Source organism: Lissotriton vulgaris, chromosome 7, assembly GCF_964263255.1.
Source record: "Lissotriton vulgaris chromosome 7, aLisVul1.2, whole genome shotgun sequence".
In the NCBI taxonomy this organism is placed as follows: Eukaryota; Metazoa; Chordata; class Amphibia; order Caudata; family Salamandridae; genus Lissotriton; species Lissotriton vulgaris.
Window position 1 is genome coordinate 97,022,094 of NC_141695.1, and position 144,179 is coordinate 97,166,272.

The 144,179-nt window shown below is 46.3% G+C and overlaps 1 protein-coding gene across 4 annotated transcripts; it reads left to right on the forward strand.

Annotated features, from left to right (window-relative positions):
• The first annotated feature begins 10,730 nt into the window (after window positions 1–10,730).
• On the forward strand, window positions 10,731–99,791 carry LOC147700904 (uncharacterized). Of its 4 annotated transcripts, XR_015297416.1 has the most exons (6): window positions 10,731–11,620; window positions 45,646–45,756; window positions 69,789–70,021; window positions 80,595–80,701; window positions 97,742–98,458; window positions 98,582–99,791. XR_015297416.1 is itself a non-coding variant. In XM_086929765.1 (5 exons), the coding sequence occupies exons 1-5, from the start codon at window positions 10,876–10,878 to the stop codon at window positions 98,751–98,753; spliced, it is 1,281 nt and encodes a 426-aa protein (XP_086785891.1). In that variant the 5' UTR covers window positions 10,734–10,875; the 3' UTR covers window positions 98,754–99,791. The 4 variants fall into 4 exon arrangements, 3 of the variants coding, with proteins under 3 accessions (XP_086785891.1, XP_086785890.1, XP_086785892.1); XM_086929765.1 differs by lacking the exon at window positions 97,742–98,458 and having other exon boundaries at window positions 10,734–11,620; window positions 98,669–99,791; XM_086929764.1 differs by having other exon boundaries at window positions 10,734–11,620; window positions 97,742–99,197.
• The last annotated feature ends 44,388 nt before the right edge of the window (window positions 99,792–144,179 follow it).

The window sequence follows — 144,179 nt, forward strand, 5'->3', positions numbered from 1 at the left end:
TTTTCGGAGTCCAGTAGGCTCTGTGTACAGTGAGCAAATGGTTTCTTTTAAGAGCAGCAGATGTTACAATTGACCAGCACATGTTCATAGATACTTGCCATATGTTACTTGTATCCAGCGTTGGCGAATCTTTTCCCCAGATATCTTCTGGAATTCGGAAGTTTTCCTCTCCGGCCGAGATTAGGGCCCAGTACCAGTAGGAAGTTTCTTTCAAAAATGATTTAGACGTCCTCATCTTTGTCTCCAGGGTAGTATTACCTTTTCTAGTTTCTTTGAGAGACTTACTCCAACTCAGCAGTTGGTAGTATTTGAACTTAGAAAGAGTAGAGTTCGTGCGATGAGATAGTATATCCCAGTCAAGCAAATTATTCTGAAACAGGAGTTGACCCCATTCCATTATTCCTGCTGTTCTTAGTGATGTTGCTAAACTATCCTTGAGGCAGTCAGGTGTGGTATGAGAATCCCAGATCGGGGCCTTTTCACTATAAAAGGGGATATCCAACGTAGATCTGATACAGTACCATACTCTTGCGGCAGATTTCAGGACCTTTAGTTTAATTTTTTTTTAAACTTAGGATGGCCAAATTTGTATAGAAAGTCGCTGGTGTTGTTTGTTAATACACATAAGAATAGTGGGTAATTTTCATATGGACCCAGCAATACCCTACTACTTTTAAATTGGAAGGCTCTACAGTATTCTAATAGATCTGGGCTTGCTATTCCTCCTTGCTCTTTTGATCTTCTTAGTTTACGCCATGCAATTCTTGGTTTTTTAGATGACCATATGAAACTGGATAAGTCTCCCTGGATCTTTTTTATCTTATCTCTATTGAACTCAAGCGGGATAGCATTAAAAATGAAGGTGAATTTTGGCAAAATTGCCATTTTTATGATGTTCGATTTCCCCAGGAATGTTAAGGGCAGAGCTCTCCAGACATTCAATAATTTTTTTACTTCAACCTCTACCCTATGTAGATTTATTTGAGTAATTTTATCAATCTCCTTTACCAGATCAATACCCAGGTATCTTATTTTATCTTTACTAAAGGGGGATATGAAGTTTTCATTCCAGCTTATGGTTTCAGTTTTTGATTGATTTATCTGATAACCAGATATCCTCCCAAAGTTTAACAAGGTCTCTTCTGTTGTTTTAAGAGCCTCTTCTAGGTCTGAGGTAAAGATCATAAGGTCGTCCGCATATAATGCGACTTTCTTGTGCCACCCTTGGTAAGAAAATGGGGAGATTGAAGGAAGATTCCTAAGATGTTCTGCGATCGGCTCAATATAAAAGTTAAAGAGTAGGGGGGAGAGGGGACAACCCTGGCGTGTACCTCTACCTATCAGGATGTTATTAGTTAGGTGGCCATTGATTAGTATTTTAGCTCTGGGCGAGTTGTAAATATTGCCTACTGCTTTTACGATGTTTTCCCCTAGATTGAATTTCTTTAACACTTCATTTAGATAGGACCAATTTACTCTATTGAATGCTTTAGCAGCGTCTATCGTAATTATTGATAGAGGGATTTTTTCTGCTATAGAGATATCAATTGCTGCGATCAGCTCATGAGTGAGGTCCTGTAAATGCCTTCCTGCCATGAAGCCTTTCTGATTAGAATTTATTAAGGTTCCCGCTATCTTCCCTAACCTTTTTGCCAGGATTTGAGTAAAAATCTTGTAATCGCAATTTAAGATGGATATTGGGCGGTAAGATTCGCATTGCTTTGGATTTTTACCTGGTTTCAGTATAATAGAAATGGTGGCGTCATTCCATGAATCCGGAATTTTAGCATGGTTTATGAAAATCTGGTTGACTAGTGTTGTTAAATGGGGAACCAGCGTATCTTTTAGCTTTAAATAGAATTCGTTGGGGAGGGCATCGGGACCTGGTGCTTTTCCTCTCTTTAGCTCTTTAATCGCTTGGGCAACTTCCTCTGATTTTATTTCACTATTTAAAGTTATTTTTTCCTCTAGGGTTAATACTGGAATATCTTGTGTTATTAGGAAGTTATGTATTTCTTCAATTTTTGGGTTGCAATCCTCAGCATAGAGTTTAGTAAAGAAGGCCGAGAATTCTTCTTTTATTATTTTCTCTTCAAACCCATTTTGAGAATTGTCTGTTGGGTGAATGTAATTTATTTTATTTCTAACTTGGTCTGATTTGAGCTTCCATGCGAGCATCTTTCCACAACCCTCTCCATACTCGTAGTTGGCAAGTTTACTACATTCCCATCTTTCCCGAATTTTCCCTTCCAATAGTGATGATAATTTTTCCTTCAGGTTGAGCCTTTCAATCATTAATTCTTGACATCTCGGGGAAGAAGTATCTAACAAGATCTGTCTGTCCAATATTTTTATGTTTTCTTCCATTTTCTGGATCTCTTTTTTTGCCTCTCTTGATTTATGTATAGCCAGGCTACAAATCTTACCCCTAATTACTGCCTTGTAAGCGTCCCAGATCATTTGGGGTGAAGCACTCCCATTATTATCATGAAAATACTGATCTGTCTCTTGTGTGAGTAAATCAATTACTGTATTATCCAGGAGGATCGAACGGTCTAAAGTCCATCTTGATATAGTTTTAACATCCTTTATTTTTAGTGTCATTTGGACGGCCGAGTGGTCTGAGAGATGAGCGGGAAGGCGGGTCAATTTATGAGTATTCTCTACAAGTCCCTGATCTATTAGGAAGTAATCGATTCTTGATTGTATTCTCAATTTTTTAATATTAAAAGTAAATCTATCCTGTTTGGAACCCTTTCCATCCCATACGTCAATGAGATTTAGATCTCTTTTATATATTGTCAGCCATTCTCTCATTTTGGGCAAGGTGTTCTGTTTCCCTTTTGGTATCCGATCTGTGTTTGGGTTTAAGATTATATTAAAATCACCGCCTAGGATCACAGGAAAATTTACCGAGATTAAGTGAAAGTATAAAGATTGTAATGGGGTGGGGTCGTCTATGTTAGGGCCATAATACCTGGCTAAAATAAAGGTATTGTTGAAAAAAGAAATCTTGGCCAGGGCCCATCTCCCCTTAGGGTCTATCTCGGAGGATAGTATTTTTGCCTTCAGGGATTTTTTTATAAGAATAACAACCCCTTTTGAGGCGTATTGTTGGTCAGTACAGACATAGTCTTCAACCCAATAAAGAGTTTTAATGATCTCTTCCCATTCTTTTTTCATTAAGTGGGTTTCTTGTAATATTAATATTTCGCTATCGGCAAGTTTTAAGTATTCAAAGATTTTCCTTCTTCTGCTCTCAACTCTTAAGTCGTTAACATTCCAGGTAATTATTTTAATATTCTTCAGATTTTTTTCCATCCCCCTCTGTGAGGTATATGGCGCTCTTTATTGATCATCTGGTTCCCGATTTTCTCCTCTAATTTGCGATGAGGACATTTTTTTGTTTTTTTCCCTAATTTGCTCCCAAACCCCCTGTGCTCCCCCCCCTCTCCTTCCTCCCCTCTAAAAATGGCTGAAAGCCACTTGTGTTCGTGAATATTTACAAGAAATGTAGAAAAGAAAAGAAAAAAGGAGGGACGGGGAGACACAAACCCTCCCTGGGAAAGCCTCCCTTTCCTTTGGGCCTTAATTATGGCCCTCTTTGAGCTCCGTGCCTAAAAAGAAAAAAGACTAGATAAGGATGCTAGTGTGAAAAGTAAGTCTTGATTCTAGAATCTAGATTTCATAGGATCTTCATGAATGTGATCTCCCACAGCAAGTGGATTTAGCTTTATGCCTAGGAGTGGGCTTGAGATTGAATTTGAATCTGGTCCCGCATTAGTGTTAACAAGTTATCAACCTCTAGAGGATCTTTTATATTATACATCTTGTTTCTCCACATGATTCTGAGTGAAGCCGGGAACTTCATTTGGACTGTAGCCCCAAGTGATTTTAATTTGGGCATTTTTTGACCCAACTCCCATTGCCTGTCTTGTGTCACCTTTGCAATGTCAGATCGGATTCTAAAAGACCAGTCATCTCTGTTAAATGTCCCTGTTTTTAAAGCCTCACTCAGAATCCTTTCTTTAATAGTATATGATTTAAAATTCACAAAGATCTTCCTAGGGTTCTTTCTTTCTTTAAGTTTCCCAAAAGGGTCACGGTGAACCCGCTGGATGTCATTTTCTAGGTCTGAAGATTTACACCATGGGAAATATTCCTCTAGTAGCGAGATGATAAATTTCTTTATATCTGACCCTTCTCTGCCTTCTGGCACATTAAGAAATCTCAAGTTTGATCTCCTAGACTGGTTTTCCAAGGCTTCCAATTTCTCCTCCATACTTTTGTCCTTTGCTCTTAATTCTCTTATATTTTTTTCTGATGCTTCCACCCTCTTTGTCAGACCCACGGCTACAGCTTCTACTGTAGAGACTCTCTCATTTAGTGCCAGTAACTTTGAGTCCAGAGATACAAACCTTTCATGAAGTTTGGTTTGATTATCTTCTGATATCCTAAATCTGGAAGTCATCTCTGTGAACATTTTTTCCATAAGGATCTCCATACTACTGCTGCTAGACTCACAGAGATTTTTAACGGGATTATCAGATTTGTCAGGGTTAGAGTTAGTGTTAAATATATCCTGAATGATGGCGTCAGGGGATACAGGTTTTGTAACGTTCCCTAGCTCTGGAGTAAACGGCATAGTGGAACAACCAGGGGCAGGTTCATTTCCAAGGGAGCCTTGAGGAGTAGTCATAGTATGAGACTGGTTCTGACTAGAAGTTTGATCCTGAGGTTGGGCTATCATCTGTGACTCCTCTAGATCCTGATTTTCCATCTCCTTCATTGAGAATTCAGACAAGAAGTTTCCCGGATCGCTTATATCCCCCATTAGTGGCTGAGGTAACATTGGTACCTCTGGTGAGGCCTCTGGTGAGGCGGACTTTTCCATTGCAGATATAGAATATATTCTATCTTGGGGTTTATCCTGCACTTTAAAATAAGACCTCAAAGAGGGTGTAATTTTTATTGCAGATTTTTTCCTTTTTTCCGCTAGTTCCTGCCTAACTTCCGATGTTCCTTTCTTATTTGTTGGTATCCCTTTATCTGATTTAGGGGCTTTACGCGAAACTCTCTTTGTAACTCGTGGTATAACCGTTTGTTTAAGAGCAGGGGGAGCTGATTTTTTAAGAAAAAGCCTATTCCTTAGGCAGTAGGAGGACTTCTCCTGTGGGCACAAATCAAGTTGAGGCTCAGTTTTAGTGTCCAAATCAGGAATATCAGAAACTAAGGTTTTAATTTTGTCTGTACCTGGGGGACTGTTGTTAGAAAAAACTCTTGTTTGTATAGCCTGTGTTGCTATCTCTGGGATTACTTGGGGTGTAGTGGCGCAGATTGTGCTTTCCTTCTGTCCCTCCACTTTTGCTCCAGCCAGTTTCCCTAAAGCGATGTATTGCAATTGAAATTGTAATTGTAACTGAAGTGATTGTAACAGAGTGTTACTCCCATAGGCTCCTGGTTGGAAAATCAGCAGGGGTAAGTCAGCCGGACCGGTTAATTTGTATCTTTTGTGTAATGCCCCCGAACTGAATTATCAGTTAAAGAACAGGAGCAGGTCTCAGAGCGAGTCTCAGAGTCAAAGTACTTCGTAGAACAAACTGCCCAGTTTCTAAACACTTTAACCGACCCCACCTTACCTCCGGCACAGAAGGAGAATCGGCTCACTGCTTTCCTGCTGATCCGACGAGCACGCAGGGCTACCTCCCACTTTCCAATGTCTGCGTTAGCGGAGGACTCTGAGTCGAGCTCCGCATCACTGATGGGAAGGCGCCTCTCACCGGTGCTCTCTGTCCCGATGGCAGAGGTTGAAGAGGAATCCTGAGCGCTAATGCTAACGCTGAGCGGGGTCAACATCTGACAGAGCGGCACAAACGGCGCACACGGCAGGTAGGAGCCGGGGTCACTTTTCTGTCTATATGCTCGATGTAACCACAGCCAAAAAAAAAAACAGAAGTCAAAAGGAGGAAAAAAAAAAAAAAAAAACTCCACCGCGTCCACCACGTCCACTAGAGACTGCCGGTACCCTCAATCCCTGCAAGCGACCTTCAAGGCACAAACAAGCCCCTGCATTTCAGTCCATCACGGTTACACAATTACACAGGTTCACTCAAGTATCGCATTGCATTTGCGGATTTCACAAAGCATCCTTCTGCACACAGAACCGCATACGGAGCTCAGGCTCCGGGAGCTCCCGACCGGTCTCAACAGCCGGCCGCCATCTTTCCCCCGTAAAAATACCCCTTTACCCAAAAACTTAAAACTGACCCTGAACCCTAAAAATACCCCTTTACCCAAAAACTTAAAACTGACCCTGAACCCTAAAAATACTCCTTTACCCAAAATTAATTAATATTACAATTAAATTACTTCCCACCCAATTCCCCTATAAACCCACAACCCGCTCTAGTAGTAAAACATATAATTTAGTTAAAAATATACATAAATTATCAATTAATTAATCAATTAATCAATTAAAATAAATCATTGCCAATTAATATTTAATTGCAAAATAAATTAATCATTAAAAAATAATTATTTAATTACAAATAAATTACTTCCCACCCTATTCCCCTAAAAACCCACAACCCGCTCTGGTAGTAAAACATATAATTTACTTTTATATATTTTTTATTTATAAAAACATATTAAACACATACTATAACAATTAATTTAAATACTTAACTAAAATTTCTAACACATATTAGTAAATCGAAATTACTTACATCGATATATATGCTATCGATATAAGTAATTTTGATATTACTTACCTTAGGGTCGATATTCTTGCCATCGATATTCTGGACATCGATATTCTGTCCCTTCGATATTAGCAACTCGATATAAGTGTAAGTCGAAATTAAAAATTCGATATTTTGACTGTGTACCAAGGGAAAGATGTGCACCTGTATGGCCGCTGATTGAGCACTGTGCCTGTATGAGTGCAGGGTGAGTGGTGTTCCTGTATGAGTGCAGGGTGAGTGGTGTTCCTGTATGAGTGCAGGGCGAGTGGTGTGCCTATATGAGTGCAGGTTGAGTGGTGTTCCTGTATGAGTGCAGGGTGATCAAGTGCGCCTGTATGAGTGAAGGGTTAGCAGTGTGCCTTCATGAGAGCAGCGTGCCTGTATGAGTGCGGGGTGACTGGTGTGCCTCTATGAGTGCAGGGTGAGCAGTGTGCCTGTATGAGAGCAATGTGCCTGTATAACTGCAGGGAGAGATGTGTGCCTGTATGGCCGCTGGTTGAGTACGGTGCCTGTATGAGTGCAGGGTTAGTGGTGTTCCTGTATGAGTGCAGGGTGAGTGGTGTTCCTGTATGAGTGCAGGGTGAGTGGTGTTCCTGTATGAGTGAAGGGTGAGCACTGTGCCTGTTTGAGAGCAGTGTGCCTGTATAAGTGCAGGGAGAGATGTGTGCCTGTATGGCCGCTGGTTGAGCACTGTGCCTGTATGAGTGCAGGGTGAGTGGTGTTCCTGTATGAGTGCAGGGTGAGTGGTGTTCCTGTATGCGTGCAGCGTGAGTGGTGTTCCTGGATGAGTGCAGGGTGAGTGGTGTTCCTGTATCAGTGAAGGGCGAGTGGTGTTCCTGTATGAGTGCAGGGCGAGTGGTGTTCCTGTATGAGTGCAGGGTGAGTGGTGTTCCTGTATGAGTGCAGGGTGAGTGGTGTTCCTGTATGAGTGCAGTGTGAGTGGTGTTCCTGTATGAGAGCAGGGTGAGTGGTGTTCCTGTATGAGTGCAGGGTGAGTGGTAGTCCTTTATGAGTGAAGGGTGAGCACTGTGCCTGTTTGAGAGCAGTGTGCCTGTATAAGTGCAGGGAGAGATATGTGCCTGTATGGCTGCTGGTTGAGCACTGTGCCTGTATGAGTGCAGGGTGAGTGGTGTTCCTTTATGAGTGCAGGGTGAGTGGTGTGCCTGTATGAGTGCAGGGCGAGTGGTGTTCCTGTATGAGTGCAGGGTGAGTGGTGTTCCTGTATGAGTGAAGGGTGAGCACTGTGCCTGTTTGAGAGCAGTGTGCCTGTATAAGTGCAGGGAGAGATGTGTGCCAGTATGGCTGCTGGTTGAGCACTGTGCCTGTATGACTGCAGGGTGAGTGGTGTTCCTGTATGAGTGCAGGGCGAGTGGTGTTCCTGTATGAGTGCAGGGTGAGTGGTGTTCCTGTATGAGTGAAGGGTGAGCACTGTGCCTGTTTGAGAGCAGTGTGCCTGTATAAGTGCAGGGAGAGATGTGTGCCTGTATGGCTGCTGGTTGAGCACTGTGCCTGTATGAGTGCAGGGTGAGTGGTGTTCCTGTATGCGTGCAGGGCGAGTGGTGTTCCTGTATGAGTGCAGGGTGAGTGGTGTTCCTGTATGAGTGAAGGGTGAGCACTGTGCCTGTTTGAGAGCAGTGTGCCTGTATAAGTGCAGGGAGAGATGTGTGCCTGTATGGCTGCTGGGTGAGCACTGTGCCTGTATGAGTGCAGGGTGAGTGGTGTTCCTGTATGAGTGCAGGGTGAGTGGTGTTCCTGTATGAGTGCATGGCAAGTGGTGTTCCTGTATGAGTGCAGGGTGAGTGGTGTGCCTGTATGAGTTCAGGGTGAGAGGTGTGCCTGTATGACTGAAGGGTGAGCACTGTACCTATATGAGTGCAGGGTGAGTGGTGTTCCTGTATGAGTGCAGGGTGAGTGGTGTTCCTGTATGAGTGCAGGGAGAGTGGTATTCCTGTAGGAGTGCAGGGTGAGTGGTGTTCCTGTATGAGTTCAGGGTGAGAGGTGTGCCTGTATGAGTGCAGGGTGAGCAGTTTGCCTGTATAAGTGCAGGGAGAGATGTGTGCCTGTATGAGTGCAGGTTGAGTGGTCCAAACAGAGAACTGCTCAGGTGGACATTTCTGACTTGGGTCTCTTAAGTTTGCAGACCTACATTATATTACCTGTAAAGCTGTTATCATCTGCACATTTGAACAGTGTAATTTTCAGATCCCACAGTATTACATACCGTGCATATACAAAGGGTCTGCATTGTATACTATAGGCATACCTCTGACACTGCATTTTACACAAGCCTATGATATACGTACATTTTGGAGACCTTATATATGCATATATTAAGAAGTTTCAGATGTCCATATTGGGCATATTACACGTCTGAATGATGTGCATAAATCAGTTACAGGTCGTGCATATGCCAGAGAGGTGCATATTGAGCATCTAGCAGAGTCCAATATATATACCTAATGTGATAGATGCCTTCATAGTGGGGTTGTACCACTGAGCTCTGCAGTGTCATAAATTCTTTGGCAACAAAATGTACATATATCAGTGGTTGAATTCTCCAAGTTCTTACTGTCTCACTGTCTTTTTTAAATAGTTTAGCATGTTATTTGAAAATTAAGCCTGGGGGACATAAAATGCAACAGAAGTAGAAGTAGTTATTTCAGCATAACTTTATAGTCAGGCCTTTCACAGTCAGAGAAGTTTATTATCTTCAGTTCCAAAAATCATAACATCCAGTCTCTTTTGCGGTTTTGCATTGAATGTATTAAAGATGTCCTTCACAGGGAGCTTGGAAAACCCACACGTGTTTCAAGTCAACCATTATATTACCAAGGTAGGAATTCAGACCAGGTATTACATCTGGCTTTCAGCAGTGCCAGTTGAGGATGTGGGTGGAGCCAATAGAGTAAGTGGGTGGAGCCAGCGAGGAAATGGGTGGAGCTGGGGGGAGTGGGTGTGGCCTCCAACAAAATTTGAGCACCGGCACTTAATATTTTACAAATTAAGCACTGCATGTGGAGCTGCTAAAATGCAGCTCCCCATGTGGAAAAGAAATTTGGTGTGCATTTTGAAAGAGAGAGCAACCTGCTCTCTTCAAAATCCAAACCAAGTTTGCTATGGCAGGTGGGAGCCCTGAGGCTCCTGTCCTGCCATAGCAAACTACAGTGTCCCAGGGGTGGGCACCCCAGGACACTGCAGGAGATCCCCAGGGCCATCAAGGGCTCCAGGAGGGGGGCCGCGCGGCCCCACTCCCAAAATTTTCAAAGCCCTGGGGGTGGTGGTCTCTGGGGCTTTGGGGTCCTTAACGGACCCCCCCAAGTTAAACTCTTAGTGCCCCGGGCGGTCCCTGGGGCGTGTGGGGGGCTTGAGCCCCCCCACCCAATTTTATTAAAAAACACAAGCCCCCGTTGGATGGCGGTCCGTGGGGATGCAAGGGGCCGTGAGCCCCCGGCAAATCTTTTCTTAAAGCCTGGGGGTGGCGGTCCCTGGGACTTGGGGGGGGGGGATTTTGAGCCCCACACCCATATATTAATAAGCCCCAGGGGGTGGCGGTCCCCAGGGCTGGGGGGAGCCCTCTTAGGATATCTTGACCTTTGTTCAAAAAACAGGGACAAAAGTTTCAAATTAAGGAAATCGTCAGGACACTGGGATGCTCCTTTGAAAACCGGGACTGGCCGGGGAAATCCGAGGAGTCTGGTCACCCTATCCTATGTTATACGTCATCTGCATGCTCCGGGGCTGAGGAAAACGCTATATCCACAAGCAATAATGTAGAGAGGCATAAAACAGCATGTCAGAAATTGGTGCGAAGTTGTAGGTTGTGCCACAAGGCAGGAGTGAAACAGTTCTCTGCATCAAACTCTGCACAATGGGTCCAACGGGGAGAAGGGAGGGTGCGGTCGAAGCTGCTCGGATTATTTAGCAGCAACCAATGGGAGGCAGCCGGCTGCCTGCCAATGCAAACTTCCGCACTCAAGGTGCAACGTCGAAGTGCTGGTTTAAGCAGCGTTAGGAGGAGCCGTGTTCGCCTTTAGGCGCTGCGCCGAGAGCCGTAGTAAGTGTGAAAGGCACCGTCGCGCACCCTGGTCGTGTAACCGTGGTGTGGGGAGGAGGCACCGAGAAGGGAAAGGACATGGCCGGGGCCGGCAGGCGCCTCTTCAGGCTCCTTGAAGACTTCTTGGCTGAGATGAAGGAGTGTGTGCAGAGAGCCCAGCGCCGCTCCATGCGCCCGGAGGAGCCCTCGGAGACAGAAGCAGCCCCTCTCCTGGGCCAGGGCGGGGGCACCTCGGGGCAGGGCGACGCGTCCGTGGCCTTGCAGAGTCTCTTAAGAGACCTTGCAAAGACCCTGAACGAGGCGCTAAAATGTGTCGAGGAATCTCGCAGCACACTCTTTGAGCAGCAGAAGGGGCACTTGGAGGCGTGTGAGGTCGTCGGGGTCCTTCTGGGAGATCTGTCCGAGCTCTCGAAGGATGCAAGGGAAGCCTTCGGAGACTACCACGAGACCCTGAGACAGGAAGAAGAGACCGCGAGGCTGAGAGGAGACCCCTGGGGGCGGGGAGGAGAACCCTCTGAGACTGCCCGTCAGCTCTTGGCAAAAGTTGAAGAGCTCTTTATGGCAGCAGAGCTGTATCTCCAGATACAGGACCCCGCGGGGCAGGGAGACGAGTCTGAGGCCTCCGAGTCCCTCTGCACACACCTGAGGCTGCTCCTGAGGGAAGCGCAAGAGGGACTCCCGAAACCTCACAACCAAACTGTGGATCAGACAAACCTCCCGAGGGCGACCAGGGATTTCCTGGAAGCCCTTACGAAGCACCTGAAGAAGGCGGCGGCCGTCCTGACCTCTTACTCTTTAAAGAAGGGGCAGGACCCACGGTCCAGTAAGTGCCTGCCCCCCCCCCCCCCCCCTAGAATCGACACCGTCCCCTGCAGCAGTAAGGGTTGGATCCCAGGAGGGGCTGTGGGAGAGGGGGAAGGGGGGCTGTGGTAGGGGGGCTGTGGTGGAGGGGCTGTGGTGGAGGAGGGGGGGAGGCGATGCGATCGTATGGGGCTGTCAGTATTTTTATTTATTTGTGCGATTTTATATAGCACAAACTTTACCCGAAGGTGTCAGAGCGCTTTACATAAGAACCAGTTGAAAACATAAGGACTTAGGATTACATGCGTTACATAAAGGATACAAACAAAAAAAAATTGCAAATGTACAAGAGGTAAAGTCACACAAGGAGGAGATACAAATGGAAATACTCTAAGAGTCACATAGGAATGGTAGAGAGCACAGCGGACTACTGCATATTCTAGTGATTAGAGTTATCTCTATATACATAGGGAGGGGATATGACTGGATATACTCTAAGAGTCACATAGGAATGATAGATAGTACAAATTTCTACTACGTATACTAGTGATTAGAGTTATCTCTATATACATAGGGAAGGGATATGAATGGATATACTCTAAGTCACATAGGAGACTAGTCGTTAGAGTTATCTCTATATACATAGGGAAGGGATATGACTAGATATACTCTAAGGGTCACATAGGAATGGTAGATGGTACAAAGGTCTACTGCATATACTAGTGATTAGAGTTATTTCTATATACAAAAAAGCAGAGTTCCATAAGTGTGGATGCAGTCACAGCACAAAGGGAAGGTGGGAGGGATGCAAGGGTATGGAGAGAAGTCAAAGCAGTAAAGGGAAGAAGCATTTGAGGATCATCAACGGAGAAAAGGGTTAAAGTACGAGGGAATGGATGGAGGGTCAGAGTCCAGAGAAAACTGTCCGAAATCAGCAGCAAAATGGCGGCCAGGACAGAACAAAAAGTAAAGAAGTCCAGGAGAGAAGGTGGGAGCCCAGGTGGAATATGAGCTGGAGGCCAGCCGCAGGCGCGTCACCATCTTGGAGAACTTGCGGTCAGCCGGCTCGGTGGGGGTGAGGGTGCGCAAGGTGGTGAAGGCCTTGTTGACGCTGTTGGTGCGGTCACGCGTTGGCCGTGTGGCGCTGGCACGGAAGCCGGTGGGTTGTGTGTGGATTCCACCGCCCTGGAAGATGTGTGGGAATCGGCGGCGGTCCAGCAGGGGGGCAAGCAGGGTGGACTCCGGGAGCAATGCAGCCTTGCACGGCACATTCACAACACTGGTGCCATGCGGGGGGGCGAGGGGTGAGTGATCCGGAGATCCGGCCCATGCTGCAGGACCGCAGGGCATTCCAGTAATGGCAGTGGCCCCAAACCGTAGCAAGTCTGGATGCAGGCCAGAAAATCCGAGAGAGGGCCGCCGGATTAACAGGAGGCCGGATAGAGGTTAGGGCGAGCCAGTGGAAGCGGCGATCGCCATCTGAAGGTCGCCGCCGGGTGCCATCTTGGAGTCAGGCAGGCGCTGGGAGGATTCCCTCAGTGGGGGTCGCCACCAAAGTGAAGCTGGATAATATTATGTCCCGTCAGCTGCTGCGAGAATCGGCGAAAGTCTCGGCAGGCCGGGGGAGCGCAAGTCGCAATCCTACCTCCCAGTGGCGGCCGCCGTCGGTGGAGTCCACGGCGAGGTGCCGCCCGCCATTTTGAGCGCCACCGCCCTCTCTTTGCCTCAGGGAGATCGAACTGGTCCGCCAACTCAGGAGCGATCACTGTTGCTCCGCAAATGCCTCACTCGCTCCGCTTCAGGTGGGGAAAATGAGCGATCAAAAAGAAGGGCTGAAGCAGCCTAGAGCCGGGTTAAAGCAGCTCGTGGACCGGGAGCCGAGACGATCCACGTCCGCTCGGCTCCCGGCTCCTCCTTCCTGCGTGGGGCTGGGTCGCCTGGAGTGACACAGGCAGTCAGCAGGTGTGGTCAGCGGTCACTGGGAGTTACAGGCACAGTCAGTCAGGGGCAGGGTCGGATTGGGATCACAATTTGGCCCGGGCACTGACGAAAAAATTGGCCCACATTCAAGGGGCGTGGGCCAAAATTAAGGGGCGTGGCCAACAATCAAGGGGCGTGCCCTTTCATGGAACACCATTTGGTTACTCTTTGAGGTCTAATTTGTAGAGAAATATTTAGTAAATTACTCCTTTTAAAGCTTACAGAGCAGGTAACATTGGTAAAGACTAGGAGCACTGCAGTTCTGATAACTGAATACTTACTTGCAGTCTTAACGACCTGCACAATGCTGTTAGATACTCTTTCCCAAACAGCTATGTCCTAGACTCTAATCATCACATGAATAGGAAATCAGGCACAAAGTGAAGGAGAAAGGGTAAGACTGGAATCTCTGGGAATAGAACATGTAATAACAAAAGTAAGAATTTACAAACGCGGAAAAGGCAGTCTGGGGTGTAAAGAATGCTGGAAAATGTATCTGTACAATCTAGTCATAAATGTATTTCACAACCAGCAGGTGATGTCCTTATACAAAAAACACAGTTCTATTTATGAGTACCAATTACAGTACACATGATCCGATTTTTTTATTGAGGGCCTGGGCGATGAAGTGATCTGCCCAGAATCACAGGTTGTTGAGCAGACGCTGGGACTCAAACTTGAATCCCGATCTCTGCAACTCTGGCGTCAGGCCACATATGCCTATGCACAGACCAGAGACATTTTAAGGCATGGGCAATGTGGGCTCTGGCCCAGGGCCCCAGCCTTTCAGGGAGCCCCCTGATAGAGCCAGATCTGTTCTGCAGAGAATCTTGCCCTAATGACCATGCATACTCCTTAAACAGATTGTTTTAAATGCAATTGTTTCAAACTTATTTTTAATATGGGCAACGAGTAAGAACCTATCACAGAGATTTTGCAGAAAAATGTGTTTATGTTTCATGCAACATCCATAAAAAAAGTCTTTGAGATCAAACAAGCCATCACATATGAGAAATGGGAGGATGTCACTGAGATTATTTTCAGTAATTTTAGTGAGCTTCTACTGTGTTGTAATATTAAAAACACATGTCAATGTCCTTGAATATTAGATGTAAATACATTAAGAATTTGGACAAGTATGGTAGTGCTCTGTCCAGTGACCAGCTGAAAGAGGGCATCAAAGAGCAGAAATTGGATTATAAATTCAAATCTGTTCCGAACAGGGGCCCAAAAATATGTTTGGCCCAGGGCCCCCAAAATCTTTAAGATGTTTGGCACAGACAAGGAATGAAAGTGAGAGGATACTCTTCTTGCACAGGGCACAGGGCCAAGGTGACAATGGCCTACATGCTGAGCAACTAAAAAAACAGCAAGGCCCCTTTCTGTCAGAAATTTTTCTGCGAAGGAGCACCTAATAAGCAGGGAGCCCCTGCTATTACTAACCTACTCCGCCCTCCCCAGACCTTCAGCTCAGGAACACATGAACAGCAGTAAGGACCCTGCAATTAGTAAATTACTCAGCCCTCCCCATCCCTCCAGGCCTCAGGGCAATGTCCTGGCAGGGGAGCACAATACACAGCTGCTGGGTCCTCCACGTTAGCCAGGGGGAGGCTGAGGTGAAGATGGTGCAAGTTACAAACATCACCTGGCCCCCACAGCGAGACCCATTGTTCCTCCCCCACTATGCCCTGAATGTGAAGGGCTGTGGGCGAGGTGTTAAAACTAACACTGTTTCTGGGCTGCGTGAGACCCAGGGGGGCCCGAGGTGAAAATAGCTCAAAGGCCTGAGCAACACCTGCCCCCCTGGGAGGCCGATTCTTGTATACAATCACCCCTCGCCAGCCCACCATCAGCATGATTGCTTGGCAGGGCAGGGGGTCAAGGAGAGGCCACAGCGGATAATCGCTGGCGCACAGTGAAGCTGCATTAATTTCTCTGTCTCTGTCTCCATGCCCTCTGTGGGCCGTTTTTTTTCTCTCCTTTCCATGTCCACAGTGAGCACGGAGACAGAGACAGAGAAATGAATGCAGCTTCACTGTGTGGCTGAGAAAGGGGAGAAAAAAAACCGGCCCACAGAGGGCACGGAGACACCGGCTCTTCGGCCCATGCCCGAATGCCCGCATTGCCAATCCTCCCCTGGTCAGGGGTGCACTCCCCGAGTAAGTGCAGAGCAAGTCCGACTTTCTCCGGCACTATTTTACACTTTCACATGTAGCCCAAGTTACACTATTTTAGAAGTGTGATTTTATCAAAAACAGACCTTTCGTTACATTTAGGATGAAAATATTTGAACTGTGGCAATTTGATCATCATTCAATCAGCATTTGTATGCCGCAGCACTGTTACACCTAGAGGTATTTGGGCGTTGAGGGTGCAGTGTCTCTGTTGAAAAGCCAGGCTGTGAGTTTCTTTCTGAAGTCCGCAGCGAGGGTGCTGTTCAGAGGCAGAGAGGCAAGTCATTTCACGTCTTGGCAGCGATGTATTTTATTTTTTATTTTGAAGGTTTTATATAGCTCGAACAAGACTCTTGTGAGCATCAGAGCGCTTTTAAAGGTCATAAATTGAAGGCAAGAGATAGTATACAAAGAACATCAATAAAGAAAACAAATACATACAACTAATATATATATATGTAGCTCAAGTGAATTTAGCCATGAGGATAGCTTTCACTTCTCTTTTGAAGGAGGCAGTGGAAAGGATCATTCTTGTTTCACTTGGTAAGGCGTTCCATATCCTAGGAGCCATAACAGAAAAGGACCGGTTATATTTTTTTTCTTGGCGAATCGTTGCGGTTGTAGGAGAAGAGTCTTGGCACTCCTAGAGGCTCTGCTGCCCGCTGAGAGCACCCGTTTCAGAGCTATGTATTGTGGAGCGTTGTAGTAGAGGGCCTTGTGTGTCATACAAGTGATTTTTAGCTGAATTCTGGCTTCTAATGGTAGCCAATTGAGGGCTCTCAGGTCTAGGGAAATGTGAGCGTTTCTCTTGGAACCTGTGATGAGTCTTGCCGCAGAGTTGATCGTAACTCTTAGCGGGGCTGTCGATGACCTTGGGAGGCAGCATAGTGTTACTGCTCCATATTCCACACAGGGAATTACTAGGGCTTGAACTGCTAGTTTGAAATCGTGTGCGGGCTGAAAGTGTTTCAGTTTTCGTAAGGGTCTTAAGGTGGAAGTTGGCTCCTTTTGTTGAGGTGCTAATGTGTTTCTGCATCTTTAAGTTACTGTCAAGTGTTACCCCAAGAGATTTTGCTGAGTTTACTATGAGTGGTTGTCCATTGAGAGAGCTGTTAGGTGCTTCATCCAGTCCAGGATAGTATGAGTTTTGTTCGGGGGGGGGAGGCGATTAAAAGGTATTCCGTTTTGAGGGAGTTAAGTTTCAGATGGTTTTCGGCCAGCCACATTTGGGTGTTTTGAAGTGTGGTGTTGAGCGATTTGATGTCCTCTAGTGAGTGTATCTTTATGTAAATTTGGGTGTCGTCTGTATACACGTAGAAGTGTATCTTGGTGAGGTTGAGAAGATCAGTAAGAGGTTCCATGAACAGGTTGAACAAGGTGAGTGAGAGGGAGGAGCCATGTCGGGCTCCTAATGTGACTGGCATGGGGTTGGACAGGGATTGGTTGACCTTGAATCTTTGGGATCTATTATGGAGGAAATAGGCGAACCAGTTAAAAACATTTCCAGACATTCCCATTCTGTGTTTCAGGAGGCCAAGCAAGTTGTCATGTTTGACGGTGTCAAAAGCTGATGACAGGTCGAGTAGGATTAGTAGACATGCTTCATTTTGGTCTAGGATTTGAGAGCGTCTTCTAATACATGTGTCATAGCTGATTCGGTGCTGTGACCCGCTCTAAATCCTGATTGAAATTGGTTCAATAAGTTGAATCGATCAATGTGACTATTCAGCTGCATGTTAACGCATTTTTCCAGGAGTTTGGCTAACATAGTGATGTTAGATATTGGACAATAGATATTTGGGTCCGAGGGGTCTGCCGTGGTTTTCTTTAGGACAGGTGAGGCCTGTCCAGTTTTTAAGATGTCTCGAATGGAGCATTGGTGGAGGGATGTGTTGATGATGGTTCAGCTGGGAAGTAAGAGAGGAATGAAGTCTTTTTCGGTAGTTTGTAGGGAGTGGGTCAGTACAACGATTGGAGGGCTTCAACGTGTTTAGTGTCTTTAATATGGAGACTTCACCGTAAGTGTCGAAATGGGACCAATTTGCTTTGTTTTTTAGTTTAAATAATGGGAGGTCATTAGCTGGGGCACCAGTCAGGGGCAGTGATGGGCTCTTTTTCAAGTCTGATAAGGATATTAGGTCCTTGAATAGATCAGATTTAATGGATTCTGTTTTGGAAGTGAAAAAGGAGGCAAATTCATCTCAGTTGGATAGAGGAAGTGGGCTGGCATTGAGGAACATTAGGTAGGCTCTTAGTTTGGGCTTTGATAAGGTCAAATAATTTTTTGGGACGGTTCTTGGCTATTTCTAGTTTAGACCTGAAGAAATCGGTTTTGGATTTTCTGATCCTACTAAAATAAGTGTTTCTGGATGATCTTAGAAGTTTGAGGAGGTCAGTTGAGGCAGTGTATCTCCAGCGTCGTTCTATTACTCTAAGCGAGCGTCTGTCCTCATTTAGTCTCCCATCATATCATGGTTTTTAGTCTTTTGAGGATGTTCTTTTCAGTTGTAATGGGGCCATTTTGTCTAGAAGGTTGTTCATGGAGTGGAAGTAGTGATTTGTCAGCCCCTGCACATCAGTTAGGTCTTCCGGGGGATGAAGAGGGTTTGAGTTAGCTAAGGCTGTACGGTCAGATCCAATGTTTTTCAGGTTTCTCTTCCAGCTCTTTGTTCTAAGAGGTTGTGCAGAGAGTTGTGTAAAGGTTTCCAGGACTTGGAAAGTGATGTTATGATGGTCAGACGAGTCGCAAGGGAGAATCGAGTCCAGCTGTGTGGAGTCTGCTTTGGAGATAACTAGGTTGAGAGTTGCACCCTTGTCGTGTTTAGGGCTGTTGCATATTTGGTTGAGGTCTGTGAGGAAGGCTTTGAGGCTGTTTACCCCAGGGTCATTCAAGTCATCCCAATGAAGTTTGAAGTTCGCTAAGAAAATTTGCATGATATGTTGGTTGTCTTTTGACGCTAGAATGTCCATGAAGTGTTCTATGAAAGTTATCGGATGGTAGAAGGTGTGTGAAGAGCAAATTTGTTTGTTGTTGTTGGTGATGTTTAGGCATAGGTATTTGCAAGAAGATATAGCAGGAGCAATGGAGTTGGTCACTGTTAGGCTGATCTGGTGTATGCAGGCTATCCCACCGCCAGGCCTGTCAGTTCTGTCAAGTCTGGTGATGTCATAGTTAGGGGGTAACAAGATGTCCACGATGGGAGTATATGTTTCATTTAGCCAGGTTTCTGTCAGGGTCATAATGTCCGGTTCATTCAAGATAAGTAGGTCAGCAATATCAGCTGCATGTCTGGCGTCTGACCTGCAGTTTAGGAGTATACATCTTAGACGTGGTTGGGTGATAACTGTGGTGGGTTCGATTGTGATGGGGATTCTAGTGAGGTTATTTTCAACAATGACTCTGGAATTGAGTCTGGTGCTCTGTGAGTGTTGATCGGAATAGAATGAATACGGGAGTCTGATTGAGGGCTATCTGGAAGTTCTGTGTTTTGAGGAGGGTAGGGTAACTCATAAGATCGTAGGAGGGCCCCTAGATCTAAGTCAGTTAGAAGGTTTAACCCCCTGATAGGGCGGGATATGGATGTAGGAGAAGAAGTGGCCTCCAGGGTCAGGTTGGTAATGTGGGCACACAGGGAAATGGCCGAAGGGCCGGTATCCGAGTTGCTGCGGGTTGCTTTTTTTGGCAGCCTGGGGACTGTCTGTGCTTGTAGGATCACACCGCAAAAACAACAGTTGAGGGACAGAATGCAGAACAATGTCATACATTCACCCCAGTACAGATATCTGGGCCTAAATCCATCTTTTTTTTGCTCACCATGCCATTCCAGTTTGAACCCAGCCATATGCAAATCAGTCTTGACCTTGTGTCCCATGGGAACAGTCCAGCTCGAACTGCCAAGACAGGTTCTCCCTGGACTGGAAACAAGCATCCTTGGACCGGTTTTGGGCTTTCAGCCCTCACCAGTCAGGATAGCTTGATTCCAGTGGCATGGAGAGCAGGGGACTCACATCTGAGCATACCCATCCCACTTGGGGTGACAAATGCAAAAACAACAGTTGATGGACAGAATGCAGAACAATGTCATACATTCACCCCAAGACGGTATGCTCAGACGCGAGTCCCGTGCTCTCCACATCACTGGAGTCAAGCTATCCTGGCTGATGACGGCTGATAGCCAGAAACCGGTCCTAGGATGCTTGATTCCAGTCCAGGGAAGACATGGCTTGGAAGTTCAGACTGGACTGTTCCCTTGAGGCACAGGGTCAAGGCTGATTTGCATATGGGCATGTCTGAACTGGGGTGGTGTGGTGAGCGAAAAAACAATGGATTTAGGCCCAGATCTCTGTACTGGGGTGAATGTATGACATTGTTCTGCATTCTGTCCATCAATTGTTGTTTAGGTCGAGCCTGGCATTAGCAGTTCGTAGCACTGCTGTCGCCAGCGAGCTCTATTGTTAGGGAATTGCTTTGTAAGTGGGACAGGAGATGGGCACGAGCTTTCGGCGATATCAGCAGGTGGACGTGCACGTACAGCCAAGCGCCGTGCACATCTCCTGCCCCGCTTCCGAGGCAAGTCAGCCTCTTACAGTAGCATTATTTTAACTAACACACACACACATGCACACACACACATGCACACTAACACACAGGCCCACATGCACATACACACACACATGCGCGCGCGCGCACACACACACACACACACCCCCCAGCCAGTGCACGCAACTTACCGGCTCGGTCCTTGCCCATCTCTTTGCTTGCCGTGGGGCTCTCCTCACCACTCAGGAGCCCTGTATTGCCTCTGGTACCATGCAGTCTTCGCCCGGTCCCTCTGATGGGGCCAGGGACTTCAGCATTGAGCCTGCAGGGTTCCGGACGTTCTCCCGGCGGTTCCTTCCTGTTTTTTTTGCGGGCCCCACCCACGTCCAAATGAAGGCTGCCTAACTTCCATGATGTTGCCTCAGTTCTTCAGGTCAGTATGATCAGCATATGTAATTTTGTTTCTATTGCCTGCTATTTTTGCTCGTTCTTAGATGTGGCTGTTCCTTCCTTCCAATCGGCATTTATAATTCCATTTCGATTCACCATTGTGTATTTAATTTTCGCCATTCCAATTTACAGTTTTTGTTGGCAAGCTATTGTTTATTTGATTTTATTGGTTCTGAGTGTTACTTTTTTGTAGCCACGGGAGAGCCAATACCGAGACTCAAACCCGGTTCTGAGTCCCAAAGTCGGCAGCTCTGTAGGTTACTCCACGTCCTCTCATGTTGCTATCCCCTTCTCTTCTCGGAGCAGTGGACTACCATTCTCTGGACTGTGTGGTGCCCACATCAACATCATGCTCCAACGTGTTGTTTAGGAGTGCTATGCTTTGTCCCCTCGTGTGCAGTGGTTTTACAGGTCAACAGTGCAGGGTGGTGCCACCGGGAAGTGAGAAGTGTGCACTTTTCATGCTTAAACATGTATTTTGGGCTGCCTAGCTCAGCCTGGTGTAAAGTAGTGTGCTGTGTGGTGACCCATGCCATGCTCCCTGTGGTGTGCTTCGCACTCGTCTCTTGAGGAGCCCAAAATGCATTGCTTGTTGTTATAAGGCGGCTCCTGGGTGGGGCAGAGGGGAGCAAGCTATTCTGGGTGTGGTATGTTTACATTAGGCAATTTCTGGAATTGTATTGTTTTCTGTTGAATTTATACTGGTGTGTTTTAGCCCTAGCAAGAGCTAAAGCGTTTCCTTTGTGTGCTATCGATAATAAGCCCAACAAAAATGGAAAAACAGAGAAGAATATACCCACAGTATAAACATTTGTATTGTTGTTGCTTCCCCTGTAGTCACTTTTCACACCCTTTGCCCCTCACCCAGCATTGCTTGTTGGTTCTATGTTTATTCCTCTCTGCAAGCTCTGGGTCGTGTGCTGATCGAATTGGCCACCATGTGTGTCACTCTGCAGGAGTTTGTCACCACCTTTTTTATGCAAAATAACAGAAGTAGCACCTCTGGATGAGGTATGCGGGATGTAGGCGTACTGCGAGGAATACGGTCCTTGCAGATATTTTCCAGAGGCCTGGTATAATCTGATTTGAAGAACAGGCAGCAACTAAAAGCATGTGCAGTTTCCGCTCTTTAATTCATTTCTATAGCACCAGTCTGTGAATACTTCGTACTGCAAGACACACCACAGATTGGGATTACATTAGAAAGAACATCGTTTTTTCTGCCTTTAGGTAAGAAGGCTGATGTTTTATTATAGTACAGACTTTTTTTAAACGTGAATATAAATAATACTATATCATGAACTTCTCCCAGCAATAGCATCGTAGTTAGTGAAACGCTATTAGATTTCCCACTGCTTGTTTTTTCCAAACTGTAATGTTTGTATTACGCTGTGTGCACTAGGACGCCCTCGGCTGAGGAGGCGGGCTGATGGAGGGACAGGGGAAGAGAAGGGGCATGCCCGGAAAGAGTTAGTTAGAGTCGGGGATTAAGATAAGGCAGACGTGTTCTAATAAACAGAGAGTAACCCACTCACCTGAGTCTGTGTCCTCTGTGGCTAGGACACTACAGCTGGCGACGAGGGTGACTGCGACTCATGCGGCGTGGATATCTACCCCTGTGAGCGCTGGAAGCACTGCGCGAGTGCGTGGAGTGCCCAGCACCGTTCTGCGTGGCGCGGTTCGGGAGCCTACCCCGACCGCGTTCCTTGTGGAGCATCGCCTTCGGGTTGCCGACCCCGGTCGCATCTGGTCCACTGTTGGAGTGTGGGGTATTGTGAGCCCCCGCCCCCGACGTTGGAGCGGCGAAAGATGAGTGTGGGGCGTTTGTAAACCTCTCCACCCCCGGACGCAAAGCACTGCAGAGGTCCCGTGTTGCTGCACGCCCGAGAGCGAGCTGGGAGCCCACCCCAGTCGCGCGCTACCAGGCTCGCTACCTGTGGGTGAGTGTCCTCTTCTTGTCCTTCGGTTGCTGGGGAGGTCCGACTGCTGGAGGAGCTGCTGCCGGTGTGAATGAGGCCAAATCTCGTGGGGCGCGAGAGTTCGTAACGGCCATCTTTGAGTCAGGCGCCTGCTCCAATCTCTTGCGAGGAAGTCCCGGCGGCCATTTTGAAGTCAGGCGGAGTGCCTAACAAAGCATCAAACCTTGGTAAATGCAATAGAAAAGTCTGTATTGCATCAAGCATTGTCAAATTCAACTGTAACTTCAGCAAATAATCAAGCATTGGTAAATTCAAGTGAGAAATCAGAAAAATCATCAAGCATTGGCAAATGCAACTGGAAAATAGGAAAATCATCAAACATTGGCGAATTCAATTTGGAAAACCTGAAATCCATCAAGCACTGATACATTCAACCACAAAGCTGGAAATTCATCATGCACTGGTAAAAGCAAACCGAGAAGCTTTCAAATGCAGCTGGGGTGTGTTCTCGTGTACGTTGGTTGAATCAAGCCCTCACAAGCTCAAGTCAAACATGTCCAGTGGAGGTTTGGAGTGTGCTTGTCCGACGCAACAGAGGGAACTGTCATCTCGGTCAATAGACAGGTGTGATAGACGACTGCCTCATCACCATGTCTAACACACCACTTCCTCAAGCGGGCCCGACGCAAGCCTATGCTGGACAGATGGGGGTGCTTGGAGTGTCGTTTTTGTGTCCACCTGAACCTTTAGTCCTTGAAACAGGAGGGGGTATGGGTCTTCATTGGAAGGAGTAGCTTGAAGATTTCGAAGACTTCATGAAGGGTTCGCACATGATCGAAGCCGGTCAACAGCTGATAGCACTGCGGAATCTAATTGGAAAAGATGTCGGCCAAATCATAAAGGTATTACCTGCAGTCGAAGCAGCATCTTACACTGATGTGTGTGAAGCACTGAACCGGAAATTTTTGCACAAAAGGAACATTGACTGAGAGATACACGTTTAACCTAGCTGCTCAAGAAAAAGAAGAGCCCATGTGCGCTTACATCATACGTCTCAGACGATTGGCACTGTATTGCGAGTTTGATTCTTTTTCGACTGAGGATGCCCTTCGTCTGAGAGTCATCGAAGGCTGTCAGTCTGAATCACTGTGGCGGAAGCTGCTGAACAAAAGCTACTTGCTGGACCAAATTGAGGAGATGACACGGGTGCATGATCAGGCTGAAGAACATGCCAAGAAGATGGAAGCCGGGAGAATTGAAAAGCGTGAACAAGCGTTTAGGCTTCAATCTCACAACACACTCAGTTATTCTCCGGCGAAACTGAGGTCATCCCGGTCCAAACTGCTACAGGAACCCGGGAACCGAAGACATCGCAGCTCCAGTCGAAACAACAGACGGCATGAACACCATCTCAAATGCTACCGCTGTGGCTATGACACACAGAAGGATTCCCCGCCATGTCTTCTGAGTCTTCCGACTGCTGAACGACTGAGATTGGTGGACATCTTGTACAAGGTAGACGACGAACTTGATGTGGTTCAGAAATTTCCAAAGCTATTTGCTGGCCTGGGAAAGATGGCTCACTGTCAGATTCGATTACACATTAACGAACAAATAACTCCAGTAGTCCAACATCACAGGCGGATCCCTTTTTATCTCCAACAAGCAGTCGAACAGGAACTACAGGATCTGCTCCAAACTAACATCATTGAAAGATGGACCTACACCCTGGGTTTCTCCTGTAGTAGTCGTGCCGAAGAAGGGTGAACCGGACAAAGTCCGTCTGTGTGTTGATATGAGGGCGCCCAACACCGCCATTGAAAGGGAAAGACACCCCGGGCCACATATCAGTGACATGATTGCATCACTTAACGGAGCAAAGATATTCTCCAAACTGGATCTTAACAAAGGTTACCACCAACTTGAGTCGCACGAGCAGTCACGTTACATTACGACTTTCTCAACGCATATTGGTCTCTTCAGGTACAAGAGACTCAGCTTTGGCGTGTCTTCTGCCGCTGAAATGTTTCAGGAAGCTATTCGGAAAACAATTCATCACATCCCTAACGCCCTAAATTACAGTGATGATATCCTGGTTTACGGGTCCACGACACAAAAACACGACACCGCCCTGGAACGAGTCTGTCATGCATTGATGGAACCCAACCTCACATTAAATAAAGCAAAGTGTGAGTTCCATAAGTCCACGTTGAAGTTCTTTGGCCATATTTTATCACAGGCGGGGATGAGACCGGATCCAGACAAGGTGGCTGCTTTGAATGTTACTCCCAGCCCTCGTGATGCCGGAGATGTTCGCTCCTTTCTAAGGATGGCCAGTGTTAGATCTGGCACCTTGGCGTTAGTCTCCCTTCCACTTTTTGCTGATGTGCCTCAGATGTTTTGCTGGTGTTAGCTGCTCAGGGCACTGCGCCACAGCCAATCCATGCCGCAGTGCAAGTGCTCCCAATGTAAAGAGTACCTATAATTGACTTCCATGATTGGCTCATTTGATTTACTGTCAGTCCCCAGTAAAGTGCACCAGGAGTACCAGGGCTTGTAAATACAAACACTGCTAGTGGGCCTGCAGCGCTGGTTGCGCCACCCACAGAAGCAGCCTTTTCAAATGTGTCTAAGGTCTGCCATTGGAGAACCTGCGTGCTGTCTGATACTGTCATGCTGGCTGGGAAAGTGCACACACTTGCCAGCCTCTAAACCTTCCCTTTACTTCATGTGAGTCACCCCTATGGTAGGCCCTAGGGCAGGGTACATTGTAAGCATAAGGTAGGACAAGCCCTGATGTGTGTGGTATGTCCTAATAGTGAATTACAGCCATTTTTGTTTTTCACTATTGTAAGGCTACCTGTTCTCATACGCCAGAATGGGCTGCTGGAATTATTCCACTATATAATCCCAGCAGGCTCAGGGAACACGGTAGAAAGTCAAGTTTAGTATGCCTGAACTCAGAATAATAAAATTCTTCTTTTAGTAAAGTTTATTTTATTATCCTGTGTTTGCAAATGATACTTTTAGAAAGTTAGCATTGGCTTGCCTGACCATTTCAGCCCGCCTCTGCTAGGATGTGTATCTGCTGTCTGGTTAGGGAATTCCAGGGGACAGTCTGGGCTGCCAGGTGGTGAATAGAGGGATTACCCTAGGATGGATGGGAGGAGTGCCCCTTGACTATGAATAGGGCTGTGCTCTGCCACCACAATGCTGGCTCCACCTCCTGCGGAGCGTCTGATGTCCCTGCCCTGCACCCTGAAAGAAGAAGGCAGCTTCCTGTAAACAAAGTGCTCCAAAACTGGGCTGAACGAGGCTCAGGTCCCCTGGCCTGCAAGAACAAATGATTTTCAGTATAAATGTAGGAGCCCTGCTCCTAAGAAATTAGATCCTGTTTTGACCAAGAAGAACCTTTGCCCGACTAGAAGGACCAAGAGAAGCTGAAGGAGGAAAGACTGTCCCTGACCTGAAGGACTAGCCTGTAGTTGGTACCTTGCTGAGAAAGGAGAGGAAAAGACCAGAAAGGACTTTGCAACTTTCTCCAAGTGCTTGGGATTGAGCTTGCCCCCTGACCAGAGTCCCGGGATCATTGGACTCAATCTGCCTTCCCTGCCATGTTGCTGGGACTTGTCTGATCTCCTTGTGCCGCTGGAGCCCCGCCTGACGTGTGCCTCACTCACCCCCCCCTTTGCAGCCCATGCCTGGCCGACCCGCCTCGAGCTGCGCCGCTCTCCCCTGAGCCACGTTCGCTTCGCTGGGCCGCCCGCACCCTGCCCCCCTCCTTCCTCTGAGCCGCACACTCTTGGGTCGCCCCAGCCGCTGGAAGAGCCCGAAGCCCCCTCTGGGAGGCGAGAAACACCCGCATGCCTGCAGCGTACCAGCCGCCTTCCGCCCACTCCGGCCTACTGAAGAGATCACCCGCATTGACCAGCACAACCAGGCCGGAAGGTACGACTCGTACCTAGAGGCGTCTGCACCGCACCAGGAAGAGCCGCCGGTACTGTCCGGACCCGCCGCTAGGTGCCGCCGCAGTACGCCTCCCACCTTCGCATCAAGCCAACATATCGTCCCTGCTACCCTCGTACGGCGCGTTCCTGTGAGAGTACCCTGCCTGCCCGGACCTGTACTGAAGGTACGGTCCCCGCTCCAAAGCGGACTGAAGACGTACGCTAACTGCAGAATCCTCGCCCCTCCCGAACGCCTACGCCCCGGATCGCCGCCACTTCTCCCCACAGTCCCGCTCAGCCGCCTCGCACTTCGAGGCCTCCTACGGGCCGGACTGCCTGGGGGAAACGCTGACCTCGTCCCGGGCCCGCCTTCACTTTGGGTCACCTCTGTGTACCGCAGACTCCCGCATCAAAAGGTACTGTGCCACTCGGACCGCAGGGTCCGCAACATTGGGGACATTTGTTTTTAAAGGTACGAACTAATTAAGACTGGGTCGCCCAGAGCGTGCGAAGCGCACCAGACCCCCAAAATAAGCATTGATAAAGACCGTCCAAGAACTCTGTTTACTCCAATTTATTGTGGCCTAATTTTTCTATCGTTTTGATGGTCTTGTGATAAATCTGCATAATAACGTATTTTTATATAAAGTACACATATTTTTTATTCAAAATCTACGTCTGCTGTCCATTTGTGGAGGGTCTGTGATTTTACTGTATGTGGTCATAAATGCTGAACTAACTTAGCGCCCTGAGGATTAGCCTTTTCTGCTCGCGCCACGCAACCTAAAGGGTGTGCAGGGGTTATTCTGAGGAGTGAGTCCCTTACCCTGACTAGAGGAGAGGGTTCCTGTTTGTCACAAGTGCATACCTGTGCCAACCAGAGACCCCCAATTCTAACATTGGAGGCAGCGGTGAGGATTTTCGGATTTGCATTTATGATTTATGTACAGTAAATTATTGATCACCACATAGTGAGTGCAGACCTATAACGCAGCCACAGAATTTTTTTTGGCTTTTTTAAAATTTTACTGAGAGATCTCCAATTATTGAAGTCATGCCTGACTAACTCCCTGCTGGAAGGGCACCCTCCACAATCTCTGGAATTGATGAAGTAGATTGGGAAGACCAGGGACTGAATGGTTACACAATAGAGCAATTGAAAGGCTACTGCAGGAAATTCAGAGTTACCCACTCTGGATGCAACAGGAAACCACACTTCATAATGGCGCTGAGGGCTTGGAAGGAGTCAAGGGATCCACAGAATGTGGTGGTATTGGAACCACCAAAGGACATGGTTGATTTGAGCAGAGTCCTGTTGCCAGAGGAGCTGGCACACAGGGCATCAACCAGGGCACATGAAGTGGAGATGCTGAAATTAAATGGACAATTGGAAATGGAGAAACAAAGATTGGCAATTGAGGAGAAAAAGCTCCAAATGGATCATGACATGAGATTGAAGGAGTTGGAGCTGAAAGCTAAAAGTTTGGACACAACTCCCTCTGGTGGCAGCACAACGCTGGTGCAGGTAGAGTCAAGGGGGTACATGCCTAAAGATGTGGTAAAGGAATACTTTAAGGGTGATGACATAGGGTAGTGGTTCAAGGCCTATGAGGTAGCAATGTCCTCGCACAGGGTCCCTGAGAGAGATTGGGGAGCGGGGTTGTGGGGGCGATTTCTTACTGAGGGGCGGGACACTCTGCTAGATCTACCCTCTGAAGTTTACAATTCTTATTCCCACATGAAAGAAGCCTTAATGGCCAGGTTTGGGTTAACTCCTGAAATGTATAGACAGAGGTTTAGGGGTTGTACTAAGATTCCTGGGGGTACCTATGTAGAGTATGGAACCTTTTTCTGCAGAGCACTGGATGGTTGGTTGAAGGGTAGCAAGGTGAATGATTTTCAAGGGCTTCTTGATTTAATGGCGTGGGAGCACTTGTCTCGTAATTGTTTTCCTGAGCTACGCCAGCACCTGATTGATTCCAAGCTGACTAACCCTAGGAAGCTTACTGAGGAGGCGGACCCCTGGCTCAGCAACAGGGTCCACTGGGAGACTCAGCCAAGGGTCCCCAGCAGAAGAGTGGGGGGATGGGGTAAACAGAAAGGGTTCCAAAAAGGCCCCCAAAGTAATCCCCAAGGGAACCAAGGGAAAGGTTCTCAGCCTCCGCCACCCCCGAAGCAGACCGGGGCCCCGACAGGTAAACCTGTTCAGAGAGGGCCCATCACTTGTTACAGGTGTGGTGACCTGGGTCATATTGCCACTGACCCTAAATGTCGCCTGTTTGGAAAATCTGCACCCACTGGTGCTCCGCCCTGGCAAATGGCTAGTGTTAATTTTGGGGAGGAAGTAGCAGTCCAAGGGGGTGGGGATCCTGTTCAGATGACCCTAGTCTCTTTAGGAGACAGTGAGATGGCCACTTAGAAAACTTAGCCTCCAACACTAAGAAATATGGGCAAGTAGTGACCGTCAATAGAAAGAAAGTAGAGGCTCTTAGAGACACAGGAGCCAGTGTGATTGCAGTCCGGCAGCACCTGGTGTATCAAGAGCAGGTTGTACCCCATGCTTACTGCAGGGATGTCAATGCTGACAACTCCGCGAGCCGTTGTCCAATGGCTCAGGTTCCAATGGCTCTGGTACTCTTTAGGTTGCTGTGAGAACTGCCATGCCTGTAGACTGGTTGCTAGGGAATGATTAGGAGAGCTCCCATTGGGAAAAGGTGGAGAAGACAACTCACCTGAGGATGGTGGGTTTACCTGACTGGGCGTGCGTGACCACCCGGTCAAATGGCAGCCAGTAGGGGTGCTCAAGAGGTCCTGGAGCCTGAAGGAGAGGCCCAGAAACCGGCCTTATAGAGAAGGTGCAGGCGGCACGGGAAACCGGCCCCTGAAGTTCCCACGGCCCAGGAGGAAGCAGACCTTGAGGGGGATGCCCTGGAGCCTACCGGGGAACAAATAGCTGAACTGGGGTACCTGCCTGAGCTGACCCATTGTCAGCAGGAAGGAGGCCCCTCCAGGGAAGAATTCTGCAGGGAGCAGAAAGAATGCCCTTCTCTCGTTGGTATGCGGCAGCAGGCTGCAGACCAGGCCAATGGTGTTCAGTCTGGAACACATTTCATTTACTGGGAGAATGACCTTCTGTATTCAGAGCCTAAGGTTGCTGAACCTGGGTCATCCTGTGCGCTGGTGGTACCCCAGAAGTTCAGAGCCTTCCTACTGGGGCTGGCTCACGATGTGTCCTTAGCAGGACATTTGGAGATGGGCAAGACCTATGACAGGCTTGTCATCCACTTTTATTGGCCCCAAATGCACAGAAACTCAGATGCTCACTGTAGATCATGTTAGACTTGCTAGGCAAATGGTAAGAGTGGAGGGAAGCAGAAGGCTCCTCTCCAGCCCTTCCCCGTCATCAGTACCCCATTCCAGCGAGTGGCAATTGACATTGTGGGGCCTCTGGACCCCAAGACAGCCATGGGCAACATGTTCATCCTGGTCTTGGTTGACCATGCCACCCTGTACCCTGAAACCATCCCTCTGAGGACCGTGACGACCCCCGTGGTGGGACGAGCACTGATGGGAATTTTCTCCAGAATGGGATTCCCTCTAGAGGTGGTGTCTGACAGGGGCAGCAATTTCATATCTAAGTATATGAAATTCCTTTGGCATGAGTGTGGTGTAACCTACAAGTTCACCACCCCCAAGGAAATGGGTTGGTTGAGAGATTCAACCGAACCCTAAAAGGCATGATTATGGGCCTGGAAGGACCCATGAGGCGTAAGTGGGACGTCCTCTTGCCATGCCTTCTCTTTGCGTACCATGAGGTGCCACAGAAGTCTCTAGGGTTCAGCCCCTTTGAGCTTCTGTATGGCCACCCAGTCAGAGGACCTCTGAGTCTAGTTAAGGAAGGCTGGGAGCAATCTCCCTTGAAACGTCCCCAGAATATATACAGTTACATGCTGACCTTCAGGAACCAGACCAGGCATTTCAGGCAACTTGCTGAGGCAAACCTGGAAGCCAGCCAGGAAGAGATGAAGCAGTGGTACGACCAGCATGCTACTCTGGTAGAGCTTCAACCTGGACAAAAGGTGTGGGTCTTGGCCCCAGTGGAGCCTTGTGCACTTCAGGATAAGTGAACAGGTCCATTTAAGGTTGTGGAGTGCAAGAGTCCTGTCACCTACTTGGTGGACATGCAGTCTCCCAGGAACCCCTTGAGGGTCCTACATGTTAACCGCCTTAAGCCACACTTGGAGAGGTCCGAAGTGGGCATGCTCTTGGCGACCGACGATGGGATGGAAGAGGAGACGGAGCCTCTTCCTGACCTCTTGGTAGCCTCAGAGCGAGATGGGTCAGTGGATGGAGTTAACCTCTCACCCACCTTGACTCCTGAGCAACAGGATGACTACTGCCAATTGCTGGGGCAGTTTCCTGATCTGTTCTCCCTGGTTCCTGGTGTCACAGATTGGTGCGTCCATGATGTGTACACAGGAGACAGCTTGCCTGTAAAGCACAAGGCTTACAGAGTAACTGACAGGGTCAGCGCCTGCATCAAGTAGGAGGGCTCAAAAATGCTTGCTCTTGGGGTGGTTGAGTCCTCCAGCAGTCCTTGGGCCAGCCCAGTTGTCTTGGTCCTGAAGGCTGCAACGCCGGGAGCCACACCTGAACTCCGGTTCTGTGTGGACTACAGAGGACTCAATTCAGTCACTAAGACTGACATGCACCCCATCCCCATAGCTGATGAGCTCATAGATCGGTTAGGGGCTGCCCGGTACCTCAGCACATTTGATTTAACGTCTGGGTACTGACAGATCGCCCTGACTGATGGGGCCAAAGAGAGGTCAGCATTCTCCAAACCAGATGGGCATTTCCAGTTCCGGGTTATGCTCTTTGGGATGAAGAATGCCCCTGCCACCTTCCAGAGGTTGGTCAACCAGGTGTTGGCTGGGCTGGCTGAGTTCAGCGCCGCCTACCTAGATGACATCGCAGTGTTCAGCAGCAACTGGGAAGAACACTTGCGCCACCTCTGGGAAGTGTTGATGGCACTGCGCAAGGCAGGCCTAACGATCAAGGCAAGCAAGTGTCAGGGTTCCAGGGTATACTTAGGAAACCAAGTTGGGAGAGGCCAGGTGGCGCCCCTTCAGTCCAAGATTGAGACCATCCTGGCTTGGGAACCCCCCAAGACCCAAACATAGGTGAGGGCCTTCCTAGGACTCACCGGGTAAAACAGGAGGTTTGTCAAGGGGGATGGCAGCATTGTTGCCCCCTTGACAGAGCTGACTTCGAAGAAGCAGCCCCGGAAAGTGATCTGGAGTGACACCTGTCAGAAAGCATTTGACACCCTGAAAATTGCCATGAGCACGGCGCCCATGCTCCTGGCTCCTGACTTCTCCAAAACATTCCTAGTGCAGACAGACGCTTTAGAGCATGGTGTAGGGGCTGTTCTCTTACAGATGACTGAGGAGGGCTGGGACCAACCCGTAGCCTTCATCAGTCGGACGTTACTTCCACAGAAACAGAGGTGGAGTGCAATTGAGCGAGAAGGATTTGCTGTGGTCTGGGCATTGAAGAAGCTAAGACCCTACCTGTTTGGGTCTCACTTCCGGGTTCAGACAGACCACAGGCCCCTCAGATGGTTGATGCAAATGAGGGGTGAGAACCCAAAGCTGTTGAGGTGGTCCATTTCCCTACAGGGGATGGACTTCACGGTGGAACATCGCCCTGGCATAGATCACGCCAATGCTGACGGTCTATCCAGGTTTTTCCGCATTAGTGATGAGGAACTCCCTGGGGTAGGGTAGTTCTCCCCACATTTCAGCTGGAGGGGACACGTGTTAGACCTGACCCCTTGGCGTGAGCCTACCTTCCACTTTTTGCTGATGTGCCTCAGATGTTTTGCTGGTGTTAGCTGCTCAGGGCACTGCACCACGGCCAATCTGTGCCACAGTGCAAGTGCTCTCAATGTAAAGAGTACCTGTAATTGATTTCCATGATTGGCTCATTTGATTTACTGTCAGTCCCCAGTAAAGTGCACCCGGAGAGCCAGGGCTTGTAAATACAAATACTGCTAGTGCGCCTGCAGCGCTGGTTGCGCCACCCACAGAAGCAACTTTTTAAAATGTGTCTAAGGTCTGCCATTGCAGAACCTGCGTGCAGTCTGGTAGTGTCATGCTGGCTGGGCAAGTGCACATGCTTGCCAGCCTCTAGACCTTCCCTTTACTTCATGTGAGTCACCCCTATGGTAGGCCCATGATATGTATTCCTTGTGACATACACAACAATAACTGGAGGCACTTAGATGCCAACCCTCCCAACAGTTAAATTGACAGACAGGAACTTGCCGCTTTCAAGCACGTGAAGGAGGAACTGTCGGTAGCCACCAATGGCCTGCTCTTACGAGACAATCGAATAGTCATCCCAAGACACTTACGGCAAGGCATTATTAATCTGGGACATGAAGGCCACAGAGGCATCGTGGCCACCAAGAGAGCACTGAGGGAACGGGCCTGGTTCCCAGTGCTAGACCAAATGATAGAGCTCACATTGAAGGACTATCACCAATGTCAACTGGTCAGTCGACCTGATCCTCCTGCACCGCTGCAAATGTCCCGATTGCCGGAGGGTGTGTGGCAGCATGTTGATGTAGACTTTTTTGGGCCATTAAAATCTAGACAAAACATCCTGGTCATCATTGATGAGTATTCACGTTTTCCTATTGCCCAACTCATTGCATCTACAAAAGCGTCCAGCACCATACCTGTTTTGGATGAAGTGTTCGCCGCCTGGGGCATTCCCAAAATAGTAAAAACAGACAATGGACCTCCATTCAACAGTCAAGATTTCGCGGACTTTGCCAAACATCTCAATTTCAAACATCGCAAAATGACACCTTTGTGGCCTCAGGCCAATGGGATGGTAGAAAGATGTATGTCTACATTAAAGAAAGCCATTCAACAGGCCGAACTGTCACGTAAGGACACTCAAATGGTTTTAAATGAAGTTTTGCGAGCTTACAGAAACACGCCCCATCCACTACCGGCAAGTGCCCTGCGACTTTAATGCTGGGCCGGCCGGTGTGCACCAGAATACCCATGATTGACTGGCATGATGGAACAGTGTCAGAAGACTCTGATATAGATGACATACCTGTCACTGACAGACTCAAGAAGGAAAAAATGAAGACTTATGCGGATCGCTGTCGGCGAGCGACACCCTCCCTGATTCAAGAAGGTGACTGGGTACTAGTAAAACAATAACAGCAAAAGAAAGCAGACTGTCGCTATCATGAAACTCCACTAGTAGTCACCAAACAAAAAGGTACTATGATCACGGCTGAATCGGATGAGAAAAGAATCACCCGGAATGTGGCGCATTTTCAGAAATGCAGCCCTCAAGTCAAAGAACTGCTTACTAGTCCTGTCAATAGATAAACGAGACCCAGTGAGACTGAAACCAGTGACCAGATGTCAAGAGTGATCTCTGATGGAAGAGAATCGGACGGTCCGGATGTCCATACCCGTCCCCGCCGAATCATTAAGAGACCGAGTTGTCTGACTGAAGAACCGTAACTATGTGACATTTGTTTTTTTTTGTTGCTAAATATTGATAGAAGTCCGGACTACTTTCATTTTGTTAAGAAAGGGGAAATGGAATGTTTGTATTACGCTGTGGGCATTAGGACGCCCTCGGCTGAGGAGGCGGGATGAGGGAGGCACATGGGAAGAGGAGGGGCATGCCCGGAAAGAGTTAGTCGGGGATTAAGATAAGGCAGACGTGCACTAATAAACAGAGAGTAACCCACTCACCTGAGTCTGTGTCCTCTGTGGCTAGGACACTACACAAACTTATCGCTGCCTGCAAACTACTCTTGCCAGGGGCTGTGGAGCAGGACTCACAAATACCCTCGGCCCTGTGTGTGTTGTGGTGGAGCAAACTCTTTTCTTGACGTTCTTTCTAACTTCCGTGGGGGCAGGGGAGGCATGTCATTACTTAATGGTGTCTGCTGGGTTATAACTGCTCTCAATTGTGGAAAAGTGGAACTGTATGTTTGAGAACATGGGCTTATTCGCTGTATGTAATACTGTCGGGGTGCTCTGCCTACTCTAGGTAATGTGAGAGGGATTTGCCTGTGTCGATCAAAGAAGGTGGTTAATATGTACGTGAGGGACATCCTGATTGTTCCTTGTTCTTGGGTGTCTGTGTTTTTTCTTATCTGAGGGAGGCTGTAATATCGGATCATGTTTCAGCAGCGATGCTTCCCCATCAGTGTCCAGCTGCTCCTCTCGAGGATTGCCTCTCACAGGTCAAGGACCCCCACACCCAACAACAGTAATACATGAGTATTTTGCACTCTGTGCATGTTTTACTTAAAGCTTTTCAACTTTAAAAAAAAGGTCATTTAGCCCAATAGACTCGATGCCAGTGCTCCATAAAAACCTCTGTAGGCAGCTGCCTCAGGGTACCACATCAAAGGGCAAATGCAGAATGCCAAACTGCAATGAAGAAGTTTAAAAATTGCCCTGCGTCTTTGGAAGAGTGAGCGCCCAAGTGGCAAACTAAACATTTTACCAGTAGTTCTGGAAGTACTTGCGGCAAGTGGACCAGATTTCACATTCCAGGGCCGATTTTACCCAGGCCAAAGTTAAATTAAGTTGAACAGGGTGAAAGGGAGAGAAGGAGGTGCCCTGGCCAGTGATACCTTGCTATATGGTATCTTGCATCTGAGTTTGATATGTATTCAGTGTTCTGTTTAATGTGTTCTGTTAGTGGTGTTTGCTTCCTAAAAGAACATTTGTGCCAGCCTCAATTAAAAGCAATAGTAACAACCCTAACATCTTCATGACTTGCACACACAAGTGCAGGTGCTTTATTTGTGCAGTTGGGTACTATTTATGCCACTGTTTCCCAAACTGTGAGTCGCGGCCCACTGGTGGGTCGCAAGCTGGTTTTTGTTGGTTAACAAAAGTCCAAGCAAAAAATAAAGAGGTATTAAAATTTGGTACCCCCACCCCCAAATTTGTCTCCGATTGCGCCTCTGACTCTGAGTGTCCCACAAAAGGGTGTAAAGTAAACGAGAAATATCCAATGCAAGTAAGAGCCACTAATTATTTGGGAGACTCTGCAGAAACTGGTCTTTGGAAGAAGGGTCAGCGTTTAAGTTCGTTTTTCACTATGCTGGATATTTATTGCCATCACAAAAGCAAAGTAAAAAAAAAAGCATTTGCAATGCAATTGGCCTCGCATTTACACAAGTTTCAGCTATTGGTATTATAAATGACTGTTTTATTTCTTTTTTTTTTTTTAAACTTTAAAAAAGGCATTGTGATTTACAATGTGAGTGTTTAGGCTATCGGCATTGTAAATGACAATGCCATTTATTTATCTGTTTTCAAAACCAACACGTAGATAAAAGGTTTGTCATTTACAATGCTAATAGGTCAAACTTTTGCAAATACGAGACCTATTGCATTTCAAATGCTTGTTTTGCATTTGTCACCCCATGTGGGACGGGTATGCTCAGATGTGAGTCCTGTGCTCTCCATACCACTGAAATCAAGCTATCCTGGCTGATGACGGCTGATAGCCAGAAACCGGTCCTAGGAATCTTGATTCCAGTCCAGGGAAGACATGGCTTGGCAGTTCTGGCTGGACTGATCCCATGAGGCACAGGGTCAAGGCTGATTTGCCTATGGCAATATCTGAACTGGGGTGGTGTGGTGAGAAAAAAAAGATGGATTGAGGCCCAGATCTCTGTACTGGGGTAAATGTATGACATTGTTCTGCATTTTGTCCATCAATTGTTGTTTTTGCGTTAGGATCCCACCAGCGGCCCTGAGTGGCCTTTCTAGAGGCAAATGGGTGGAGGTATCACTCCCTTTCTCTCGCTGAGCCGGCATGCATGCTGATTGAGTGGGGGGCACTTGTTTTTATCTGAATGAAGTTAATAAAACATACCTCTACCCCCTTTCTTTTAATAACACTTCTTTGAAATAGTGTTTTATGGAAAGGCAATAAGCAAATGTGCGGCGCTTTTTTCTTGGTGTGCCCGGTCCGATTATTGATCCTAATCCAACCCTGGTGGACTACGCTGCAACAGATGCAGGGGTGTGCGCATAGCCTAGTGTGAAGGAGCGCAGGTGTCTTGCAGGTTGATGGAAGTTAGGTCAGTGGTTTATGTAGGCACTTCCCTAATTGTGTAGAGCTTTATAGGCGTGCATGAGGGTCTTAAACTTGTATCTCTTCTGGATGTGGAAAGAGCTGAGGTCTCTGATATGGGATGTGATGTGGGTCTGTTTGGAGAGGTCCAGGATGAGTCTGGCTGCAGCGGTCTGTATGGTCTGGAGTCTTCTAAGGAGCTGGGTGAAGATACCGGCATAGAGGACATTGCCGTAGTTGAGGCGGCTGGTGACGAGGGCCTGGGTGACTATCTTTCTGGTGCTGACTGGGATCCATCTGACGATTCTGCATCACATGCGAAGGGAGCGGAAGCAGGAGGAGGCAACTGTGTTAACTTGTCATTTCATGGTCAGTTTGCTGTCAAGCATGATGCCGAGGTTGGTTGCATGGTCTGTTGGCGCAGGTGTAGGTCTGAGTTCTGCTGGCCACCAGCTGTGGTCCCATATGGATGTGCTTTTCCTGAAGATCAGTACTTCTGTCTTGTTAGAGTTGAGTTTAAGATGAGTGGCCCTAAAATGGATGGCTACATTGGTCATGGCGAGGTGGAGGGGCCTTAAGGTGAACAAGAGGATGACTCGAGTGTCGTCTGTGTAGGAAATTATGTTGAAGCATTGGGATCTGACAAGGTCTGTGGGGAAGGAGGGTGGTCTTGTAGGTGTTAAACAATGTGGGGCTGAGGGGTGATCCTGGTGTACCCTGAAAATTATGCTGTTGGATTCAGAGGTGAAGGGAGACAGCCAGGGGCTTTGTGTGCATCCTGTGAGAAAGGAGGTGATCCACTTGAGGGTGTTTTGCTGTATGCCGAGGTTGTAGAGTCTGTTGATGAGTTTGTGGTGGAATACAGTGTCAAATGCAGCAGAGAGGTCAAGGAGGATCAAGGCTGCAGTCTCCCTGTGGTTGAGGAGGGTTCTGTTGTTGTCGTTGGCAACGGTCCGTATAGTATCCTTGCTATGGTAGGGCTCGGAATCCTGATTGGGAGGTGTCAAACAGGTAGTTTTATTCCAGGTATTCAGTGAGATATTGGTTGATGTATGTTAAACAACTGTAGTAAAAAGAATATAGCCTATAACCATGTGTACATCTAAAATACATGGATTAATATGTGTTATAACTTTAAACTGCTAAGGTCTTCGAATGTGATACTCTCACATTATAATTAAGTAAATTGACAATGTTCGAGGCATGTGGGCTGCCGAATTCATATCTGTGCATAGATCGTCGCCTAGTGTTGGGTGACATTGTTGTCCTGGAAGAGTCTTCGAAGTATCATGAGATAGGTGGCTCCTCTCCTGGACTACAGTGCGCATGAGCATCGACTCCATCCCCAGATTGTTTTTTTCCGCCATTGGGTTCGAATGTCTTTGAATTCCCTCTTGTCAGAATCGATAGAAAACTTTCCTAAGACCAAAAGGTCTTTAGCCTATTCGTCGGTATAGTCTTGCGTCCGGTCTTAGTTCTTCCAGCTCGGCCTCGAGCCGGATTCACTACACCCGCGTGCTTTAAACGCGGAAGGCCCAGTCAACGCTTCATACCCTATCGAGCGTTCTTCATGGAACGTAGTCCATTTAAGAAATGTCCAGTCTGTAACTAGAAGTATCCCCACATCGACGTCCACCCGGTGTGCAACAAGTGTCTGTCGCCGGACCACGATGAAGCCAAGTGTATGACTTGTTCACGCTTCAGGTCCAAGAAGACGCTTAAGCTTTGACGAGCTGCGCGCCAGGAGGCCCAGCATTCTGCACCGGCGCCTGTGGACATCTTCAATACAGGGGATGTCGAGGAAGAATCTATCCAGGACATTAGTGAGTCGAACCCCGCGTCGGACGTCGACTACGACTACGACGCGGATGCTGAGATGTTCGAGGCCGATGAAGTCATCGACGAGGTAGGAGACGACGACGGGACCCTCTGGGCCATGGAGGATAGCTCGGACGAGGAGCTTCCTCAAACTGACTCTGGGGGCGTGCCAATTCATGAGGCTCAGGTCGAGGGATCGCCATCAGGCCTTACCCAAGATCTTACAATGGGTTCTACGGCCCCGCCTTCGGGCTCGGCCACAGACATCGCTGTTGAGCCGCACCCTGGCAAATCGAAACCGAAAGTGAAACCTACGGTCTCGACACAAGACACTGCGCAGGTGCCGTCCTCGAAACCGAAAGTGCGCATCACTTTGGTCGGCTCCAAGGCCTCGGAGCCCTCGGCGCCGAAGAAACCGAAGGGTGCTGTCGAGCCGAAGGCTCAAGTCAAGGGCGTCGAGACGAAGTCTGCCGCGCCGAAGACTAAAGTCAAGGTGGTCGAGCCGAGCGCCTCGGCGCCGAAGACGGTTGACGTCAGTAAGGGCCTCGGCGACCCGAAGAAAGCTCTCGGCGACCCGAAGAAAGCTCTCGGTGAGCCGAAAAAAGGACTGAGTGACCCGAAGGTTCTCGTGCCTCCCCGTCAACAGGACAGGGCCAAGACCAGCGCAACCCGAGAGTCGACTCCAGGTGAGGTCTCGAAGGATTCCGTCGAACCGGCGCGCCCATCCGCCACGTTCACCAAGAAGGTTACGGACTCCCTACAACGCATCAGGGACAAGACTTTAGCAGTCAGCCGAAGGATCCTCAGCCTCCAAAACCGGTTGAGAAACCGCATAAGGCGTTCACGCCCATCCATTTTACGTTGCCGCCGAAGACGGCGCTGAAGGCTTTCGCTCCTAAGGCGGTGGCTGGCGTTCCCGAGAAGGTTTCCTCGACGCCGAAGTCCTCAACGGTGGCCCCCAGCCCCTAGCCTCGACGACCTTTAGTGGACGAGCATCAGGAACACTTCATTGATGCCGAAACGGGCAGGCTTTCCCTCCTGAAGCGGAAAATCGCCCCAGAACGTCCAATGGAGTCCTACAAGATCCCTCTCAAGAAAAAGAAGGACTCTGCTTTCACTCCCGTCTTGGTTGAGCCACTCTCTCCACAGACTCATGATGTTTCACCCACTTACTCTGATGTGGACGCTGGGGAGGGGGATGATGAGGATGAGTATAGTTATCCTGTCTATACAGACCCTGAGGATACCATCGAACCCTGGGCCGCTGGTGCTGACCCAGGTGACCCTCAAGCGGGACAAGACCCTCAACTATTTTCTGCAAAAACGTCTCCTACAGAAGACTCTGCAGCTTTCAATGCCCTCATCGAATGGGCAGCTAACAATCACAACGTCCAGCTCCATGCTGACCCTGTTGATGTCGACTTCCTTTTTGATACCTTCTCAGTCTCAGAAAGGACTGTCAAGACTCTGCCTATGCTGTAAGGTGTTCTAAAACATGCTGGCGAGATCTTTAAAGAACCTACCAGGGCGAGGGTGAAAAACCCTAGGATTGAGAAGAAATACAAGTCAACGCCTCCTGATCCTACCTACATCAGAGGACAGTTGCCTCTGGACTCCCTTGTCGTCTCGAATGCCCGGAAGAGGGCTAATTCTCAGACTACGGGTGATGCTCCTCCCCCAGACAAAGAATCCAAAGTCTTTGAGGCATCGGGGAAGAGGGTAGCAGCACAGGCAGCCAACATCTGGCGCATTTCAAATACACAGGCGCTTCTGGCGCGGTATGACAGGGCACACTATGACACACTGGAGACCCTGTTGCAGCCCCAACCAAAAAGGAGAAGCGTAGAGGTACTGATAGAATCACCCTCCAAAGCAAGACTTTTTTTAACCACAGAGATTCTATCAAAAAAGTGAAAAAGTGATGATTTTTTATTTTTTACCGTTTCTAAGAAGGTGCTAGGCTCTCTCTTACACATGGAAAGATGGGAGCACAATGTGCTTGTTAAAATACCCCTCACACACTAAAAAACCGTTAGTGTCATGCTTCATCATAGGGGTCTTCCCGCCCCTATAACGGGACGGGGCGTGCTACGACCAGACGGAATACGCGGGAGCACTAAGATGTGACAGAGGCTATGTGTAGGTGCATGGGTATCAGTGAAAGTGTAGGGACCTAACACTAGTGAGTGTTAAATACCCCTCACACACTCGTTAGAGACAATAGTGGTACCGAGCCCCTCATCTCAATCTACCCCCCTGTACTTCTTTTTTATGCATTTATGTTGGCTTTTCTCTTCCTTTTCTTTTTTGGTTGTTTGTAGGACAGTAGGCACTATCTGATAGAACTGAGTAATAACAGTAGGGATCGTCATATGGTCCTGATGAGTAAGCAGTAGGGGACTGCTTACGAAACATGTCGACTAGGTAGCAGCTAATGCTCTACCACACAACCCCTTCTTAATGTTCCCAGCTAGAGAAGCTAATAAAATTGTTTTTTTCTACTAAGCCAGGGAATTTTTAAACTTTTTTTCCATTTTTTCACTTTTTGCACACTCACTAGTGTTAGGTCCCTACACTTTCACTGATACCCATGCACCTACACATAGCCTCTGTCACATCTTAGTGCTCCCGCGTATTCCGTCTGGTCGTAGCACGCCCCGTCCCGTTATAGGGGCGGGAAGACCCCTATGATGAAGCATGACACTAACGGTTTTTTAGTGTGTGAGGGGTATTTTAACAAGCACATTGTGCTCCCATCTTTCCATGTGTAAGAGAGAGCCTAGCACCTTCTTAGAAACGGTAAAAATTAAAAAATCATCACTTTTTCACTTTTTTGATAGAATCTCTGTGGTTAAAAAAAGACCCTGTTGCAGCACCTGCCTGATGAATACAAGGAGGCGGCTGAGATGCTTATTCAGGAAGGGAAGCTGATCTCTAACGCTTCGATTAAGTGCGCTCTGGATGTGGCTGATACCGCTGCCAGAGCTGTGAACACTAGTGTTATGCTACGACGACATTCCTGGCTGAGAATCTCTGGATTTAAGCCAGAAATCCAAACCACCATCCTTAATCAAACAGTGAATCCAGATCACCTGTTTGGTCCGGAGGTTGACACCACCCTAGAAAAAATTAAAAAGGACACGGAAACTGCTAAATCCATGGGTGCCTTACAGTCCCAGCAGTTTCGGGGTGGGTCTTTTCGTCGCTCAAGCACTAGAAGCGTTTCCAGAGGCCAGCTCTCACGGTCCACGCAGTACTACAAAACCAACACTCAATCCACATACACCAACAAGAGCCGAGGTGGATATTGTGGTAACAGCGCCAAGGGCAGAGGTCGCGGAAACAACAACTCCAGATCCTCTGCCACCAACAAACAGTGACACCTTGTCACTGCCCCCCGACCATACAACACCGGTCGGGGGGAGACTCCAGCAGTTCCTGCCAGTCTGGAAGTCCATCACCACAGACAGGTGGGTCAGAAAACTTGTACAATACGGTTATTGTCTGAAGTTAACATCCACTCCACCCAACGTACCCCCAAGACACCGTCCTATGTCGGACAAGCATTTGCACTTATTGCAGCAGGAGGTCATCGTCATTCTGCAAAAAGGGGCAATCGAGCTCGTGCCAGTGCAGGAAAGAGGCACAGGGGTCTACTCCCTGTACTTCTTAATACCAAAGAAAGACGGGTCCCTCAGGCCCATTCTGGACCTCAGGCCACTCAACCAATACATCCTGTCGGAGCACTTCCATATGCTGACCCTGCAGCAAGTGCTCCCGTTGCTCAGTCAAGGGGATTTCCTCGCAACTTTAGACCTAAAGGATGCGTACTTTCACATTCCACTGCACCCTTCCCACAGGAAGTACCTCCGGTTCACCATGCAAAACCAGCACTACCAGTTCAAGGTTTTGCCTTTCGGAGTCACCACGCCACCCAGGGTGTTCACAAAGTGCCTGGCGACAGTGGCGGCGCACCTCAGGAGACAGAACATCCATGTCTACCCTTATCTGGACGACTCGCTCGTCCAGGCGAAGTCAGCCCAGAAGTGTGCCGCGCACATGTCCCACACCATTCAACTCCTGCACGATCTGGGATTCTCACTGAATTACCCAAAATCCCACCTCCAACCCGCCCACATACGGCAGTATCTGGGTGCGACCATAAACACTCTGGCAGCCACAGCACAGCCAAATTCAGTGAGGGGCAGCAGCATGCAGTCACTGATACAAAAGTTCAGACCTCAACACTCGCTTCCAGCAAGAGTGTTCATGCAGTTGATAGGCATGATGGCCTCCTGCATCCCCATAGTCCCGCACGCGAGACTACAAATGCGCCCGCTTCAGGAGAGCTTAGCACGTCAGTGGACTCAGGCTCACGGGCAGTTGAAAGACCTAGTGTTGGTGAGCGGTCGGGCGTACAACTCTCTGCAATGGTGGAATTCACGAAACCTTTGCAAAGGACGACCGTTCCAAAGGCCTGTACCACAGATCATCCTGACAACGGACGCTTCTCTCCAGGGATGGGGAGCTCATGTACTCCATTACACTGTGCAGGGACTATGAACGCAACAACAACGGAAGATGCACATCAATGTTCTGGAACTGATGGCGATCTTCAAGGCACTAAAAGCCTTCAAAGTACATCTGTGCAACAAGGTCGTGTTGATCCAGACGGACAACATGACGGCCATGTACTACATTCAAAAGCAGGGATGAACACACTCTCCGCAGCTGTCTCATCTGGCTCAGAGCATGTGGAAGTGGGCCATTCAGAGGAACATCTTCCTCCAGGCGGAACACCTCTCGGGCAAGGACAATCAGATGGCGGACCTGCTCAGCAGGTACAGCCACCAAATGCACGAGTGGGAGATACATCCATCAGTATTCCAACCGTACTTCCAAAGGTGGGGTCATCCAGAGATAGACCTGTTCGCCACAAGGGAGAACGCAAAATGCCAAAGCTTCGCCACCAGGTTCCCACACCCACAGTCGCAGGGAAATGCGATATGGATGAACTGGTCTTGCAAATTTGCCTACGCTTTTCCCCCAGCACCTCTGATACCGCTGGTGGCACGCAAGCTCAGGCAGCACTCGGACTCTCATCCTGGTTGCTCCAACGTGGGCTCGCCAACCATGGTACACCACGTTTCTGTAACTGTCCGTGGTACCGCCTTACACCCAGCCTTCTGACGCAGAGCCACGGCGACACTCAGCATCCAGATCCGCAACAGCTCAACTTGGCGATCTGGCTCCTGAGGTCTTAGAGTTTGGCTACTTGAACTTTCCTCCCGATTGTATGGACATCATCCGGGAGGCAAGAAAGCCCACCACAAGAGCATGCTATGCGGCAAAGTGGAAGCGGTTTGTCATTTATTGTGCAGACCACAACATTAACCCGCTAGATGCATCTATTCATGATATCTTTTCCATCTGTACAAATGTAATCTAGCCTATGCTTCCATTCGAATACACATATCCGCAATGGCCGCTTATCTCCAGAACAGGCAGCACCTCTCACTCTTCAGGGTGCCTGCCATTAAAGCCTTTCTGGAGGGACTCAAAAGAGTCATCCCTCCACGGACTCCACCAGCTCCGGAGTGGAACCTCAATGTGGTCCTCACCCGGCTGATGGGTCCTCCCTTTGAACCGCTGCATTCCTGCGAGATTCAATTCTTGACGTGGAAAAGTGGCTTTCCTTGTAGCAATTACATCGCTGCGACGCGTTAGTGAGCTCCAAGCCCTAACTATCCAAGAGCCATTTATTCAAATTCATTCCAACAGGGTGGTGCTTCGCACTAACCCTAAATTCCTTCCTAAGGTAGTGTTTCAATTCCATATTAACCAGACTATTGAGTTGCCTGTTTTCTTTCAAAATCCTGAGTCATTGGCAGAGAGAATGCTCCACACCCTTGACGTCAAAAGGGCCCTGATGTATTACATCGATAGGACCAAGGATTTTAGGAAGACTAAACAACTCTTTGTTGCCTTTGCGCCACAACACAAAGGTAACCCCATTTCCAAGGCAGGTATAGCTAGGTGGATTGTTAAATGTATTCAGATCTGCTATCTGAAGGCCAAGCGTTTTCTCACCGTTCCACCAAGGGCCCACTCCACCAGAAAGTTGGGGGCCTCCATGGCTTTCCTTGGAAATATTCCTTTGGAAGACATATGTAGAGCAGCCCCATGGTCTACCACACACACATTTACAAAGCATTATTGTGTTGATGTGCACTCCAAACAGCAGGCAGCTGTAGGGCAGGCTGTTCTAAGAACACTTTTCCAAACTGCTGCAGCTGGCACGGGCGGCCGCCGTTAATGGAGGGACTGCTATGTATTCTATGCACAGATATGAATTCAGAAGCCCACATGCCTCGAACCGAATATGCTACTAACCAGTATGCATCTGTTCTTGGCATGTAGGGCTGCTGACATTCATATCGCCCGCCCTCCTCCCCGGCGCCTGAAGCAGCTGCAGGATTCACATATACTTCTAGCATGGTCATCATTCACTTAGTTTCACTCCATCTTGGCCGCAATGGCTAAAAACAATCTGGGGATGGAGTCGATGCCCATGCGCACTGTAGTCCAGGGGAGAAGCCACCTATCTTGTGATACTTCGAAGACTCTTCCAGGACAACAATGTGCAATCATCCGGACCCAACACTAGGCGCCGATCTATGCACAGATATGAATGTCAGCAGCCCTACATGCCAAAAACAGATGCATACTGGTAAGTAGCATATTCGTTACACATTATTGGCGGCACCCCTGAGTAGTTAAAATGCCTGCAAACTTTACCTTGAAGAATAGACGAGAGTGCACAGAGCTAAAAGCTGCTCTGCCCCCGCACAATAGAATTATACGGCAAAGCTCTGTGCATGTTTCACAATTATTTTCCTTTTGTGTGGGCTTCAAAAACATCAAGACAACTTTTTATGGCTTTGGTTTCTGTTATCGAGGAACAACTCTGGAGTGGACAATAAAATATTGGTCTTTACAATTCACTGCTAAAAACCCCCATAAATTATCCAAAAAATTCAGATTTACCTGGACGCACATCTTTGTTTCTTTTGTAGGTCACAGGTTTACTGAATGTCTGAAAAGTGTGTGGAAAGGAAGGACCAAATACCCGGTGATTGTAGCTGCTTCGGTCCTCGTTTTAGCAGGTCTCCTGGTGGGTATCAGAGGTGAGTTGCTGAATCTTAACTTCACGTGTTTCGCCCATGGTTCGCCCCTGAATTTGATGCAGGACATGCAACACCTAGTGCTCATAGCGTGCTCTTTCAATTTATGAAATGCAAGCGTTAAATGAACATCCCACCTGGCAGATATTTATAAATACTTAAATGAAACCAACTTGGATACAATTTGTTTAACATGGCTTTTAAATTACAATAAAGCAAGTCCTATCACCGCCTACCTCCAACTACTGTGTATGTATTCCCATCGATAAGACCTATCCGGTGTCTGACCAGAATGAAAAACAACAGAGTGCCAGGGGTGGGTGGGTGTCTCTCAAAGGGTCATGGCCGATCTAATTAAGGGCGTGGCTTAAAAAACACGTATTCTAAAAATCTGTGCATTAGCATAATGTACTGTCACTGCATCCAAATATATGATACAACAAGTAACATTACACCTACAACAAGCTAGGACTATTAGTTTTGTCAGTGGGTTTTAGCTGCATAAGACAAATAAGGAATAACTATGGCTTTGTTGTATATAATACTAAAAGTGCTTCCATTCTGAAATGATGAGACTGTGAAATAACTATATAGAGTCTACTTGACATCACAGCAAAGGCGGTGAAGGGTGGGACTGCTGCAGAGTAAGATTCACCCTGAGGGTAACAATAGAAAGCCCAATGAGAACCTGTCTCAGCACTTGCTTTTTAGAACTACCTGTCCTAAGCACCGGCAGGACCCAGCCCATCTATATAGCGTTAAATAGTTAGGGTGATCAGGCATCCTGGATTTATCTGGACAGTCCTGGTTTCACCAGCTGTCTCGGCAGATTTCATCTCATATCCCTGTTTAGGTCTCGCCTGGCATAGCAGCGCACAGCTCTGCTAACGCCATGCGAGGGCTTTTCGTAATCAATACACCAAGGGAACGCCTATGGAGGGACAAAGATGGCATTGGGCTGTCCACATGCTCGTACATTTTTTGTCCTTCCATACGCGTGCACATGTTGATTCGCTTACGGCCGCGCTTGTTTTAATTAGCAGGGCTTTGGCGCACAGTGTGCCATATGGTGGGCTGGCTGCATTCCAGCTTCAGGTTACTTCATCTCTCTGATGGGGTTTAGATCACGGAGACAACAGGCTTTGCCTAATTCCTGAGGAATCATGCGGTAACTGGCATTGATGCAGATCACTGTAAAATCTGCCAATAAGCACTCACACTACACTGACTGACTGTCTTGTCACAGGCTGCCACCCCACAAGCTGTCCTTTCATAGACTGTCACTGCACAGACAGACCCTGTTTCACCTGGCTATGAACAGTGACGTCACCCAGCACACTCGCTGTACATAACGTGACCAAATGTTTGGACGGCTGTTTCTATAAACTGTGGCCTGAAAAGTAGCACCGTTGGCGCCAAGACTCTCCTTGTGCCAGCTGTCACTGTGCCAGGTGGAGTGCCTCTTTAAACACCATTCCTGCACTCAGCACATGCTGGTTCTGAAAAATACCCCATACTATTGTATAATAAATGTGTATTTCCTTTAGGTACTCTAAATAGATCCCCACTGCCCTTGGTATTGTATATAAATGAGTATTTCCTTTAGGTACTCTACAGGGATCCCCTCTGATTTTCAAATCCCCCACAAACAGCAGTCAAAGGGTCAAACCCACAAAACACTAGATCTCAGGGAGCGCCATTGTTCACCCCAGCACATCATCTCTCTGTAAAGTTGATCTCATCCGAATGAGGACAGAGACGTTTATTAATTAATATGGGAAACTCATCAGTTCTAACAACAAAATGCATAGATAGTGTGTTTCTTTTAAATTACTTATCTTGTTCAGATGTTAAGGGCCTTACAAACGTGCTCACAGTTGTAAAACACAGAGGCCCGCGTTCAGAAGAGGAGCGGAAGCACACACTATTAGTTATGCAGAGATTCGCAGGGTCGCTCAATGCAAGATGGACCACACCACAGGCTCTGTGCTCGGGTGTCAGTTTGGAGCATTATTCGGTACCTCTTAAACATTGGGCTCCCTTTCTTATCCGCGTGGGGATCAATGAGCAAGGAGGGGCCTGCACACTCGTCTGCAAGGGAACCCCCATGGGCGTTGGAAGTGTGGGGGACATATCCCCCCCAGATTTTGTAGTGGGGGGACGCAGGGGACAAGGGTGGGGGGGACGAGGGGACGAAAGTATTTCCCCTCTCTCTTCTGTCTGTGGCAGGGCCATTGGTATGTCAAAGCGCGAGTGCTTTGACGTGCTAATGGCTCTGTACTTGACCTGTGACCTTCCCTTTTGTTCTGCTGCAAAAGCTAAGGAATGTTTTCACACCTCTCCCTCGCCGCACCTACTGCCTGCAGTCTGCATTTCATTTCCAGATCAAGGAAGAGGTAGTTTGTTGATTGCTGACTCTGCAGGGCCGGCTTTAGAGTTGGTGGTGCGACCATCTCTGTGGGTGCCCCAACAAACTTTTTAGTTTTGCGTTATGCGGGAAAACAATGCTGGTGTAATGTTTGTTAAGGGACTCAGATGTTCCGCGCTCTGAGCACATGAGATGTAAAATGTGCTATTTACTGCTTTCCTGAAAATAAGAAAGGTATTTGGACTAGAGGCACACAAAGTAAAGGAATAGAAATAAGTGCCTAGAATGCAATAGGCACACACTGCTGAAAGGCATTGTGCGGCACACACAGTGACAGGTGCAAGGCTACGTGAAGCACAGCTACTGTAAGGTGCTTAAACCAATGAGACTTCTAGAATGAAATGCAAAAAATTGACATCTGATGCTCTATAAGACACGAAGACAAAGTATTAGCAGGTTAGGCCAGGGTGTCCACCCACCATTTTATCCACTTTTGTAGTTTTCATATTGTGCAAACTTGGCCGAATGGGATCACAGTGCTTCATGTGGACACCAGATTATTGTACACAAGTCAGATTCATGTTTTTCTCAGGTATGGGGAAATTAAATACTTTGCCCAGAATGACAGCATAGTGAGCCAACGCCGGGACTTTGGCCTAAGTGCCCAGTTGCAAAGTCAGAAGCTCTATGCTTTAGGCCACATCTGGTATCCTAGCCACTTGAATTTGTCGTATGGCAGACTGTATACTGTATATGCATGGAAAGCGGTGTAATAAAAGTCCATACAAGACTGCACACACCTTGAAAGAAGCGGAAAACTGGTAAGGGGCAGACCGTACACACCAGAGCAGCACAAGCCACAGCAGTGTAAAGAGGGTCAAAAAATAGACAGCATATAAGGGATAGCAGTTTAGACACACAATTAGGATGTACACCAGAAGAGTAGCGTAAAGAGAGATGAAGGCATACTGTACACAGCACACAGGGTCGCTGGGACCCACTGGCCTAAAGCGACCATTTCCTTTCTTGCACTGGTGTCCATGACACACTGATAGGCCTCTGGTAGCAGGAGAGCAGTGTAAATAGGCACAGGCAGACTGTCTACCACTGTAAAGTAAGACAGTATGGATCATAGCAGCAGTTTAAAGGGGGCAGGCTGTAAAGTAAAGACATTGACAAGCAGACTGTTCACAATAAAATGTAAAAGCATGAAAAACGGCGAGACAATGAAGGCTTGTACATACCAAACGACAAGAGCTGTGTTTTCAGCCACAGTGCTTTGCCTCAATTTCCTGAGTTTGGACGCTCGTGTTAAGGCCAGTGCTGTTCCTCTCCTGTATCGGAGGGTTGCTCCTGCGAGGGCTCTCGGGCTTGTTGTCAGAAGCCTAAGGGTGCACAGCTACTTAGACTAGCTGTTGTTGCACAGCACAAGCACTGGTAAAGTGGTGGACTCGGGGCCCAGCAGCAGTGCTTACTGCATGTGCAGCAGCAGAGTAGGCATCCTCAGAGGGTCATACTTATTGTCCGTGTACATCTATCTGCAACCACGTGAGCGCATGTGTCCATCTTCTATTTTCACGATGTTGTGGAAATGGAAGAGGACAGTGCATGCATTTTGGTCAGAGGCAAATGACACCACCTGAGCTTGGTGCCTGGAAGAGTGGCACTGGTCGCACCACCCTAAAGTCGGCCCTGGCTGACAGCATACTGTCCCTCCTCAGCCCAGACCCTACCTCATTTGACTGTTTCACACTGCGCAATTCAGTCACTCAAAGCCTAATGTTTCGTTGGAATGTTTATTTTGAGCAGTTGAACCTTTCCCTGGAACATGAGAACAATTAGCATCAAACATAGTCTAAGCTATCTTGCATTATGTTGTGTCAATGTGCTGGTCTGTCCTAATATTTACACAAATAACTATTTAAGTATCACTATTTTGTCTTATTTCTTTTATAGCGCTACTCAACCCAATCCAGGTTGTTGGAGCGCTTTAAATCACACAGACATATTATACATTCACAATAAACCATATGTGTGTAAATCAATTTACAGGATGTGTTACATAAGATAGTGAGGGTTACAAGGTATAGGAGTCACATGTCCTTTCCTTTATAATTCGTTGTGCTATATTATAAGGATTACAATTCATGAACTGCACGTAAATAAAGGATATGTGTGTTAAAAATAATAACCTATAAAATAAATATTCGTCATCTGTATATCACATTATGTGCTTTGTGTGAGACATATTAACCCTCTATGCTACATTGATTCAAAACGGGGACTAGACAAAACAACTGTCTCTCCAGCAAGAGCATTCCTCTCTAGAGTTATCTTACCATTATTAGTCTTAAAATCTGATGTGATTTTTTGGGTACATCATTTCCAATGAGGTCATGTGTTGTGATTAAGCATGGGCGGAAAATCCGTTTCGCTCGCGGATTTTGCGGATTTTGGGTAAATTCGCAATCCGCGAGATTCGCGAATCTCCCGCCAAATCCGCGAGCAGCGTATTTTATGGCTTGCTCGCACTGTTCGCGTGAGTTCGCGGCTTCCCAGTACAACTTCGCGCCCCGCGAATAAGCGCAAAATTGCAGAAATACGATCTTAGCAAAACTGAAACTACTTACCAGGTTCAAAAGTTCAGGCTCATCATTAGTAGCCATTTCCTGTAGTGCTTCCTGAGGGGCCCCTCCAGAGTTCAGTTGCCAGTTGCAACTATTATGTGACCCTGCTCTGAACCTCAGAATAGTTACACATATGCCACAAAGGTCCTGAATTACAGCTAAGGGAGACAAGCAGGAGCCAGGCTGGAAGTTCAAATCCATTAATCAGCCCCTAATTCATTATTGTCAGTTGGGGCAGGGCAGGTGTTGTAACTAATTTTGCAACAATGAAAGCACTTAGCAAGTGCAAAAGATCACTAATCAGGAAGCACTAAGGAAGCAGGTGCCAGCTAAAAAAATATTCTGTGACACATTAATCAGCCCCAAATTAATTCAGGTCACTTGAGGCAGGGAAGGTGTGCTTACTTTGCCACAATAATGTACACTGACTGGACAACCAGAGGGTGCTGTGATGAAACAGAGGGTGGCATGGGTGGGCCAGAGGGTGGCATGAGTAGTCAGAGAGTGGCAGTGGTGACAGAGAGTGGCAGTGATGAAGAAGAGTGTCCCAAACAGGCTGGACACGTAGAAACAACAAGTTCGCGAAACTTGCGACCCGACAGGTAAGTTCGCGTTTGCGAAATTGTACAAAACCCTCGCGAACTGGCAGAAACCCGCGCAAACACACAAAAAAAAAATCCGCAAATTCGCGAGAATTCGCGGATTTCGCGAATTGCGAGTTCGCAAATCCGCAAAATTTGCGAACGCGAGATTCGCAAAATTCGCCCATGCTTAGTTGTGATGTCAAGTGCGATGTCATGCGCTGTGATGTCACTTACATACTGCCTAACTTGGTTAGTGCCCCACTTCTTTTTTTTAGGACTTGTGCCATTTTGGGAGAAGTATATTAGAGAAGTGGTTTGGCGGTTGTGGGAGGCTGCCTTAGGATATAGTGCACATTGCACATTCTCAGGAGTGATGCACCTTGCACTAATACAGGCAACCCGTATGGTGATTATAGTGGTCTTTGATAACCATATAAAGCTCTCAAAGTGGTAGCTGTGGAGAAAAGCCTTCAGGCTCATCTTGAAGGAGTGTAAAGCAGCTTGTGTTACCAAATTTAATCAACAGTGTAGATTAGATGAAAAAGAACCACACAATGTTTATAAAAAAATACTTTTTATTATGCAACACAATCACTAACACATTGGTATATCTTCTACCCAGAGATATCAACAATACACACAAGAATACTTCAAAATAATTAGGTAAGTAGCTCAAATATACCCTGGTGTCCAGGGGAACACCAAACCATATGTGAAGAAAGTGCAATGCAAACTTCAAGGAGAATGGGACTTGGACCAGAAAACTCAAAGGAGATGGGAACACAAGGAACTACCCAAGGAAAGGAACCCAGGAACCCCAAGGGGCTGAGTGCAGAGTAGAAACACAGCCGCATGCCAGATGGAAGCCAATGGAGAAGTTGCGGTTGCAGTTTTACAGAAGGACTCTTCCCAGAGGACCCCGAAGAAACCCTTTAGATGTTCGGGGGGTTGGAGAGTAATCACACCCATGGATGCCCCAGGAACCAGGTTACCTTCACCAGGGAAGCCAGGTGCATAGGGGTGAATTGACATCGGAACCTACCATAGATGACAAAGGAAGACTTCAAAGAAGATGCCACCGAAGAAGCATGTGAAGGTGTCCGGTGGAATCCAGGAATGGATTCTTGAAGAAAAGAACCTGCAAGCAGAGGGGATAGAGTCTATCCCTCTCTGAAGTGACCAGGAGACACAGAAGCACATTCCCCACCGATGTTGGGAGGTTCAAGAGTGAAGACGGTGACCGTGTTGCTGCAGCTGCGAGGACCAGGAGATGCTGAGGCAGACCAGGAGGCATGCATGAGCTGTCCCATATTGGGTGTCGGTGACCAACAAGCCTTGGTAGCCACAAATGGCGTGGAAAGCAAACAGATGCAAACATTGGGACCAGTAAGATCCAAGCGACTCACCAAGTGCAGGAGAGTCAGAGCAGGATCTGAGCAAGCAGGGGAGCCCACTGAAGCAAAGGAAGACCCTCAAGAGGACCCACATGCCGAAGGCACAGGAGTCGCAAGAGGACTTCAGGCAGCTCACAAAAGGTGGAGGCTCACAGTGCAGAGGATGCAGTGAGGATGCTGATCTTTGAGGGATGAGGTTCTGAAGGGTCTTGTAGGCCAAATATCTCTGGGGTGCAGAGCCAACAAGCCTTGGCAACAGCAATTCATCGCAGTGCACATGAATGGTCCCAGCTACTTCGATGAGATATACTGTCTTCAAAATTGCAGAGAAGACCGGTCAGGCCTCTAGGGGCTGTAGAATCAGAACCTGTGTTGCTGGGCCATGTGCAGTCCGTTGGATGACAGGAGCAGCAGACCGGTCAGCTTTGTTGCGGTGCCTGCAGATGCAGGGGAGTGACTCCTTCATGACAAGGGAGATTACTTCGGATGTCCTTGATGCCCACAGGCCTTCTGGAGAACTTTAGTGATGTACAGACACAGAAGACTTGAAGAACAACTTGACCAGGAACAACAGGAGCCTTCCTTGATACAGTCTCGGGTCAAGTCAAAGTTCTACGAAGTCCAAGTGCCCAAACGGTAGAAGAGTGTCTTGGTTTCAAAGGTGAGTCTTGTTCCAAGAAGAATCTGAGGACCTACCTACGGGGGAGCCCTTAAGTACCCTAAGGAAAGTGTTGGAACGACTTTGGGGTCCCTCCCAGAGGAGGGGCTGGACAGAGGGGAAGATACTCCCCTTTTCTTTGTCCATTTTTGTGCCAAAGTGGAAACCAGGGGTTCCTGAACTGTGTCAAACAGAAGTATGCAAGACAGGCACAAATTTGGGCCTTCAAAGTAGTCTGGTGCCACTGGAAAGCACCCCCACCCCAGCCCAATATAATAAGTCCTGTCTGGGAGGTGGTCACACCTCCCTGTGACAGGAAACCTATTGTTCTACCTTCCCTTGCTCAAGTTGAGCTCAGCAGCAGGAGGGCAGAATCGTGTCTGTGGTCGGCAACACTAGGTTACTGGCAGACCCTGAAAGGCTGTTACTTGGAGTACAGGGGGGGGGGGGGGGCGGTCATCTAAGGAGCCCTCAGTACTTTGGATCATTCTTCCAGCACCAGAGTCAGTGTTGGGGTATGATTCCAACACGTTTGATACAAAACATGACCAGGTCCAGTACAGCCATTATTTAGTTAGACATCTCATTATAACTGATGTCCACTATATACCTTAAAATGGCTGTTCGCTCTTACAAAGCCTGGAGAATCAACTCCGGGGCCTGTAGGGGTGTCCTGCTCATGCAGGGGCACCCTCACATTTGTAATCAAGCATCCTGCCTACCTTAGGAGTTACATAGTTTTTAAGTGCAGTGACCTCAGATATAAGGAACTTAATTCTGTTGTGAGAGGTGCAAGCACCATCTCACACAGGCTGTAATGGCAAGCCTGTAGTCAAATTTAAGTGGACTCCCACTGGTGCCAAAATACATGCTGCATACCTTTTTGGCATATACTAGCGACGTATAATGTTACACCAGTAGCCAATTATGGATGTATCAAAGTACTTCCCAGAGCCAATTTAGGGCATAGAGCACAGTTGCTGGCGTACTGATTAGTATGATCCCAGCAGACTACAGTCAAAACAAACTGACCCCAGGAAAAAAGTGGGGGTAACCATGAAAGCAGATCCTACTTTCCTACACCCCCGCCCCAAACGTGAAGATGAGACTAATCTTGCCTATTCGAGGCTTCTTTGTCTTAGTTGAAATATCTGGAAAGTCCATCTTTGTTGGCATGGTTACTCCCGACCACCTCAGAAGTTTGAGTTGTTCACCCTTCATCTGTTTAAGCCATAAGAGGGGCTTATGGTCTTTCTGAACAATGAAGAGAGTGCCAAACAGGTATGGCCTCAACTTCTTCAAGGTCCTGACCACAGCAAAGGCCTCTTTCTCAGAAGCTGATCAATGCTTCTCCCTGGGGGTCATCTTTCTGCTTATAAAATCTACTGGTTGACCCTGGCCCTCTGCATTAAACTGTGACAATACTGCACCTATCCCTATCTCAAAGGCATCAGTATGGACAATGAATGGTTTGAAGTAGTCTAGACTTTGCAGAATTGGAGCAGAGCACATTTCATGCTTCAGGTTATCAAATGCCTTCTGACAGCTAAATGCTAGATATGCTGCACTATAAGCTTCCAGACATGTTAAGACTTTATACACCACCAGCCTCTGAAATGTGGTAGGTGCATTTTTGAAACCAAAAGTCATCACAATAAATTGATAATATCCACTGGGGGTTGAAAATGCTGTTTTAGGTTTGACATCCTCATTGAGTCTGATTTGAAAATAAACAGCAGTCAGGTCAAATGTACTGAGCTATTTGGCAGGGGCCAAAGTATCAATCAGTTCATTTGCCCTTGGAATTGGGTGGGCATTAGCCCTAGTGACTGCATTGAGACCTCTATAGTCATCACAAAAACTCATTGATTTCTGACCATGCTAGCTGTGAGATTTGGGTACAAGGACTACAAGACTAGCCCAAGGGCTATCTGAAGCCTCAATGACTCCCTATTCTGGCATCTTTTGGGCCTCTGTCCTGATGCAGTCTCTGACAAGGTCAGGCTGTCTGTACATTTTACTCTTCACAGGCATGCTGTCACCTGTGTCCACTTCATGGGTACACCAGGTGGTTTGACTGGTTGTCAGAGAAAAGAGACCAGAAAACTAAGAACCTGTCTACAGTTAGCTTGCTGTTGATCAGTGATGCTGTCTGCCAAGGCTACTCCTTCACATGATCCGTTGTCAGGGTCCTGAGAGAGGAGATTAGGGAGAAGATCACTCTCTTCCTCCTGTCTCTCATCCGTGGCCATGAGCAAGCTCAAGTCAGCCCTGTTAACTAAAGATTTCGAGAGAATCACATGAAGTACCATGTGGGGACTTCTTGGAGTACCTAGGTCAACTTGGGGCCACTCCACTTGTCTTAGAGAGCTGCTGGGGCCACAGGCCCCAACACCCACACTTTCTGTCCTGGCCAGTAAACAGTAAGGACAGCCTTTTGGTCATGTCAAGCTTTCTGAAGCTCCTGGCTGGCCTCAAGGTTTTTGCTGGCCGCCTTCATATGCTCAGCCATGTGTGAACGCACACCCAGAACATAGTCTGCTATGTCCTGTTTAGGAAGCTTGAGAGGTTGCTCCCATCCTTCTTTGACCATACATAATGGACCCCTAACTGTATGTCCAAACAGAAGTTCAAATGGGATGTAGCCCACCCCTTCTAAGGAACCTCTCTGCAGGGAAAGAGAAGGCACGGTATTAAGACATCCCATTTTCCCATCAGCTTTTCTAGGAGTCCTATGATCTTACCTTTGAGGGTCTTGTTGAACAACCCCATTGCCCTGTGAATTGTAGGGTGTGGCAAACTTATATTTCACACCACACTCTTTCAACATAGCAGTGATGTAGCTAGACATGAAGTTAGTACTTCTGTCCGACAATACCTCCGTAGGGAACCCAACTCTGAAAAGGATTCCTAGGAGAGCCCTGGCCACTACAGGAGCTGTAGTGGACCTAAGGGGACTCGCCTCTGGATATCTAGTGGCATGGTCCACCACCACTAAGATAAAACTATGTCCAGATGCTGTTGGAGGGTTTAAGGGACATGCAACGTATATCCCTACCCTCTCAAAGGGAACCCTAACCACTGGCAGAGGGATTAAGGGGGCCTTTGTAGTGCCACCTGACTTACCACTGGCTTGGCAGGTGACACAGGTCTGACAAAACTCCCTGGTGTCCTCAGACATGTGGGGCCAATGAAAGTAAGGGACACGCCTGTACCAAGTCTTGCTTTGCCCAAGATGTTCTGCAGGGGGAATCTTGTGTGCCAGGGTCAATAAAAAACCCCTGAACTTCATAGGTATGACCAACCTCCTGGTAGCACCAGGCTTGGGGTCTGTACTTACAAATAACAGGAGCCCTTCTTCCTGATAAGTCCTGTGGGACTATTCTGAAATGTCCTGCTTCCTCAGCAGCAGCTTGATGTCTGAATTGTTCAAGATAGGGGCAGGCCTTCTGCTCCAGACTGAAGTCTTCCCTCGAAGGATCCCTGACCCCAGTTGCTCTGCCTTGTCAGGTCCAAGCTCCTCTAGTACAGCTCCTTCACAAGTACTGAGATCATCTCCCTGAGGAGGCTAATTCTCATTGTAGGTCTGAGAGGAGGATACATCTGTATCCTTCTTGCTCCTTCTCTTGGGAGCTGGTTGGTCCATTTCTTCAGGATCCAGGGCTCCTTCAGTGCCTAACTTCTTGGCCTCAGCCCTAGAGACAGCAAAGACACTGGCTGAAATTCCCATCATTTCTACACGAGTCCTGAACTCCACTTCAGACCAGTCTGAAGTTTCCAAATGATTGCCCAGTAGACAGTCCACAGGTAGGTTGGGGGATGCCACAACTCTCTCTGGGTCAGTTACCCTTCCCCAGCTGAGAATGACATCTGCCTTGGAATGATCTGTCCTGGTATTGTTAGCATTGGTTACTTGGTAAATCTGTCCAAGTAGAATCTGCTTGGTAAACACAAGTTTTTCTGCCACCAAAATGACACTGGCCCCTGTGTCCCTGTATGGCACAGCTTCCTGACCATTGATGAGAGGCTGTTGTCTGTATTTGCCCAAGTTAGTGGGACTTAGAGTAAAGGTGGGGAGCTCAGTGCCACCATCACAGACTAAAACAGCCTGAGTGGGTGTCCTGACTAGGCCAGGACCCACTTTAGTACACAAGGTTAACCCAGCTAAACTCTTGGGGGCCCTACTACAACCATGGCTATTGCTAGTGACACTAGGAGGTTTCGAAGTGGTAGTAGCAGTATTGGTGCTAGACTTAGAGCAATTGGCATCCTTTGTCCTTTTATGTTTTTCCTTACACAAATAACACCAAGGTTCTTGTTCGATTAGGAAAAGGAATGGGACCTACCGCTAGAGAAAGATTTTTGAGCACCTTCAGAAGACTCTTTTCTTTAGATTTCTCCCCACCTTTCTCTTGGGCCTTAGAATAATCTTGCTTCTTCTGGTCAGCACCACCATGAGATCTTTGTTGCACTCGGGTACAGACTCCCTTGTCTGCCTTCTTTCCCAATACTTGGGGAGAGATCAGATCCGAGTCCACCATGTACTGGTGCAGTTGCTGATTTTGACAGTTGTTAAATATGTGCTTCCTCACAAGTAAATTGTACAGTCCCTCACAATCATGCACATGTCGCAAAGAACATTCAGTTTATTCTTCCTTTTTAGTCCCATCTTTGTTTGCTTTGTGCATGAAAATGTAAGATTCAAAAACATGTTTTTTCACATTTGGTCTAATTACTTTGTGAATTGAAGCATACTTGCAAACTGTGACTACATCCCTGCCTTTTTCAATGTTTCACTACAAAACGATGCAATTGTATTCTTTTAACGGAGTGTATGGTTCCAGACAATGGTCGATTTGTATCGGGACACTGGAAAGTCCAAAAGGTTGCCTCTGTCCCCCCCAGAAATTTAGTGTCTCCTATGCCCCTGGGAACCCCTGCTATTAGAATGCAAATCGCCGTGGCTTTACCACAGCAAACTGGCTCCTAATTTACTTTGCATGCTGACTAGAATTGAAACTAGAAAAGCAAGCCACTTTTGGGTGCCGATCTTGAACTAATAAATACATACGAAACCAATCAGTCTGATTTCCTGAGAAGGCATTTGGAAATGAAACAAGCAGTTTTGGAGAGAGGGTCTGCAGTAACATCTAGCGCTACCGACTTTGCATCGGTTCTCACGGCGCCTAAAAAAACTATTAAAAAATACATGCTGATCCGTATTTAAATACATATTGATAAATTAACAAATAAAACAAGCATTGGCATAGCCTTTGGGAAGTTTTTAGTCATCCAGCACAATATCCTTGGTGCAACAACATCATCTGTTGCATGGCTAAAGACTTATAAGGTCCCAAAGGCGAGACTAATTGGCTATGCCAATGCTTGTTTTAAGAGGGGGTCACCTGAAAACAGTAAGAGGCACCTTTTAGCTGTTCTAAAGCTGAGCTAGTTAGCAGCTGTTGTAAGTAAGCAGTTTAATTAACTGGTATGATGCTGGCTTTAAAAATTACATTTGATTAATTTTCTTAGTGCCTCTTCTGTGTTCCCATGCTGGTAAGACCTGTAATTCTTTGCCCCTCTGTTGATGTAAAATTGTAGTCCTTCTTCTATTTTTGCAAAATGTCCCGGTTTTTGTTTCTCAAGATCTGGTCACCCTTTGCATAGTGCCCCTATCCCTAAAAGTTGATAAACACCTACTCCTTCCCGAAGAAAGCTTAATACTCTACTCTCTGCCAAGCCCACAGAAGCTTTTCCTTGGATATGATCAAATTCCAATCCCTGTACGGGATAAAAAAGTGCACATCCATTTTCTCGATAATTACTTCTTCCTTGTAGAGGAACGGCCCAAAAGGTCTCTATCCCATGTCTGAAGACGACAAGGCTAGCAGAAAATAGGCAATAACATTCAAAGTTGCTCTGAACAGGAGGTCCTAAATTTTGTCTGGCCCTAAAAACCCCCAAGCCATGCGTATCAGGGTGCCACTGGGGTAAAAGATCCAGTTAACTCTAAACTGCCCTCCGCGAGCACTTACAAAGTTAGCAGGGGGCAGGAGCAGTCGGGATCCGAGATGGTTAAAATGGAGGTCTGTTTCTGTGTCCCACGACTCACAGGGGCAAAGTCGGTGATATCCACACAACTCATAAGGGGTGCGGTGGTAGTCACAATGAAGGTGGGTATAGCCCAGGCATACATCCAGCCTGGTGGAGTGTGTGTAGGGGAGACTCCAGGACCTCCCTTATAGGCTGAGAAGGATGCTCTTCCACACTAAACGACAGTGCGGACCCCTGAGGGCGTCTTTGTCTGCGCCCCAGGCTTCACTATTGCAAGCTTGTGGGCAGGCAACAGAGATTCCTTGTGTTCTCAGGCAACAGAGGGAGTGTCCATGGGTATCGTCACCGCACGGCAGGTACCGCCACTAGCGACCGCGGCTGATTAGGGAGGCCTTAAGTGCACAAGTCGGCTGGACTCAGTAAGGCAACTGTCCAACCTGACATGCACACTACACATGCCCTCGCTTCTACCGGGATTGGTCCCGCCCAAAGACACCAGAACCGGAACAACAGAAGGAGCAACCACGGCCAGGCAAGACATAGGGGACAAAATAAGACGTAGGGGACTCTGAAGCATCCAATTGTAATAAAACTCTGATGTGGCAGCACACTGAATGGTTGGGGCAATGCTCTGATGCTGTAAGGGAGAAACTGGCCCTGGTTGGACTCCAGTGTCAGCGTTAACTTGTGTCATCACAGTAGCATCCTGCCTTGGTCTCTTGAGGGAATGGCTGTAGAGTGAGGAGGAGGAGGACATGAGGTGTAAGGATGAAGTAACTAATATATCATAATAGAAGCCCATGTCTAGCAGGTCCTCCTCCTGCAAGCTCCAACTCCAACTGCCTCAGTAGTAGGTTGGAACCCACAGAGAGAACATGACTAACCTAACCTGAATGAAAAGATATGCTGTAGTAGGTAGGTAATTATACTAACAAAATAAAGGTAGGACAAAATACGCACGTAAAGGAAAGACTATATTTATTAAACTACTATATATAATACACTACAAGGACACCTGCAAAAGTGCGCTTTTGTGTCCCTAGTATGAGCCGGGGACACCTGCCCTTGTGTCCTGATTGTGAAAATGGGAGCGGCCTGCCCTTGTGTCGCAAGTGTGACCCGAGAACAGCCTACCCTTGTGCCCGGAGTGTGACCATGGCACAGCCTGCCCTTGTGCCCCAAGTGTGACCCAGGCTCAGTCTACCTTTGTGTTGCAAGTGTGACCCGGGGGGCAGCCTGCCCTTGTCTCGCAAGTGTGACCCGAGAACAGCCTGCCCATGTGTCCTGAGTGTCACCCGAGAACAGCCTACCCTTGTGTCCGGAGTGTGACCCGGGCGCAGCCTCCCCTTGTGCCGCAAGTGTGACCCGGGGGCAGTCTACCCTTGTGTCGCAAGTGTGACCCAAGAACAGCCTACCCTTGTGTCCGAAGTTTGACCCTGGAGCAGCCTGCCCTTGTGCTGCAAGTGTGACCCGGGGGCAGCCTGCCCTTGTGTCTTGAGTGTGACCCAGGGGCAGCCTGCTTTTGTGTCGCAAGTGTGACCCGGGGGCAGCCTGCCCTTGTATCGTGAGTGTGACCCTGGAGCAACCTGCTCTTGTTTTGCAAGTATGACCCGGGGGCAGCCTGCCCTTGTGTCGCAAGTGTGACCCGGGGGCAGCCTGCCCTTGTGTCGCAGGTGTGACCCGGGTGCAGCCAGCCCATTGTGTCGCGAGTGTGACACGGGGCAGCCTTCCCTTGTGTCGCGAGTGTGGCCCGGGGGCAGCCTGCCCCTGTGTCGCGAGTATGGCCCGGGGGCAGCCTGCCCCTGTGTCGCAAGTGTGGCCCGGGGGCAGCCTGCCCCTGTGTCGCGAGTCTGTCCCGGGGGCAGCCTGTCCCTGTGTCGCAAGTGTGGCCCGGGGGCAGCCTGCCCCTGTGTCGCGAGTCTGGCCCGGGGGCAGCCTGCCCCTGTGTCGCGAGTGTGACCCGGGGGCAGCCTGCCCATGTGTCGCGAGTGTGGCCCGTGGGCAGACTGCCCTTGTGTCGCAAGTGTAACCCGGGGCCAGCCTGGCCTTGTGTCACTAGTGTGACCCGGGGGCAGCCTGCCCTTGTGTCACGAGTGTGACCCGGGGCAGCCTGCCCCTGTGTCGCGAGTGTAGCCCGGGAGCAGCCTGCCGTTGTGTCCTGAGTATGACCCAGAAGGAGCCTGCCGTTATGTCCTGAGTGTGACCTGGGAGAAGCCTGCCTTTGTGTCCTGAAAGATACCCAGGGGCATATTTACAACCGCATTGTGCCACCAGAGCTTCACCTTTTAGGATGCTTTGGTGCCACAATGCCCTGCTTCATATTTACAAAGCTGTTAATATCCAAACGGGGGAGCCCTATAACTCCAAACGCATCTGGGCACACATTAACTTGTAAATACAAAAAACAATGCGTTGGAATAAATACTGAAGTAATAATTAAATGGATAGAAAAATGTCAATTAGTCCTCCCACTGAGACAATTTCTCAGAGTTACTTATTATGAATGAATGTCATTAACACAAAATGCAGTTCTCAAAGAAGGATTTTTTTATATATGTATATATTATATCAAAAGTACTTTTTAAATAACTTGCATATAATCATGCACACCAACTACAGTAAATATATACAAAAATATACAAAAAATATGAAATATATATATATATATATAACTTCCAAAGTTCTGCCTCAATAAGCACCACACGCACTCGAGGAAGTACAGCAAGTTTGCGTTTATTTCCCAACTAACGCTACACGTTTCAGCACAGAAAGTGCCTTGATCACACGTCAAAATAATATTTTATTGCTGGTAAAAAATATCCTATGTACTTATTTATCCTTTATTACCCTATTCATGAGTACATATGCTGAACCTATGTATTGCAAGTGTTCTGTTTGTTAGAGATCGCCCAATATAATTAAAGGAAAGTACATCATGAGGAAAAATACAAAAGTCCTCTTTAATTAGTGGTACTCTCTCTGTTATTTATTCTGTTTCAACTTATCGAGGGCTTCTCCAATTCAAGAAGTATATATAAATATTCATATTTTTTTGTATATGTTTTGTATATATTTACTGTAATTGATGTGTATGATTATATGTATGTCTGCGTTGGCGCTAAGAAACTTTTTTTAGTGCCAGTGGAAAAGAAAACACAGGGGTGCGTCATATTCTTGTGGATATGGCGCATCCTGCATTTTTGACATGACAGAACACAGTGCTGCTGGTTTGGCCGTTCGGGCTGGACTGTTCCCATGAGGCACAAGGTCAAGACTGATTTGCATATGGCCATGCCTAAACTGGGGTGGCATGGTGAGCAAAAGAACAATGGATTTAACCCAGATCCCTTGACTGGAGGTGAATGTTTTGATTTGTTTTTCATTCCGTCCATCTATTGTGTGTCTTTTGCTAAATTGCTTGCAGCGCAGCTCTGCGAGATTTCTTTGTGAATCTGCCACCTTGTTGCTTGGATGTTCTGCAGTCAGGCCCGGACTGGCAATGCCGGGCACCGGGCAATCCCCCGGTAGGCTGCCAGGGGTGGGGGCCGGTTTTTGGGCGGGGGGCCGGTTTTGTTGCAAAAGGCCGATTTTTTGTACGCTCAGTACAGTAGTAGTCACTTACCTACTACTGTACTTTGCTGCGTGCCTGCATTTCACTCTCTCCTACCTCCAAGTCTGTGTGGAAAAAAAAGCAATTTAATTCATCTCTGCGGGATAAATAATGCATTGCAAGCAACAGTGCCATTTTAGGGGGTGGGTGGGTTGCGTGCGCACGCAGCGCGCAGATGCCTCCACCGCCGCGTCTGCGCGGCCTGCTTTTAATCTTCATCTTCAATTCACCCACTTTAGGGGGTGGGGCTGACCGGGCGCGGCCGCTGGAGGTGACACATGCGCATTGGGGCTCACGCAGGACCGTGACGACGAGAGGCCCTCTCTTTTGCCACCCATAATTTAATTATTTCTAGCCCCCCCCTGCCCCAGTGTCCCTGCTGCCGAATGTGTGCTAGTGCTGGCCAACGGCCGCCAGGTGAGTGTTGTTTCCATTATTGCAATCTCCTATGCCCTTGCCTGGACTTGTACTAGACTGTGAAGGAGGCAGTGGGGCCTGTGCGAGTCGAGTCCCGGACCACACACATTCCCAGATGAGTCATCGCGGCTGGAGGCCTGTAAAGGTCCATCTCAACACTCACTCAGGTATCTCAAAGTATACCTTTTAGAGGCAGAGCACGTATTTATTCCTAGGCTATAACAGTACACTACAGGCGCTTAGTCACAGCCTGCTGCTCGCAGTTGAGTTCAGGGTCAAGGCTGTGCTTCCGTACCAGGGCAGGCAGGGGCCAGGTAGGCGCTGTTGCGGGCAGAGCGGATTCAAATTAAGCACTGGATAGACGTTTTGGTATGACAGTGTACTACTCTGCGCAGTGCTGCCCTTAATACATTTAGGAGGCACGCGAAGGTCAGGCCGCCTGGGGGAAAAGGGGGGCGGGGGGGAGGAGGGCCTGGGGCTGCTGAGTAGTCCCTGCCCTGGGTTCACGTAACAACACGGCGTCACTCATGACTGCTAAAGTGTGTTCATTTTATCAGAGAGGGGAGCCTGGTAGTTAAGTTTCTCCTGAGCTGGGCGGGGCTGCGGTGAAGTTACACGTTTATTTAGTTTTATTTCGTTTTAGTGGCAGCCACTACTCTCACCGCGCTGCCTGTGCCCACTTGGTCAGTGTGCCTCATCGTGCTGCTGTCCTGCGACAGGACTTAGTCGGAAACGAAAGGTCGCATTTACCATGATCTGACTGACAGTGTTATCATGGAGAGGCTGCTGTGTGGGTCACTGATGTATTAATCGTTTTCTAACTTTACAGCCTGATAGACACTGAGCCTGTAGCTCTGCTCACTGCTCTCCCAGGCTCAGGGTGGTACTGTGGCGTGTTAAGCTTCATTCAGCTCTTTATTCATTTATTTAATTAAAGCACTAACTACAATTTAAATATAATTTCGGGCCCTGACTGAGGGCCTCCAGTCCATGGGCGACCTCTCATTGCTACTCTGCTGTGGAGGACATCGCGCGCACTGACACCAGGCAGGAATGTTTTTAAGTCCTACTGTGCCACTGCTGCCTTCCCAGTCCCTGGTCCCCAAGCAGAGATTCCCGTGGTCTGGGCAGGCCTGTCATACAAAGCATTCTTAACCTGCCCTGGCTCCACGTGTGTTCCGGAAATGATCTGGGCACTTGTCGGTCCAGGCGAGTGATGTGTTGTATTATTTGAAGAGGCACAGCAGACCACAGCCTGTGACTTCTTGATGACCTGAACTAGCAGCTGGGAAGGTGGATTCTGCAGCCTGTCAACTCTTTAATGCAGCACTGAGCCCCCAAAGTCAAGAGAGGCCCAGCGTCTGCTGCTATTAGACCAATGCCAGCACCAATTCAGGCGATTGGCAATTTAGTAGAACCCATTAATCCCAATAGTTGGTTAGTGTCCTGTGCAGAAGGGGATCTCAATCCATGCCCACAGAGTGACGTCTGCAGTTGGGAGAGTGATGTATAGTTGTGAAATGGTGCACGCAGTACTTTAAATGAAAACATACAAAAAGTGCTGTTGTTACTTATCCACAGTACACATTTCCTCCTCTGGAGTGGTTCTCCCATTAAATCTTACAGCATTGATGAGAATTACAGATGCTCTCCCATTTAAATAAAAGTAGTGCAGGTACTCAGTGCCACTTACCATCTGCCCAGTTACAGCAGCAATAGTTTACAGAAGGACGTCTGGATTTAATGATCACTCTGGTAAGGTTGTGTAGCATGGAATGACAATTTTACACTGGGTGGAGACATGTCCATGATCTGCTTTACTGTAGTGCTAGCAAGTATAAAGTGTAGGATTAGAGGAAATTATGCTAGTGTATGAGAGCGTTTTGAAGAGTAGAGTTGGTGTTTATGAAGGAGTATGTGCGTGGGAGAAAGCTGAAGGATGTGGTATTGTTTTTGGCACATGTCCAGGAGGACTGACCCTCCATTGCCGATGCTTTGCAGCAGTTTAAAGATAATCTTAGAGGTTCTCGTTGCTCAAATGGGTGTAATTTCTGAAATGTATATGTTTCCCTCATCGCCGTTGCTTGATTTATGTTCACGAGAAAATGTCACTCATAATTACAGTGAAATTCTGAAAATGTCACACATATGTAATCTGAAACCTTGGTAGCTATGCATCAATGGTACTGAGTGCGAATGTATGTGTAAAAATATGTTTGTGACTTCTACAGCCTGTGAGTGGAAGTGTGAGCAAACGGGAGTGTGTGGGTCAGTGTGAATGAGGGTGTAGGCCAATGTAGGAAAATGCCAGCATGCCCGAAAGCCTCCATGTTTGTACGTTGTGTGAGAGAGGGATTGTCTGCACGGGCGCAAATGTGTGAACGTTGGTATTCATGAATGGTACTGAGTGCGAATGTATGTGTAAAATTATGTTTGTGACTGCTACAGCCTGCTGTGAGTGGAAGTGTGAGCATATGGGAGTGTGTGGGTGAATGGAAGTGCGATTGAAGTGAAGTGTGCTCACACTGAAGGGTAGTCGTGTGTAAGACAGCTATTGAGTGGGAATGTGAGTGAGTCGTGTGAACAAATGCAGGTGTGAGGAAGTGATGTGTAAGAACGCAGGTATCAGGCCTGCGCTTAGGCATCAGGGAAGCAGTAGGAAGCAGGGGAAGGGAGAAGGGGTCCTTGCACAGGAACAGACATAAGGGGGCTCATGCTGCGGTACCATCTATCATTAATTGACATACTTGCTACCATCATCAGGCTTTATGAGATGACCATGATGAAAGCAGAAAGTTTTCTCCTCTCCTAAATGGTCACACCACTACAGCGAATGCTGGTTCACACAATAATTATTTATCAGTTCACTAAGAAAATAATACCCTTGAAACCTTGTGAACGCCCTGCTTGCCCAGATGTATACCCCAGGAAGGCAGAAGCAAGTGTAGCTGAAAGGGGCCCCATGTCAAGGCATGGGCGTATGAAGGGCTGCAAGTTTCAAAGGGTCCCCTCTACTCAGGTATGAGCACCAGAAGTCATGGGTGGGGGTGGTTAATGTATGGATTAGACTCCTGCCCTTCTGCAGCAGCAGAATGCCTTTCTTGCCTAGGCTGGTGTCCCTTTGTGGTGCGTGTTTTCCGGTGCTCAGCACGTGCCCCTTTCGGTGCAGTCTCTCAGCACATATTCCTGAGGGTGCTGCAGGCAGAGGGTCATTGCCCAGGTACACTCAGGTATGGACACCATCAATAGCTAAAGCAAATAAAGGAAATGGAGAGTTCTTCTGGCACAGGTGTGGACAGCAGCAGCACTGCAGCAGAATGGGACACACAACCATATACTGGCCGTCTATGACATACCGTGTTGTCCCCCATGCTCACATACACCACCAGGTTGGTGCTTTCTCTGACTGCCCTCAAAATAGACCTCCCCTGTAGATGTACTACCCTCAGTGTACGCTTGCCCTGCCAAGGCTGCAGCTGACCCTGCACGGGCGGATATGCACTCACGGCGCCTGCCTCCTGTGGCTGCCTAGCCAGTCTGAGGTACACTTGGCATGCTCAGCGCGGACGCTCGAAGTGTGAGGGGGCTGTGAGAATGAGTCCTGCGGGTGGTGCCACACGCTTCGAGGAGGGTTATGTGGTTGTACATGCTGAAGCAGCTCATTGATTGATTCAACAAGATCATCTATGATCTACCCCGAAACAGTGGCTTCTATTTCCGCACTGTTGTTTATCTCATGAGTACTGCTATCTCGCTCAGGCCGGCAGTCAAATATGTAATCAAACAAATACGCAAACTCTATAGCAATTTTACACTGACTCACTCTATTTTGCCTTCCACTACAAAATGATATAAAGAGACCATCATGCTGCAGTAAGGAGAGCCTGAAGTCAGAGCACATTCATCACTTAAGAGGCATTGATTGGTACAGGTACTGTACAGAAGCAGAAAACACGCAGCCTCGTAGAAATAACACTGGCCTTCCGCGTTGTAGTTTCTTCCTAACTTTTCAAAACGTTCCCATTACAGTTTGCATTGCATTGCATGCTCAGCCACCGCGTTGCTATCTCTGAATAATTGTAAAACTGATCTATTTAGAATGGGACCAGATTTACCGTATCACACTAACTGCCCACCACTGCGACCCCCCCCCCAACACACGAGATCACTGAATTGTACTGATAAAGCAGAAAATAATTGTATGTTATGGTTACAAGGCCGGTGTCATGTGTCTAAAACCCAGTAACGCCAATTAAGCCAGGAAATGCTGGGGAGGAGGCAAAGGAAAGGGGGGAATAATGGAAATTTGGGGGGGGGGGAATTAGGGGGAGATAACAAGAAAGACGTTGTGTTCACTCATAAGCTTGATAAAGGATCCCTTTTGCCCTTTATGAGAAGGTCCATGTACACCATTGTACAGTAACCAAGGTCTGTGAGGTGCAGCACTCATAGATATTTCGTGCAAGAGAGTTCTCAAAATGCATTTGTGAGAAAATTCATGCAGGGGCCCCACTGCTTCTCAAACTGTTGTGGCTAATGTAGCTAAAATCTTCTCCATGATCAGGGTGTGGGACAGCTTGTGACGCCAGTCAATATCTTCCGGCATGTCGCCCATACCCCAATGACAGTTCACTGTTTGCATGTGCATTACAGATGCCCAAGTTGTAGGCGTGGAAACAGCTGGGCAGAAAAGGAGAAGCTCCAGAAAAAGTCCCAGCGCCATTAGCACATGTAAAATGTTTTTTAGCTACATATTGTTCATACTGACTGCTGAGACATGGTTAGATAAGTCCCTGTCGTCCTCAGATTCCTCCAAATTAAAATCCAGTTACATCAAAACAGGTGATTTGTGTTGGCTCTTAGGGCTCAGTGCACTTTACCACCACTAACCAGTGCTAAAGTGCTTGCGCTTTTTCCTTTCAAACATGGTAAAATTGGCTTACACCAAATTGCAATTTTAATTTACTTGTTAGTCCCCAGAATGTGGTTCTACATGTACCCAGGGACTGTACAATAAATGCTGCTAGTGGACCTGCAACACTTATTGTGCCACCCACTTAAGTAGGCTGTTTAAAGATGTGTCATGTCAAGGCCAGGGCCTTTGTGTTAATTTTTCCTGCTTTCTGGCCAGGGTGCCATTTGAGACATTTCCATGCCTTGTGACAGCCAGGGTGCTTATGTGTGACGTTTCCATGCTTTCTGACCTGGGTGCTTAATTATGTGTGCTATTTCCATAGTTTTTCGCCTCAGTGACCTGGAGCTAGAGGCTCATGTGTGACATTTCCATGCTTACGGCCTGGGTGCTTATGTGTGACCTTTGCATGCTTACGGGCCTGGTGGTGTGACCAGGCCTGGGTCAGTGCCTAGGTGATTATGTGTGACATTTCCACAGTTTCTGGCCTCAGTCAGTGGCCTGTGTGCTCATGTGTGACATCACATCAGTGCTTAATGTGTGACAACATGAGTAACAATTTACTATGCTTCAAAAGTTAATACAATCTAATATGTAATGAAAAATGTGTTGAAAAATGTTTTGTTTTGGCCTTTTTATCTCTCAAATTTTTTTAGGGGGAAAAAGTTCAACACCCCAAACTACCCCCTAGTAGTGGTTGCTCACTGCGCTTGCTCGCTACACACCATATGGGGGGCGGGTCTCAGTTTTACTTTGTTCTCTCTGATTCACTACTTGTGTCTATTTTTGGTGCTCTCTGAAAGAATGTCTATGGGTACATATGACTGGGTGGGTAACCTGGTGCTCTTTAAGGTCATCACCCACTATTTACTGTGCTTTGAAAGTGGATAAAATTGAATATGTAATGAAAAATATGCTGTAAAATTCACCATTTTGGTTTGTCGTTTTCCAAAATTTTCTTGGGGGGAGAACCCCCCCAAACCCTCCTAGTAGCAGTCGAGCTCGCTCGCTGCGCTCGCTCGCTACGCGCTGGACGGGGGCTGGTCTGCTGAAATTTGCCAGGGCTGCTTTCAGTTCCCAGTCCGGCCCTGTCTGCAGTAGCAGCCTCCCTTTGATTCTGGAGAGAAACCTGGTGGCTTATTTACAAGCCCCTTGCGCCGCAGGTAGTTCACATTTTCCTAGATTAAAAGTGACGCACTGGTGGCACAAGGAGCTTGTAAATACGCCCCGTTGTTTCTGCGGTGGCACACAGCAGCAGCCTGTTCTCTCGCAGGTGTAAGTCTTGTCTCCTTCCAGACAGTCCAAAAACCTATCATTGGACACGTCACATTCTCTTTAGCAGTGCTCTTTGTATTGTGTGGATCATATCACTAATTCTTCTAGTTTTATGTCATGATTTTTGCATTACTAGTTCTAAAGAGTGACCGGCGCACTGAGCAGCAGATGCAGAACAGAAGTGTACAAAGCAGTGCAACAGAGACTGGAAAGGACGGTGAAGCGCTGCCCCCTTGTGGCGATGACTGGATCCGTTACCAGAACAAGTGTTTCTATTTCTCTGAGGCAGAAGGAACCTGGACGGCGGCCAAAGACTCGTGCGCTGCACTCGACTCCTCCCTGGCTCTGATTGACACCAAGAAGGAACTGGTAAGAGCTGGGGAACTCCAGCGTTCAATGTGTTTTATAAAGTCCCCTGCGTTTGTTAACCCTGAATTGCCCGCTCACCCCTGTTTCATCATATCCAGCGCATCACACTGTGAAACCCTCCCCTCCCAGAGCTCCTCTGTATCTTATATTGTAAACGGGTGCTCAAGATCTGTGTAATAAATGATCCCCTTTCATTAATGTACTCAACAGCAAAGTGTTACAAAAGGATTTATGGGCCATTTTTTATGGTATTTGAAACCGCCCAATAAGATATATAGATATCTTTGAAATAGTGACTGAGGCCGTCACTGCAAGCCATCCGGCTGTGCTGCACTGAATGACTTTCAAAGCAAAGAGATGCCTCATATTTACAATAATGTCTCGTCCCTGTGCTTTCCCCTATGCTGGTGCACAATTGGCTGCCATGCTTGGGAACACCCACAGCAATATCCATGGAATGTCCGTTTCACGCAAAGTACTGCATGAAATTGCCTATTTACAAGGACACAAAAAGTCGCGCAGGGTGGTTTTACCTGTCCTTTTAAATATGGGGCAGCAAAATGCGCAGCCGTTGTGTCACAAAAGGTGACGTACCGTCGGCACAAGGGACTTGTAAATAAGACCCTTTTGTTCACAAGAAACCCTTGGTGGGACGCTCTGGCTCTCCATAGTAGGCTCTGGCTAAACGCTCTAGAGCTTATTTACAAGCCCCTTGTGCCACCGGTGCGTCACTTTCAATATGGGAAAAAAGTGACTCACTGGCTGCACACAGGCCTTATAAATAAGCCCCTCTGGCCCATATTTATGGGGAAGTGGCTGCCCAGTGCCAATGCAGTCACATTTACACACTGGTGCAAGGGTGCCTTTGTTGTAGGCAGGATTTTTTTTTGTGCAGGAAGGAACACCTTCCTGCACAAAAACAATCCTGAGCGCCTCATTTACAATGTTTGACTGGAGCCAGCGCCGCAAGCCTTCCTGCTGCGCTGCCCTACAGCAAAAGAAATGGGCAGGAATGCACCATAGCTATAGGAAATGGCACATTCCTATCCTTTCCCCCTGCATAGGCGCACACATGACTGCCCTGCGCCAACGCAGGCAGCCTTGCGCCATGGTGCAAGGGTGTCTGTATTTTAGGGGTGATTGTTTTTGTGCAGGAAGGTGTTCTTACTGCACAAAAACAATCAATGGGGGTGATTTCCTCTTTCTACATGTGCTGAAGAATGCAGCACACATAGAAAAACGTCTCCTGTACGCTACCCCTGACAAGGCGTAGGCTTTTGACACAGACCCAGGTTTATTAATTCTTTTAAATGTGGGAATATGTCAAATGCCATGGGTGTTACGTGGGAATACCCACCCTTACGCCTGTGGCACGCCTCCCTATTATATGATGAGGCAACGCAGCGACTTGTGCTGCATTGCCTCCGTCCATATCTACAAGGTATTGTATTGTATTGTGTTTCTATTTTTTTATAGGATTTGGATATACCCCAGTCTAAAATATATACACACACACTTCACACACTTTATACCAATATTATTTCTTTTGTATTACAATATGTGCACCCCCAGAAATAGAGGGGTATATACATGAGAGATTTGCATCATGCTTGCACCACGGATGTATGACGTTACAACGCAAACTTTTACAACGCACACCGTTACAACGCATTTTCTACAACGCAGATGCATTTACAACGAATGCCTTTACAACGCATGACATTACATAGCAGATGCTATTACAACGCATGCCATTACAACGTAAGTATAGGTAAGTATATTATTTTTTAAAAAAATGTAATTATTTAAATATAAATTAATTTAATAAATTAAATTATTTTCAAACAATTATTTTGTACATATATTACTTTAAGTTTATTTTTAAAAGAACTATTATTAATAAAGAACTATTATTAATAAATAATAAAATTATTAAAATACATTTTTTAAATTAATTTAAATGATTTATTTTAAAACTAAACCCTAAAAATACCCCTGTACCCCAAAAACCAAACCCAGCCCTGAAACCTAAAAATACCCCTGTACCCCAAAACCCAAACCCAACCCTGAAACCTAAAAATACCCCTGTACCCCAAAACCCAAACCCAGCCCTGAAACCTAAAAATACCCCTGTACCCCATAACCCAAACCCAACCCTGAAACCTAAAAATACCCCTGTAGCACAAAACCCAAACCCAGCCCTGAACCCTAAAAAAACCCCTGTACCCCAAAACCACCCCTACAACCTAAAAATACCCCTGTACCCCATAACCCAAACCCAGCTCTGAAACCTAAAAATACCCCTGTACCCCAAAACCCAAACCCAACCCTGAAACATAAAAATACCCCTGTATTTCAAAACCCAAACCCAGCCCTGAAACCTAAAAATACCCCTGTACCCCAAAACCCAAACCCAACCCTGAAACCTAAAATACCCCTGTACCCCATAACCCAAACCCAACCCTGAAACCTAAAAATACCCCTGTAGCCCAAAACCCAAACCCAGCCCTGAACCCTAAAAATACCCCTGTACCCCAAAACCCAAACCCAACCCTGAAACCTAAAAATTCCCCTGTACCCGATAACCCAAACCCAGCCCTGAAACTTAAAAATACCCCTGTACCCCAAAACCCAAACCCAACCCTGAAACCTAAAAATACCCCTGTACCCCAAAACACAAACCCAGCCCTGAAACCTAAAAATACCCCTGTACCCCAAAACCCAAACCCAACCCTGAAACCTAAAAATACCCCTGTACCCCAAAACCCAAACCCAACCCTGAAACCTAAAAATACCCCTGTACCCCATAACCCAAACCCAGCCCTGAAACCTAAAAATACCCCTGTACCCCATAACCCAAACCCAGCCCTGAAACCTAAAAATACCCCTATACCCCAAAACCCAAACCCAACCCTGAAACCTAAAAATACCCCTGTACCCCAAAACCCAAACCCAGCCCTGAAACCTAAAAATACCCATGTACCCCAAAACCCAAACCCAGCCCTGAACTCTAAAAATACCCCTGTACCCCAAACCCCAAACCCAACCCTGAAACACAAAAATACCCCTGTACCCCATAACCCAAACCCAGCCCTGAAACCTAAAAATACCCCTGTACCCCAAAACCCAAACCCAACCCTGAAACCTAAAAATACCCCTGTACCCCAAAACCCAAACCTGAAACCTAAAAATACCCCTGTACCCCAAAACCCAAACCCAGCCCTGAACCCTAAAAATACCCCTATACCCCAAAACCCAAACCCAACCCTGAAACCTAAAAATACCCCTGTACCCCAAAACCCAGCCCTGAACCCTAAAAATACCCCTGTACCCAAAACACAAACTATATATATAAAATTACTGTAATTAATTTTTTTAATTATTTTTATTATTTTTTAAATTAAAAAAAAGATTAAATAAAATGATATACTTACCTATACTTACCTTGTAATGGCATGCGTTGTAATAGTATCTGCTATGTAATATCATGCGTTGTAAAGGCATGCGTTGTAAAGGATCCTGCGTTGTAATGGTGTGCGTTGTAACGGTGTGTGTTGTAATAGTTGCGTTGTAACGGTTGTTTCCCTTGCACCACACTACATGGGATATGTGTGACGCAAACCCCTCATTCAGATTCATGAAGCCATGCTAAGCCACTTTATGTTGCTTCAAACAGCTTCATAAATATGGAGTAATGCAATACAGCACAGCTCGCGCAGTGCATTACTCGGTGCCAGGAAAGCATTCCCTGGGTGTCCCACACAATTTCTATGATTTTTGGCATATTTCCACATTTACCAAACCTGGAAATGCAGCAAAAAGATATGCATCTTCAGGCGAGGTGTAACGAGGAGACAATTCTTTATGTTTCCTAATTTGTTCATCTTTCTATGTGTACTGCATTGTGTATTGTGCAGCACACACAGAAAGAAGAAAAAGACTCTCAGGGCCTCATTTACAAGGCCCCTGCGCCACCGAAACATCACTTTTAGTGACTGCCCAGCTGCGCACTCTGCAGGGCCATATCTACAAGGCCACATAAAGTCACCCGGAGTTGTTAACCCCAATATTCAACTCCTTTATATGTGCAAAATTAAATTCATGAGAAAACCATTGACATTAAAATATAAACATTAATGATATATTTAAAAAGTTAGTTCACACCATCCCAAAATTCTAATGATAAATTATACTACATAATCAAAAAGACGAACTACACTCTCCACAGAAATGTTTTGTTATCCATCTTGTATCAATGTAAATAAACTCTAACCTCATTGCAGGATTCTAAAATGTATTTATTCATCCGGCTATATAGACTATCTTAATCGCATATTCCTATCTAATTTATTTATTTAATTTATTTATTATGAAGTTTTATATAGCGCTGGCCAGACCCGGGGGGGTATCGGAGCGCTTTACAACAGTCCTATTACAGAAGACCAAGCAGACAAGAACAGTAAATACAGTGAAAGTCTCAATACAAGTGTCAAAAATAACGAGGCAGTATTAGGCATGGACAGTGAGTTTCAGCGGGTTAAGTAACCAGGGTCAATGAAGACTAGTAGTGCCTTCGACGGGTGACATAGTTTAGGGTCACACACCCGTCCAGGGAGTAAAGTAATCAGTAATCAGGGAGTAATGTAATCAGCGCTTCTGCGTCTCATGTCCCTTCGCTAGGACCAATCTAGGAAAAGATTTTTGAGCTGTCCTTTGAATTTTGTGAAGGAGGGGATAGTTCTGATGAGGGGGGATAGCGTTCCAGATGTGGGGCGCGTTGCCCGCGAAGGACCGGGCTGCAGTTTTCTGTTTGCGTGCTTTCAGCGGGATGAGTAGTAAAGTTTTTGAGCTCCGGAGGGTCCTGGTTTGACCAGATTTTTTGAGTTTGGAGGCCAGGTATTCCGCTTTGCCTGTATGAAGGGCTTTGTGGGTGGGGCATGCTGCTCTGAAACTGGCACGCAGTTCAACTGGGAGCCATTTCAGTTCTCTGAGTGTGGGTGAGATATGGTCAAATTTCTTCACTCCTGTGACCATTCTAGCTGCTGCATTTATTGTTGTTTTAAGGGGGGAAGGTGTGCCTTTGAAGTGTCTGAGAGGGCTGCGATCCCCTAGTCTAATCTAGATAACACCAGTGATTGGGTAGCTTGTTTAAGGTCCTTGGTTGGGTTTGATAGGCTTTATTTTGTTCAGTAGCTTCATGTTTAGGAAGGCGTTCTTGACGGAGTTCTTAATGTGATTGGTCATATTGAGTTTCGGGTCTAAAGTGATGCCTAATGATTTTACAGAATCCGCTAGGGTGATGTTTCCATTGAGTGCATCAATCGCAGATAGCCATTCTGTAATTTGTGGATCTCTTCTTTGTTTAAGATGAGGAGTATTTCAGTCTTGTCTTGATTAAGTTTTAGGTGGGTACTTGACCGACTTATCTGAGCGTGTCGTTGAGTTTCTGAATGTCATCAATGGAGGTGGTTTCCAGATACATCTGTGTGTCGTCAGCATAAAGGTAGAAGGGGATGTTGGCTTTTCTGAGTAGGGTTGTGAGTGGTTCCATGTAAATGTTGAAGTTGTGGGGAGAGCACTGACCCTTGGTGGACTCACCTGGTAACATGATGTAGGTCAGTTTTTGATTTTTATTCTTTGGGTACGGTTGTGAAGGAAGGAGGAGCAAAGACAGCTGTGGTGCATGCGTGTATTGCACTAAACATGGCAGCCATCTTAGAGTGTAGTGGTAGATCTAGTAATTAATGCGGTCGGGAAATAACTTATAAGGTATATTCATGGTCTAAACTGACCAGGTACACCTGTTCGTCAAAAAATTAGGAAAAAGGGCTAGGTTATAACCGCAGTGAACGGCGAACATGTTGTGTATGTATGATTCAATAAATTAACATAAATTGCTAGTTACCATGCATACACCGTCGCAAGGTATTGTTGTGGTGTGGCAGCGGTTGGAGAAATGTTAAGAGGGGTTTATGTTACATGATAGTTAACTGTGTCGCAGTTAGCACTTGAATGGGCACTAGTAGTGTGTCTACCAATGGTAGAGTGCCTATAGGAGGGCGAAGTCCCATTGAGCAGATATCCCCAGGGGTCGTTGATTGGGGGTATTGAGAGGGGTGTAGACTGGCATACCAATTAAATAAGCTAGCCATATCATTGTTGAAATGTCATTGACTCTGAGGGCGAGTTTTAAAATGTTGTGAGATGTTAAGCACAATCTACTAAGTATTACTGCTGTACGATGATACTGCAGGGAAGTTTATTAATTTGCGTATCTCAGTTCATTGCATCACAACATATGGCTCAGTGTCTACCATTAAAAAGGGGGGGGTTAGTAGTGTATTTAATGGTTTAGTGTTACCCACTGGAGTTTGTCATTAAAACCAGTGTGTGCAGCATTTAGACGATGGACCCACCTCTGTTCAAGCCTGAACAGAGCTGCTTCGGTTATTGTGGGATGTGCTTCCAGAATGAACCACTTGATACTCTCTGGTGTATGCCTCATCTCATTGTAGTGTGTGTAGAGTTTAGTTGTGGTTCTGCCACATCTGATGTTACTCTTGTGCTCAGTTATCCTGTTTTTGGCTGCTCTCATAGTCATGCCTACATAGAATTTCTTACATGGACATATAAGTAGGTAGATGCAGCGACTGGTGTTACAGTTGGTGTGTCTAGTCATGACCCATGTGAAGGTGGCTGTTAACGGTATTTCCTTCATTGGTTGTGTTTGTGGGCACACTGTGCAAGAACCACAGGGGTAGTGGCCAGTTAGAGGAAGGCCCCATAGACATCTCAGTGGTGGTGGTATTGGTGTCTGGTCTGGTATGAATTAGTAGATCGTTTAGGTTGCTCGACCTTTTAAATGCAAACCGAGGTTGCGTAATCGTCAGTTCCCCCGTCCTGGGGATGCCCCAATGTTTGTTAATGACTTTCCTAATAAGATTAGACCTGGGTGAGAAGGTGGTTACACAGGTAATGGTGTTATCAGGGGCTTTTTCTCTAGTTTCAAGGAGCTCGCTTCATGCACTTCCTGACTGACTTCTCGGGGTATTGTCTTTTGATGAGATTGTTTGCCAGCAGGTTGGCTTCTCTTTTAGAGTCCTGTATTGAGGTGCAATTTCTTCTGGGGCAAAGGAATTGACTAAATGGAAGATTTTCTCGCAACGTCTTGAGGTGATAGCTACTGTATAACAGTCAGCTATTAGTGTCCGTTGGTTTCTTGTAAACTGTAGTGTCCAATCCTTCTTCCTGGAGCCTGATGGTTAAGTCCAGGAATGGGATTTGTGTACTGGAGATGGTGTGGGTGAACTTCAGGTATGTGTTTTTAGTGTTAATCCATTCACAGAATTGGATGCACGTGGGTAGGTCACCTTTCCAGAAGACGAGAATATTGTCAACGTACCTCTTCCAGAGTCTCAGGTTAGCGCCATAGGGATTACTGGGATGGAGTATTACATCATGTTCGAGGCATGCCACGCTGGGCGCAAATGTGCTCCCCATAGATGTACCCTGAGACTGATGGAAGAGGTGACCCTTGAATTCAAAAACGTTTTCCGTCAATGCTAAGGTAGCACATTGCATGACGAAGGAGATTAGAGTGGAGGAGTTGCAATCCTGGTTCCATAATGCCAGTTCCACAGCTAGCAGTGTCTCACCTTGGGGAATGTTGGTGTACAACTGTTCTACATCTTGTGTTAACAGAAGATCAATTTCAGTGCTATTGTCCCAACCGTCAATAATACGGAGGACCTCAGTGGTATCTTTTAGGTAGGCCGGTGTTCTTGTCACCAAAGGTTGTAGAAAGCATCGACGAACTTAGAAAGTGGTTCGAGGAGTGACCCAATACCAGAAACAATAGGCCTGCCAGGGATAGGTGTGGTACCCTTATGTATTTTTGGCAGGGTATAGAAGTATCGAATTTGGACTGTTTGCTGGTTAGAAAATCAGCTTTTTTTTTTTTACGTAACCCACCCATTGCTTTTTGCTTCATAGACTACAGAGGTGATTTCATTGGTCAGTCTAGTAGTTGGATCAACTGTAATGGGGGTGTAGAATCTCCTATCGTTAAGTTGGCGGTGACATTCCACATTGTAGTCTTGGGTGGACTGTATAACAGTCGCACCACCTTTGTCCACTTGTTTGATTGGGATTGTCTTATCCTCTGTTAAAGTTCGTATTGCTGTTCGTTCCTCTCTGGTGAGGTTATGGAACGGGGCCTTGGTGGTGCTCTGCTTCAAATCCTTGAGGACTGCTTACTCAAAAGTCAGAAGCTCAGAAGGCACCATATTGGTGGTAGGCATAAATGTGGAAGAGGTGTGGCGCCGCGGCCAGGGCAACTGGTGCTGGACGCTGGGGATCACGGTTCGATCCCTGGCTCCGGCGGCAGGGGTCTGCCCAGCACCATGCGACTCGGAGCAATAGCTCGCTTAATCTTCCCAACGGCCCCCAGCGCCGAGAGACCCCTTTGGGGGTCATTCGTGCTCTATACAAGTACTGGATTTACATTTACATTTATGTAAACCTGTGTTTTCTCGAACTAGTTCAGTCTCATCCTGAAAGTAGGCTTTGAGGCGGAAGTGGTGGATCTCGCACTGCTCGTTAAATTTATCAATTCTGGGGGTAGGGACATAGCCCAAACCCCTTTCCAGGACTTTTTCTTCCATTTCTGTCAGTTGTCTGTGGGAGCCATAAACTATTAGGCTCTCCTGCCTCTCGTTTTGCTCCGTGTTTCCTCCATTTCACTCAGTTTGTCCTCCTGCCACTGGACTTGTTTCTGACCTCCTCTTCTGCGCCCTCTTCCTCTGCTCCAACCTCTGCCTAAAAAGGTGGGTTGTCGCTATGGAAGTCCTCTGGTTGGTTAGGTGGGTACATCTGGAAAGACCAGAAGGGCAGTTGGGGACCATGGTATTGTTGAGGCCCATGAAATTGTTGCCTATTGTAGTTATATTGTCTTTGTCGGTTCCTTCTTGGTTGTTTACCGGTGCCGTAGCTCCCATTGCTGGAGTTACTGCTAATGGAGCCTCTCGTAGAGGAATCGCCACTTTCATCCAAAGAGTAGCTGTTTTTATTCAAGACATAGTCAGGTTCGAGATAGGGGTACACCTTTTCTTTGTCAAATCTCTGCACGTCCTTCTGCAGTTTTGTAATCTTTTGTTTCATCAAGAACTCTTTCTGCTCCGCAATTTCATTGTTAAGTTCTGATAATTTGGTTTTGAAAAGGGAGATTTGGATGATTGTTTTAAGTGCCCCCTCTGCTATCTGGATCTTGACCAGGAGGGTGTCTGCTAACCTTTTGGCTGAACGTATAATCAGAACAAGTAAGTCCCTGGTGCATTTCCACGCAACCAAGTACCATTCTTCCTTGAAAGTAGAATCCTCCAGGAAGATACGTGGGACATTCTTGATTATCAGACCATTGGGTGCTATGCTTGCCCTAAGGTATTCTGCCATCATAGCACCGTGGAGTGTGACCCTGAGCCACTCTTTTTTCATTGATGACAGAGTGGTCCATTCCTCTGTCAGGGGTTAGAGGAAGAAGGACCCGCTGGGTCTAAGATAGATGGAGTGTCTCTAAGAATAGCCGCAACCAATTCATCATCAAAGCTCAGGCCCGGCTTTCATTCATGGTGATTGGGGGTTGGTGATATTGCTGAAGTAAAAAGTGTCAGGAAAGATATGGTGTTATGTCTGCGAGTCCCTGTAAGAATTATAGAGGGAATGGGCCAGTCAGGAGTAGATTGACTCCCTGTTGGTAACCATCATTAGGCCGGAGCCCATCACGACAACAGCTACTTGTGATATTTATGGTAATTTAGTAATATTGTCTAAGAATCTAATTGCAACAAACTACAAAACCCGTTCTCTAAGGCATGGAACGTATAGTGTATCAACCGCTATAGTTTCCTCCTCAGCGTGGTGTATACATCATCATATCTTTTAATATATCTTTTCGCAAAAACCTTCTTGTTTCTTATGGTCTTTTGCAACACTCTCATGCCGATTGTTTAAAACTTTTATTTCCATTGACAATCCTCCAGAAACAACATAACGGTGACTGGTTTAGAGCCCTATTCAGTACACCGATCAGCTTTTTCATGTGTGTTTGCAAAAAGATATATTAAAAGATATGGTGATGTATACACCACGCTGAGGAGGAAACTCTAGCGGTTGATACACTATACGTTCCATGCCTTAGAGAATGGGTTTTGTAGTTTGTTGTGATTTATGAGTGGAGGGCAACTAATATACCCTCTAGGCTCCTTGATTGAAGATATAAGAATCTAATTGCCCAAAGGAAGGGGCAGATATACAAGCCCCTTGCGCCCCTTTGCGTCACTTTTCCCATGTTAAAAGTAATGCAAAAGTTGCGACAGGGCTTGTAAATCTTCCCCAAATTTGTTAAAAAAAGAAATCTAAATATTATTATATTACACCTTATTTTCCCAGACTACGTCCCCACTGTCCCTAAGAGTATTCTTAATTAAGTTTGGAAGCTCTTTGCCGAACTGTGCACTGATTCTGATACTCGGACCTAATCAGCACGTTTCAGTCCCTTTTTCCATTTTATTTACAGAATTTCATGCTGCGTCACAAAGGGGATTATAATCACTGGATTGGCTTGAAGAGGGCTAATAAGACTCAGCCATGGACGTGGGTCAATGGCACCAAATTCAACAACTGGTAAGTCCTCGTTTGTTAGCTTATCTCATTGCCAGACCTCTTCAGTCACTAATCCTATTGTGAAGCTAATCACAAACCTGCCTACAGCCCAAAACTGCCATCTTTGTTGAAAATAAACTCAGACACAGCTAATCTGTCTACAACACCTCCTCTTTTGAGATTCCTCTCCTGTTAAGGGTTCTATTTAAAGCTTTCCACTGCTACAATGTTCAATACTATACAAAATAAGACCAGCGTTGGAAACGTAGTAGGTGTGGCATTCGCTACCTATGTTTATAATATGATGTTTATTTTTACAAGCATATACAAAATAAGTTTAAATAATGTAAATAATACGTGCTGCCATATAAATATGGTAATCTAAACAAAGGTTCTTGAGCTACATAATCATAATTAACCACTAAAAAAAGGGAAACTCCATATAGCAGAGAAAAAATAAAGGAAAAACCTGTGAGTGCCACAATGTCACAAAAGAACCCAGGTACATAGATAATTAAATGAATAAATGTAATGAAATTGATGAAAAAGGGCGCTCAAACAATTACACTTAATCAATACAATCAAAAATTTAAACATATGTGAAATCAAACCAACAGTGGTAGAGAAAAATAAATACTGAACAATAAACACAGTATACAATCATAAAATTAATGTCATCTCTGATTTAAGCCATGTTAAAGGTGTCATATAAATATGAACATTATCTGCTTGCAATGAAGAAAGGAATAACCAGTTTAAAACAGCATCTGGTGGCCATCTTGGAAATGGATTCTGCATTTTTGTTTTACTCTTTCCATAAGGCCAAACACTTTAATGCAAACAGCTAAATACTGCACATGAAATTACAAACATGTACAAAATTACAGTTGGCAAAACAATATGCAGCCCATTTTAGATGGCCTAACAAGGATTATAACACTGCAAATTTGCTGCCTTCAGTGGATATCAAGGAAACCACCAAAACCCTGGCCAATGATGGAAAACTGAGGGATTTCATATAATAAAACAGCTTACATGCTGTAACTGTAGTAACTTTTTACCCTTCTGTTGGCATTGCCTTTAGCAAATGCTTTTCACAATAAATAAGTCAGACCAATGTAGTACATTTTCAGAATTCAACTGATCTAATCGGGGCACTTGGCCTCTTTCCTGAGCTTGTCACTATCCAGGGCAGGCCTATGGCTTTGGGATACACTTTAACCACAAGGCGAACATGCTGCACTCAGTGTTTTTCATCCACTTTTAGTAAGGTCAATAGCAGGTAAATAGGCAAATATTTTAAAAATACATCTGAAGGACCCCATGCCTGAAGGACACATTTTCAGGCCGATGTGCGCATGCGAATAAGAGAAATGTCATTCGGGGGCAATTCATTTTAATGCCTGAAGTGTTACTTTGGAAGCAAAATGTGAATGGCATTTGAACAGACTAGATTTGAAGATGGCTTGCCCAGTGCCCATCTAGCTAATGTATGTGTGTATTTTGTTTATGACGTTACTTATTACGATATCCTACCAGATGCCGAAAGTGTCCAGTGCAACAAAAACATGGTAAGCCAGCCCCCCCACCCCCCTCCCATCCATTCCAAAAGCAACAGAAAACCATGGAGAACAAGGCTGCCACACAACAGTATTAACTCCATCAGACTACAGTGAGGGTTAGTGTTGGGTGAATTGAGTGATTGAGAAATAAGGTTGTTTTTTGTTGAAGCAGAGAGGTTCTGATTCTGTGACTTATCAATCATAATATGAGTTCAGTGACAGCCTTTTCCAGGAGGCATGGCTAAGTGCAGAATTGGAAGTGGTACAGAAACCAGAGAAGGCTGTTAGCCAATTAGCCAGCACCCCCAAATTTAAGGCGCTGCTCTCTACTAAAGAAGGGCAAATATCCTGAAACGCATGTCTAGAGATGGGAAACATCCTTTATAACACGCTGTGTTTACACCGCATGACCTTTACTACGCAGCCATTACAACGCAAGTCATTATTACTACTTGCACTGCATGGCGCTCTTGGTTAAGAAATTGTTTGATTTTCTATTCCAACACCTTCCCTACTGTTACGTGGGCTGGGGTTGGAATAGAAAATTAAATTAATCCTCAATCCAGCGCGTTGTAAAGTACTGCGATCAAAATGATCGTGTTGTACTCACATACATCCCTAGAGATACCCAGCATTGGCTGCACCAACAATGGTGAATACTAAAGACTTTCAGCAAAAGTTTTGTCAGGCACTGTATTTACCACAATGCTTCAGGGTGAATTGTGCATTAGTATGCCAGGCAGTGTGCTAGCACACCCCTTACAAAATAAATCATGTGTGCACCCAAACGTGCATGAAATAAAGACAAATCATCCAGCCAGTGAAGTGAAACTTAAAACATTAGTCATAGTAAAGGCAAACCAAAAATGTAAATTGCGATTCTCATATTTACATGACTAGAGAATCTGGATTTCATTAAAGACCGGAGGCTACATTATGCATAAATCTTTAATGCAGATCCCAGCAGCCGCATCACAATATAACAGTTCCAAAATAGAACAAAGGCAACAGCTAAGAGCCATGAGCCAACAACACACAGCCTCTTTTAAATGAGGAAAAAGTAGAAAGTTCAGGAAGAGTTCAAAGGTTTGAGAAGAAGAATCCACAACGGAGGAGGTGGAAGGCAGGACATCATGAAACTTGACCGTAGAAGGAAGAAACCCAGGAAGGGAGATCCAGGAAGGACGTTCTCAGGATCAGGCAACATCTGAAAGGACAAAGAAATTAGTCCAAGAAGCCCAAAAGAAAACAAATCCAAACATGTCACAAGGTTAAACAAGGCAGAAAGCATTGTAATAAATTACAATAAATTGTACATGGCAAAAAAATAGAAACGCCAATATAATAGAAACGCCTCCGGTGGAGGGAGGGGGGTATATTGTCAGCCTCCGAGTCTTTAATGAAATCCAGATTCTCTAGTCATGGAAATATGAGAATCGCAATTTCATTACAAGACCGGAGGCTACATTATGCATGTTGGAAGCTTCCTAAAACAGCATCAGACATGTGTTGGATAGGTTTACAGTAATGACGAGCAAAGGTACCTGCATTGGACCAGTCAGCAGTCAGCAGCAGCAGTCCAGACATTCTAAGGTCATACTCCTTCATGCATTCCACAACGCAGAGTTTAGGATGAAGGTCAAAGCGAGGATAGAAAATGGAGTCGGACATTGTTTTAGTCCTCCTGTGGACGTCAAACTTAACACCAAAAGGGTTATAAGAACGATAAGTAATATCGAGGGAACGAATGTCTGAAGACCTTCTGCAAGAAACAAGGCATAGAAGGGTAGCCAGTTTAAGAGAAAGATTCTTCCTGTTAAGGAGAGAATTAGAAGGCCAGTCAGAGAAGAGACGAAGAATCAAGTCAACGTCCCAAAGGACGTCATATTTGGGTCTAGGAGGCCTTTTGATACGAATAGCCTTCATGACCCTACAAATAATGACATTTTTACCAATGGACCTACCATTAACAAGGGAATGGCCTGCAGAAATTGCAGATCTAAAACAGTTAATAGACCTGTAACTAAGACCTTTCTCGAATTGTTCAACCAGGAAGTTGGTCACATTAACAATAGGGGCCTCCAAGGGATCCAGGTTCCTTTCCAGGCACCAACAAACCCAGAGTTTCCAGATTCTATTGTATCTATAATGGGTGCCTGGGGCCCAAGACTCCCTGAGGAGGATTGAAGCTGAGTCCGAAAGGCCTGAGATTTCATTAGATCTCCTGACACCTTCCAGGCAAGAAGGGATAAACTCCGATTGAGGATAAGAGGGTGAATACGACCGTCCGAGTCCATGAGAAGATCGTCCAGTGAAGGGATCAGGAAGGGAACGCTGCAAGTCAATTCCAGGGCAGTGGGAAACCAGGCCTGGGAGGGCCAGAAAGGAGTTATTAAAAGGAGGAGACACTTGTCGTGTCTCACCTTCTGCAGCACTCGCTGAATCATTGAAAAAGGAGGGAAGGCATAACCCCGGAGATTGCCCCAATGTTGGAGGAAGGAGTTGAATGCCCGAGCACCCGGGTCGGGCATCCAGCTGAAATAATCTGGAAGCTGGGAGGTGAGTCTGCTTGCAAACAGATCCACCTCTAGAGGGCCCCAGATCTGATTCAGGGTCCTGAAGACATAAGGATTCAGCTTCCAGTCGCTGAAATCCACAAGGAAGCGTGAATTCCAGTCCGCGGAGGAGTTGGCCGCACCTGGAAGGTATTCTGCTCTCAGAGCAATCTTGTGCTCTAGGCAAAACATCCAAAGCTTCTTGGCTAAGTCTGAGAGGTCTGCAGACTTCGTGCCTCCAAGACGATTGATATAGGCCACCGCTGAGATGTTGTCCATCTTCAAAAGGACAGACCTCCCCTGAAGAGAATTCCTGAAGCTCATGAGAGCATAAAGACCGGCGGTCAATTCCAGGAAATTTATGTGGTGGAGAGATTCCTCTTGAGACCAAAGCCCTCCTGTGTTTTGATTCAAGAGGCAAGCACCCCAGCCATGCAGGCTGGCATCTGATTCCCGGACGAAATCCGGGGATGAGCCAAAGATGGCTTTCCCGTTCCATGCCTCCAGGTTGTTCAGCCACCAAAGCAACTCTGAACGAGAATCCGAATCCAGAGTAACAAGGTCCCCATACCAGAGACCTGATCTCAGAGCTCTCGCTTTGAGCCTCTGAAGAGCCCGATAGTTGAGTGGGCCTGGAAATATTGCTTGAATTGAAGATGAAAGAAGACCTAGAAGTCTGGCCAAGTCTCTGAGGGAGAGATTCTGACGGCCCAAAGCATGCTTTATTTGCTTCTTTATTTTTGAGATCTTCATGGAAGGAAGAAGGAGGAGGCAACGAGAGGTGTCGACCGTGAAACCCAGAAACTCTAACGATGTTGAGGGAGTCAGGGAGGACTTCTCCTTGTTTATAATGAAACCTAGGCTTTCTATGAGTTTCATAGAAAAGTCCAGGTCCCGTATCAACTGCGCCTTTTCTTGTGCCATAATGAGAATATCGTCTAGGTAGATAATGAGACGAACACCTCTTGATCTTAGGTGAGACACAACGGCTCTCATGACCTTGGTGAAGCACCATGGTGCGGAAGAGAGACCAAAGGGCAGAGCTTGAAACTGGTACAAGCGGTCTTTCCATAAAAACTGGAGGAAGCGCTGATGAGCCTTGGCCATGGGGATGGTAAAGTAGGCGTCTTTGAGGTCTAGTTTGACTAACCAGTCCCCTTCTAGAAGAAGGTCCCTCAGGAGGTGAATACCCTCCATCTTGAAATGTCTGTAAGAGATGAACCTGTTTACTTGGCGGAGGTTTATAACCGGCCTCCAACCCTTGTCCTTCTTTTTGACTAGAAAGAGGTTGCTTACGAAACCCATGAGGTCCAAAGGAACCTCCAGTATAGCACCTTTTTGAATCATTGAGGAGATTTCCTCTTCGATGATGTCTTGTTGAGCCGGGGACATGGGAATACACCTCGGGAGCGAAGTCTGGACAGGTTCGGAGTCGAAATCTATTGTAAAGCCTCTCACGGTGCTCAGAACCCAAGCATCTTGAGTGATGCATTCCCAATTTTCTAAGAAATATTTCAGTCTGCCCCCTACCTTTAAGGGGAAAGAAAGGGAAGGGAGAGGGGGAGCGCTCACCTGAGGGATTATTCTGGACGCTTGATCCACGAGATCTGAAGCCTCTGCCGCGCTGTCCTCTACCTCTCTGGGGGTAGAATTGCGGGGTTGAATATTGCTGGTACTGCTGAAATTGCTGGTATCCTCTGCCAGTTCCACGTGATCTGAAGTTGGGCCTCTGGAAGTAGCGGCCGGAGGATTGGCCTCGTCTTCCGGCCCTTCCGAAAAGGTTATTGCCCGAATTAAAAACTTTTCGCATATTTTGCTGTGCCCTGTCAAGGGCCGTAAAGGTCGAGACATATTTCCCAAGGGATTTAATCAGATCTTCTCCAAAGAGGAGTCCTTTCTGGTTTTTAGTAGGTTCTTTATCGGCAAGATCACTGAGCTTAGGGTTAATCCGAGTGAGGACCACTCTACGCCTTTCGGCGTTGATGCCTGCGTTTGCATTTCCTAAGAGGATAATGGCCCTTTGGCTCCAGCCTCTAATCAATTCGGCATCGAGGCGAGTGCCTTCAATGTGGCTCTGTTCTGCAGAGTCGAGAATCCTCGTGAGGGGGCCAAGTACGTCGAGGAGACGATCCTGGCAAACTTTCAGGGATTTCTCCATACCTTTCCTGGGGTCACGCCCCAGCTTGAAGAGGAATTTAATTAGATCAGGGTCGAGATTAGGGGTGTAACAAGACTTATCACCCACAGAAGGTCTAGCGCATTCTGCTCGTAGAATGTTGCGAGTCTCATTCTCTAAGGGGAATCTGATCCATTTTTTAACAAACTTCGCAACGTGTTCCTGAGGGAACCATTCGGAGCTTCGGGGGTGTTTTAAGTTTTGAGGAGAGAGCATCTCCTCGCCCAAGGGGTTACAGATTACATCTCTCGAGGAGGATGTACCCTCTTCAGTAGGGTTTCCGAAGTCGTGATCCTCATCATTAAGGTCGAGGACATACTCGTCGAGAAATTCGGAGTCATCCGATCCAATATCATCATAGCTATCATGAGCATCGGTTGAGCGTGTGTCGCTTTGGACACCTTGTTTCTTTGTGCCGCTAAGGACACCCACACTGTTTGAGGTGCGAAGACCTCCTTCATTCCTTGAGGTGCTGGGACCTCCTTTATCCGATGAGGTGCAAAGACCCTCCATGCTCAATTCATTATAGTTATTCTTCTTTAGTCTCTTACCCCGGGCTGAGCCGTCTTCTTGAGGGGGGCGCTTGGAACTAATGATCTGAGCGAGCCCCTCCCTCAGACAGCTTTTCATCTCCTTCTGGAGTATTTTGTTAAACTTGATACTGGGCAGATCCTGGGAAGGGGCCGAAGCCTCCTCAGAGCCTGAGCTAGACATGGGACTGATATGTCTTTCTAACGGGGATATACTGGAAAAAAGACAAAATCAAGATCGAAATTAAGTATGGCAAGAAATCGCCAACAATGTGCTAGCTGAGGCACAATAACGTGTTCCACCGAGAAAAGGACTCGGATATAGTATTCCCAGTAAATTGAAATTATTTCTGAGCCAATAAGCCGAAAATGCTCTATTTCCGTTTTGCCAATTAGTAAATATGCCAACTGCCGCTTGCGAGGGAAGCAGCGCGTGCAAGGCAGGGGTTGCTATGGACACGCCGTCACAACCCTGCCGGCGCGTGCGAAATAGAGGAAATGCCCTTAGCAACATGATGACGCTGCGTCGTTGTTGCTCAGGGTCATTCCTCGAATGCGCCCCAGCCTCGCGCTGCCGGGCGCGGGGAGAAAATGCAACCGCTAAGGGAAATTAGTGAAAGAAGGTGAGGGTAACTACCTTCGCTAAAATAACGATGGGTATCGCCAAGGGGAGACGCGCTAAGCGCGGAGAAAGTGGGGAAAAAACCGGACCGGTTCGTTCTGTGAAACGGGAGCGAGTCGGGATATTACAGATAAAGTAAGAAAATTTCCTCATTTAAAAGAGGCTGTGTGTTGTTGGCTCATGGCTCTTAGCTGTTGCCTTTGTTCTATTTTGGAACTGTTATATTGTGATGCGGCTGCTGGGATCTGCATTAAAGATTTATGCATAATGTAGCCTCCGGTCTTGTAATGAAATCTCCCAACATTATTTGAAGAAACACAAATACTGTAGGCACAGTGCTTATGTCTGTTTCTCCTGCTGCAATAACTGATACCCACCCTACTTTTAGTCATGTAAGTATTTTGGGCGTTGGGGCACAGATTCCTCTTTCTAGCATACTTTGGACTGTTTTACACCATTAGATTAGTCATTGAGCTGAATTGTGCATGTAAGGCGATGCAGTTTACACAGGCCCCCCACATTCTGCTTAATAACTCTGTTGCTTACCAGTAAAGTGTCCCTTAAAATTAAAGTCTCAAATGTACAGCGGAGGGGACTGGGCAGCCAGCTATTTTTATGCCCTGTTTGTTTGGCATGCTCATCTTTCCCTCTTCTCCCATGGAACCACAATAATAATACCCACAAAATGTCCTCCTCTCTGGAACCAGGATCCAATTGAAGACTAACACATTGTTTTTGTCCAAAGCACACCTTCTCAGTGCGAACACCCTTCAACCAGCTACTCTCGATAACCTGGGATTGAAACAAACTTAAAAAGATGGCTACTTTCACCACCATCATGGCCGACCTCAGAATACATGATACTAGGGAGTCCAGGCAAGGTTCAAAAGACTCTACACCAGCACAAAGGAGATCCAAAGAAGGACCCTCCATCCCTGACTCCCAAATAAATGGATAATAACAAAGCTTTGGACCTAATTATGCAGAAACCTGTTGCACTGCATTACCTCGCCCAGTGAATGAAGCTACCACAGAATTAATGCACAATTATATCATATAGATAAAGAAAGATATCCTCTCTCTAAGGGGCAGAGTTAGCTAAACAGAATCGCTCATTAGCCTCCTAGAAGACCACAAACAGAACTCTTCAAAGATGCGTGTGACCACCACCACATGGCCAGCCCAAATAGAAAGAAACATCACAGAATTAGAAGCCGGGCATAGAACGGCAACCTGAGGATCTTTGGGCTTCCGGGGGTAGTGGAGGAACATTCACCATCATGCACCACCTTTGTGGAAAAATTGATACCTCAAGTCTGCCTCATAAACTTCACACAGAACTTTGAAATCACACAAGCAGAAAGACTTCCAACTTTGAAACCAAAAAACAGTAACTCACCAAGAGCTCTTATCATAAGACCACTCCGTTACTCACAGACTCAAGACTTAACAATACAATTCTCCTTCATATGACTTGCCTGATTGTAGACCACCTGCAATGGAAAAATAACAATCTTTGAAGATGCCAATGAATTGGACATTGCTGAGATCCTGGGCCTAAACAGGAGCACTTAACAATACATCCAAACTTATATTACAGGCGCTTGCTCCACTAACCTCTTCTCTCCATGATATGTTCAGGCTCCAACCCTCACACATTTGTAGTTCGACTCGTGACCCCTGCAAATTTCTGTCTATAGGATAGGCCTTCACTGTCTTACACCGACCTAAGCTGTCGCTAGTGGCATGCCTTGACCGCCATGTGATCACACACGCAGCATAGAGTGATAGCAGCTCTACCCTGCTTATGCACATTAACCCTACTAAATAAAGTAACCGAAATGCCTTCCTGTTTGGTGAGTCACCCTAAATATGTATTGATAAGCTCTAAATCCTGGCTCCTTCTGGAATGTCATTTACTTACCTGTTCGAACTGTTTCATTGTTCTCGTTTAGCACCCTCTTTGTTACCACTATCCTGGTTACTATTATAAAGTATTAATGTAGTGCTTGCTTGTTCACAAAAATGCTCAATCTGCTAACCGTGGTGGAAATGTGACACTAACTCATCCACGTAAGATGTGTGACATTCATTTTCCCTGCCTACTAAAGCACTCATTTCCTTAAACTCGCATCCTGCGCAGGCTACCGTGGTAAATGTTGACATCACAGGCACCTGTAACCTTTTATTCACACAATATTACTATCTGTTCATTCGTTAATTACCCATAGATCTGTATTCATTTAAATGAGTTACTAGTCCACTTTAGACTAATGCAGAATTGACCCTACTTATCGCATGACCCAACTGACCTTTTACTGATGGGTGTAGCCAACACCTTTATCTTTCTCAGTCCTTCTTAGAGTGAGAATGTGTGACATTCATTTTCCCTGCCTACTAAAGCACTCAATTCCTTAAACTCGCATCCTGCGCAGGCTACCGTGGTAAATGTTGACATCACAGGCACCTGTAACCTTTTATTCACACAATATTACTATCTGTTCGTTCGTTAATTACCCATAGATCCGTATTCATTTAAATGAGTTACTAGTCCACTTTAGACTAATGCAGAATTGACCCTACTTATCGCATGACCCAACTGACCTTTTACTGATGGGTGTAGCCAACACCTTTATCTTTCTCAGTCCTTCTTAGAGTGAGAAACTTAAAGGTGTGGACTCTAGCCCTTGAGTCTAGGTTTGATCTCTCATGGCCACCACAGTCTTTCCACTGAACATCTCTCTATCCTGTACCCTTTCTTGGTACATTGGCTTGTAATCACTCTCCCTATGTTGCCTTTTGCTTTGCTTCTCTCTCCTTTTCTCTTTTTTTCCTCTTCTCTCTCAACATCTCCCTCCACCCCATCCTCTCTCTCTTCCCCGCCACATTACCGTACCCCTCCCTTCCCCCTCTACCTCTCTCCCAACCCCCCCCTTCCCCACTCCCCTGCTGGTATCTCCTACACGACCCCCTCAACACTCTCCAGCGCTTGACTAGGGACGCCTCTAACAATACCCTTAATCCGCTAATATGCATAGTATAAAGATGTTGTTGTTGAATCTAAAGGGACTGAACCACCTGACGAAATGCCAGAAAATCATAGAATACTGTTGTAATCTCAAAGAGGACAGAATACTCGTTCAGGAAACATGTGTGTCTCTCAAAGAAGCTATCCTTCAAAAAAGAAAAACAACCGAACTCCAGGAATCGGGGGGGTCCTGGGCAGCATAACATCTCCATATATTAGTTAGCAGCGGGAGCCACAGGGGTAGATCAGCTAAAAACAGGTCCGCGGGCATACCATCCGGCCCCAAAGCCTTGTTCTTCATGGTCTGAGTTAAGGCCCTATTCACATTGTATAAGGTTGGGGGTTCCAAATGAAATGCCCCATATTGGAAGTTAGTACAACAGTGGGGGTCAATACCAATTCTATAAAGACCAGTGAAATGATCTACCCAAGTCTCGGGTTAAATTGTTGCATCAAAGTTGCCATTTTTAGTACCACTACAGTACTCTTGATTTACAGTTTGCCAGACGAATCTAGAACCTTTACTCTGGCATTCCTCTTGTAGTTGGTCCCATGCTTCTTGACTGATTTCCAACTTCTGTTTCTCCAGCGCATGCTTATAATCCTAGCGTGTCTGTCTCACCTCCATTCTATTGCGGGGTTTGACTTTTAGAGTCTTGATTAGTTTATTGTAGAGGTGAGAACATTCACTGTTAAACCACCTTTTATTACTCTGTGATCTGTCATTATGGTTCTTAGTTAGAAGCATCTTAGTTGTCTCGGTTATTGCCATGAAAGATTTAATCATAACTTGTACGTTTATATTATCTTCCAGGCAATCCAAAACTTGCCTTAAATCATTTTTTATGATCTGCTCCAGGACAAACTCAAGGTTAACAGTAGACCACTTCCGTAATAACCCCTTGTTTTTAGCGTAAGTCAAGGGGGATATTCTGGCAGACTTGATTGAATCATCAGAAGGGACCACCAATTCTAGAGACAATGGATAATGATCACTAAAATTAATTTTAAGTATATTAAAAATAACGGAGTGTGAATTAAAATAATAGATAGATAGAACAATAAAATTGATCAACGTGTCTTGGCCTCTACCAACATATGTTACTAGGTCAGAACTAGACATTTCAATAAAATCCAAAGTTAAAAAAAGAGAGTTTCAATAGCAAGGAGTTAAAAATGTTCCCACAAGGATTGTGATCAAAATGACAACCCTCCTCCATGTCCCCCGCTAATCGGTGACATGCAGAGTGTTTAGAATGGAGACATAATTTACAATTAAAATCACCTCCCCAGAGCACTACAAAGTCAGTTTTTATCTCCTCTATATGTTTCATTAATGCGATATCCAATTCTTGAGCATTAGTAATATTTATGCTATTAAAGTTATTATGATAAAAATTGACAACAGCCAAACTCAGATTTTTCCTAAATGAGAGGCCAATATTCTGGAAATGCGGAGACTCCAGCTGTATCTTCCCTACTCTGCCATTTAATGTTGTTCAAACCAGAGTTATTAATCCTCCTTTATCGTGTCCACCTATGGAGCCTCTAGCTGGTGTGTGAATGGAGTAAAAGCCATTCATATGAGCTGTATCACGCATCCAGGTTTCCTGTAAACATACTATGCTATACTTCCCAACAAAAGCTGCCCATTCTTTAATTTCTAGTTTGTTACAGTCCTGCAATATTCCAGAAGAGACTGCCATGTGCGGTTACATTGGTCTGGCTAAGGTGCTCGCTCTCTAAGTAGCAAATAGCTGCAACACAACCATCCCCTATCACCCTGTCAATTAATACGTTGGAGTTCGGCTCACCAAAAGGTGGTGCATCGGGCAGTACTGGCAGAAGCTCTGATGTAGCAGCAGAAATGGGACTGGCTAGGTTAATCTTTGTGGTGTACGTTAGATTTAGCGAACCACCCATGTGGGCCGGGAAAGCTTCTCTTGGGGATTTAATGTTAAGAGGTAGTGAGGGTATCGCTGTTGGGTCATGATAATTAACACTGTCTGACTGGTTGGATTTTGAACACCAAGCAAACTCAAAGGTTGGTAATTCAGTCACTACACATGATCTAAAGGGGAAAAATAATTGAAAGTTGGGATGCTTAACAGGGGAAACATTTTAGTATGTGAGGGGACAAGACCAGGGCCTTTATTTGACAACGGCTTGTAAAAATATCCTAATGGTACATCTTCATTAGGGCCCCCAGCGCTGTTACTCCAGGGGAGCCTATCCATAAGCCAATGTACTAAGGTCCTGTCCTTAAAATTTACGACGATGCAGTCACCTATTTCAGATATTGCCCGTGGGCCCACCTATGACACACGATCAATATTATTTATGTTATGATACAAGTCATCACTTCCTGACCAATCCATAGCTTTTGCCAACCAATGCACTGTTTTATTTTTAAGCTCCTTCCAGTCTTCTACCTTATTAGTTGGCAAGGAGGGAACATTTTTAAGGACAATAACATAAGGGGTGGCTTCTGGGGAAAGATGGAGTATTCTCTGATTATTTTTGCAGGTACCAACGGAATGTTTATTGTAATGTCTATCAGTGGGATTAGGCCCACTGTTTTCCCCATGCACAAGTATTGAATCCAACCATGCACTTTCTAACTGTTTCACTGATTGCTTTGCCGTCTAAGCAGTGTTAGTAATGCGATCCACTGCTGGCAGTAACAGGGAAGAAGGTGCCACATGGGATGTGTCCGGATTGGCATTGGGAGTAGAGTTGGTTGCAATTTCAAAACCATAGGTTATCTTTAAAACACTGGAGCAAATTTGTGTCCTTAGCGACAGGTCCGTGCTATTTAGCACCCCTACAAAAGGTTCAATGATTGACTTTAATAGCCTCTACCGTGCTGGCGAGATGTTTAATTGACACAGTGTCCTCCATTAACTCAACATTGTTACGGTCCATAACAGCATCCAAAACTTGAGTCTTTGTTGCTGATTTTCGAGGGGGGGCACGATTTTCTTCCGTGTTACCATAGGTAATGTATCTTTATTAGCTTTCCCACAAGCCTTCGATTTTTTTTGATGGCGGAGGGCTAAGAGTATCACAAAACCCCCCATCTTGAGTGGTACCGGAGTTAACTTTGTCTCTACTTGTGTCCAGACTACTAGATGCAGGAGGTTCTAATTATTTATCATGCTGATGAACTATCTCAGTTGGAGTGCCATTTTGTAGAGACCTTTGTGTTACCCCCGATCTCTCCTCCACAGACCTAATTTCTCTTGTTATTGCCCCCTGTGCTGTTGTTAGAAAGTTAGTAATTGATGAGGTTAGCGGGCGACCCATAGCAGAGGTCATGACTGTTTTGTGCTTCCCCATCTCCTTACCTTTCGGTTAAAATGGCTCCCAGCAAGCTGGCTGTGGCAGAGGAATTCCCAAATGCTCCTCTGCACTGTTGTTCAACCAAGAGCCCTGGCCCAGCCCAGCCTCGTCCAGTCGCGGACGGGTGCAGATGGGCCCGCCCTTGGTCCAAGCTTTGCCCTGGCGCAGCCGGGGCACGCCTGCATGCGTCCCGCTCTGCAGCATCCCAGAGCCGCTTTTAGGCGCCACCTGGCACGAAGGATACACTTGGGTCTCCCGCTAGGTCTGCTGGGCAGTGTAGTCCTGTGGTTCCAGAGACCCCCTGCGAGCTGTCAAAAGTGCCTGTGCTCTAGGTGTCCGGAGTAAAGTGCTCTGTGCTCCTGTCAGTGAATACAGCTCCCACCCTTCGAGAGCCCGCAGTTGCCTATAGGCACCACCTGGCATGAAGGATACACTTGAGCGTCTCCTGCTAGGTCTGCTGGGCAATGTAGTCCTGTGGTTTCAGCGACCCCCTGCGGGCTGTTCCCAATAAAGTGCCTGTGCTCTGTCAGTCTGGAGTAAAGTGCTCTATGCTCCTCTCGGTGAATATGGCTCCCCTTGTGTACGTGGAAGTAGTCGTGGCCAGGTCATCGGCAAGAGACTGTCAGAGCGCACCCTTAATGCCTTTGAACATTCTCACCATGAGAAACACTATGGCCACTGGCTTGCGGCTTGGCACACCCCGACACATCTCAAGGTGAGCACCCATGATGTTACTCACACTGTGTCACTCCTACATGTACAGTATGAATAATTTTCATTGCATACTTAGTTCCTTTAAACATAACCGCAGTGAGGAAATCTCAGGGGCTGATCGGAGTACGTTTCAGAGAATATATAATCATACAATGCTGTGCTCAGAGTAAATCATTCTTACTGACTGGGTGTCTCTGGGTTACCTCTCTCACTGCACAGCCTGGTAAACTGAGGGTGCCCTGTTAATCTATCTGAAAGTAAAAACTGCCCATCCAGTAGCAGTAACTAGAGAGCGGGCCTGGATCCAAGGAGAGGTTTTAAGTCCTACAGCAATAGGGAGATGCAGATTTACCGACTGGGAGAAGAAACTGAGCTGGTGACACTCCTGCGGGCAGCTGCACTGGGGAAAGCGGTACACTCTCCTGTGGGCACAGGGGGGTGATTTAAGGGGCCCGGACCCTCTGGCTGACCGAGCTGTGGGCAGGGGCCTTGGGAGGACGGTCCCTCTGAAGATACAAGAGCCTCTTTGCATCAGGCTCACTTCATGTGCTCCCAACTGAGGGACCCTGCCTGCAGAGAGCAGAGCTCTGAGCAAGACTAGCTGTGGAGAACAAGCCACTGAGCAGTTATTGTACACATGGGTATTCTTGTGTTCACGAGGATCTCTCCCACAAGCCCATATGAAATCTATCAGATGTGTGCGTGCTGCTCATACATTAGAGGCGTAGCCACTAATAAGAAGTGCCTGATGTAAATTTTAATATAAAAAAGTTTGACGCCCGCCCGTGAAACCAGTGCCGTGCAACAAAATAAAGTTTGTTTACACAGGCTATTGGTTGCAAAATGCAAGCCTGCTAAGTGGGCGCCGTGCTCATACACCAGCATCATTAAAGATGGAAGTATGGCAGTATGTGTGAGGCTGTCTCGGCCCACATGAAATGCTAAAAATAAACAAAAAGTAGTACAGTGAAACCAAACAAGGCCCAAATGGAAAGGGTCCATGTAGCAGGGGTAGTTGCTAGGGCAGGAACATAACGGCCACAAGGCGGGACAAATCTACCCTATTCACCAACCAAAACAATGGAATTTCTAAAGGCACATCAAGCACTCAATAACAAAAAGCGGTGGGCGTGTTGCATGCCCACAGATGAATTGCAGCATGCCTTGCAGAGCAGCACATGCCCGCTGCCTATAGGCTCTACCTAAAAACTCATTACCCTTATCTCCAGCTCCACTGGTCTTAGTATTACCTCTACTGAAGCAGATTCTTAAAGTAGATGACTCATTGCCAAACTGCAGAAAGACAACACCAAAATTATTGTTGTGAAGTTCTACACCCCCAATAACGACCTCCATGCATTTTGGTCAACACAATGTCTCTCTTGCCCCTCACAGCAGAATCATAATGGGTGGGAACTTTAACCTCCCATGGAACAGTGGCCTTGATATAAACTCCTCCTGCCCATTCAGACAAAACAAGTCTCTCAAACAAATGCTAAATCTATACAAGGACCATAAGCTGAAAGATGTTTGGAGACTATTAACTATACCAGCAAGGACTACTCCTTCTTCTCTCACCCTCATAACTCCTTTACTTGCACAGATTGTACACTAGTTGTCAAAGCTCATGTCCCAGTCACATCTAGCCCCACCTTCGAACCAATTCTAGTGTCAGATCATACCTGCATATCCCTTCTCTACAGTATTTCACACACCACACCCAAACCTAAATCTTGGAGAATGAATGGCCTCATCTCAGAAGAGCCATCATTTTGAGATAAAAGTAAAGAGGGAATTACCCAATTCATAGAACTTACCGTCAAATCGTGAGGGATGCCTTGAAAGCCAACATTCGGGCCTCATGATCAAATTAATGTTGTGTAAAAACAAACATGATAACCATAATGTAGACAATCTGGAAGCACGAATAAAAACTTTAAAAAAAGACTTCAAACATTCCAGAGACAAAACTCAACTCTCCTAACTAAATTAAAATTGGAATATAATAAAATACTAAGCAACAGACCACGCGTAATTGTCCAAAGGCATAAAGGTAGCCATCTCTGTGGTCGTAATAAGGCTGGAAGGTTACTAGCCTTAAACCTAAAAAAAACTTACCTTCGACCCAGAATGACCACCATTACCTATAAACATGGCACACCCTCCAACAAAGAGAAAGGTATCTCGCCACATTTAATAGCTTTTATAGAAACATTTACTCAAAAAGTAATAACACTCCCTATGCAACTTGCCTAGAGTACCTTAACAAGATCCCCATCACCAAAATAGACACTGATAGCAAATCCTAAATAGTAGAACCCATCGCGAGACATGATATTGCAACATGATTAAAATACTTAAAGCAAGAAAAGCACCAGGTCCAGACGGCTTGCCTGCCTCCTTTTACCAAACTTGGGAACCTTCCTGCATCACCCTCTTAGAAAATCTTTTTTTCACCACTTCTCCTCCACGTTTATTCATTTCTTAATGAAAATCGCTGGAAAGGCCCTGAAACTTTTTTTCTTGTTGCAGGTTCACAGTAAGCGATGCCTCAGAATGTGCTTATCTAGGTTATGGCAAAGTCAAAAGTTTGGAATGTGACTTCATAAACAAGTGGATCTGCACCAGAGGGGCCACATAGAAATGAAAGGACAGAAAATATAATGATTTGTAACCACTTTTGTTCGTGTCAATTGAGAGAAATTCTCACTTATCCACAGTGACTTGTGAAACTTATTACATGTCCTCCCTTACACAGATGCCTTTTGAGAGCGGGTACTTCTCTCACAAGTGGCAAGTGAGCTGATGAGATTCCAAGGTCTAAAAAAGTGTGGAATTATTTACTAAGGGATTACTTATATGTTGCTTCTTTCTAGGTGCAGTTATCATCTCAAACTGCGTGCTGAGAGTGGTATTAAAACACACTTGCCGTCAAAGCAATGACGTTTTCAGAAACATTTGCCACAGGATCAGGCAGCAACCTAAAAAATGTTTTCTATTCCAACCCGGTTGTGTTTCCTTCACCCTCTCCCTCTTTCCCTCTTTCATTCTTTGCCTACCTCCCCTGCTCCTATCCTCTCTCCCCTGAATCTCTCCCCTAGCCTGCTTTTTCCCTTATGCTTATGTTTTTAACACAAGTAACTATGCTCCAGCAACTTGTAACTATGGTTTGTAACTTGTAACTATGTAACTGGTATCTATGCTCTGAAACAATGCTCGTCCTCATGTAAAGTGCTCTGATACCTCTGGGTCTAGCCAGCGCTATATAAAACTTTTCAAAAAAATAAATAAACAAATGAGTAGATGAACCACAGCTTTCTGAAATGTATTAATGACCAGCGAAGAGCCACCCAGAGAACCAGGCCTGTCCAGAACCGAGCCTCTGCTCCGGCCCATGTGCCCCTGATTCAGAATGGGCCTCAATCTTCGAAAACTGTGACTGCTGTTTCTGTCCTGCAGCTGGGCTCTGCACCTGAACCGGGCAGCACATGGGCAATGGGAGAATCCGAGCTTCAGGTCGCAAACCATCCACTCGCAATGGTGAGTCAGATCTGATCAGGTCGAGCTATTTCCAGGCCCACTGGCCAGTTACGGCGAGCTGACAAAGGAGAGGTGTCCTGTTAACTGGGAAAGAGAATGAGTGAAATGAGCAATAAAGATGCCTTTAAATCTGTTTGTATCTTGTCACATTTGCTAAACAGTTCAAAGTCAGAGGTCAAATGCCAGTTTGTCTCCTTACCCTTTGATGCATATTTTATCCTGGAGGTTGGTGCTATTTCTGACTGTAAATTTAAAGGATTATGTAAAGTGAACTAACAATGTGATGTACAAAGAGTGTGAAATGAAAGGCTGTATGTAAGATGCCGGGTTCTTTTTCTCAAAAAAACTTTTGAATACCTTGTAAATACATTGTACACAAATTGTACAATCTGTAAATAGGGAAGCACTTTTTTAAATATAATTTGGCACATAATAAATCTTTTTGCTGAAACCCAATTTCCGCAGATTGTTTGGACACTGTATAGTTTACTAGTAAACCTGCATTTTAGTGAGAAAGCGTGTGGCAATTTCAATGTTAAATGTGATGTCCGTAAATGACTGCACAACCTCATCATGTTTTGGTTATATATTAAAAGTCAGTTTTTAAACATCAACTGCGTAACATTCCTGCCCCCCATATGTGAGCTAGGTTCTTTTTATACATGAAGAAAATATTTACTCAATTAAAACAAATAAAGTAGGCTTTTTGCACTGCTGAGACGCTGAACTCATAGACTTGAAGGTGCTCTCAAACTTGATAATGAAGAAAAAGTTGACTGTAAAATAAAATATGTGCCTAGGATCACACAATGTCCGACCATTTTACAGGTCCAATATATAAAAGTGGGGTCAAGTAGATTATACCAGACACTAGAATTGCAGGTCAGGTAACATTGTTATGATGTTTCGAGGCTTGGGTGCAAAGAACAACAGATGCTGACCTTGGCTCTGGTGTTAAGTTTAATTCTGCCATTGTATTATCATAGCTGTGTATAACACTGAGGATCATAAACCGTTCTATGCAATAAAATGTGTTACTCAACTTTTTTATGTGAAACAAGTATTTTTTTTAATCAACATTGATTTGGATCTTGTTTACTGTGATATCTGTTCAGGCTGACCAAGGCTATCCCTCCCACAGTGCCCCCTGATAGTTTCTACTGAAAGTCGAAGAATAAACAATAGGTCACTGGCAGTTGAGTGAGCTCTCAGCAGCATCTAGGGTCATATTAGCAAAGCGGGTGATATGAAATTATCGCCGCTTTTGCGGCTGTTTCCGGCTGAGAAGTGGCGATGATTTCATTGCCCTATTAGCAAGCTGTCGCTAACAGCAGTTGCAACAGTTTGTAGGCGATAGCAAGCGGTTTAGGGCCCGCTTTGGATGTCAGCGATATTTATCGCTAATGACCTAAAAAGTGGGCGTACCCAACATGTTAGCGACTGAAAGCAGTCGCTAATATCACTATCGCCTATTATCAATGCAGGCGTAGCGATGAAAAAATGTGTGCTAAGCGTGAATATCGCTGAAAACTAACACCTGCTCAGATCACTTCTTAACCTGTATATCCAATGGGAGTTGGATATTCAGGTTAAGACCCTATTGGTATTAGTGCCTGAATATCGCTGGATTTAGGCTGCTATCGCCGGATATTTTATCGCATTTGAGATCAACGTTGCTAATAGCACGTTTTCTCTGCGATAAAATCCAGCGATGCACGGCGATAAAAAAATTGTCGCTAAGCTTATTTAGCGATAAATATCGCTAGTTGTTGATAATATGCCCCCTGGTTCCTGAGCTTCAAATGACAGTGGCAAAAGGATTGGCAACTACCCATAAGCCACAAGAGTCCTGGTCAACTGGGCTGACAGTGCTTCATAAATCTCCTACAAACTGGTGTGCAGGCACATCTCACTGAGAAGCTTATGTAGTGTAGTTCCCATTTTCCCAATAGGCTCTGTGCATTGGAATAGCATAAACAGCAGTGTAGACGTAGGACTGAGGTCATCTAGGTCTCTACTGACTATGTTAAACTTAATTTAGGTTTGCGCCAGCTAGCTCAGAAGTCACTGGATAAGCTTCCCATGCTCAGACAAGAAGGGATTCAGCTTCCAACAACCATATAACATGACAACTTTGCTCCCCCAGAATAAGAGTAAATCTCTAGAGTCGTGTGAAAACAATAGGCAGCTATTTCACTCAGTCAAATGTGTGTACTTAGTTTCACCAGAGTGCAGAGAAGATAGAGACGGGCGTTTTCAATAAAAGGTAATATTTATTGAGCAGTCTTCCTTCTCATACAAGAGAAATGAATTGCCACTATTGCAATACTTAATATAAAGTAAAGTACGTCCAGTAAAAGGAGTATTACGAAATAATACTGTAAAAGCATTGATATGGTTTCTTAGCCATAAGACACTTTAAAATGGATAAAATATATACATACATATATACATTGACTAACGTGCTCAACTGGTGCTTCTAAAATACGCCTACCCCGGTGTACCTGACCTAATCCTAATACGTGGGAAGGAGTAAGTAAGTAGCAGTTTAAGTTGGTTTTGCCAAGAATCTGATTCAAGAATTCTCTCTAAGGGTTTTAGTCAGCACTGTACCTTGGGAATAGAATGTAGGAGGTCTGGTATCTCTCTTTCAGGACTCGATATCCCAGTCACCCGCAAGGGTAGGCTGGAAACGCCGGAGCTGGATTTTCTCTGCACGAGAAAAGACAGCGTCTTTCTCAGCGCGTCAAAGAGGAGGGGCAGCGTCCGTGGGCTCTTCGCACCAGCTGGGCTCTCGGCAAGTAGATAGCTGCTCTGCTCCAAAACCACCACCGTGTGTTTGCTTAAGGCAACGTTGGTGTATTTATACCTGAAAGGTGCCAAATTTGACGTAAGGTTTGGGCATAAAACGTCAATAAAGATGTCACTAAGAACTGGCCGTTCTTACAGTGCTCGCAGGAGTTCTATTACAAATCAAAACATAGCAAGTGGGGATTTCCCAGGTTGCTGGAGGTTTGGTGTGTCGAAAGAACTCGTTGTGCTTTCTAGGAATCCAAGGAAGTAGCTTTTGCCGTGCCTTGGACTGCAAGGGCGATTAACTGAAATATGAATCTGATTCTTATGCCATTATAGGGATAATATTGATTATAGCCGTACAAGGGCATAAAATAGTAATATTGATTCCGGTTCCTAGATAAAAACACAATACCCACTCCACGATCTAATGTCCATCATTACTAAAAGTAAGCAACAGTAAATATGTAAAGGTGCATGTGTATTCCAACCCACCCCAAAATACATTTTTGCATTTGAAATGGTATATGCGAAATACACGAAAGATTATTGGTACTGTACGTTTATCAAGCAGTGTAATCATTCAGTAAAAAAAGGATGCATATATATTTAGCTGAACGATTTGCGAAATTACACATGAAATGTCTCTTACTACAGAAAAGGAGGTCAAGAATATTTCATCACATATAAATGCAATTGCTTGAGCTTGTGCTAGAGGCTGAGGTAATATTTTGTCTCTAGAATTACTAAAAATAGAAGCTCTGTTCTTTAAGAATAGTTCTACTTTGGGCAGAGTACATGTGCCAGAAAAAGGGTAAATATTTTGGAATTTTGAAAAAAATAATTTCGTTTTCAGGGGAAAAATAGTTCCAAATGTTTTCAGTAGCTTTTGTTTATCAAAGCTGAAGGCCGAATTCAGAGTTCAGGGGAACGCTGTGTGCCGGTTTGCTTAAAAAGTTATTCTTTCTGTTCAGGGGAGAACATCATTTCAGACAGATGTGCAAAAAAGCAGTCTACAGCTTCAGGTGAAAGTTCGACCATGGTTGAAAATGCTGTAACCGGGCAGTCGTGAGAATGATTGCTATCATCGATGTCAGGATCAGCAATGCTCACAGAAGGTCGTACCTGGGTGATGTTGCTCTCATTTCGTGCTTCACTGCCACCTAATCGTAGTGGTGAAGTTTCAACGGATGCCGTCATCAGGATTGGTAACCGCTGGGGACAACACGATGCATGAGCCGTTACAGGACTTAGCAAAGTATTGATATCCATTGGTACTGCTGATTGTAGTGTAAGACAGGTGTCCAACACGCATTCTTCTCCGCATAGCATACATCGAAGCACAGGTAAAATGCAGTTCTGCCATATAGGTCTGAATGAAAGAAACCAGGTCATATTCAGATATCTTCCAAGGATTTTAGTTATGCGGTCCCAATAGCGTATAACTAGGATCGTTTCTTCCATTGTTGCTGGAGTCTTGTCTGCGGTTTGGCTTGCCATATCGGAGCAGAAGAGTCAAAAATAAAATTCCTGCTACGAGTTCCAAAAGTAGTGGTAGGTCTTAAATACATGTGCGATGCCACTGGTATCTGACATATTTAGAATTTGGCTTAGCATTTCTACGAAATGCACGGGGCAATTAGGTGATAAAAGTGTATGTATCTCTGCTATTGTCCTTGCAACTTGAAGATCATACGTTTCTTTTGATGACGTTAAAGGCACGGTTGTCTGTAAAAGAACAGACTTCATTCTGCTTAAAGTATCAATTCGTATAGAAGAGATATTCAAAGAAGGCCAAATCGTCGCCTCTGTATCAGGAGGGCCGTTTGGATACAATACTTGCATAAAGCAAGTGACCATGGAACTAACGCTTACGAGATATGCTTTCCCTGGCACCATGCCACAACAGCTGTGGTCCGTTATTAGAACATAACTCCCGTTAGAAAGTTGTCTAAAGAATGTCTCTATCTGTGTTGCAGGTGTGCCGTGCTGGTGGCATGAAAGGTTATTTGAAGTCCCCTCACAGGCCCTATGCAAATTAATACCTTGGCACAGAAGTATACCGCTTAGTGATCGTTTACAATTATTACCACTAAGAAATACATTTTGGTTCTTGTCACTATAACATGTGTGTGCATAAGGTAATATCCATGATGACTTAATGTACTCTTTACCCAACCTTTCATACTGGCCTGCTGGTATATACTCTTGGCAATTTTTACATCGGAAAGTGGTTATCGGAATTGTGATTATTCTGTGTATTATCCATTCAATGACAGGTCTTTCTGACATTGTCAATGGTAATCTCTCAAGTTTTTCAGTGCTCAGAATCGTATAGTCTGCTCCTTTTTGTGCCAAACTGATTTGTTTATCAGTAACGTTAAAGATAGAGAATAATGAAGTTATGTTTATCAGACGCCATGGCACGTAGCCTGAACACAGATTTTGCAACGTCCAGCCTAGCTGTACAATAGAACGTAATTGGGACTGACCGTGTTGTAACATTAGTAAGTCCTGATCTATTATATCGATAGCAGATGATACAATACTGTCCAGTGAATATATTCTGGAGGACAGAGTCATTAACCCATTGTCCACAACAGAAAGCGATTTTTCCAAATTAATACGATCAATTTCTCGTATTTTCTCTGCTGTCTCAATTTGAGTTACTTTCCAAGCTTCGTTGTATGCAGCGTATATACTGGCCGCTATGACACGTTTTTGACGCTGTTTGCGTGGTCCCATTATGAAATCTCGTAAGTCAGCACCGTCTTTAAGTAAAGTCAAGTGTTGCTTAATTTCTGCCAGTGTGGATGTCTGTAGCCATTCAAGGCATAGTTTCCCTATACTGTATGTTGTTACTATCCCTGGATGTTGTCTCTGGGAGTATCTGGGGTCTGGTCTGGTCAATTTGAACCCCTGTATTTTGTTCAGGAATCTATCTTGACAGTTATTTGTGTCTGTTGGCCAGATTAACCACTTTTTCCAATCAGGATGTGTTCTGTTTTGGTGTAAAATTTGGGATACGTCTATCTCAATATTTGTGGTTGTATTATCAGGTATTGGCTTTGGAATAGACGGTTTGTTTAAGTCTTTAATCTTGGCTAGGCCAAGACAAGTAGTCATTTGAATGGTGTCATTCAAGAATATTATTTGTTCTGGGATCATGCAGGCGCGAAATAATGCTTCTAAACCTTGGACCTGCCATTCTTTTGTACCCCAGATGGTTTTTGTTTCAATGTTGTTTTTCCAGAAATCAAAACCAAATGTAATCATGTTTTCATAAAATGTTTCCGAATAAATCAATTTAGTATTTGTCAACATAGTTTTTATCCCTGTTTTATCTAACAGTTTATAATAAAATGTTTCTGCATCACTTGTTAAACCCTGAGAAGTATGGGAATTTCTCAAAAAATGTTTTCGAACTGCTTTTAGGAGGAGTTGCACAATGTTCCCATTGATTATATTTAAAAACATTTCTAGGTTGTGCAGATTTATGCAAATAGTGATGTGCATAGTGGTTATAGCAGTACATTTGTTCATAGTTCGATGAACCCTGTAAATAATCATGTTCTGTATATTTTGCTGACATTACTAAATCTGACATCATATTATTTATGCTTTCAAAGTCCCAATCATCAGAGAATGTACTTGGTTTTACAAAGTCACTTAATGAAACCTTGAATTGGTGTGGATATTTCAAGAGTTCGACCGGGTCATAGATTTCGTAATCCGTTTTGTCCCAAACTACCCCACCGGGTATTGGATTGGCTGTGACATTCACTGATGATAGTTCTCTTTTCTCGATGTGAGATGACTTGTGTGGCTTTAAGACCAAGTTGATGTTCTGACTTGCTGTGTCCATTGTACTGTATTTTCCCTCAATTAATTTTCCCAAACAAAGTACCATGATGAGTCAAAGCAGGAGGAAAAGTACACCTAACACAATCCAAAATTCAATCCATGGAGAAATCAGATAGGTTTCTTTGAGTTGATGACAGAGTTCTGTTGCTTTGTCTTTAAAAGTTTTTGTTGCTAGCGTTTCTTCAGGTTCGCTTGGATCTTCAGAAAAGTTATCGAAATTGATGAAGTAGCCAGATGCAGTTCTGTTATCTAATAAAAAAAAGAGTTCATGATTATATGAGAGCATACAAGCCCAATAATATAATTTAAGGTTAGGGAGGGCTAGGCCTCCTTTTTCTCTAGGAAGAGTCAAGAGCTTATAGGCTGTACGTGGTTGTGAATAGGACCAAATAAAACTTGAGAAAGTACGCTCCATCAATTTGAACCAATATTCAGAGATTTCCAGATTGATTGCTCTGAACATATAAAGCAGTTTAGGGAAGTATATCATTTTTAAGGCGTTTACACGGCCAATCAAAGATAAGTGTAGGTTATTTAAACGATGAAGATCTTTCTGCATTTTATCTAGCAGAGGGCTCAAATTTAATGCAACCAATTTATCGAGTTTGGAGGAGATACATACCCCTAAGTAGGTCGCCTTTATTGTCACTCGAGGATCTATCATGATGCATTTATCGTTTAAGACTACTTGGGTTTTACTTTGATTGAGAATGTAGCCGGCCATATTACAAAAGTTTTTGGCCTCGGTTTCAATTATAGGTAGGGCTAATACTGGATCTGATGTTACTATGGCTATGTCATCGGCATATGCAAGAGTTTTTGATATATAGCCTTGGGTCCGAATAGGGATAATACCGGCTTTAGATTCCAAACTGCGAATAAAGGGATCAATGTAGATGGCAAACAGTAATGGAGAGCATGGGCATCCCTGTCGAGTTCCCCTTGATATTGTTAATTCTTTAGATAGATTGCCATTTATCATCACTACTGCTTTAGGGCTGGTATATAGTTTTTGTACTGCCTGAATGAATCCTTGTTTAAATCCCAGGTGACCCATTGCCAGCCACAGAAATGACCAGGAGACCCGATCAAAGGCTTTTTCAGTGTCTAAAAGAATAAGCGCCATTGGGTCTCCTGTCACCTCTGTGCTGTCAAAGAGGGTGATCACTCTATGAATATGATCTGTGGTTCCTCTTCCAGGTATAAACCCATGCTGGGAGTGTGAGACAAGTTTGTGGATTAGTGGTGCCATACGATTCGCTATTAATTTGGAATATATTTTTGAATCCACATTAATTAAAGTGATAGGGCGATAAGAGCCCATCTGATTAGGAGGTTTATCTTTCTTCAGGAATACTACTATTTTCGCTTTTGACCATGATCTTGGTGGTAATCCCCCGTTAAATATGTGCACACATACTTCCAAGAGAATCCCTTTGATTTGATCTAAGAAGGTGATATAGAACTGTAGGGGGATCGAGTCTAAGCCAGTTGCTTTTCCTCTAGGTAAAGCTTTCACTGTCTCTAGGATTTCTTCCAGGACTGGTATCTTCTCTAGATCATCTCGATCTTCTTCGGCGAGACTGCTGGGTATTCCTTGATTTAAGTATTCTCTTATACTGTCTATATCAGCACCTCCTTCCTCTTTGTATAAAGTGCTATAGAAGTGCCAAAATGCCTCTCTAATTTTGTTACTTTCTGAGATTAAGCCGTCCACTGGATCTGATATTTCACGTATGAAGTTCTGAGATGCTTCTTGCCTCATACGTATGGCGAGTTGATGACCAACTGATTTGCTTACTTCGTAGATTTTCTCGCTATGTGCGGTGGCTTTTTTAACTGCCTTGATAATAAATGTATTCATAATAGCAGCTTAATCAATTGCTACTTGATATTGAATTTTAGTGAGCTCTTCTACAGTTAAAGAATTATGGGTTGCCCTAATGAGTTCTTCTTCAGGACCCTGTAGTTTTTCCGATAACAATTTATATTGGTCTCTGGCCAATTTATTAACCCTTATTGAGTATTGTGTAGTTTCCCCTCGGATTCCAGCTTTTAAAGCATCCCACACTATCTCTATAGATGTACTCCCTATATTATTTTCTAAAAAGGTGGGTATCCATGTTCGCATATGATTACAATAATCTTCTTCAAGAAGCAGGGATTTCTCGAAGGTCCATAATCTTGGCTTCTGGCCCATTTGTGTTAGCTCTAGGGTGCATACTAGAGGATTGTGATCGGATAGTACTCGAGGCAGTTTTTCTATTTGTGTGGAAGAAGTTAATAACTGTGAAATAAGAAAATAGTCAAGCCTAGCATGCACCCGGTGTGGATTTGAGAAAAAGGTGTAGCCAGGATCCTGAGGGTTAGAGTTCCGCCACCCATCCAGAAGTCCGTGCATCTGACATAGAATTTTTAGGGCCTTGAACACTGTAGGTTTCCTCCCATGATACGCCCAGTTATCATTTGATGACCAGTCTGGGGGTAAGTTAATATTGAGGTCCCCACAGATTAGAACTGGTAATGGCCAATGTGCTAATTCGCTAGAGACCTCATTTATCAGGGTGGGATCATCACAGTTGCTTCCATAAATTGAGCAGATGGTAACTAATTGCGTTTGATCAAGCTGGCATTCTGTGATTGCCCACCTCCCGAATTTGTCTGCTTTGCATCGATTAAAACTAAATCCACCGCCTCTAGCTAAGATTGCCACCCCTCTGACACGAGCTCCCTGGGTAGTAGCACAGACTAATTTGTACCCTAAAGTTTTTAAAAGATGTAATTGAGAGCCTTCAATATGCGTCTCCTGTAAACATACTATGTTGGGGCTTGTAGTTTGTAGACCCACCGCAACTGCTTGTCTCTTCTTAATGTCATTTAGACCGCAGATGTTAAGTGACATAATCTTCAATACCCCCATTTGTTTATGCTACTTATCTTGGAAAGATCCTCTCCCATTAAAAGACTGTTAGCTATAACTTTATAGTTTTCCTTTTCCCTGTAGTTTTTAAAATTCCTGTCTGACCTGTCCCCCGAACCCCCTCCCCACCCAGAGATCCCTCTGCCCTGCCCTCCCTTCCAATACCCCCTCTTTCCCTCCCCCCACCCACCACCATCTTTGAAGGTTACCAGACCCTGTCTGGACCAGGGGTGTGACATCCGTGAAGGCGGCCCCTGCGGGCTGGGCTAGTTTAATAGTGCGTGTTATATACCTATCTAATCCTAATGGGCCGAAGCCCGGATAATATGAAAAAAAAAATGTCAAACTTAATATTGTAGACTAAATATGTTTCCCTGCCTGCTTATACATTATACTAGTTCACAGTGCTTCTACATATTTTATTTCCTAAACAATACATAATGGAGTAGTTAATTCAGCTTAACTTCCCCCCCTACAGTTTGCATTGTTTCCCTGAGTTTCATAGTCCAGTCCCTGAGATCTCTCGTAAATAGTTCTCAGCCTGCACTTCGCTGTTAAAATTTTTTGTTGTTCCCTCAAATATGATTTTCAAGCGTTCAGGGTTTTGCAAAAATACTTTTGCTCCAATTTTTCCAAATGGTTCAAATAGCTGGCTCATTTTCCATCTTCGCTCAACTGTAGAGTGAGCGAAATCCGGTCTGGCAAAAAATTTGAATCCCTAATATTCTCTTTGAGTCGTCGGTCTGGCAAGGTCATAGATTGCTTCACGGAGAAGGAAATTGCCGAAGTAAACCAACATTGCCCTGGGATATTGATTTTGTTTGTTAGAAAGTTTTGATGGCATTAGGGGAAAACGATGAGCTCGTTGTATCTTCCTTTCCATATCCCAGGCCTCCAACTCCGGAAATGATGTTTTAAGAATGTTGATCATTGCTCCTCTAGCGTTGTTTCCCTCAAAGTTTTCTGGGATTCCCAGGAATCTTAAATTGTTTCTTCAAGATAGGTTTTCATGATCTTCCACTTTAGCCATGAGATCCTTTATTACTCCATCTTGTTCCTTTTCGTTTTTTTGGAGTTTGGCGATATCTGTTTCAAGATTCTCAGTGCGGGTTTCCATCATGACCATCCTCTCAGACATCTCCGAACAAATGTTACCCACTTTTTTCACTGCACTTTGCAGTTTTTCAATAGCCATGCGATTTCTATGGCTGTCTTTCTTTACATCCTCATGGAAGTTTTTTATTGAACTTAGTACCTCGCTTAGTGAGGGCTCATTTGTTCTTTGTCGTGACATTTCACCCGGTGATTTAGTCATGAGGCTTTTTCGAGTAGAATTAGGTCTACTTTTTGCATAATCTGTGTGGTTACCGGGATCTGTGGTCTCTTCGTTCGTCATATTTTCCCCTTTTTTATGTTTCATCCTTTTTTTTCACCCGCTCCTTTTCTTCCTGAAGTTAATTTTGCTGGATAATCTTAAGCCATTGGAACCCGAAATCTCCAGGGGTACAGAACCAGTTTGCGCACTGGGATTTGATTTATTTAAGTCGCTTGATTCACTTAGGTAACTTGAGATAGACATCCCTGTTTCATATATTTCTGATTCTGATTCGGAGTCTTCATCAGAAAGTGAGTGAGTAGCTGCATATGATTCTTTTCCAGCTGGGGTCGTTTGGGTGTTAAAAGAGGGGTGTAGATGTTCAAGTTTCTGATTCATCTCTTTTTGATCAGATTGCTCTCTCTGCTTAGATATCGCTGTATCCTCTTTTATGGATGACTTTGTCTCGTTGTTCTTTATTTTTGGATCAGGTTTCATATTTCCTTCACCTGACCTCGTGGTATTATTTCCTTCAATATTGGTTTCAGCTGAAACCATATTTTGAGCATCCTTGCAGTTTTCATTCAGCTCTTTAGCGTTCTTGCTTTGCAGTTGAATCTGTACTTTTTCATTTGTCGATGCATCGCTCAGACTTTCCTTCAGACATTCCGTCGGGCGAGGGCTAAATATATTAGATATTCTTGGTTGGGAAGTCGATAGACCGGTGTTCTTAGCAGCAGCTTTTACATTTTTGATGGTCTGTAGCCTCTGTGCTTTTTTGGCCATTAACTCCAACTCCAATTTGGCATTTTCCTCAGTTTCTTCTGTATCTCCCTTTTTATCCTTCTTTTTGCCTGCCGTTTTTTCTTTCTCTTTCTCTTTCTCTTTCTCTTTCTCTATCTCCTTGCGCTTTTCCTTTTCCCTTTCTTTATCCAGTTTTTTTTCTGCATTTTTATCTTTATCTTTAGCTTTTCTTCTCTCTTGGGGTTCGTTTCTTTCTGTGTCTTTTTCTTTTGCTCTAGCCCCTCTAGTCTCAAAGGCCTTATGTCTATTATCTATGTGCAGCGTAGGCGCTTCCTCAGATGTCTCCTCAATCTCGGCGTTTTCAGGGGTTTGATTTTCTAGGTTTATCACATCCTTTGAGCACACCGAGTCTGCTCGGATCGATATAACCCCTTGTAGATCTTCATGCTCTTTTTCTTTGTAAGTCAGTTTATTTAAAGCTGCTGTTTGTGTTTTTTGGCCTTTTTGTTTTTTTTGGACTTTCTGGTCCACTTGTGCGATGAGCTCCTCTCCTCCACCCTCCTCTCTGTCCTCTCTGCCCTCTCTCTCCTCTGTCACCTCCCCTCTCTCCTCTCTCTCCTCTTCAATATTTCTCTCCATATTTATGGCTTTAGATGGCGTGGCAATCCCGTTGTGATTGTTTCCTGGCTTTCTTGGGCCCGTCTTTTGGCCTCGCTGAGTTCGCAGAGTTCGTAATTGCCCTATCTGGATTTCTCTCTTAGAATGGGAACGTTTTCTCAATAGAATTTCAATGTTACTCTGACCTCTCTTGTGGCTAATCTCCTTAAAGCATATATTTAGCATACTCTGTGAGAGAACAGTAATAGAGGAGCAGAGTCAGCACAATTGAAGTTTTGTAGTCCCAAATTTAGCTGGAGAACATGAAACAATGCCAGATAGGACAGATGTGGTGGCCAGAGTTTCAGACCCAGTCCCAGTACCAACGCGGAGTTCAAGGCTGCAGCTCCTGTTTAAAATCGTTCTGTCTAAGAGCACCATTCGCCCTTACAGGTCCACAGCTCTTTTTCCTCTCTCCCAGGCTCAGCCCTCCCTCTGCCTTCCCGCAGCAGGTGCCTGCAGTGCTTCTCGGGGGTTTCCCTTGTAACGGGAAGCGAAGGACACGTGGGACACAGAGCGCGTGGTGTTTCTTGACGAACTGTTTCAATTTGGGTTTCAAGAGGCACAAGTTCCATGGCATTGTTGCATAGTCCTTTTTTATTCACTGCAGGTTTATCAAATGTGATTAGTATCTCAGTTTGAACCTCTTGGATTGTAGCAAGTTTTGGAGTTCTGCTAATTCTTGGGAGTCCACTGGGCCTACTACTTATTATTGGCCACATGATTGTGGTTTTACCAGGTCGAAGGATACAACTCGGTTCTCCTTTTTACCAGCAAGGGGCGGTAGTACAACTGATCTTGTTCCGCTGATAGCTAAGACAGGTACTGCTTTTCTGTAAGAAGGCCCAAATTACTTCTTCACCGCGATCTTCTCTCTGACCAGATCCACAATCTTTGGAATCCAGACAGGTCTTGCTGGGACAGGTGGTGTATCTTCAGTGGTTGTTGGCTGTTGTTTTAACTTTATGTTGCTCAGGGCTTTTCTTGTTTCATTTAAGTCCTGTAAAACAGCCAAACGATCTTTGATGTCAAAGCATTTTTTCTTATCTTCTACCACTGAAGTCTGACTATCTAAATCCTAAATATACATTCTAGTTCCGAACAATAGTTCGTACGGGCTGAAACCTTTTAGAGAATTTCTTGGCAGATTGTTAAGACTACGTTGGACACTTGTTAACCCCTTCGCTGCTGGCCCGTTTCCGCCGCTGTGCGGTAAACAAAAGAACAGGGGCGGGCCATGACGAACCCCAGCCGTCATCAGCACACGAGCACCGTAGTGCATGATGGCTGGGGTTCGTCATCAGCATACAAGGGGTTAAATGTTGGACCCACCCATCACCCGAACCTAATACCTTTGCCGTTATAGATTGCTTTATGTCTCGTTTTTTTTCTTTCCACAATCCCATTTCCCTCAGGATGGAAGGGACAAGAGTACCGCAACGCAATGCCCATGCTGGTCATGGCCTCCTTATAAGCTCGAGAGCTAAAGCAGGACCCTGGTCAGAATGTAGCATGCCAATTGCGTATGTGCCGATAAAGACTCGCAAATCATTTATAACAGTTCTGGCGTCAGCCAAGAGCTGGGGTCTGTATTTTTAAGTGAATCTAGTCTAAAAAGAAATTAATGGGACACTGGATTTTACGTATAGATAGCCTTATGCTAACTACAGAAATGGCCATGGCAATACTCCGGTTGGCTCGCTACTGCGATCTCTGTTGCAGTTTGGACAGCTCTTTGCAAATTTATAATGTTGCAGGCTCATCCCCGGCCACCAGTATTCTGATTGTAATTCTGTCAGAGATTCCTTGATCTGTTTGTGACTCGGACCTTCACCCACGTGTGCGTCTGCTATTAATAAGACTCTCCTGTTCGTGTTTGGAATTACTCTTTCCCCCACTTTAGGGATTCGAGCAAAAGAAACGGAGTTTGCATCAATTACGTATGTATAATTGAGTGGATAGTTCACAGGTAGTGCTGCACAGTCGCCTTTTGAAGACGTTTTTACCGCCAGCATAGTTTCCCCGTCTATGTATTTTTCTAAACGCTTTTTTGTGGCTACGGAAGCCGGTTGAGTTGCTCCAGCTGTGGCTGTATTAGCCAATGAATTCCCTGCAACGTGAACTCAGCTGTGTCCTCAGTATCCTCGGCATGTTTAATTATTTTAATACTTTCTACCTTCTTTCTTGGAAATTGTAATTTTTTACTTTGAGCAGGTTCCTTGTCTTTGGACTTGACGTCCTCTTCCCTGTGTTCTGACTGTCCTCTTCTTTCCGATTTCTGCGAGGAAGTCTAAAAAGATCGAGAGGGACGTGTATCAATATCTTGATATCTATCAGGCTTTTTCAAATTATCCCTATTTCTAAAGTTGTATCTATTTTCAGAGGGCTCCCTTTGGGGAGACTTGTGTTCTCGGTTCGGAGTTCTTTCCCTCCGCCGAGGAGACCTTCCTTTGGACTGGAATCATTTTTCTTTGGGAGTGGATTGTTTATTTCCATACCAGCTCTTTTTTGGAGTGTTTAGATTATTTTTAATAAATATCTTTTCAGGATTTTCAAGTAGTTGGGGTTTTACCGGTTTCCCACCCAAACTATCTCTACCTAGTTCTTCATTGGATTTTTCTATGATTCTGGCAAGTTCAAATGGTTGGTCTGCTATATCTGTTTCTTTCAATTTTTGGAGGTGAGTTATATCCTCCATTGCCAATTGAACTAACTCTCTATATGCCTTTGTTAATTCTTTTATTTTAACTAAGAGTTCTTGGCTTGACATTTTATCTATGTCTGGATGTGGTGTGTAGCTGGCTAGAACCGGCCACGTTGCTCCTGGTCTACCTAGTGGACCGAGCCTGGTGATGTGATCATTATGTTTTAGCTCAAGTTCAGGAATTTGTATAGCGCACTACTCACCCAGAGGGTCTCAAGGCGCTTGAGGGAGGGTGGGCGCATTACTTATCGAATAGCCAGGTTTTAAGCTGCTTTCTGAAGAAGAGGTGGTTCTGTGTAAGGCAGAGGTGAGTGGGGAGAGAATTCCAGGTTTTGGCCGGTAAGTAGGAGAAGGATCTTCCTCCCGCGGTGGATCTATGGATGCGCGGAATTGCGGCGAGGGCTTGATTGGATGATCGTAGTTGGCGGGTGGGTGTGTAGAAGGACAGTCTTGTGTTGAGGCATTCGGGTCCTAGGTCGTAGAGGGCCTTGTGTGCGTGGGTGAGGAGACGGAACGTTATTCACTTGTTGACGGGGACCCAGTGGAGGTCTTTCAGGTGACCGGAAACGTGAGCTTGACGGGGGATGTCCAGTATGAGTCTGGCTGAGACGTTTTGGATGCGTTGGAGTTTTTTCTGTAGTTTGGCTGTGGTTCCGGCGTAAAGGGTATTTCCATAATCCAGTCGGCTAGTGACCAGTGCGTGGGTGACTGTCTTTCTTATTTCGGTGGGGATCCAATGGAAGATTTTTTTGAGCATGCGTAGGAAGTTGAAGCATGAAGATGAGACGGCGTTGACTTGTCTGGACATCGAGAGGGAGGAGTCTAAGATGAAGCCCAGGTTACGTGCGTGATCTGTAGGTATGGGTGCTGTGCCCAGGGCCGGTGGCCACCATGAGTCGTCCCAGGAAGAGGGGATGATCATAAAATGAGGACTTCTGTTTTGTCCGAGTTTAGTTTTAAACGGCTGTTTTTCATCCATTCAGCTACTTCTTTCATTCATTCGTGTAGATTGGTTTTGGCGGTGTTTGAGTCTTTGGTGAGGGAGAGGATCAGCTGGGTGTCGTCTGCGTAGGAGATGATGTTAAGGTTGTGTTGGCGCACGATGGCTGCGAGGGGACTCATGTAAACGTTGAAGAGGGTGGGACTGAGAGATGATCCTTGTGGAACGCCGCAGATGACTTCGGTGGCTTCTGATTTGAATGGGGGGAGGCGTACTCTCTGAGTTCTTCCGGCGAGGATGAGATGATCCAGTCCAGAGCTTTTCCTGGACTGGATCATTCTGACATTGCTGAGGCGTTGTATGAGGGTGCTATGACAGACTGTGTCAAAGGCGGCGTAGAGGTCGAGTAGGATGAGGACAACTGTTTCTCCGTTGTCCAGTAGCGTTCGGATGTCGTCTGTAGCTGCGATGAGGGTGGTTTCGGTGCTGTGATTGGATCGGAAGCCGGACTGTGAAGGGTCGAGGGAATTGTTGGATTCAAGGAAGGCGGTGAAGTGATTATTGACGGCTTTCTCAATGACTTTGGCAGGGAATGGGAGGAGTGAGATGGGGCGGTAGTTCTTAAGTTCAGTGGGGTCTGCTGTGGGTTTCTTCAGAAGGGCGCTGAATTCGGCATGTTTCCAGCTTTCCGGGAAGTTAGCGGAGTTGAAGGAACAGTTGATGACATCGCGGAGATGGGGTGCGATGATGAAGTCTGCTTTGATGAAAATGTGGTGGGGACAAGGGTCGTTTGGCGATCCTGAGTGGATGGAGTTCATCAGGCGGATGGTGTCTTCAGTAGTGATTGGGTTCCAGGCGCAGAGGTTGTGAGAGTGCTGTTTTGGTTCGGAGGTGGGTGGAGTGGACTGTTCTTCGGACTGGTTTTCAAAGCTGTTATGTATGTCGGCGATTTTGTTGTGGAAGAAAGAGGATAAAGAGTCGCAGAGGTCTTGGGAGGGAGTGATGTCGTTGGTGCCGGCGGTGGGGTTGGTAAATTCTTTGACGATGTTGAATAGTTCCTTGCTGTTGTGGGCGTTGTTGTCGAGTCGATCCTTGAATGCTGATTTCTTGGTGGATCGGATCAATTGGTGGTGTTTGGGTTTTTTCTCCAGGTTTTCTCGAGAGTACGACATAACTTCTTGGATTTCTTAAGGTCATCGTTGAACCACAGGGCCTTTTTGCTACCTTATTTGATCTGGTGGTTTTTCAAGGGTGCTAGTTCATCAGCGCTGTGGGTGATCCATTGTGTGAGTTTGGTAGCAGCTTGGTTTGGGTCCGATGATATGGTAGGAGGGTTTTGGTTAAGCGATGTGAAGAGTTGGTCGGTGGTGATTTTGTTCCAGTTTCTTCAAGGAATAGGTTGTGAGGGGGTGGTGGGTCGTGGTCTTTTTGTAGCTGAAGTGAACGCAGCTGTGGTCCGTCCAATGGAGAGCTGTGGTGTGATTGAAGGAGATGTGCTTGCTGGAGGTGAAGATGGGGTCGAGCGTGTGTCCGGCCAAGTGGGTGGGGGTGTCAACAAGTTGTTTGAGTCGGAGATTGGCCAGGTTGTCCAGAAGGGTGGTGGTGTTTCTGTCGTTATTCTTTTCCAGGTGGAAGTTGAGGTCTCCCAGTAGAATGTAGTTCTCAGAGGTGAGGGCATGTGGGCTGATGAAGTCAGTGATGTCTTCATTGAATTGTGTGCGGGTTCCTGGTGGTCTGTAGATGAGGGTGCCTCTAAGTGTGGTCCTGGGGTCGGTGTGGATCTGGAAGTGAAGGTGTTCGGCGGTCGCGAGGTTATCGTCGGAGCTGGTCTGATTCGGATAGTGTTCTTATGGACGATGGCGATGCCTCCTCCTGTTTGGTTGGTGCGGTCTTTTCGGATGATCTTGTAAGCGTCCGGGATGGCTATGGCGATGTCGAGCGCTGATGAGGTGTTCATTCAGGTTTCTGACAGGAAGGCGACGTCCGGCGAAGTGGTGTTGAGTAGGTTCCAGAGTTCAATGGCGTGTTTGTGGACCGAGCGGGTGTTGAGTAGGATGCACTTCAGGTGGTTAGTGTTGGAGCTCTGTTTGGAGTCTGTGGATTTAGAGTGGGTCCTGATGCAGTTGAGTTTGCAGGAGTGGCAGGTGAAGGGTCCATGGGTGTGTCCAGGGGTGACTTGGTAGCAGTCTAGGAGTCGGCCGGGGTTGAGTGCTGAGAGGGATGCGGCATCATACGTTATGCGGGTGATTTGGGGTTTGCTAAGACCAGGGCGTCTGGTGCTGGGCGCGATCCAGGCGCGGACGGGCGTCTTTAAACAAGAGCAGATGCTCTTGGTAATTTAGTGAGATTTCAACATCCTCGAAAGGAGTGTATTCATCCGGAGGTTCCTCTATTTTGTAATAGTGGATCTCGTGTGTTACAGCGTTTGCTGCTGGAAAGTTTATCCATGAATAGAATACCTCTGTCTGCCGATATTCGTGTGTCTCTATCATGAATATGACTGTACCACCTCGTGATGTCAGTCCGTTATCTATAAGTTTTATAGTTATAGCTCTTCATATGTTGACCGGAATGAGTATAGCATTCGGGTCATTCTGTACGAGACTCGTGTCATCCTCTAGGAGTTGAGTTGCTAGTTTTGCTCGCTCCCTGTCATCATCACTTTCTGTCATTTTACTGACTGAAAGTTTTTCTGTTGCAGAATTACTTTCAGGGAGACAAAGATTAGGTGCACAATATTTTGGAACACTTTATCCTTCAACGTTGACTAAACCAAAACTCTACATAGGAATCTCTTCCTACTAAGTTCCGGCGGATTTTAACCTTTCACCCACTCCAGACGTCTATTGGAGTATTTATGGGAAAAAGGATCTGTGTGAAAAAGCACGACTGAGTTACTCTAACGTCTTGCGTTAGTTTTATCGCCTTACCAAACCTTGGGCGCCATGTAGTGTAGTATCTATTTTCACAATAGGCTCTGGGCATTGGAATAACATAAACAGCAGTGTAGACGTAGGACTGAGGTCATCTAGGTCTCTACTGACTATGTTAAACTTAATTTAGGTTTGCGCCAGCTAGCTCAGAGGTCACTGGAATCTTTCATGAATGAATAGGGAGGGATAAGCTTCCCTGGCTCAGACAAGAAGGGATTCAGCTTCCGACAACCATATAACATGACAACTTTGCTCCCCCAGAATAAGAGTAAATCTCTAGAGTCGTGTGAAAACAATAGACAGCTATTTCACTCAAATGTCAAATGTGCGTTCTTAGTTTCACCAGAGTGCAGAGAAGAGAGAGACAGGCGTTTTCAATAAAAGATATTATTTATTGAGCAGTCTTCCTTCTCATGCAAGAGAAATGAATTGCCACAATTGCAATACTTAATATAAAGTAAAGTACGTACAGTAAAAGGAGTATTATGAAATAATACTGTAAAAGCATTGATATGGTTTCTTAGCCATAAGACACTTTAAAATGATAAAATATATACATACATATATACATTGACTAACGTGCTCAACTGGTGCTTCTAAAATACGCCTACCCCGGTGTACCTGACCTAAGCCTAATACGTGGGAAGGAGTAAGTAAGTAGCAGTTTAAGTTAAGTTGGTTTTGCCAAGAATCTGATTCAAGAATTCTCTCTAAGGGTTTTAGTCAGCACTGTACCTTGGGAATAGAATGTAGGAGGTCTGGTATCTCTCTTTCAGGACGCGATATCCCAGTCACCCACAAGGGTAGGCTGGAAACGCCAGAGCTGGATTTTCTCGGCAGGAGAAAAGACAGCGTCTTTCTCAGCGCGTCAAAGAGGAGGGGCAGCGTCTGTGGGCTCTTCGCATCAGCTGGGCTCTCGGCAAGTAGATAGCTGCTCTGCTCCAAAACCGCCACCGTGTGTTTGCTTAAGGCAACGTTGGTATATTTATACCTGAAAGGTGCCGAGTTTGACGTAAGGTTTGGACATAAGACGTCAATAAAGATGTCACTAAGAACTGGCCGTTCGCAGGAGTTCTATTACAAATCAAAACAAAGCAAGTGGGGATTTGCCAGGTTGCTGGAGGTTTGGTGTGTCGAAAGAACTCGTTGTGCTTTCTAGGAATCCAAGGAAGTAGCTTTTGCCGTGCCTTGAACTGCAAGGGCGATTTACTGAAATATGGATCTGATTCTTATGCCATTATAGGGATATTATTGATTATAGCCGTACAAGGGCATAAAATAGTAATACTGATTCAGGTTCCTAGATAAAAACACAATACTTATAGAGTCCCACCTCGGATTCAAAGTATTAAATGAGGTTTTCCACTTTACTTTCAGATATTCCTAATTCACTGTGAGGTTTCTGATACACCAAAAACATACACACAGAATTCACAGTTCTTATCTTAACCAATCGGGGCGAAGCATACATGCCAACCTAGTGTGAAAATTGCACCCTTCTCCTGGCTGGGCACTGGTAAGTTACATGCTACTGCCCCCATCACTGTCTCTACTTCCAAGCAGGATTAACCTCTGAGTAGATGCTGGGCTGCTATAGTTTACAGAATAGGAGAGGTCTCTTACCAAGCTTTGAAATGTTTGGGCGTAAAAGTTACAAAGCTATTCTACAAGAACGCACTAACGTTGGAAAGTCAAAAAATTTACCCACAGGTACATGTGTGCTGCTGAACTCTGTCCAGACAGCTTCTTGACTGTCATTTTGAACACTATCAATCATTAGTAATGTCTGTTATTTGTTTGCTCCAGACAGTGATGGGCCTGTTCCTGGTACCATCTGTTTAATAGATTATCCCAGATCAGAATCCTTTTATGGCTATTTAAAGCCCAAGGGGGTTGTCGAGCCTCCCCGCCCCCTGATTTTATCTCATTTCTTTATGGAGGAGCATTATATTCGATGAAGAAAATAATATTGTTAAAATTGTGTGCAGAAATAGAGTATATGCTTTAGAAAGAGAAGCTTGTGCTTTAAAGAATTGCAGAAAGCAGCCACATCAATACGTACTAGGCCAACACAGCTTAAACTGCATTTCCTGATGTGCTGACCCAGGTTAAGAATGTGAAATGATGATACTCTTACAGGCTAACGTGTTTTAGAAATCAATGATTTAGGCCTTGAGTACAAGTCTGGCGGTCCGAGGATCACCTGCCTCGGGGAGACGGTAGTGCAGCACCTTCGCTCCGACAACCCCATTACGAGTAGGGCAGTCACACTGCCATTGCAGCACGGATGCCGCCAGGGAACCACCATTCCCTGCTGGTGGCCCAGAGGTGAAGAGGCAGCAATCTGCTTGGTGGGACCACTGCGGTCCGGCCAAGCATATTATGAGTTTCATCTCTGCCACGGTTTTCAGGGTGGCTCCTCCTCCAGGAGAAAGAACAAAGGGGACCCTAAAGGGCTTTCTTGTGCCTCGTGCCCCTGGGGTGCATGCAGGGGGGCACAACATGTGCCCCACTGTGTGCATGCTCCATAGTTACTGTACAGAATGGACTTTACAGTCAATGCCATGCAGGAACTTTTTGGGGCGATCCCATTGCGGTGCCCATTTTTAGGCACCGCTCACAAAACAGCCCACCATGCACGAGAAACAGATTCTGGCAAGCAGCCCGACCTCCGGTTTGGCAGTGCAGGAGCGGGGCTCCGGCATGTTGGTCCGCTCCCACACCGCCAAACTCGTAATCAGGCCCTTAATGTGAAAGGTTTTGTTTCAGAACTTCCTATACGCATATTTATTTGAATTGTGCAGTAGATGGATTAAAATGTTTAATTGTAAATGTTTCACTCACACAAAGAAAATCTCCATGGACAAATGAAAATAAATGTCTATCTTTTAACATAACAGGTGTATTTGTAAAGCACACGATTACCCGTAGGTGTCTTGGCGCTGAATAACAGATGCTTATTGTTACCCAACTCAATGGTACTTATTGACCTCAGATGGATGAAAGGCTGAGTGGACCCTGCTGGGATTTGAACCTGTAACCATGAGGTCAAACACAGGCCCTTGCAATGGACGCATTAGTCCACTGAGCCACCAGACCCGGCCACATTGCCTTTTAGTGAGGCAATGTGAAAGTTTGTTCAAAATACGATTTCTTAGGAGTAGATGAATGGTGAGAAATGTTTGGTAATTACAAATTTGCTATGATGAGTGTTAGAAATGGGGGTCTCTAGTTGGCAGGGGTAGGCACCACTGTCCAAATAGGGACCCTTGCTTCTAGTCAGGGTAAGGAGGAAACCCTCTGAGATAACCCCTGCTCACCCTCTAGGTAGCTTGGCACGAGCAGTCTAGGCTAACCAGAGGCAATGTGTAAAGTATTTGTACCAACACTCACAGTAACACAGTGAAAACACCACAGACTGACTCCACAACAGTTTAGAAAAATAAAGGTATTTAATCTAAATTACACAAGACCAAAACGACAAAAAATCCAACATACACAGTTCAAGAATATGATTTCAAAAGAGTTCTTAAGGTTGCGATAAAAATTCTTCAGGTTGCGATAAAATTGTTTAGGTTGCGACAAAATAATCCCCAGTTACGTGAAAAGTTCACAGTTGCGTCACGTTTAGCTCACAGTACCTTTAGTTGCGACAAAGTTCCAAAAGCAAAAGCTGGTGCAGTGGAAAACAAGCGATGCGTTGCTCCTGAGACCCTGGGAACGGCGTTTGCGACAGCCCCGCTGAAGCAACGGGCATGTTGCGACGAATCCGGTCTGTATGGGGAGGAAGGCCACTTGTATGGATTCTGGTGCGTAGGTTCCGTAGGAAGTTTGTTCTCACAAAGGCACAATGCGACGATCTTTGGAGGTGCGACGATCTCCGGGGTGACGATGCGCGGACCAACAGTGATCTTCTCTCTCGCAGCTCCTCGATGCGTTGGCTTCGGTGATGACTCTCGCAGCGACGTGATGCAGTCCACAAGCAGGCGGTGCGGCGATCTCACCCAGTGATGACAGGCTCTGCGACGACACTCGCAGCGATGTTAGACTTCCCGCACCACTCGGGTGCGTCCGGCAAGCGAAGGATGCGACGGCTCTGACAGCGGCAACAGGCGCTGTGACGATCTCGACCTTCGTAGCGGCGGGAATCTTCTCGCACTGTCGGGGATGCGCTCCGCAGCGAGCGATGCAATAACTTTTCTGTAGCAAAGTCTCTCAAGCTTAGTTTCCAGCTTCCCAACACAGGTACAACTTCCAGAGGTACCACACATGGGCCAAGCACTCCAGGAAGGACAGAACTCTCTCAGAAGAGCTATGGGGAAGCTGGGGGTGAAGTCCTTTTGTCCCTGGAACTTCAGAACAGGGAGCCAGCTCTTCTCAGGCTCTTGGAGATTCCTTCAAGCAAGGGGACACATCACAAAGCAAAGTCCTTCCCCTCTCCTTGGCAGCAAAGCAACAGCAGGGCAATCCAGCAGAGCAACAGCTGGACAATCTTCCTTCTTCAGTTTCACCTTGCTCTTTGGCAGAGGTTCCTTCTTGATTCCAGGATGATCTAATTTTCGGTTGTCTCTTGGCAGGGTGTTTGCTGATTCTATTGTATTATTCGACTGACGACCCTGCCCCTCACTCTGAAAGGAAAGGAGAAGCCAGGAAAACAAAGTGCTCAAGAAACACCCAGAACTGGTTCAGACTGGGCTCAGGGCCCACTTGCACAAAGAGAACAAAGATTTTTAGGGGTATAAGTACCACACCCATTGAGCACAACTTCACAAAAAGTCACAACAACAAATATTTCTTCTTCATGTCTGTATGACGGTCTTGTCATGTATTGAAAACCTATCCTTGAATGTAGTAATTCGGATATTTTTTTTAAAGAATTTGTTATAATTTTATAATATAACAAGTTGAACTTATGACATTGTCTTTTGAGCATTTATTTCTCAAAGCGCACATTGTGTATCAGAGAGCTATTTTTCATTTGTCTACATTTATGAGCGCATTTCAAGTTATCTGTCTTACCCAACAGAACCATTGTTTGTTTCTCAATGAGTGCTGCAGCCCTCTTACAGGATATAATTTACAGGCTCTTGGTACAAGTAGTACCTTATAAAATAATCCAATAATGTGTATACCAATTTTGTCATGTTTGAAAGGGAGAGTACAAGTATTTTATCACTGATTAGTAAGCGTAAAGTGTGCAGAGACATAACGACAACAAAAACGGGTTCTGCTTCTGCAAAAATGAGTTAGCAAAGTCAAAAATCTTTAAAAACATCCTTGCAACAGATAATCATTTTCAAGACACTGTCATTGCTTGTTTCACAAAAAAAAAGAAAAAAATAGTTCGCAAAAACCAGACACTGATGAATGCATTCAAGGGGCCAGTCAAACAAGCAATTGCAATGCAATCGGTCTCGGCTTTGGAACCTTGTATGTTTTTAACTATGAGCACATAATCCTAGGTGCTACAACATCTAGTGTTGTTTAACCTTCCATTTTTTTTCATAGTTTTATATTGCATGAACCTCCAGTGAAGTGTTAACTTTTGTGCTATCCTGTATCCAAGGCCAATCCCCTGGACTCCCTTAAGCAGGCATTGAGTGTTTGCTCTCACCCACTCCAATGGTACTCATTTAATTGACCCGGGAAGGATGAAAGGCTGAGTGGACTCGCTAGGAGTCGTGCCTGTGGCCATAGAACCGAACAGACATTCGTGCATCAGCCCACTGGGGCCCCGGGCCTGGAGGAAATGCTTACTAGCCACCCCCTTACTTTTCCAGCTGAAAGATTACTCACTCCTCTGTAGGTACAGCCCCGGTGCTGCTGCCCTTCCGTGTCACCCCCCTTTGCACCCTAAAGTCCTTGGATGCTGCTCCCTCATGTCACATGAATTCCCTCTCCTTGCAAACACCAACAGCTGCAGAATAAAATAATATATTTTTTGCCAGCTCAGCCAAGTGCGCCAGTTGGTAGCGAGAACTCGGATAAAATTACAGCACCTTAATGGGATTCTGTGCATGTTCTCTCTCTCACCCCTGCAGCCTTCTGCGGTGTCCAACACACTCACTCCAATTATCCAGCTGGATGCACATGAGTAGTGTGCTGAGGGGAGCCCCTGCAGCTCATGGCCCCCACGCACCATGGGGGATGCGGGTGCCTGTGTTATGGTCCTGAGTACAACTATCAAACAAGCCTATACACCTTGAAGAAGCCACTATGGAATACATTATTAACTAAATCTGACCACACACATTCTATTAGAACCTATTTAAACTGACAGTTCTGTACCGCACATTCTTCTTTCCTCTAGTGACATACCAAAACTAGAAGGATGAGGGCCAGGAAATCCGTGATTTCTTCAGCCCCGACCGGAGCCCAGTATCCATAGCGTAGGAGGTGCGGTAGTGCAAATAACGCTCCGTCTCCGAGAAGCTGAAATGTTTAATTCACATTTTTGGAGCACATTCCTAATAATCTGATTGTGTCATAAATGAAATCGCCTTAGATGGGAGAGAGGGCAGTCGGGTGGGAGAGGATGCAGGGGCTGCGGGGGCGCTGCTGGAGCGGGACCTACAGCTAGTGAGGCCAGCTCTGGTACTGGAGCTGCAGCTCGGGCTTCTGCTCCAATACACACAGAACATCCCGTGTTTACATGTTTTGGAGCCTTCAAGTCCCCCCTGCTGCTGCCGCTACCTCCCAGGCCTGGCACACTGCTGCCCCCTGCATCCAGCCTTCAACCCTCCTAGCACAGGCACAGCAAATGGAGAGGCGGGTACGGGGGGAGTGAGGGGACGAACAGGTGAAAGAGAGGGGAGAGGAGACTAGAGAAGCAGGCAGGGGTAAAAATCGCAAACACACGAGGATAGGGGCAGGATTGAGATTAGGAATATTATACCAAAGGAGGAAGCGAGGGTCTTGCGGAGAGAGAATGGACACGTGGATGTCAGGGCAGAGTGCGTAAGCTGCTTGGAAAGTGAAAGCGCTTCCGCTTCTGGGTAATGCAGCCATGTGAATCACGAGAGAGGGACAGGTCTGGCAAAAACAGGTGCGTATTCAGTTAGCCAATCGAAGGAGAAGACAAGCATTTACAAATGCAATAGGGCTCTTATTTAGGGAGCCCTATTGCATTGTAAACAAAACTGTGGTCGTGAAAAAAGGCAGTAACTGGAGTGGGTGGGGGGCTTGTGGTGGCTAGAGAAGTGACAGACAGCGGGAGGGAACAGGGTGAGTCAGGGAAACAGAACCGTTCTGAAAGTAAAGGGGCTGATAGCCATGGAGGGACAAAAATGACGTAATGGCTGTCAGGAGGCGGGACTAACTTGCTGAACACCAATCAAAATGCTGTATTTACGGTTTCGGTCAATGAAAAAGTTAGCCGGGAAAGTGGGCGGAGCTTCTCCCACTGGCAGCCTTACATGAAGAATATAAAAAACTAAAGACTGAAGAATGGATCAAAACACCTAGCCATACTGTCACAGACAAGCTGACCCTTCACAATCAGAAACTGTACATCCGTAATATAGAATGAAGACATCAGGTAATTCAATTAAATCATGACACAACATTAGCAGGGCACCCAGGTATAACGAAAACCCTAAGGAATTGTCAAAAACCTTCTGATTGAACAACATGGGAAAGGCTATACAAGAATACGTATCAGGTTGCCCAAATTGTGCACAAAACAAGAACACTCACACTGCCTATGCAGACTTATTACAGCCTCTGCCTATACCACCAGTACCTTGACAAGCCATTAGTCTGGATTTGTTTACTAATCTTTCCGCAAGCAATACCTCCACTACCATTGTAGTAGTTGTTGACATGTTATCAAAAATGGCACATTTCATCCTCCACAAAAAGATACCCACCACCGCAGAATTTAGTCAAATATTCATTGATCATATCCTAAGACTGCATAGTCTAGCGACTAAAATCATCTCCGATCACCGAGTTCAGTTCAGCTCTAAATTTTGAAGAACACTCTGTGATAAGTTAGGAATAGAGGTCGCCTTGTCATCTGTCTTCCACCCACACACTGATGAGCAAACTGAACGGGTTAACCGATCCATAGAAACTACACTAGGATGCTTACTATCCATGTACACAGGACAATGGGAACAGGCCTTACCCCTAGCTCACTCAGCCACAAACCACACAACATCCTCGGACCCTTTCCATTGATACATCAGGAGTTTCTACTACGCTACCTTCAGTCACAGAAAGATTAGAACAACTGCATGAGATTCAAAAACACGCTAGGACAAGTTTAGCATAAGCCAAATTGGTTATGAAGGCACAAGCTGACAAGCATAGAACCCCAGCACCATATATACAAGGAAGGAGACAGGGAATGCTTATCAACCCGGCACCAACAAGTAGAAGGTCCAAGGAATCTACGACCACAGTTTTTAGGCCATTATGACATTATCAATAAAACTAATCCAGTCACCGTCAAGCTACAGCTTCCCCCTGAATACCCCATTCACCTAGTGTTTTATGTTTCACTGATCAAGTCATACCACTCCGCCAAACTAAAAGATACCCAACCGCCACCCATTCTGATTAATGGACAACACGAGTACGAAGTTCACCGTATCTTGGACTCTAAACAATCTCAGGGTAAATCTCAGGGAAACCAGCCTCCTCGGTTCATTCCCCTCACCTGGTGAGACAATTTTATGCCCTCCACCCTACCAAATTATAGCCTGTAAGACTGCCTTTGGAAGCGGTGACTGTCAGGATTCCTGCCACCACTCACCTCTCTTGACTATCACAATATACCAGCATTTCTCATATTATTCCTCCAAACACTTTTGAATGAAAAACGCCTTGAAATCTTACCTTTGACCATAATACATGCTGTTGGCAATAGCTAGCTGCAGCTGGTGTTCTCAGGTTTGTTTGAAAAGCTTAATAGCTTTTACAAATGTATTTACCATGCATATGCAAGGTCAGGTGTAAAACACCATGGAAACATCCGGAAAATCCACCAGAATGGCAGCCTCATCAAGTGAATTATCTGCACCTGTTCCTTGTTACAAACAATTAGAATGTAACCTTTATGAAAGTTCTAAGTCAGTATTATTTAAAGATCATCCACACTCCTCCCCTTCGCATAGCCTCTTTGCCGCTTTGCCTGCCACTTACCTATTTACCGGCTTCCAGGACTTTGTATTGCCAACTCTCTTGTTCCTTCCACTTTGAAATCCCTGCAAGGGACATCCCCCATAAGTCTTGCACCTGGATGGAAAAACAAGAAGAAAAGGAGAGACACATTAACAGACTTCATTTTGCTATGAGCGGAGTTCAGGTGCAACATTGTGCTTGCAGACAAGGTAACCAGCCTTTTATTCAACTTATACTTTCTGTTGGCTCGGCTCTGCAAGAAAGAACTTGGGTGAAGCTAACCCCGTCCAAATCAGCTTGTGGGTTTGAAGCTTGAATCATACTCACTACAGTTTTGAAACTTTTATGAAGGAACCTTCATGTGCTATCAAAAAACAACTGACAACAAAACTAATGGTAGGTTGAGATATAAAAAGCTTTTGTGAGGTGATACTTAAAAGATATAGCTAATACTAGACTAAAGCTTTATTATTTGATTGTTTATAGATAACATATCTGCCAGTACCATTCATCAGACTAGGGTGAATGCCTGCTGCAGTGTTGTGGTTGAGTAGACAAGCCACATCATATTTTGACTCCACCCCCTCTTTCCATCCCAACCCCCTTGCACCTGGAATTTGCCACCGGAGGAGTGTCTCCTTCTGTACACCGAGGGCAAGTATCGAGGAGATTCGGGAACTAGCATCGCCACCCCATTGGAATTATCTGGGAGCCAGCTTATGATATGAAATCTCTTGAGTCTACCAATGCTGAGGCTAGCCTATTCTTAAGTCAGTGCCTGTTGTACTTCTTAATAATATTTGGGATACATCTGTAGGATGAGGCACCTACAATAGCAAGAATATTTATTAAGGAACTAAACTTAGGAATAAACTATGAGTGTTCATGAATACCCCCCTTATACAACTTCTTCTTTCTGGCAGGTTACGTAAGACATAACTATTTCTTTGTGAAAAATATATATTTGTGCTGAAAGCTGCATCCCCAAATGTGGACGACAAAATATGTTCACAACACTTGAGCTAAGGAATGATAACCCTGTAACGCTCTGCCATCAGTAGACATGGCTCTGGACTTGGCTTTATGCACCTATGAGCTATCCACCGCATGTTTTGCTGCACTAAATTATATCCCAATTGGGTTGGATCATCAAGAAGGGAGTCTTTTTTAATAGTGGGCCCCTTGACAATCTATTCTTTAAATCAATTCCTCACGTATCTGAATCAGCCCATTTGTTCCATACGGGGACTTTAACACTCATGGGTCTAATCATGATATTTTAGGGGTGTAGGAAAAGTACTTTGCATTTCTGTTCATTAGTTGCCAAACCACTGAAATCTGTTAAGTTGATGTGAGTAGAAACAAATCATTTGAGGCTAAGTCTAGGATGAGATAAAATAAATTCCAGATAAGCAGAGAAATGCAAGGGATGCATCCTGTGCCAACTCCTTCATAATATACATTGGTGACAGAATGCATCCCTATGTAACCTGTCAGTGGCAATGACAAGATTTATTTATTCCATCTGTGAGCAATAAAGCTATATCTCCTAGTAGGCAGGCCTATAATGATAAGAAGAGCTGCCTTAAGTGCCAAATCAGGCATAGGCAACCCAAAGTATTTATCCACATTTTTCGTCCTGTAACTTTAAATCACAAATGATATTTTTGGGGGGTCTTTCAGGTTAAGAAATACATAAATTAAACTATCACTGATGTGTATTCATCTCTGTGATGAACGTTTAATAATAACAAATATTTATCCCTTTGTAATTCTTTGTGAGTGCAACAGGAAGGATATGCATAAGATCTGTACCATTTCAAAGCGACTCTGCTTCTAGGCTGCTCAGAAAAAAGATGCTTAGTTTTGACTTTATTTTCCAAAAATTAAATACTTTTTAGTAATGAAAAGTCCATTCTAGCTAGCTTTGAAACTGTAGGCCTCGTAGAAAATTGGGTTACCTTGTTGAGGGGGGTGAAACCCTACTCAGACAGCAACCACAATTATTGTCAGGGTGATACTCAAGCAAACCCCAAGTTATCCTGTGTCCAGCCCTCTATTGGGTTGGCACAAAAGCAGTCAGGCTTAACATGGAGGCAACGTGTAAAGTTTTTATGCAGCACTTTCAACATCAATAAAGAAAAAACACAACACAAGAAAAATCCACAATTTAGAAAAATAAGGTAAAAGTTCATAAATTATTTCACACTAAAAGGACAAAAATCCAACTTGAAGAAAAAGCAATTTGCAGATTTAAAGATTTAGGTAAAAATAGTGCTTTAAAGCACAGAGTGCCAACTGTGGCTACTTGGTCGCACCAGACTAGGACAAAATCACAAATTCAGGCTGACAGAGATGGAGCTGGATACAGGGACCACCTTAGGACCACTGAACAAAGTCCTGTTTATGGAGCATTGCGAGATCACGCATTGAGGATGTGTCAGACAGGCACGGTTCCAATGAGCTGTAGGCTGCGATGCAAGTTCCTGTGTCGAGGATGCATCACACCGAAACAATTCCAAAGAACCGGGGGCTGTGATGAGAGGTCTGCATTGAGGAGGCAACACACAGCAGTGGTTGCGAAGAGCTGCAGAGTCCTGCATCTGGGATACGTTGTTCACGGGTGGTTCTGATGCAGAACTGTGAGAAGATGCCTTGTGCTACATCAGTTCTGCCCAAAGGACCACAGCTGAATAGGAAGAACACATCCAGGCCCACTTACAAGGCTCCAAGACTGGCATTGTGATACTTGGGGATTAGGACTCACAGGAGCCCGAGCCCAGGTGCAGGGTTTAAGGTGGTTCGTGCCTTTTCTGTCACAGGAAACCAGTCAACAAGCTCTTATAGTCACTCTGGTGGTTGTAGGTTCAGTGAATATGGATGCAGGCCCAGTACTTGTCACTCAGGCAGCAGGTCAGCAGGGCTGCAAAGTAGCAGTCCTTCTTGCAGCAGAGCAGCACATCAGTCCTCCTAAGTCTTCCACAGATCCAGAGGTGTACTGAAGAAGTAGATCTGAGGGTAAACCATTTATCCTTGGTACTAGCTTTAAAGTAGGAGAAGATTCTAGAGAGTTCCACACCGAGGTGTTTAAGATTTTCTGCCTCCTGCCCTAGACCCAGCTTATCTGGGGACACAAAAGACTAGTGTCAAACCCTTTTGAGTGTGCTGAGGCAGAGTCTTTGTGTTGTTCAAGTGTAATAGGTAGAAAGCAAGAGATATCCCATCCTGCCAACACCTATTTCCCCTTTGTCTCTCTGTCTTGGAGGAATACACTAAGATCAACTCTATCTAGTAATGTGACCCAGGATACAGATGTTGGATTCCGTCCACTCAGCCCACACACTGCAGGAACAAAGTATGTTCCAATCCACTTCCCCTGCCCACAAGCCACTCACAAGATATCAACTATGAGTGTACCGGTGGACCAGGAAAGAGGGTGGAATATGAGGAGACACCAAGCCTTCCACCCTTGTAGAATGAAGAGTTCACTGCTCCCTCCTCCACGCTTCTGCACCTGAACAAACAAAGAAATACTCTTCACAATTCATGTACCTTTCCCAAATACCCCAACACCAGTGACCATGTCCTGCCAAAACAATCACGTTTCGCTTACCAGTTGAGGGTGCAGGCTTGGTTTTGTGGAGACTTCGGTCAGCAGACGATTCTGAACCAAGATAACGTCTCTTGGATTCAGGTATTAACTGATACAATTAAGGTGTCCCTCGTATCGTTTTGGACATTAGGGGAAAAACATGCCTCAATATCGGCATGGACAAAAAAACCCTACCCGTTGTTATACACGTATTAAAACCGGCACTTGGAAAAGGACAGGAAGTGCTGCGGTAGAAAGCCGGCTATTCCAGCACTCAGGATCAAAACCAAATCGCGGAATGACCTAAAACGTCATTTCCGTGCATAACGACATAGAGCGGTACGAGGAGGAAAAACGAAAAAGAAAACTAGTTGCTTCGATAGACACCGCGTTTCCTCCGCACCACTCTGCTCCGAGGAAATGTTTAGAAGGCTTTTCAAATGGAAGGGAAACAGGAGCCCCTAATAACCCCCAAGCCAACTAATAACGGGGACTGGAAAAGCACTGGATCGGGAAACGGGGAATGGGAAGCTAACTAACTAAATCAGGGAAACGAGGGAATAGAAAGGAATTCCGGAGCCAAAGACTCGAACTCCAAAGGGGATCCAACAGTCCTCACGAGCCCGTGAGGAATATCGGAGCAAATCCAGGAAAGACAGGAACCAGGAACCAGCAACCAGGAACCCACACAATAGCAATAACAAGCAATGAAAGAAAGGTAGGACTGACCTTTATCCCCAAACTGGTAGGTCATGTGATAACAGTCCATGGTCACTGAAAGGGGACTAGACCCGATTCCTAACAACAGACTGCAGGCACAAAATGGTTGGGACAAGAAGATGCTGAATTTCTAAAAGTGTAATTTTCAAAATTGTGACTTAAAATCTAACTTCACAATTAAAGATGGTTTTAAATGAACTATTCCTACCAGTGCCCAATTGAAAGCTATCATTTATTAAATGGAATATGATAACCCTATGTTATCCTATGGGACAGTATTGAAAAAGGAAGTTAAGAGTTTTTCACCACCATGACATGTCAAATTTTAAAGTAGATGTACCGCTTTTAAAATACACCTTACACTCCAGGCTGCTTGTTGCCTACCCACAGGGTCGCATATATGTATTGAAAAGGAAGGTTTAGGCCTGGCAAAAGGTTTATTTTTCCAGGTGAAAATGGCAGCTTAACACTGCACACAAAGACTTCAATGATAGTCCTGGGAAATGTTTAAATGGGCTAATTAAATGGTGATAACTTTCATTTGGGTGCAGGTAGAAATCTAATGTTTTATGTCTAGTGAATTGTAATTCAAAATACATTATCGTGGTAAAGTCAAATTTTAAATCATAATTATGAAAATGGCACTTTTAGAAAGTTTACATTTTCTTGTGGTAACCGTTTGGTGCCTGCAGCCTGTTTCCTGGGCCACATTATTCGTAGTAGTTGGTGGTTGGCCTTTGTATATTAATCCCAGGCAGCCACACAATAGAGCGACTGGGTGTTAGAAGGATGTACCACCCAAGGCAGCAATGGAGGGACGCAGCTTTGCACATTAATATTATTAATATTAAGTATTTATATAGTGCATCCCAGCGCTAGTGATCAGGCAGACGACCCATAGGAATTATCGTGCAATTTGTAGAAAAAGACACGTTTTTAAGAGTTTATAAAAAGGCAGGATAGGGGCTTCAGAGCGAATGTATAGGGGCAATGAGTTGCGGAGCTTTGCCACATTATAAGCAAAAGATCTTCCTCCACTCATTGTCCTTTTAATTTTGGGGAATGCAAAAACAACAGTTGATGGAAAGAATGCAGAACAATGTCATACATTCACCCCAGTACGGAGATCTGGGCATAAATCCATTGTTTTTTTGCACTCCACACCACCCCAGTTCAGACATGCCCATATGCAAATCCACCTTGACCCTGTGCCTCATGGGAACAGTCCAGCCTGAACTGCCAAGACATGTCTTCCCTGGACCGTAATCAAGCATCCTAGGACCGCTTTCTGGCTATCAGCCGTCATCAGCCAGGATAGCTAGACTCCAGTGGTGTGGAGAGCACGGGACTCACGTCTGAGCAAACCCGCCCCACTCGGGGTGACAAATGCAAAAAACAACAGTAGATGGAAAAAATGCAGAACAATGTCATACATTCACCCCAGTACAGAGATCTGGGCCTAAATCCATTGTTTTTTTGCACTCCACACCACCCCAGTTCAGACATGGCCATACTCAAATCAGCTTTGACCCTGTGCCTCATGGGAACAGTCCAGCCCGAACTGCCTAGCCATGTCTTCCCTGGACCGGAATCAAGCATCCTAGAACCGGTTTCTGGCTATCAGCCATCATCAGCCAGAATAGCTTGACTCCAGTGGTGTGGAGAGCATGGGAGATGTCTGAACATACCCGTCCCACTCGGGGTGACAAATGCAAAACCACACTTTATGGACAGAATGCAGAACAATGTCATACATTCACCACAGAGCAGAGATCTGGGCCTAAATCCATCGTTGTTTTTGCACTCCACACCACCCCAGTTTAGACATGGCCATTTAAATCAGCCTTGACCCTGTGCCTCATGGGAACAGTCCAGCCCGTACTGCCAAGCCATGTCTTCCCTGGACCGGAATCAAGCATCCTAGGACCGGTTTCTGGCTATCGGCCGTCATCAGCCAGGATAGCTTGACTCCAGTGGTGTGGAGAGCACATGACTCACGTCTGAGCATAACCGCCCCACTAGGGGTGACAATTGCAAAAACAACAGTTGATGGACAGAATGCAGAACAATGTTATACATTCACCCCAGTACAGAGATCTGGGCCTAAATCCATTTTTATTTTGCACTCCAAAACACCCCAGTTCAGACATGGCCATATGCAAATCAGCCTTTACCCTGTGCCTCAGGGGAACAGTCCAGCCCGAACTGCCAAGCCATGTCTTCCCTGGACCGGAATCAAGCATCCTAGGACCGGTTTCTGGCTATCAGCCGTCATCAGCCAGGATAGCTTGACTCCAGTGGTGTGGAGAGCATGGGACTCACGTCTGAGCATACCCGTCCCACTCGGGGTGACAAATGCAAAAACAACAGTTGATTGACAGAATGCAGAAAAATGTCATACATTCACCCCAGTACAGAGATCTGGGCCTAAATCCATCGTTTTTTTGCACTCCACACCACCCCAGTTCATATATGGCCATATGCAAATCAGCCTTGACCCTGTGCCTCATGGGAACAGTCCAGCCCAAACTGCCAAGCCATGTCTTCCCTGGACCGGAATCAAGCATCCTAGGACCGGTTTCTGGCTATCAGCCGTCATCAGTCAGGATAGCTTGACTCCAGTGGTGAGGAGAGCACGGGACTCACGACTGAGCATACCCGTCCCACTCAGGGTGACAAATGCAAAAACAACAGTTGATGGACATAATGCAGAACAATGTCATACCTTCACCACAGTACAGAGATATGGGCCTAAACCATCGTTTTCTTGCACTCCACACCACCCCAGTTCAGACATGGCCATATGCAAATCAGCCTTGACCCTGTGCCTCATGGGAACAAACCAGCCCGAACTGCCAAGCCATATCTTCCCTGGACAGAAATCAAGCATCCTAGGACTGGTTTCTGGCTATCAGCCGTCATCAGCCAGGATAGCTTGACTCCAGTGGTTTGGAGAGCATGGGACTCATGTCTGAGCATACCCGTCCCACTCGGGGTGACAAATGCAAAAACAACAGTTGAGGGACAGAATCTGGGTCTAAATCCATCGTTTTTTTGCACTCCATACCACCCCAGTTTAGACATGGCCATATGCAAATGAGGCACAGGGTCAATTGTTGTTTTTGCATTTGTCAGCCCGAGTGGGATGGGTATGCTCAGACATGAGTCCCATGCTCTCCACACCACTGGAGTCAAGCTATCCTGGCTGAAGACGGCTGATAGCCAGAAACCAGTCCAAGGATGCTTGATTCCGGTCCAGTAAAAAAATGGCGTGACAGTTTGGGCTGGACTGTTCCCATCAGGCACAGGGTCAAGGCTGATTTGCATATGGCCATGTCTGAACTGGGGTGGTATGGAGTGCAAAAACGATGGATTTAGGCCTAGATCTCTGTACTGGGGTGAATGTATGACATTGTTCTGCATCCTGTCCATCAATTGTTGTTTTTGCATTTGTCATCCCGAGTGGGATGGGTATGCTCAGACTTGAGTCCCATGCTCTCCACACCACTGGAGTCAAGCTATTCTTGCTGAAGACGGCTGATAGACAGAAACCGGTCCTAGGATGCTTGATTCCGGTCCAGGAAAGACATGGCTTGGCAGTTTGGGCTGGACTGTTCCCATGAGGCACAGGGTCAAGGCTGATTTGCATATGGCCATGTCTGAACTGGGGTGGTGTGGAGTGCAAAAAAATGATGGATTTAGGCCCAGATCTGTGTACTGGGGCTAATGTATGACATTTTTCTGCATTCTGTCCATCAATTGTTGTTTTTGCATTTGTCACCCCGAGTGGAGTGGGTATGCTCAGATGTGAGTCCCATGCTCTCCACACCACTGGAGTCAAGCTATCCTGGCTGAAGACGGTAGATAGCCAGAAACCGGTCCTTAGATGCTTGATTCCAGTCCAGGAAAGACATGGCTAGGCAGTTTGGGCTGGACAGTTCCCCTGAGGCACAGGGTCAAGGCTGATTTGCATATGGCCATGTCTGAACTGGGGTGGTGCAGAGTGCAAAAAAACGATGGATTTAGGCCCAGATCTCTGTACTGGGGTGAATGTATGACATTGTTCTGCATTCTGTCCATCAATTGTTGTTTTTGCATTTGTCACCCCGAGTGGGATGGGTATGCTCAGACGTGAGTCCCATGCTCTCCACACCACTGGAGTCAAGCTATCCTGGCTGAAGACGGCTGAAAGCCAGAAACCGGTCCTAGGATGCTTGATTCCGGTCCAGGAAAGACATGGCTTGGCAGTTTGGGCTGGACTGTTCCCATTAGGCACAGGGTCAAGGCTGATTTGCATATGGCCATGTCTGAACTGGAGTGGTATGGAGTGCAAAAAAACAATGGATTTAGGCCTAGATCTCTGTACTGGGGTGAATGTATGACATTGTTCTGCATCCTGTCCATCAATTGTTGTTTTTGCATTTGTCACCCCGAGTGGGATGGGTATGCTCAGACTTGAGTCCCATGCTCTCCACACCACTGGAGTCAAGCTAGCCTGGCTGATGACGGCTGATAGCCAGAAACCTATCCTAGGATGCTTGATTCCGATCCAGGAAAGACATTGCTTGGCAATTCAGGCTGGATTGTTCCCATGAGGCACAGGGTCAAGGCTAATTTTCATATGGCCATGTCTGAGCTGGGGAGGTGTGGAGTGCAAAAAAACGATGGATTTAGGCACAGATCACTGTACTGGGGTGAATGTATGACATTGTTCTGCATTCTGTCCATCAATTGTTGTTTTTGCATTTGTCACCCCGAGTGGGATGGGTATGCTCAGACGTGGGTCTCATGCTCTCCACACCACTAGAGTCAAGCTATCCTGGCTAAAGACCGCTGATAGCCAGAAACCGGTCCTAGGTTGCTTGATTCCGGTCCAGGAAAGACATGACTTGGCAGTTTGGGCTGGACTGTTCCCATGAGGCACAGGGTCAAGGCTGATTTACATATGGCCATGTCTGAACTTGGGGTGGTGTGGAGTACAAAAAAACGATGGATGTAGGCCCAGATCTCTGTACTGGGGTGAATGTATGACATTGTTCTGCATTCTGTCCATCAATTGTTGTGTTTGCATTTGTCATCCCGAGTGGGATGGGTATGCTCAGACTTGAGTCCCATGCTCTCCACACCACTGGAGTCAAGCTATCCTAGCTGATGACGTCTGATAGCCAGAAACCTGTCCTAGGATGCTTGATTGCGGTCCAGGAAAGACATGGCTCTGCAGTTCGGGCTGGACTGTTCCCATGAGGCACAGGGTCAAGGCTGATTTGCATATGGCCATGTCTGAACTGGGGTGGTGTGGAGTGCAAAAAAAGATGGATTTCGGCCCAGATCTCTGTACTTGGGTGAATGTATGACATTGTTCTGCATTCTGTCCATCAATTGTTGTTTTTGCAATTTTAATTTTGGGGACAACTACCAAATTGAGGTTAAGAGAACGAAACTCCCTTGAGCGCCGATAGGGGCTAATGAGGGGTTTGTTGATTTCCATGCCCGTTCCCCATACAGTCTTATGTGCAAGACAGCAAGCCTTAAATGGTATTCTATCCTGGATAGGTAACCAGTGTAGAGCTTTTAGAGCTGGCTTTGCTGATTGAGATTTAGGGATGGCCAAAAGCACAGTTCTGGGTCTCTTGGAGTTTCCTCAATGTTGCCTTATGTTCCCTACTTGCACTTCAAAGACACTGCCTCAGTTCAAACACAAATAAACTTCACAATAGCCTGCAGAGGGACTGGGACCAGTGCAGGGAGGCAGGAAATTCGAGCCATTTCTGTGGGGGGGAAAGTCCAGAAGTTTCTTCCACTTACCTGGGCATTAGTATTGCTTGAAACACATTCCAAGGAATACTTCCTTAATATAATTGTCTAACTTGATGAAACTCCTTATATCCACCACTTAACTGGGAGAGTCAAGTCCTTTCAAATACATCAGAAAATTATGTTATGTATTTACAACTTTCATTAAGGTTGGAGTAAATAACGTATTTTAATTCTGAGCTCCCATTGAAATAAACTGTAAAAAGCCAATGCCCCTACAGGTAAAAATCCCCTTGGACTTTTTTCATCCGAAGAACTTTTGATCCAACTTTAACTGTAACACTACTTTGTTAAACCAGGGACAAAACAGCCATGATTCAATTGCAGTATTATCTGGAGCAGTCTAGCATAATGGGGGTTCAATCTTGCGTTTACCTCATCAGAGGTACAGAAATTTCTGCCTTGTATTCAAATGGTCATACTCAATATCCTACGTCCTGGTGTCCCAGCCTTGCTAATGCTGCTGAACTGATTGCTATCATTCAACTACCTTGACCACTTGATAATCCTGGAAAGAGTTAGAGATAAGTTACAACTCTCAAACATGTATAATAGATGGTTGGATCATTCTGGAGTCACTGAGAAGACCATGATAGGTATAGGAGAGGATAAATCCAAGGCATTGCTAGTCATGTGAGGGGTTCTCCGGCTTTCTCTGAAGTCACAAACCTCTCTTCTCTTATTTAACATTATCTGCAAACTTCCTCAATGATCTTTTGCTGGAACTTGAGCGGTAATCTGGTAGGATAGGGAGTTGAGCGCAGTGTGTAGCTGAGCACTCATATCTGTTAGATGATGGGGAAAGATCTTAGAGAGAGATCTGAAAGCAAGGACTGACGCAGTCATGGGGCTGAAGACTTCTGAATTTGCTGCCTTTGTAAATTGACTCATGGCACAGACACAGGGAGCGGCTCAACACCTGGCGAATGACTACTGCAATATCACTTGGTCATGCTTTCAGTCTTTCAGATCATGTGCATTTGTCTCTTGGTCTGTGCACTCCCCGGCTGTGTTTAGCTTCCATACTTTGACCGCTGCCTTTGTCCTCCATCAACAAGAGAGTGACAATAGCCAGAATGCTGACAGCATGGGGTAGGGGGCAAATGTAGTAGCCATGGTGAAAATGAGAATGAGAGTTGTTTGGCACTGTGCATGGATGGTGAATACTCGATGCACATTTGTACACTAGCCGCTTTACAGCATATGTTACAGGATAAAAGCATCTGCTGTAGTCATGACATTAAATATCTTCCCACCTAGGCCATACTGTAAAGTATGAATGAATATTCATAAGGTTTTTGGAAACCAGGCAGGGACTACACCACCTTCCTCCCCATATCTTTGTACACGGTTCATCTCATACGTAATCCTCATATCCAACAATGGCTCATACATGAGACAAGGGACAAAGGAGCCCTAGATACTGTCTGAATACATACAGCACCTCTTGCTAGCTTTATCCAAAGGGAACTGAGACTTCCAGCCCGACACATTGACCAGAGACTCTGAATCTCCAGCATGCAGATGCTCCAGCTGACAATGGTCTGAACATCCTTGAGGGCTCCTATATTCATACTTCAGGTAATGGAGTTCGACTAAATCCTAGAGGGACTCTTGGCTTCACACCAACTCAACATGCTAGGTACACTTAGGTACATCTAGATAGGCATCGTAGACGTATGCTCACTTTTATTCTGCATTTTATTATGCTTTTATATTCATAGTACTTCTGATCATATATCTATTCTATTGTCTAATGGTTGTTGCAGCTCATTTATTTTGCACAACAACTGTTCAATAACTACTTATTGAAACCCTCAGCCTGTTTATTCTGTGTATCTATGAGAACTAATCAGTAAGCACGAGTGACTGAGCAAAAAGTAGTACATTGTTTCCACAATCCTGAGGGATCAGGGTTGTCATGTTCTGAGGTTGCCAAAAACTATTCTCTCCCCGATAAGAGGAGATATTAGTGGCACTGTGAGCTAGCTACCTGCAAACAGGCTAACATGTGCAGTGGGGGAGCTCAGAGCTAGTCTGCCACCAATCCCGCTGTGTATGTTATCCAAACGTGCAGGTCCTGCAAGGGTACCATAGGAACTACACAACACACCCTGATTATCACTGCTCATGACTACACCCCCACACATGCCACACTGTAATCTCACACTCTACCAAAAACACGGTGATGTTATGTATAACAGTAAGAGACTTTGGGCCTGATTACAATCTTGGCAGATGGGATACTCCTGCCCCCCCCCAAAAAATCTATTTCATTTTGCGCCACTCCATGCTTCAGAACATGTTCTCAGGCTCATAATAGGAACACTATTCAAGTCCTCAAACAAGACACCAACACGCTATCCACACAGGCCACAGTGTACACAGCATTCTTCCAACCAAACACACTTTAAAGAGTAGAGTTCTACCAGGGATCAAAATGTGCTTCGAGCATTGTTGCTGGCACAAGGTGCTTTTCAAAGCCATCTACAATACCACAGGTGAATTATTTTTTGTAAACCAATCATAGTCTACAAATGCATTGAAGCAGCTTTCAGAGACCACCTAACAAACATGAATGCCTCAATCCTCTGCTCTTAACAAGTGCGGCCTGTGCAGTAAGTCAGAAGGATAGAAGTGAAGCGTAACACAACAGACAATTAATATTAAGCAGAACTGGGGCTAAAACATAACACTGGCTGCTAAATCGGTCAGTCAGATAGGGTGCTGAGGGGCCACTGTTACGACAAATGGCTCCCGGGCAAACAATCAGACAAACGCATTGTTAGACGGACCGGGAGGGTCGGCCGAGGTTACGGGGAGAGGTCTCCAGGGAGAGCCGTCTCCAACGACTGTACAGATAAGTAACTTCCCCCCCCACAGACGGACACCACACAAGGTTGAAGGTTAACGAGACTTTATATGCAATTCTTAGGTTACGATGATGGATACAAGGAGGTCTGGACTCAGGGGTCCCCTTGGTTCTAGTCTCTGGTTTAGGAAAGGGGTAGCGGGACAGTCTTAGTTACCAATGAGTACAAAAATAGCTCTCAATCCTCGAGCTCGGCGTTCTAGATGATCGGGCCGTGGAGGAGCCAAGCAGGTCCCGAGATGGATGAAGGAAGGACGACGGTCCGCGGCGGAGCCTGCAGGTCCCGGTAGAAGATGACGGTTACAACGGTCCGCGGCCACGCCAGCAGATCCCGACGACGATGAAGGATGAAGGTTACGACGGCTGTGGCAGCGCCAACAGGCAGGACGATGGTGCACAGGACAGAGCTATGGCAGCGCCAGTAGTCCGTCCAGGATGAGTTCCTCTTTACGTCTCTCGACTCCAAGATACAACTGCCCTTCTGCTCTGGAGCTGCCCCAGTTATAGGGCTGGCGTGCTTTGATGTCCGGACCCTCGCACTTGGAGGTCGGGAGGTCCGGGATGGGGGAGTCCAGACACCCAGCAGGGGGGTGGAGCCAGCGCCCGGGGAGGCGATGGGCGAGCGGCACTTGGTGGGGGAGAGCCATCGGCACCTCTTTCTCCCATTGACTTGCCAAGTAGCCCGCTCACCTCCTGGGTGGAGGGTGGTGCCGGAATGTCTGAGGCCGGGCCAGGCCCAGGGTTGAGGTCGATCGGGGGCCAGGCGGCCTCGTGGTGGAGTGTCCAAGATGGCGCCCCAGGCTGGGCGCGTGGGCCGGCAGTGGATCGGACCCACGAGGTCGGCAGGCTCGAGGGCAGGGGTCCCTGAGGGGACGGAGGACGTGCAATGGTGGTGTGTGGTACTTGCGGGACGGGGCTGAGGCCTGGTTGGGCCGGGGGAGAGCGGCCCTTCATGTGGCCTGTCCAACATGCGTCCCCCCCAGCTGAAGGCGGGGAGAGTTACCCATCCTCTTGGGGACTCTCCTCGTCGAGGCGGAAAAACCGGGACAGGCCATCCGCGTTGGCGTGATCTGGCCCAGGCCGGTGTTCGACTGTGAAGTCCATACCTTGCAAGGAGATGGACCAGCGTAGCAGCTTTGGGTTCTCCCCCCGCATATGCATCAGCCATTGCAGGGGTCGGTGGTCGGTCTGCACCCGAAAGTGGGTGCCGAAAAGGTAGGGCCGGAGCTTCTTGAGGGCCCATACCACAGCGAAGGCTTCCCTCTCTATGGTGCTCCAGCGTTGCTCCCGTGGTAGGAGTCTCCGGCTGATGAAGGCCACCGGTTGATCAAGGCCTTCGGTGTTCACTTGAGACAGGACGGCCCCAATGCCCTGGTCGGAGGCGTCCGTCTGGACGACGAACTCCCGGCTGTAGTCTGGGGCCTGGAGCACAGGGGCGGAACACATGGCGGCCTTTAATTGTTCAAATGCAGTTTGACACTATGGGGTCCAGGTGACTTTTTTGGGCTGGTTCTTTGACGTGAGTTCTGTGAGGGGCCCCACTATGGTACCATAGTCTTTTACGAACCTTCGGTAGTAGCCCGTGAGGCCCAGGAAGGCTCGTACCTCGGTTTGGGTGATGGGGGGCTGCCAGGCCTGGATGGCGGCAATTTTCAGCTGTAGCGGGGCCACTAGGCCGCTTCCCACCTGGTGTCCGAGGTAGGTTACAGACCCTTGCCCAATTTGACACTTGCTGGCCTTGATCGTGAGGCCAGCTCGCTGAAGGGCTTGCAGCACTGCTCGGAGGTGGTGGAGGTGCTCGGTCCAATGGTGGCTGTATACAGCGATGTCGTCTAGGTAGGCGGCGCTGAATCCTTCGAGCCCCGCCAGGACTTGATTGACGAGCCGTTGGAATGTTGCTGGGGCATTCTTCATGCCGAAGGGCATGACCGTGAAATGGTAATGGCCATCGGGGGTGGAGAAGGCAGAACGTTCTTGCGCCCGGGGTGTGAGGCCGATCTGCCAATAGCCTGCTGTCAGGTCGAAGATGCTGAGGTAGCGGGCAGCTCCCATTCGGTCGACTAGTTCATCTGCCCGGGGGATGGGATGCGCGTCTGTTCTGGTGACCGCATTCAAGCCCCGGTAGTCGACGCAGAACCGGAGTTCTGGGGTGGTGCCGGGGGCCGCTGCCTTGGGGACCAGTACGACAGGGCTGGCCCAGGGACTGTCTGAGGGCTCGATGACCCCGATCGTGAGCATCTTGGCTATTTCTTCCTGGATGCAGGCCCGTACCCGGTCTGGCACGCGGTAGGCCCGGTGGCGGATAGGGGGGCTGTCCCCGGTATCCACATCGTGCACACACCAGGAAGTGACACCCGGGGTGAGGGAGAACAGGCTGGCGAACTGTGATAGGAGGGCTTGACACTCCTGGCGTTGTTCTCTGGTGAGGGCCTCTGAGAGCCGGACCCCATCCACGGAGCCGTCTTGCTCTTGAGTCCGTAGGAGGTCAGGGAGAGGCTCGGAGTCTTCTTCAACCCCAGTGTCTGTGGCCATCAGGAGGCTGAGCTCTGTTAGCACAAAGTGGGGCTTTAGTCTGTTAGCGTGGAGGACCCGGAGAGGGTTCCGGGAGGATTCCATGTCGATGAGATAAGTGGCAGGACCCTTGCGCTCTATTACTTTGAAGGGCCCCGTCCATTTGTCTTGCAGGGCGCATGGCTCAGTGGGGGACATCACCCATACCTGTTGGCCAGGTTCGAATTCAATGGATGAGGCATTCTGGTCATACCATTTTTTCATGTCCTCTTGACTGGCCTCTAGGTTGGCCTTCGCTAGTTCTCTGAACCGCCGGGTCTGGTTGCGGAGGGTGAGGAGGTACCGGAAGACATCTGGAGGGTTCTTGAGCGGAGGCATCTCCCAGCCTTCTTTGACGAGACTGAGCGGCCCTCGCACTGGGTGTCCATATAGCAGTTCAAATGGGCTGAAGCCCAGGGATTTCTGGGGGACTTCTCGATACGCGAAGAGGAGGCACGGCAGCAGCACATCCCACTGGCGACGGAGGGGCTCTTCCAACCCCCCGATCATTCCCTTTAGCGTGCGGTTGAACCGCTCAACGAGTCCGTTCCCTTGAGGGTGATAGGGGGTTGTGAATCTGTAGGTGACCCCGCACTGTTGCCAGAGGGACTTCATGTATTTGGAAATAAAGTTCGTGCCTCTGTCGCTGACGACTTCTCGGGGGAAGCCCACACGGGAGAAGATCCCCATCAGGGCCCGGCCGACCACCGGGGCTGTCACAGTTCGCAGAGGAACAGCCTCAGGGTAGCGGGTGGCGTGGTCCACTAGCACCAGGATGAATCGATGGCCTTGTTTTGTGCGTGGGTCCAAGGGCCCCACAATGTCTATTCCGACTCTCTCAAACGGGGTAGTGACCACGGGAAAAGGTTGCAGGGGAGCCTTTAGTTTGCGGCCGCTCTTCCCACTGGCTTGGCACGTGGGGCAAGATCGGCAATGCTGGTGCACATCGTTTCTCATTTTGGGCCAGAAGAAGTGGGTCACTAGGCGACTGTAGGTTTTATCTTGTCCCAGATGTCCTGCCAGGGGGACATCGTGGGCCAGGTTTAACAGGAAGTCTCTGAAACGGAGGGGTACCACTAGTACTCGGTTGCTCCCCAGCTCGGCGATTCTTTGCTCGCTGTACAGCAGATCATTGTCCCAGTAGACCCAATGAGTTCCGGGGGTATCCCCTGCGCTTTGGGCGAGCGCTTGCTGGCGGAGCCCCTCGAGGGAGGGACAGGTCTTCTGTTCTTGGCGAAATTGTTCTTGCGTGGGCCCCCCTTCTTGAGGCCACTGGTCGAGGTTAGCGAGGTCGGTAGGTTGAGCTGGTTCGGCGGGAATGTTACGGTCGGTGTTTTCGGCCGGGGCGACCGGAGGCGGTGGCGCCGGCCATTCGGGTTCTTCTGGCTGGTGGTTGGCACGGGCGGCCATGGAACGGGTGGTGACGCACGCCCAGTCTGGGACGCCCAACATCCCCAGGTGTTCCTTTCGCTCCACGGCGGCCCACGGAGAGCTTTCCAGGTCATTGCCCAGGAGGCAGTCTACGGGGGCATCGTCTCGGACCGTCACTTTCAACATGCCGGAGACCCCCCCCCATTCGAAGGGGACGCAGGCCATCCGACACAGGCTCTCCGAGTTATCGGCTGATCGTACAGGGCAGAGAATGTTCGGTAGATACTGTTCTGGGGCCACCAGGTGACAGCGGACGGCTGTTATACTGGCCCCGGTGTCACGAAGGGCTTCGGCCTGGTGTCCATTGATGCTCACCCATTGGCTGTACTTCTGGGTGTTAGCGGGTAGGGGGACCCGCGGGACCATGTCTTTCCCCCCTAAGCAGGCTAGAGTCATGGCGGCTGGCTCCCACTCTTGATGCTCTTGTTCGTACTCTTCCTGTTCCTCGGAGATCT

What these genes read in the sequence shown, in the direction of transcription:
- LOC147700904 (XM_086929764.1), top strand. Translation starts at nt 10,876, where the DNA reads ATGGCCGGGGCCGGCAGGCGCCTCTTCAGGCTCCTTGAAGACTTCTTG. An exon ending in GGGGCAGGACCCACGGTCCA is followed by an intron (nt 11,621 to 45,645) that starts GTAAGTGCCTGC and finishes TTTCTTTTGTAG; the next exon opens with GTCACAGGTTTACTGAATGT. An exon ending in TCTCCTGGTGGGTATCAGAG is followed by an intron (nt 45,757 to 69,788) that starts GTGAGTTGCTGA and finishes TTGCATTACTAG; the next exon opens with TTCTAAAGAGTGACCGGCGC.